The sequence below is a fragment of the Rhipicephalus microplus genome, chromosome 8 (assembly GCF_043290135.1).
Source record: "Rhipicephalus microplus isolate Deutch F79 chromosome 8, USDA_Rmic, whole genome shotgun sequence".
Lineage (NCBI taxonomy): Eukaryota > Metazoa > Arthropoda > Arachnida > Ixodida > Ixodidae > Rhipicephalus > Rhipicephalus microplus.
Genome location: NC_134707.1, coordinates 14,607,782 through 14,719,344, shown reverse-complemented (window position 1 = coordinate 14,719,344; position 111,563 = coordinate 14,607,782). Strand labels below are relative to the sequence as shown.

The following is a 111,563-nucleotide window of genomic DNA, read 5'->3' as shown; positions in this document are numbered from 1 at the left end:
ATGGACGGCTGACGAACAGAACGCGCTCGCGAGCCCTCGTGCGATGATGACAATGATGACAGCATGCCTTCAGAACGTGGTATGTTGGCTGGTTGGTTCCTCCTCGGTAAGCTGGCACAGTTCACCAGGAATGATCGCTCATAAAACGGGTGGCACCTTGTTTTGGAAACTAAACTTTCATAAAATGAGCGAAGCTGTTTCAACTATCTAGTAACTGGTGCAGCGCCTTCCAAATCGGCTCAGGTGAGTATGCGCCGCAGAAACTGAGCGAGCACCGCTACCTAGTAGAGCAGATGCGAGAGTTCAATGGAGACTTTATCTCTCTTCCCTCTCTGCTGTGTATCTTTCATCTCCCCCATCCCCCTCGCAGGGTAGAAAACCAGCTGCCTATAGGCTGGTTAACCTCCCTGCCGTTCTTTTCCTCCTATTTTCCTTCCGTCCTTGCTAAGCGAGGCACAGCCCGCGAAAGAGATAGAGAGAGGGCGAAAAAAGGAAGACAATGAATTAAGAAAAAAAAAGTAGTGAGAGAAAGAAAGCGGTGAAAGGAAATAGAAAAAAAGAATGAAAAGAATGAAAGTATAGGAAGGCAGACAGAGAAATACTTTGAAAGAAAAATAAACAAAGAAGAGATTAAGAAAACGAAGAAGAAGTCTGAAAGAAAAGTATCAGAGTGTGAGACACAGACAGAGGGAGAGATGAAAGCGTGGGGATCGAACTCTAGGTGTAGTTCCGTTTTTGAATCTCCTGAGTGAGCCGGTTAGTCTGTGCCGAACCAGCGTGCTTCGAATAAAAGCTTCCGGGTGTCATACTCTAAAGTCTCCGCAAGCCTGGTTGCTTGGGTGGTCTTCACGCAGAAGGTCTTGTGTTGGGCCGACGCTGCGGGCTTCGAAAGGCCTGTCTTGACGAGGCTGGCTGCATGACGTCAAGCTCCCCCTAACTGGTTTTTTTTCGTCCGTGAGCGAAAGAGGAAGATATAAAGAGTGAGAAAAAAATATATGAAGAAATTAATAAACTAGATGAAAGAAAGATACAGAAAGAAAGATACAAAAAAGGGATAACGAAAACAGAGGGAAGCATAAAGAAAAGAAAAAAAAACGAAGAGAAGCAACGAAGGTCCACCAGCTGCGCTCTTCCTACAAGCTTGGCTCCAATAGTATGAATTGCCATAAATTTTGTAAATATGTTTGCAAATACATTACTGCGAAAATGATGTGTTGTAGAAAGAAGGAAAAATAATAATAACACATTTAATATTACCAATTACCTTTTGCGCGCAGATAGACGACAAAGTGCTTCATTATTCAAGTCATTGCTTCGCATTTAAGAGGCGTGTGTTTAAGCCTACAAAGCATGTGTCCATGGTGCAGTGGATGGCGTGCCCGATATTTGTCACTGACCAATGGGTCATGGGTTCAACTGCCATTAATACAACTTTTTTCTTTACTTTCTGCTCATGTTTTCTTTAGCCGGCATTCCCGTGATGGAAATACTTGACCCAATCTTGCTGGACCCCAGCATAAAACACTGTCTTGTTGAAAGAAAACGAACAGGAGCCAGTAAAAAACAATGAAAGTACTAAAACAGTACTCACTAGAGTGTTTTTGATGAAAAGCAAATCCTTTAACACACTAGAAAATGTATTGGCAAGCGTGAGTCTCTTCTGAAATGGTAAGCACTGTATGCATTCTTAAGATATAGTTTTGGTTTCTACTGTACCTGACATAGGAACATCCTATGCTATGCTCACCACACGCTCGCGCAATATACCGTGACATTTCTTTTGGTGACGCACAAGTGACCATTTTGAACATCTTAGCGACTCACAAGGGGCCGTGTTGGTAGTTTTAGTCCCCGATGTAACCATAACTAGCCAGACAGCTACGTGGAGCAATCAGAATCAGTACTATAGCCTGACTTGAAGCTTGTTCTGATGCCCATAGGTGCGTGATGAGATAAATTACTTTAATATAAAGATAACATATTTTGTCAGCATTTGCCGGCCTTCCCGCTGGCTCAGAGAAGTTTTTTTCTGTATTCAGGAGATTCGTATGACAGAGTAAACTCACCTTCAAAAGCAGGTATCGGTAACCTTCGAAGGGATTGCGTGAGTCAGCTTCATTAATAACTCGATCCGAACAACTCAGAATAATGGTACTACAGTTTAACACAATGTGTTTTCGTTGCGACTTGAAAAAAATAACTACCCAAGCACTCCGTAGAGACGGTTAATCAACAAAACTGAAGCATGCGGCCACAGGTGGTTACAGGTGTTGCTGCCGAACCCAAAGTGCCACTGGAGAACGTCCCGCCGAAAGCGGGCGTCTGCCCCGGCGAGTGAGTTTGCGCCATTGCCACGTGGACGCTGCTCTGCCCGCAACGTCACTTCCTCAGCTCGCCGCTGTCGCTTACATTAAGCTCGGAAGGCTGCCGGATTCCCGCTTTCCAGTTGCTGCTTGCGTTTCGACAGCCGGGTCTGTTTTTGCACGTGGACTGCTGCATCAGCCCGGCGAACACGAATTCTTTCCCGGATCAGTTGTCGGCAATGTTCTTGGAAAATTGTCTGCTCTTCGGGCGTTCGAAAGATCTGTGCCCTTCTCCTTGTGGAAGTTGTAAATTGAAACTGCTGCACGCACGTTAAAGAACGCGAGGTGGTCGAAATTTCCGGAGCCCTTCACTACGGTGTCTCTCATAATCATATGGGACGTTAAACCCCACATATCAATCAAACTGCTGCACGCAGGTTTGGCAGCATGGTTGCGAAAATGTGAACGACGTCACTGATAAGCAGACCCAATCAGCACCACTACCCTCATTCTCTAACACCAATATTCGCAAGGACTGACAGTTTTCGCTACTCCTTTCTCCGACAAACTATAACTGATTGGAATAAACTAAGGAAAGCATTCTCCGAACGCCCGTGAACCATTTGTGCAAATACTGTTGTTCTTTTATTACTTCCTTATCGATTTGTGTGCTTTAACGTCCCAAAACAACCATATGATTATGAGAGACGCCGTAGTGGAGGGTTCCGGAAATTTTGACCACCTGGGGTTCTTTAGCGTGCGCCCAAATCTGAGCACACGGGCCTACAACATTTCCGCCTCCATCGGAAATGCAGCCGCCGCAGCCGGGAATCGAACCCGCGACCTGCGGGTCAGCAGCCGAGTACCTTAGCCACTAGACCACCGCGGCGGGGCTTTTATTACTTCCTTAGAATTGTATCATGACCAGTTTGTTTTTTTCCAACCAAAAACATTTCGTAAAAACAACTTTCAACATTGTTTTCTGTTATTGTTATGTGGTTTGCTCACCCTGCTTGGACTTGTCCGCAGTATTTAAAAAATAAAAATAAATAAAATAAAAATAACGCAGCCAATGACACGCGTGCTTGCATACGATTCTGAGAAGGGTGTCACTATAACGACTCTCATAATAATTCCTGCGCTTGGATACGGCGTAGTTAACGACTTCAAAGACGACACAGACAATTGAGACTGTCAAGTCTCTCGTGGTGAACGGTTTTTATATCGTCTCGCAATATGGAGCTTTCCCTGAAAAGTAGTGTTTGAAAAGCAGTGATTAAAATCACCCATGTTTTGTTGTTTACGTAAGACCGCAAATGAAATCAACGACGTACCGGGGACAGTGTCTCGAAACCAAAGCACCGCTTTTGTAACTACATGCTTACTCGTTATAGTAGTCAAGTGGTTAAGGCGTTGGAATGCTTACCGTAAGGTCACCGGATTGAATACTGGTTTGTCTGAATTACGACGGTGTGGTTGAGGCCTGTTTACCTAAATTTAGGTGCACGTTAAACAACACCGTATAATTGTAATTTCCGGAGCGCGCCTCTATGACGTCCTTCGTAATCAAACTGTGCTTTTAGGTGCGAAGCAGCTTTTGTAAGAGACTGTGTTCATCCTTCCCTCACACGTCCACTGCCCCTCTGCGCATGCGCCAACTCTCCCCTTCTCCTCTTCCCATGAACGTGGCGTGAGAGCTGCCTTCACTTCGTTTCTGTCTCTCCGTCACAATTGTGCGCTCGTATATAATGCGCCGCGCGCTCGCTCCCATTGAGGCCACTTCCTTTTGTTTCTCATACAACATAATAATCACACCATATTCGACTAAAGGAAACTTGTGGGGATGCGAAAGGGCACTGGTTGTTCGGTGTTCACTTTGTAGTGCGATGGATACACACAAGGTAACACACACAAAATTGAGGGGGGGGGGGTAACTTAAGTGGTACACAACGTATACACAACTCCTCACACAAGTGAAACATACATGGAAGCATACAAATGGAACAACAATGGAAACATAAGTGAACACCAAGCCCTGCTTCACATCCTCGCGGTTCTCTATAGTGGGAGATGTAATGTTTTTGGAAGTGAAATACCAACATATACACTGGTACTTATATGTCGCTTTCGGTACCTTTTCTGGGTAGCTGAGTGCTTTCTTATGCAGCTCTGGGCCATGAAGCAAACTGCTATTGACCGTGTGGTAATGTGACGGTATTAAGCAGGCTAGTGTACGGGCGTAACAACATTTTGCGCCTCGCAAATACTTAGATGGTCGTTAACACTTGTCAAACGCATCGTCGACAGGTTATTGCAAGTACTAACATTTTCACGAGATCAGTGGAAGATGATGGTATTTATTTACACAAATCAACGTGACATCGTTTATTAGCTGCTTTCGTAATTACAGAGAAGTTTCTTATGCCTTCGGTAAAGAATCGAATGGTACATGGCATTTAGGTTCTGCTGAACAAACTATTGAGCGATGCCCTGTAGCCGTACCAAATTTACTCTCTCAGCAAACTGAAAGAAGCAGTTCAGAAGAATAGTTACGCTAATTTATTGCGTGCTTTTCTTTATAAAGGAAGCTTGTAAGCAAAATATTTTATGTAGAAGTCTCAAGGCTTACCAAAGTATCAAACCCGTAGTGCACTAGAGAAAATTTGTCCAAATAGAGCTTTCCGTCGTCCGACAAAATGATTGTTTAAATCATCAATTCGTATTTTAAAAATTTTCTGTCCTTATTAGGAACAAGAACTCTACAAGTCGTAGCAGTATAAAGTAGATGTCGAAGGATTACCTCGTCAAACATCACTTCAAAAGAACTTAATGGAATCACAAATGTGTAATTAGCGTGAAATTTATTCAATTGCCAAACACTAATTACTTCATTTAGCATACCAAAAACACTGCGATAGGCTGCATATTCATGTAACCCTGCCTGAATAGAAAATGGTGATGCGTCGCTCTCAGCCTAACACAAAGCGGTACATTGGGAATTACAGTTGAGGCACAGCATCTTGATCAGCCCCGTAAGCCCATGGCCACAGGATCAGAGCATCATGGTTCCAAAATAGCAAAGCTTTTCGGCCGGAAGTTCTTATTGCCAGTTTACCGAAGCTTTCGGTAACGTTGTGTCCGGCGCCCTTAATCGCTTTCCCTCAAAGTGGGATCGCCAACCATACGTGGACATGGGGTGTTATTGTTGACAGCGTCAAATTTTACAGTACTTTCATGGTCACTAATGGTGGCATTCTAAGCAAATCAGAGAGGCACCCCTCTGGATCAGTCAGAGTCGACTAATGGCAGAGTTGGACAATGCCCAGGATCAGACTCCTGGTTGAGCTCCTGCCTTTGCTTCCTTGCCCTAGTCCCCGTCCGATACTATAGGATATACTCAATTATGCTCGTGCGAACTATAGTGACGTAATAGCATCCTGTGATTTAGGACTCCTCTTCTTTTGCGTTTACGCTTGTAAGTTGCAAATTCCCGAGAGGCAGGAGGATTTCTTGCTGCCTGTGCGGGCGTTGAAGAGGTCGACGAGTCGCTTCGACACGGTGTCCACGGCCCTCACTTGGGCCCTAGATATGGGGCGCAACGGGTCACCGGGTGTCAGCCTGGAGACGGCCGACACGGGGCTGATGGGCGACAACGGGTTCAAGGGGTTCCACGGGCTCAGTGGACTCACAGGCGACGGGCTGAAGATGCCCGGGCCGCCGTTCAGTTTGCTGCGCCGGCCGTAGGCACGGAACGTGTCGGGAATGATCGTGAATATGTCCTTGATCTCATCGACGACCCTTGATGATCTCGGTTGTTCTGCGCAGAGATAAAATGACAAGCACGAGGCTCAGCTACGGCAGAGTGGGGGAGGGGTTACTCACTGAAATGACCACGTATCACTAAAGAGCACTAGCACGGCGTTGAGATGTGGCAGAGCTGTAAGTGACCGGTCTGAAAAAATCTATATTTAAAAGGATATTTAAAAGGCTTTTAAAGCATGCATACACCATATATTTCGGACTTCAAGCGCCTCAGTAAGATTTTTTATTGAAATACAAAATAAACGAAGGAGTTGTTGTCGCCGTTACTTGGTGATTCTACCCCTATCCACTTGATTGTTTTAAATAAAGAGTGAAAAATGAAATACATTCCTGCATAGGTGAGTACAAAATTTCTCATAAGGGCAGAACAAACACGTAGCCGCCACGCTCACTTGTAACTATATAGCCCGTTCAGTAGTGGTCACAAATCTTCGTTTCTTCAAAAAAAAAAAAAAAAAAACGTTGAAGCGCCTTCATTGTTTTGCGATTTATTTTAGATAGCCATGAGCCTAGTAGTGTTTTATCGAACGCAAAACGTTCGCTCGGGATCTAGTAAGACGTTTGTAGTTATGCTTGTTCCTGTAACTGTAACTGCTTCTGTGTACTATACTCGAATGCGTTAGCCCGTTTTATCACTGACTATGAAGCTGCCATGTGTGAGAGGTGGCCAGTTTGACCTCAAGCTGCTAATTGCACCTCTATTTCCTGGTAATGCTTGTAATCAAGTTGGAATATAAGTTTAGTAGCATTCAATTTTCGTTTAAAATTTATCTTGGTGCAGAAAAACATGTCATTGAATGTCATAAAGCAAACAAATTTCACATTCTATCTATCTATCTATCTATCTATCTATCTATCTATCTATCTATCTATCTATCTATCTATCTATCTATCTATCTATCTATCTATCTATCTATCTATCTATCTATCTATCTATCTATCTATCTATCTATCTATCTATCTATCTATCTATCTATCTATCTATCTATCTGTCTGTCTGTCTGTCTGTCTGTCTGTCTGTCTGTCTGTCTGTCTGTCTGTCTGTCTGTCTGTCTGTCTGTCTGTCTGTCTGTCTGTCTGTCTGTCTGTCTATCTATCTATCTATCTATCTATCTATCTATCTATCTATCTATCTATCTATCTATCTATCTATCTATCTATCTATCTATCTATCTATCTATCTATCTATCTATCTATCTATCTATCTATCTATCTATCTATCTATCTATCTATCTATCTATCTATCTATCTATCTATCTATCTATCTATCTATCTATCTATCTATCTGTCTGTCTGTCTGTCTGTCTGTCTGTCTGTCTATCTATCTATCTATCTATCTATCTATCTATCTATCTATCTATCTATCTATCTATCTATCTATCTATCTATCTATCTATCTATCTATCTATCTATCTATCTATCTATCTATCTATCTATCTATCTATCTATCTATCTATCTATCTATCTGTCTGTCTGTCTGTCTGTCTGTCTGTCTGTCTGTCTGTCTGTCTGTCTGTCTGTCTGTCTGTCTGTCTGTCTGTCTGTCTGTCTGTCTGTCTGTCTGTCTGTCTGTCTGTCTGTCTGTCTGTCTGTCTGTCTGTCTCTCTGTCTATCTATCTATCTATCTATCTATCTATCTATCTATCTATCTATCTATCTATCTATCTATCTATCTATCTATCTATCTATCTATCTATCTATCTATCTATCTATCTATCTATCTATCTATCTATCTATCTATCTATCTATCTATCTATCTATCTATCTATCTATCTATCTATCTGTCTGTCTGTCTGTCTGTCTGTCTGTCTGTCTGTCTGTCTGTCTGTCTGTCTGTCTGTCTGTCTGTCTGTCTGTCTGTCTGTCTGTCTGTCTGTCTGTCTGTCTGTCTGTCTGTCTGTCTGTCTGTCTGTCTGTCTGTCTGTCTGTCTGTCTGTCTGTCTGTCTGTCTGTCTGTCTGTCTGTCTGTCTGTCTGTCTGTCTGTCTGTCTGTCTGTCTGTCTGTCTGTCTGTCTGTCTGTCTGTCTGTCTGTCTGTCTGTCTGTCTGTCTGTCTGTCTGTCTGTCTGTCTGTCTGTCTGTCTGTCTGTCTGTCTGTCTGTCTGTCTGTCTGTCTGTCTGTCTGTCTGTCTGTCTGTCTGTCTGTCTGTCTGTCTGTCTGTCTGTCTGTCTGTCTGTCTTACCCGAGATAGATTCAGCAGCCCTCTTGCGACCAGTCAGTTTCTCTGTCAGGTGGTTCTGAAGGCGTCCGGCGATACTTCTGAGTGCATCGAGTGTGCTAACGAGGGAAAGTGCGTTGGGCAGTTCTTCCGACGATGCGCCTGCAGATGTCAGGTAGCTGTGCAGCTCGTTGAGTGTCTGCATGTATTCGGGCTCCTGGCTGCGTAGACATAAGAGGCCACGTGACAGTAGCGGTGTGAGTCGCACGAGCTATTACACACAACCATGGCAAGAAGAATCATAGGTGCAAACGTTAAGAAAAAGAAGAGGGTCGTAGGTCACGGCAGAAATGGGTTAAAAACATCTTAGTAGACGTGAAGAAGAAAACTTGCGCATGGTCTGGTCACGTTGCGCTCAGCCATGCCCATGTTTAGCACGTAGGCTATCAAGAGTAACAAAATTAATTCTAAAAAAAAGGCTCGCTTGTTTCAAGGAGACAGAAAATTTGATGGGGGAAGATGATGTTGAGGAAAGGACAAGCCACCATTAAAGCCCTTCGATATCGAAGTCTTAATTATTTCAATACTGAGTCAATCTTAACAGTGATACTGGAACTCGCCGTCACATACAGATTATTCAACTGATGATACTAAGGGGATTGCGAGGATAACGTGGCCTAAGCCAGCACAGGACTGGGTTCACTGACGAAACCTGGGATTGACCTTAGCCCTGCAGTGGATGTAGTGGGACTGACCATGGTGATGATTACACAAAATATAAACTATAAATTTGATTTTTAGAGTATGGAAAGGGCAGATTTGTATTTAATATACGAGGAAAGGGTAGAAGAAAGAAAGGATTGAAACCTGTGAGAAATATCTCTTAGTTTGGCATTCGGCAATGGCTTTCGAATCAAAGGGCAATATTTTTCGAGTAAAGTGTCCTAAGTTGTTCTCTAAGATGCTCAACGCCATTAGCCAATTTATAGGTAATTCACACAATCACACTTCACTGAATATTCAGCAAACTAATTGCAGCACCTGTGGTGCATAAAACGGAAATCAGGTACTCAACAGAAAAGAGGGTACTCAGTATCTGCAGTGCAAAGAAAAGTGATAATTGTAGAAACCCAAACGAATTAGAATGGCGTCTACGTATTCGTTTCTTCGCGCTGAATTTACCTAGTTTATATTCTCACATGTACCGACTAGGCCACGAAAGGACCAATGAACTTCCAAGTTAATACAAGGAAATCTGAGTTAATATTTGCTGCTTCATAGCTCAAGTAAACTGTTCCTGAGCACAATTTTCGGAGAAGTGACTACCTCTCATTACTTTTTACCGGGGTTTGATGCTCCCAATACCAGATATAATTAGTTGGTTGGACTTCACTGCAGGAAAGCTAGAACCACAGTTATAAAAACGAAACAGCTTATGATCCTCCAATTCAAGGACAGTTTGTCTTGAGAATGGCTGGCGGTCCCAAAGAGTTATCGCCGTCGTTAGTCACTACAGCCAAGTGAGCTAATGAAAACGCGAGACTGACAACCGATGTGTGCGGTTGGTTTACACTGACCTCTCCTCCTTGACCTCTTCGACCTTGTCACGTGCGTTGGCGAACCTGCTGGGCAGAGTGCGAACCATATGGAACAGACCTCGGGCTCTTTCCGGGTACTCCCGCAAAACTCCGGCCAGGTCTCCGTGCAGGATTCGTTGCATGTCGCTCATCACGCGCCTAAAGTCGAAGATCACCTGCGAGACATGTAGAACGCATTAGTCGCTAGTCAACATGCTAAGAAAGGTTGCGAACATGGGGTGTCGCTTGATCCAGCGTTTTGGCAAGGCGACTTGGCTTCGCCAGGTCTGCAACTTGGGCTATAGCTACAACAACAGGGTCAACTGCAACAGACCTCCAACAAGGCTGAAACTTGCTGCCTCGAAGAAAACAGGGCCGCTTGCCGAAACGTCGTCTCACTAAACACCCTGTCTTCACGAAAACTTCCATCGTCCTTTGAACTTTTGACTTTTTTTAAAGTAACATGAAATGTGATGGAAAATGAAGACAAGCTGCGAATCTTAGACCCATAAACAGTGGCAATGGTTCTAACCAGTGTTGTGTACTTCTAGTATACCAAGAGAACACAAAATCAAGAATGAATGCTGAATGTATGAACCCCAGTAAGAGCGTCCTTGCATATTTTCAGTTTCGGTGGTGGCCTTTGAGCCAGCTACGGTGCCCCCAAACACTAAAAAACTATCATCACGTCGGTGCGTTTTCTCCCTTGTGAGAAAAGCACACTGCTGTCCCGGCAGCCACGGCCTCCACTGAAGGGTCTGTGCCCCAAAGACATTTCTTGCCATATTGGGTGTGGCCTTGCTCGCAAGCTTCAAAGCGCGAAATACTGCAACTGTGCAGAAACCATTGGTTATCTCTTGTGCAATCGCCCTCAATTTGAATGAGGTCTCTAGATGACTGGACTCCACGGCGTGTCTTGATGAGACCAAATGATCGGCCTTTTACATCTAGAGAGATCTTGGGAGCTTGGTCTCACAGCACCGCAGCTTAAACACTGCCCGAGTCCTTTAGCAGTATTTGAAGACAACAGTATTGAGTCCCCACATGTGCCACGCTGCACTGTTTGTGTGTGCTCCTAATTGGGACTTTACTTGCATCATTGTTTTTGTCATGCTTTTACTCCCTTCTTCGGCTCCCCATGTGTAAGGTAGCAAACTGGACTTATAGTCTAGTTAACCTTCCTACCATCATTAAATTCGATCTCTCTCTCTCTCAAAGCGTTAAATAGGTGATATGAATTCAGCATACTTTCTTGAAACCAAAACGATTGTGGCTCTGTGTTCACAGAAACTCTTCATACAAAAACTTTCCTTAGAGACTGTTTTAGCCAATCACGATGTAGAAATTATAATTTGTGAGGCTGGCTATACATGGGAAAACGCAATCACAAAAGAAAAGGTTAGCGAATTCAGTCCCTTTAGATTTATACGCCTAAGCAACCACGTTATTTCTAGACAAGCTTTTAAGTATTGCCAACTAATTGATTGCCCCCCCCCTTCTTTTTACTTATCATGCGCATAACGATTGCGGTGCATTTAGCTTCCATTAAAGTGGTGACAATGATGAAATGACAATTGTGGTGCATTTACCCTGCAGTAGCTATGGGAATAAATATAACCGTGAAGCTCAGCAACATTGCAAAGAAAGGTACTAGGTGATCAGGACTGGTTCAAAAACAAAAAACCTAGACATAAAGCAATTTTCTTTGCACGAAGACAACGATACTTGTAGCTAGTGTACGTAAATGAGTGCACGTAAATGTTTTCCAGCTTACCTGCAGAATCTTCACGACTTCGACAAGAACGGTTGGGTGCTTGTCAATGGGCCTGACTTTGGTGAAAGCGTCCGTGATGCTGCTGAGATCCGGAATCGTGGGAGCCTCTGGAAAGGGCGGCTTGGATTCTGCTGGAGGAACAAGTGCTTCTTTCTTCGTCTCAGGTTCTACAGGCTTGGCAGCCTCTTTCTTTGGAGGAGGTGGCAGGTCATCTTCGACAGGTTCTTCTTCTTCAGAAGACTCCTCCGGTTCCTGGACACTCGGCTTCAACTCGCTCTGAAGCCTTCCCAGCTCCTGTCTGGCGCACTAGATCGGAAAGCAATGCAGTTGAAACATCAGCAGTTCGTAACCCCCCAAAAAAGGTACTGCAATCAACAAAAAGCTGGTTAGCTAACCAAAAATTGGCTACTCAGCCATTTTTAATACCCATAAAACGAGTTTAAAAATATTGTCGTCTATAACCGAGGTCTCAAAATAACTTCAGCTAGCGATATGCCATAGGGGGGGGGGGGATGAGAGGGGTTAGTTTATGCCAGTTAACGTTACCATTTTAAAAGTGGCCTTTCACATATTGTACATGGGTTCACTTGTGCGGCGAATTTAGCCAGAGAACTCGAACACTTAACCATACCAATTTTTAGAATCACCCATATGTGTGGTTACAATATAAAGGGTGATCATTTCAGGGTCATTTTTCAACACCATGACTCCATGAGATGCTTGACGAAAAGGATGCATCCGATAAGTGATTGATTCGCAGTATCTGAACACGCCAAAAATTCACCAACGATTAAGACACAGCGTAGTGTGGATTATGAGCGCATTTCATTTCGGGTCAACGCCAACTGTGTGTGAAGTTTCGGCTGCTCTCTCTTTGGTAAAAACCTGTTCGTACGGCGTGTTATAAATGAACGGATCTAGCCAATGTAAACAAATTGTGCTTATTCTGAGGTTGTGAGCGCATTGATATGTTCTGGCTGAACGCTTCGGTGATCTCCCATCTCACCTAACTCGCAATAAATTAAATCACCATGAAAACATCGGGGCAACTTCAATGTCCGCACTCTGACTGCTATTGAGTACCACTATGTCACGCGTACGCGTCACTACAGTTCTACACCAGGAGCATGCTTTCGACTGAAATAGCTTTATTTCGAGACAGTGGTGCATTGAGTGCCCTGTTGTGAATGACTTACCAGTGTAAAGGCCTCGGCTGGAGCAACCAAGCCGTCTTCCTGAACATGAGGGAAAAAAAGGTACTTGAGAAATATTGCATATTGAAATAGCATGTCAATTTTTCCCTAGCATAATGATGATCTCATGGGTTGAGACCATTAGCTGCATATGCCTTTGTTTCACACTTTATCTTTTCATTAAATGTTGGTTAGGATACATGTATAGAATATTTATTTCTTACGGTTAACCCTTGCAAACGTTTTACATAACATGAAGCACTTTATGGCTTATGTCATGTCGTAGCAGATTTGAAAGACAATTTAATGTCTCTAGTATATGGAGGCTGAGTTATTTAGGTTGAATAACAAACAGGTTCTCTTTCAAGCTACAGGGTTTTCTCAATAATAGTTGTTATTTTTACTAGTGAAGGAATCACTTGCTTTCTCTATAGTGCGTACACTGTCAAGCTTGATTTTTTTTGTTAGGGTAGTAGTGTAAGCTGTGATCTATCTTTAAGTTGAAAAAAAATCACATCGAAGACGTAAGTGAAGCACGAATGTTTTCTAAAAAAGAGAAAAAAGAATGGAGATGTTTATAGACGTATATTCCAACTTCTGTGTGAGTCTTACAGCGACGATTTAAGCTCACGTCTTTTGTCTACGCTCTTCAAATGCCAATTGGTTTCCTTCAAAGAGCAGATATAAGGGAACGGGTTCTTGTAATGCTCGCTTGGAACTTACAGTTTCTGTCACCCCTTCTTGTGACTTGAGACACTGCGCGAAACAAAAAACAAAAAAAAAAGCTTATACCACATGTTGAACCTTCAAATGAACTCAAGCACCATAAGTGCACATACAAAGACGAATGCAAAGTGCCCACGTGTTCAAGCACATACAAAGCTATGTCGCGGGATGGAATCCCGGCTGCGGCGGCTGCATTTCGGATGAAGGCGAAAATGCTGTATTCTCATGCGCTCAGATTTGGGTACCCGTTAAAGAACCCCAGGTGGTCGAAATTCCCGGAGCATTCTACTTCGGCGTCTTTCGTAATCATATTGTAGTTTTGGGACGTTAAGCCGCACATATCCATCAAGCACAAACAAAGCTGCCGCGAGTTTTTCGAATTAAATGAATGTATCTAGCCAATCCTGATATAATTGGTCCCTGCGGTGTCTGCCGAAAAACAGTGCCATCTGTTATGTTGTTCAGGAGATACTGCTGACCACGCCTGACGCGGAACAAGGTTGGACTAAGAGGAGCTCCGCTTATAAACTTATCTACCATGATCTTCGCGGAGATGATTAACCAGCTAACCTGAAACATGTGGCACCGGTGTTTATCACGAGCTGAAAGTCATGGAAGCGTCTTCTGATGCAGCTTTTGATTTATGACCACATTTATGATATGCGCGCTTCCAACTTAGCGTTTCACGAGTTAATGATGTTAAGAACGCCCCAAGGATTTTACCGTGAACGATGCATGGTGCGGCGAGCATCATCCCTGGCTATGTGTGCTCACAACACCGAAGGCACACTTGTGCGAACATAGGAACCCTTCGAGCTTGTGATAGCTGGCAATCCTTCTTTATTGCGATTTCGGCACACTCAAAGGCCACTCCATTTTCTGACCTCCGAGCAGTAGTATTGTATGTGGAACCTGTGCTATGTAATTCCGGTGAACAAAATGTTCCTTTTTCGAGCGGTATGCAGACACGCTGTGAAAAGGACTCACCTCTGGTATTGCGGATTGACTGGGAACATCCGTCTTTACGAGTTCATTACTGTCTGGAAGCTTGATGCTGATTGGTACGTTGTCAACAAACTTGACGGCAGGGGCGCCTGCAGTAGGCGGCACATGGAAAGTATTTTACCTTTTATTGAAACAAGGCAGAAGTTCAGGGGAAGCTTTGGATGCTTGGATTGATGAAAAATTACTGAACGGGAGATTTTGCTGAAGGCGAAGTTTCGGCAAGTGTTTCTGTCTTTTTCAAGAAAGCAATGTAGTGGTGGCTTAGTAGAAACTTGTGGTCAACGAAACAACAAAAGCTCCTGCCTTTTTCAAGACTCTTCAAGTCATTGCCTTACTTATGGCTGGTGCCTTGATTGCGAAAAGAACCTTGAAGAAGGCAAGGTTTGAAAAAGCATAAAAAAGGACAAAACCACCTAATGCTTTGTTGACCTCTTGTTGACTACTCGTTATTTAAGGCAGAATACACGATTTTTTGAAATGTAGGCTCTGACGACATCCACTGCTCAAGAATTTTAGTCTCTTTTAGCATTACTCGTTCGCAACGCATTTTTTAAAAACCATCTAGAGGTTTTGCATACATTGATAACGCTATAATTTTATCTGTGAAGAACCCATACTGCATTTCTTAACATCTGACAAGTCACTCATTAATTACATAGACAGAAACGGTGTTCATTCAATTAGTAATCAGTATAAGAGAAGGGTGAGGCGTCGGAGCAGCTTTTTCTCTCAAAACATAAAATTGGCCTCAAGTACTGTGCCTCATAACGGTGACACTTTTAACATCATCTTAAGCAGTGTTCATAGTATTATGAAGCTTCAATGCAAGTCATAATTCTGCCAAAATTTTTGCACTACGATCTTCGCAACCCTTGTCCTGGCGACACATACATTGCAACTTATTTGCACAATTTGCAAAAAAAATTACATTGACCAAAAGAGAGAAAAAATTACTCGCGAAACATATTTTTCTGCATGGCATAGGAACAATATTACCTTCTAAAAGAAAATTACATCTATCGTATTATTTCGCCAAAGTCCAACGACAGTCCGCTAACATCTATCCGCCTTACCCTCGGAGTCATATCAAAATATCACGCCTTTAAGTGACAGAATTTGATAAGTTATGCGACTTTATGCTTAAAATGTAATTTGACAACACCCTTTTAACATTTATATAACTTAGTTTTATATGCACGAAATTGATTGAGCTACTAAATGAGAGCTAACGGTCGTTTAATATCCATGTACTCGAATAATAACACCAGGTTTACTTAAGCTACGAGCATTACCGTTGTTTTATCGTGTGTGCTTCAAATATAAAGCAAACCACTTTGCTCACCTTGTGAAAATGGCACCACAATTGCAGCGAGTGCTACGAGCAATAGCATTCTCATTGTTCTGTTTACCATGACTAGCGTCCGTAAATCTGAAAAAAAGACGATTAAAATGAGCTTTTACGGTTTTGAATCACTGCACAAAATGAATGAGCATGACCTCACCGTGAAACTTAAAAGTAAAAATAAATGTTTTATAATCGCTGTTCTCGATTTGTAACAAGATACGTTTTGAGTGCCATTAGCCCTGGTGCTGTCTAGATAATAACAGAACATCTTAAATCACTTCATTTTCAAGTTATGATGTCGGTTGTAAAAGATTCCGAAACGTCCCCTGAGCGAAGGAAAGCTTTCTCAGAAAATGTTCCCTTAAACTATCGAACGTTCTTTTGAAGCGAAGCTTGTATTTACGGACCTGTGGAGTTGGTGTTACAACAGCAACAAAGAAACTTTCTTCTTGACTGACACACTCTAAAGAAAGATTTTAAATATTGTCGACATGAAGATTTCAGCTCACATTTCTTGGGGAGGGGTGGAACATGCAGTACGTGCAAATGTTCGCCATAGCGAATTGTTTATTCTTTACTGCTCCAATCTCTCTATATGCACCATCAGTCAGATATGTTTCAAGAAGCAGTGTTGAAAAAAAAGCCAGTTTCGCCGCAAGGGGGAAGCAATAAATGCGATACGAACAACTTGGAGCGCAACGCTGAGAACGACAAGCAGATCGAAATGGGCAGCACGCTACTCTAGCACAAATGACGCATGAAAACAACACACACACGCCGAGAGCGAACTAACAACGTTGACGGCTTGACACTTTATGTGCTCGTTATAAAAACACGACGCCCGAAACGTAATCAGAGGTACAGACGAGTGCAAACTAACAAGTGTCCCAGTTGTTGCTTTGCTACGTAGAAAAGCATGCTCTTTTCGCAAACAGGAGCGAAGTGAACTTTGTGCGCCCGGCAACCACAACGCAATCGTTCCAGCGAAAGCCGAAGGCGCACGATTCTCCGCCGCCGCAGGATGGGCACGCGCGCACGAGCGTCTACGCACCCACTCCTCCATGGGGCAAAGTACGCGTTGGAGATGAGCGCGCGCCCGCGCATGGCGACGAGCTGGGCGCCGGGTGCACTGATTGCGCCATCTTGCGGGTGATGCTGAAAACACCCTAATTTTTCGGAGATTCTTGCTGTTGGAGCAAGCCCTTCGTGGCTCAGTGGTTAACGCTACGCACTCAGGAGCGAGAGATCGGACGTTCGATTACACGCGCCAGTGTCTCCTTCTTCTAGGTTAATTTTCTCTCTCTCTCTCTACACACACACACACACACACACACACACACACACACACACACACACACACACATATATATATATATATATATATATATATATATATATATATATATATATATATATATATATATATATATATATATATATATATATATATATATATAGTAAGTTTTGTCGGGTGTTTTCACACGGCCGCTAAGCCAAGAGTGATCCTTTAGATAGCAACGAAGGATCTTTACCACATAATATGCGTACTAATGGTATTAACCCAATTTCACGGCTCATGCCCGTCTGTGGCACATACCCAAGCAATTGCCTTGTCGACTAGGTCAAGAGAGCGAGAGAGAATAAACTTTTATTATTAACAAATGCACACTGAGCCTTCCTTGGATGGGGCCCTCAGTCCAGGGCTCCATTGCCTTGCGCGACCCTGCAAGCCCTCTGAACCAGCTGGTGCTTTTCCTGCCGGCGTAAGCGGAGCAGTGCAGACTCCCAAGAGGAAGGGGTGGGGTTGAGAATGGGAGGAACGCCCTGTGGGGCAGAGCGTTCCCACGTGGAGTGGTACACTGTCGGTACGGATACACAGAAGGGGCAGTAGGAGGGGTAGAAAGTCGGATGAAAGCGATTTAGCATATAGAGGCAAGGAAATGAATTGGTATGTAGTTGCCACTAAGAGACTAGGTCAATTGACCATGATTTTCTGTTGTTTATTGTAATAATACTTGTTGGGGGCTCGACGTCCCGGAATCACCATATGAATATGAGAGACGCCATAGTGGAGGGCTCCGGAAATTTCGACCACCCAAAGTTCTTTAACGTGCGCCTAAATCTAGGCACGCGGGTCTTTTTCACCTCCATCGATAGTGCGGCCGCCACGGCCGGTATTTGTTCCCGTGAACTGCGTCACCAGCCGAATGCCTCAGCCTTTGGACCACCGTGGCGGGTTTTCCCAATGTTTATTGAGCAGAAAAATACGGACGCTTTCTATCGACGATGCAAAGACACATAGAGAAACACTACGCTCTATAAACTGCTTTTCATTTGTTGTTCCCGTAGATGCTTTGTGGATGTCGTTACCTGAGCAAATTTCTCTCATATAGTTTGTTTATCCTCGCACAGATGTGATTTGCATGTAGCAACACGTTTATGTTTAATTTTACACTGAGCGTTGTGTTATCTTGGTGGGTTTTGGGTTCACAGGGAGCAGGTGCTTTGTCGAGCTTTTATGCCTTTTCGCCGGTCCCCTAGGCAAAAAGGCAATTTGTACATCCCCTTCTTTTATTGTACCCCCTTTCCTTTTATAAACAAATAAAATTAAAAAAAATAAACTTCAAGTCCAACTTATATAAGAACGCTTCGTTCCAATATTTTGTGTTGGCGGACTGAATGATCATTGCTGGGCAGCGTGTAGTGTTGATATCAGGAATTGTATTTTTTTTTCAGGAGAAGTCTGGCTTCGACATACTCGAATTTTTATGATCGCGTGACTGTCCCTTCGTTGGAAAATGGTAGAGGCCTGTGGTCGTTGTATTGAATACGACGCCATGCGGATTCAGCCCGAAAACAGTGTTTCCGGAAATGGCCACTAATTTTGATAAAATTATGCACTTACATTAGGAGTGTGCCTTGCGTAATTTCAAATATATGAAAGAAATAAAAAGAAATTAAGAAAGAAATGCAGTAGTTCCAACCCGTCAAGCATTGCTTGCTCTTTTGCCGGTAGAGGAAAGGCTCCTAATCCTGTTATTAACGCTCTCATCAATATATTTCCAATAAACTTCTACAACATGTCCACTTCTTAATTTTTAGTTCACACAGAAAGCAATTCATGAGCCGACTTCAACGACCATAATCCTCAATGTAAATTTCGCCAATGATAAATATCGGGCTCGTTCTTTAGAGTTATTTCATTTGGCCAGTGAAGAAGTGTTTTCTTTTTCCCCACGACGCCCAAGTTAACTGCGTTTCAGCGGAAAACGCACCTCTTACCTGGCAAGTGTACAAGTTGCAAGTAGATGTAATCATTCCAGGAAAGTTGAGGCGCAAAAATACACCCCGACAACAAGGGGAGGTAACAGTCTACCTGGAAGTTCCTCGTGTTTTAGCCGCCACAGTCACACTCCCGCACTGCTGCGAATATATTTGTCTAATTGCCCGTTTCTTTGTTACTTTTTAGAAACGCAAAACGTTTACCCGGTTCCTCATATCAGTGTTTACCACTGCGGCAAACATGCTTATAGAAACTAGAATGACTGTGTATATTCGGCTGTACCAAGTAAGCTAAATAGAAGTTATGAATAAATCCAAGGTTTACACCGCAATTAATATAAAAATTGCACCGTATTTTTAAAACCGTTTCTGATGTCAATCACTCGTCAAGCCTTCGCTTCGTACTATCACATTTTATGGTATTTTTCTGAAAACGTCAAAGCTGTAACAGTTAGCTTGCTTAACGTGGAATATTGTGTGGCATTGCACATGTGCAAATACGTGCCACAAAAAGAAGTATGCATGTTCACAAAAGCGTCTTGTGCTTAAAATTTTGCTAATGGAATGTCGCAGCCAATCATGATGGGAGACATGACATTAGCGAAGCCGGTTGACCAATTGGGGAGCGCACTTGCGTAAAGAGATATAATGTGAATTTGGACGGAGATTGTCAAATGGTTCCAGAAAATGGTTGCAGAAAGGGGTGTACTACTCAGTCAGACACATGTGCCTTTTTGTCACCCCTCTTAGACAGGACAAGGGTACACATTATTTGTCTTTGTCTAAATTAAACTTGAAAGTTGAAAGCTGAAAGGGCAAAACACACGATGCATTGGCAACTAAGCTATACTTGCGTACGTGACTGAGCTTATATTTTAACAGAATGACACCTTATAGCTTAACTCGCTGAAACTAATTTCCTGCGCTTACAAATGAATGTCGCAAGCAGAATAAACATCCCATGTTATAAACGGAAAATCCATTGCATCACCACTCAGCGTTCTAGTATAAAGACAGCTGTGTTCGTTAAGGGCGCTTGGTCTCTTGAAACATTCTTGCTTGCTTTGCATGATTCGACTTTAATTAGTCGTAATTGTTTCTCGGGCAAGAGAAACGTGTTGATTAACTTCATTAGCAACTTATATACATTACACAACGTCGCATGGGATGCTAGGCACTTGTATACACTAGACTTGTTTGGCGATGAAACTTGTGTACACTATAAGCAAGTCCACATGTTACACAAGACGTATATATACTGTAGGCCGCTTGTACACTAGGCAAGCCTGCATGTTACTTTAAGCACTCGCATTCACTAGACATGTTTCCTGAGTCAAGTTGCATACACGAAGCGAGTTCGCATGCTACATTAGGCACTTGTGTACACTTCTGGAATGTGGCACGGGGCATTATGTATATATGAGCCAACTTGCGTACAATAGGCAAGTTTCCATGTTACACTAGGCATTTAGATGCATTAGGCATGTTTCACAAGGCAACTAGTATCCTGACGAAGCCACACAGTGTGTAAACATACCTGATGATCCGGTATGATGGGAGTATCCGAGAACTTTGCGAAGACCACCGATGTCGCGAACTGTTTTAACCCTACGAGTGAGTCTGAGACATCCGCACACCGGTGGTTAAGAGACAGAACACACTCAGCCAAGTGTGACGTCAACAACGTCACTCGATGCAGGTGCCGGTAACAGCTCGCCATTCGCTGGCGGTGAGAGGATTAACGCCAAAGAAAGAGAGACACTTTTCCCTCTTTGTCGCCATGCCACTCGGTCCAGTCTTGGCCGCTCAACACACACACAAGCACATACGCTTACGCATCTGAGGAAGGCCCCGAGCCATCAGTCCAGCGAGAAAACAAAAATTTATAAATACACGCGTCATAGGCGTGCGCGTTCTCCCGGCTACCTGTCTCGCTCCTTTCTTCCTCCTCGAGTCATTCGAATAGGCGCCTAGACAACTCGCCAAGGTCACGGACGCGTACCGGATAACGTGCAAGGGTGTCTTCATTACACGGGGCGCGGACGCTGTTTTAACTGCCGCATTTAACAACGGCGTGATGCCTGGTGGTCTCATTAAACGGCGTGACGTACATAGAGGTCGTCTGACTCATAGCGGCGAATTCGTACAGAAAACAACCACTTCTCGGACGTGGTGCTCGGGAGAGTTGATTTCTGACCACTCGGCTTGATGCCGAGACACCTTTGCAATTTTGACGTTGTCTTTTTTTTTTTTACTTAGGTAAGTCCAGCCTACTCGTAATAGCCTTGCAGTCTGTGCCTATGAGGTTTCTAATGGCTTTGGAATGGAAGTGCACGGCTTTGCAGCACTTCTGACCATGTCGTTGAATGACGAGTCGGAGGTTGGGGGAAGGTGGGAAGGCTTGAATATTCCAATGTGGGTTACGGCTGCTTGATGCAATCTTTCTAACGTGGGCGGAGATGATCAATTTTCGTATTTTATTTCTAAGGCAATTTTACCATCAGTCGAACGCCACCGCACTCACGAGACGTTGTACGAAGCATTGCTCAATGTTTTAATTATATGAAGTTAGCCAAGCAGCATCGTGCAAGGAACGGTACGATGTTAACATCACTAGCTAGTCATATAATGCACGTGTATAACAAATCAGCGCTAGTTGAATGCGATGGTTGATAAAGTTAAAAGAGTGCTTTATTTAACAGGACATTGATGAGTTGGTTTGTTGGTGGCTTGTTTCAATGGTTTTCACTTTTTTCATAGAGATATACTCGAAAACTTCAGTACAATAGGCATAGCTTGTTGTGCATGTGGACGATGCGGGTTCACTTTGAAGATGCGGACAGGAAAGACAAGGGACACACAGATTTCGTACAGTAGTCGGCCTTGTGCAGCTAATTTTCTTATTTCCACTCACGCCATAAATTTTGCCTCTTCTTTAATTTCTTCCTTGTGCTGGGTCGAAAGTGCCGTTACACCTTCACTTGAATATGTTTTTCTCGTTTCAGTCATTCTTTCATATGTACCATTAAAAAAGCTGAGCAAATAATTTTTCTCAGCATAGCCTTAGCAGTGGATTCTTGCCAATGGGAACAAAAATTGAGTAAAAATGTATTTCGTGAACCCAGGGCATTATTCCCATCTCACTTTTCCTGCTTCAGTTTCTCGCTTGTTCTATATCTGATCATATGTTCGTTAATGGTTTTGACTGAATCGACAGAACAGTACGGCTGTACGTTATCATTTACAGGATTTTATTGCATAATAAGTTCGATTTTTTTAGTAAAACACTGTTAAAGTGAACTGCACAAGTCTCATCTCCATGATATGCAGTCGAGAGAAGTGGTGGGATGGCTTCAAGCGAATGTTTTTTTTTTTTGTTCGGGCTCAGCAAAGGAGCCCACAACGATGACGGCAGCAGAAGCAACCGAGAATGGCGATTCTCTCCGAGTGATTGAGATACGAAATTAACAAGGCATCTCGTAGCAAACAGATAGATAGATAGATAGATAGATAGATAGATAGATAGATAGATAGATAGATAGATAGATAGATAGATGGATAGATAGTTAGATGGATAGATAGTTAGATGGATAGATAGATAGATATATAGATAGATGGATAGATGGATAGATAGTTAGATGGATAGATGGATAGATAGTTAGATGGATAGATAGATAGATAGATAGATAGTTAGATAGATAGATAGATAGATAGTTAGATAGTTAGATAGATAGATAGATAGATAGATAAATAGATAGATAGATAGATAGATAGATAGATAGATAGATAGATAGATAGATAGATAGATAGATAGATAGATAGATAGATAGATAGATAGATAGATAGATAGATAGATAGATAGATAGATAGATAGAATGGGTTGGATTACATAGCGAAATTTCATTTTTTTTTCGGAGTGTTGGCGATTACGTAGTGCTTCGCGGTCACTCCTTAAGCCCGACAAGATAATTTGAATAAATATTCGAAGAATTTACTTCTTCACAGTTTATTCACGGAATTACAGCTTGGACAGATCAAAGCGATAATCGGCTCTATAGGGAACATATAGTATACTACATAGGATATTGCTGAATAAATACCACACAAAAGCAATTGGGAACCAAGCGAATAATAAACATACAGTGCAAGAGATATGCACTGCACATAAGCGTCACACATATATGACTGTGTGCTAGGACGCGAGAAAATAGACAAAAAAAAGCTCACACAGTCACTCACGCACTCACCCATTATATGACTCGAAATGAAAGCCATCTTTTATTTTTTACTCTCTAGGTATTGATTCGCTCCTGTCACCCATCTGAAAGTTTCTTAATCTATAGCAGTTTTGTCCTGCCTCCAGGAAAGGAGGCATCGGGAAGTTTCCACACGACACCTAGCTTTGCACCGACCCTGTCCTCTCTACAATGTGCAGTGAACATTTCTAGCAGCCGCTCTAGCTTACAAAGATTAGAGACCGATGACGGCAGAAACCATTCTTGAATGCCATCGGAGAAACCATTCAGAGGCCATCGCGGGGGAAGGCGACGAAGGTGGTGCTCAACTTCTTGAAGGCAATAGACTTGCACCGGCGACTACAGACCTAAAGTGTTAGGACGACTGTGGAGTGTGACTGAGTGTGTGTGCTGTTTCCTCTCTTCCTTGCTTCCTTCGTCATTAGATCTCCTCCCTTTCCCTTGTGTAGGGTAGCGTACCTGTCTTTACAGCTCTGGTTAACATCCCTGGATCTTCTTCCCTCCTTTTCCTTCGTTCCCCTTCCTGTGATCGCTCTATTTTTGACCAAGCGAGGTTGCCATGGAATGACATCAGCACGCGACGTCACGTTGTGAGACAGCACAGTGACACAATGATGATGTCATAATGGCGTCTCGAAATTAGTTAATCTGTGACGTCATGAAGATGTCATACGGTGGTGTAACCACGTGCTGAAGATTTCTTGCGCCACTCGTGTCTATGATGCCGACACCGGTCAATTTTTCCGTTCGACGAGGTGTATAAGGTGGTCGCCTTAAAAGAAAGAAAAAAAAGAAAAGAAAAAGGGCCATTCGCCATGACTGAAAGCAAGACAGTGCGAAGCCAAGCCATTGCGAGTGTTGCGGAAATATCGGACTCATCTCATCCTTAGCTGAAAATGACAGGGGTATGCAATTGTAATGTCTCTGGCAGACTGTCGCTTACTCCATTATACACCAACGAGACGACGTCGGGATACAAGCTGTAGGCGTGTCATAACCGAAAGAAGGAGAAGGATACTCGGAAATGTAGGTTCTCGGAGTGTAAGGCGTCGGAAGTCCATGCATGTCTAATGTAAGTGGCTGGGGGCAACTTTGTACTAATGATGTGGGAAAGGCCTATAGTTAGGGTGATGTTTTTTTTGTTCCCATTACAATATAGACAGAGTGACTAAAGAAATTACAAAATAATGTTAGCAGTGAACAAACAGGCGGCAAAGCAAATATTTAATTCGCAAGTGAGAGCATAACTGTATACAATATCATCAGGGAACGTATCGGGACAGCTTCGTGAAAAGACGTAGATGCAATGTGATCCGGAAGACTATTCAAGCTGGTTAGAACACATAAAAAAACGAATTGAAAGTAAACTCAGCCCCTCCCCAAATTTTTTTTTTTCAGTTTTGCATGTGTATACACACATCCAAAAGCACAAAGTGTCATTGAACCCCGCCGGAAAAAAGTTATGGCTGTTAAGGAGTAGTAGTAGTTATGACTGGTAACTGGCTGGTAACACCGTACCACCGTAGTCGAAATGCAGCTTTATTAAAAACTTTTAAACTATACTTCAACTGGGTACCCTCGCATGAAAATATCAAAATAGCTAATAAAATTCTTGCTGTCTATCAAAGCCACATGATGACCACAGGAACACGGTGCGGTTCCTTACTTGCCGTATGGCAAATCGGCTTTAAGCACCATATATTAACATCAAAAGTTTAAAGCCGCAAAAAAAAAAAGTTAGGCTTTAGTGTGAGAGCATATCATGACTTTTTGTTTCCTATAAGAAGGAACGTATTTTTATGTGGGACATCACTCGTCAATGTTTATCGGTGGGTTTGTCCAGCAACAAGCAGGCTGACCCTGACCAGTACAATGCGAAACAATGCCAAGTCAACCAAATTTATTTATTTATTTATTTCGACATACTGCCAATCCCTTCAGGGATTTTAGCAGGAAGGGCGTGAACATAAAAATTCGAATACGTACACAATAAAGACATACATCGCGATAAAGTACAGAATGAAACTAACAGAATCGGATCATTTAACAATTTCAGATCAAAGAAGGCATAAAACATTAGTGTAAAGAAAAGTTGTCAGAAGAAAATAAATGCAGCGACTTGATTGACACATTGGTTGACATATTGGCATATTTATCAAGAAACACAACAAGAAATTACAGCAATAAGAAACTACCCTACAATACGGCGAAGTATTTCAAGGAAGGGCAAATTTATACACACTGAAAAACAGAAATATGTTCAAGAATCAACAGATCGATTTCTCTTCACCTGAATTCAGTATTAAAAATTGCTTAAAGAAAAAATATGATGACATGACACTTCGCTTGTACAATGTTCACACGAACACTCATATTAAAATCAACCAGGTGATTCCGTTTGCATAATACAAAGTTCATTTTCGACAAGGGTTAGAAATTTTGCTAATTCGGTAGTGCTGGAGATACTCGGATCCAGTTTATTCCATTCATTAGTGGCTATCGGAAAGAATGAGTACCTAAAGCAGTTTGTGTTGGAGTATTCGTTAAGTCTCATTGGGTGTTTTTGGCGTGTTGTTCTAGTTTGATCAAACGTAAGATAGGCGGATACATCAATGTTTAAATGACCATGGATTAATTCATGTATGAATTTGGCACGTGCTAACCTTGTTCTATTCATTAGAGTAAGTAATCCAGCTTTTTTAATTAGTTTAGTCGGAGAATCTGTATGTCTGTACTTGTTGTAAATGAACCTCATAGCTTTCCTTTGTATTCCTTCCAGTTTCGTGATTTGCTGTACGCACGCGATCTCAACAAGGACGGCGAAACGGCTGCCACTGACGTCGCGATTTGAATGTTGCCACAAACGAACAAAAGAAAACTTGGCATCATGCTTTAAAAACCGCGGTGCATGCACGAAACTCTCTCGAAGAACTTTCTCGCCGACCTCCAAAGCAATGACGTCACCGCTTCCGGCGCGAGCTGGGCTGCGATAGCCTCGGAAAAGTGTCCGACTTCGTGTGTGCGTGCCTCGAAGCACCGCCTTTTTTTAAGAACGCGGGAAAACGCGAGAACGACACGTGTGCTAGCAACAAAGCCCATTGATTCAGCCTTAAATAGGCACACATGTCACCGCACTCGACGAGTTCTGCATTTGTGCCAGAAACACGCCGAAAGGGATGACGCAAGTCAATGCATGCTTAAGTTTTTTGTTGATAAAATGCAGCCAGTGAAGAAAGGCTTGGGTGGAAGGGGAGTAGAACAGAACTGTGAGCAATGCAAGGACCCTTAAAGGGCCTCTACACGACATCTGAAAACCTGAAGAATGAGCTTGTTATTCTCTCCTGCGGCGTTTTCCCTCTTTTTCTGCAAAATTAGGGACGCCAGCTGTTTGTTCACATAACGTCAGGATAAAATAGCTCTCGACTAGTCAGCACACGAGGGATATCTGTCGGGAATTGTCGCTTACCTCGTTTTGCCACGCAATCGCATGCTCAGTCTGTCTTGTCTCGCCCGGCTTTCCTGCACGGTAGACTAATTTCAGTTCGTTTCATGCGTTTGTGACTGTGCAAGTGAAGAAAGTAGTATTTAGTCATAAAACTGCGAAATTCTGACTGGCTCAACGCATACAGTGCTGACATTCCACGTGTTTGGTCAAAAAGTTATTGGAAAGGAGGATTGATTGATTGATATGTGGGGTTCAACGTCCCAAAACCACCACGTGTTTACGAGAGACGCCGCAGTGGAGAGCTTCGGAAATTTGGACTACCTGGGGTTCTTTAACGTGCACCAAAATCTGAGCACCCGGGCCTACAGCATTTTCGCCCCCATCGAAATTGCAGCCGCCGCAGCCGTGATTCCATCCCGCGACCTGCAGGTCAGCAGCCGAGTACCTTGACCACTATAACACCACGGTAGGGCAAATTGAAAGTAGGAGAAAACACTTATAGAAAGGGCATTGAAGGTGAGCGAGAAACAAATCCTTCAACGTCATGTATATCAGGGGATTAATGTTCCGAAAGCACCATATGGTTTATGAGAGACGCTGTAGTGGTTGTCAAAAAAAAAAACAAAAAAAAACAAAAAAAAACATGGGGCTCAAGTATTTCGCCGAAACGAGGCCGCCGCAACCGGTATACAATCCCACGACCTTCGTTTCAGCGGTGGAGCAGCACTAACCTTTGTAGGCCAAGGCCAAGGACTTTGTAGGCCTTTGTAGCCAAGGACCTTGTACGACTAACCGCTGCGGCGGGAATTAATATGTCATTCTTCCCCAACCAAGTGCTCTTTCAAATCGTGACTAATTCAGTTACGTTTTGCACTCCGTTAATATTGGGTCACAGGGAACACAATAGACTGCAAGTATGGCTACACTCTAAAAAAAGAGCGAGTAAAAAGGGTGTCTTTTTGTCCCACAACAATAATCGTCATCAGGCTTGCGTGCGCTTCCTTTCTTGAAAACTTGGCACTGGTCACTTTCTTATTGAGAACGCAATGTAACCCTGATACTGGGCATGTCGATCGTGACCGGAATGTACCGGGCGCGGGGCGATAGCGCAAGGATGGAACGCAATATAGATGACGATTATTGTTGTGGGACAAAAAGACACCCTTTTACTCGCTCTTTTTTTTAGAGTGTAAACATAAAGGTGGTGAGCGCAGATGACAGTTCCATGTTATGCTTTCCGGTTTTCACGCGTGAGTACTCTATAGCGTGATCGCAAGGCCAATGCTTTCAGTGGGAAGATCGATTTGAGAGGTAGTGCGTAGTTTCGACGAAGAACTGTTTACCGACCACGAGCTATTCCGGCGAGCTACTCCTTCTCCATTGAATGCTTTCCTATTCGATGAGTCAACTTGTGAGCCTGTTTCTCTAACGCGCCCAGGACACGTTCAGTTCAGCGATACGTTGAATTTGTATTCCAAGGGCACACGCATGCGAAGTGCTGCTCTTTGCTGGTGTAGCAGAAACTCAAACTGCTTTTGCCGGGTGTCTCATGCGCAAATATAGCAACAAGGCGTTGAATCTGGTCTAGATGTTTGATTTGCTCACACGTCTTTTTTGTGTTTGGTTTTATTCGCGATGCTACTAACGTCAATGCCTCCAACTTCCTTCGGTGGCCACGATAGCATCGAGCATAATTAAGTCAGAACACGTGCTTCCTTAAGGGCGAGCCTAAGATAGATCCTCGGATAAAATATGCTTTGTTGATTATATGCAACGTTGGTGTGCGGCGGCCGTAGCTTGTGGTTCATCCGTAGGATCCCGCCGAAAATTGTGAGTCAGTTACGAAATCATTGACGCATGTAGATTAGGAACGGTCAAGTGAGGAATCAGACACTACGTCACGTCGCCTTGCCGCGATAAGGTGTTGCTTTTCGTGTACTAACGCTGAAAGCTGGTGCATTTCTGCCACGTTTGAGAGAGAATTGGCACACTCGAATGGACGCAGTAAAAAATAAACACGAACAAACGTAAACTTTCAACAGAATTTATTTCGTGTCGCATATGTGTTTGCATGCAATTAAGTAATTATATGAAAAGAAAAATAGTTACGTCGTCACGATGCACAAATAATTGTAAGCCACACCGGAAATAAAAAGACAACAAAACAAAAAGTCTAACTTTTTTTAAACACGTGTGAAAACCTTTTCTCGTATACCGATATATGAAAGTTTTCATCACGGGCAGTGGTAGTAGGATTTCATTTATCAAAACCTTTAACCCTTTGTATTTTTCATGTACTTGCCGTACATGTCACCTGGATAGATCTCATTTTTCGGTAGGTATAGAACAATGCTTGAAAAAAAGAAGAATAATTTCATTGAGACGAAGCAAGCCTCCAGCTTCTGTGAGGACCAAGTGTGTTCGTTCAGTAAATAATAATGTAGGAATAATTTAGGAGTCATCTTTATTAAAATGTCGCAAAACACTCTTGGACAAAGCTATAGCACATTTGGTGAATGTTCCGCATTTTGCATAAAGGTAAGATTGCATCGTACATAGTCGGCTGTGGCCGTATGTAGGTCGTGACGTGGCCAAGCCGGAATATCTGTTATGCTTTTTTAAAACAATTTGTGAAGAAGCTCGTCCTTTTTCCTAGTTAGAGCGTAAAAAAAAAAAACTCAATCTCTTAGTAAAATATCATTTATTCGGGATTCACGTGGCACAGCAACACGTAAAACGCACAGCAACACGTAAAAGGGACGAAAGCGATGCGTTAGTTTTTCTTTCTACTTTTCTTTTTTTTGCGTCGTTCTGTTTCTTCCTATGTTATTCTTTTATGTATTTTTCTTTTTCTCTGTTTCTTTTTTCCTTCCTTATTTTTCGTTTCTTTTTACGTAGATTTCTCTTTTTTCTTTTCTTTTCTCCTTTTTTCTATTTTCTTCTTTCTTTCTTTTTTCTTTCTTTTTTCTTTCTTTCTTTCTTTCTTTCTTTCTGACGTTTCTTCGTTCGTTATTCCCCTTGACGTCCCCAAGATGAGCAGTGAGTGCTCATGGGCACGTTAGTGAAGTGTTCCTACCAATTCGATCTGAACACATGGGGTTCCTTGAGAGAGCATAGAAAGGAAAATTGGGAGTTCAATTATTAAACTACGCTTCCAATCAACTCTCCCACACACAATCATGAAAAACACGTCTTACTGTTAGAGGGTGCTCGGCAAGCCAGAAAACACGCATAAACGCAAATGGCGTCCCGTCAGTTTGAACGCAAATATGCCTCGACATCACGAATTCTCAGTGCTTGTTTACGGGCCTCTACATCTATGGCCTAGGTGTGTTACGCCGCTCTCTGCAGTAGTCAAACGTTTACGCAACAAACAAACACATGCTCACTGTACAATTAACATGGCAATAACATAAACGGGCTCAGCTTACAGCGTGAACCCCAGTAAATTTATGTTTGACCCGATTTTCACGAGTGTTATGTATCAACCGTAATTTGGCGAAGCAAAAGTTTTCGAAAGGATGCCACACATGTGATGAGTTGGTTGTTAATCATATCAGTTCATATTGCTCGATGCCCAACGTAGACTCATTGGCACATTATGTTTTAGCCTCCTTGTAAAGCGTATCTCGAACGAAGTACAGCAATCCACTTCACTCGCAGCGTGTCTATTACTTAACGTATTCGTACCTCGTACAGCGTGAAATCCTGGGGGCTTAGCTTCCACCTCAGCTAATTATTCTTGCGCAGTAGAGGCGAGACCCTGGTGCGTTTCAAAACTCGTTTTGAAGCGATAAGCCCAGAGAGAGAGAGAGAGAGAGAGAGAGAGAGAGCTTGGAAATGCTAAACGCTTTGCTCGCGCCCGTGAAATGGCCGCATCGTCTTGCCTGACAATCAGGACAGCGACCCCTGTACCTTCCGCCACTTGTCGTTCGCTCAAATTGCCCACTGATTTCGTCACGTGGAAACTCCACGTGACGTCACTAGCGGTGCGCTGCCGGCTCTGACGTAAGCGGTTGTGATACTGACCGGACTGAGAAGAGGCCGGTGTACATCGTTGTCCCCAAGATCACCACGAGAAGACGCTTGGCCAGTCAGATGACGTGGGAAAAAAAAAATCGGGTGGCGACGCCACTTTGAAACCAGTTGACATGACGTAAAAAAGCTTAACAACGTTTACCGTGGTTCACGCGGTTCCTAATCGGTAAAGGTTAAGTGCATTGCACTCTGAGGGGGCCAGAGGCTTTGCGTTTACCAAGTTTCAGGAAATTTCGGTCAGCCGATTTCGCCGAAATATGATATATACACTTTGCCGGGATTTGGATATATACGCTCAACTTTCGGCATGAAATTAATAAAGTGAACCTAACCTTGCTTTTGTCCTCGAATATTGAACCTATGATGACGAAGGTAACACCGCTAGATTAGAGGCGGTTACAACTTAAGAACAATTACGCGCTCCAACCCTAGTACTGCAGCGCGCCTGTCATTCACCTGGGTAACAGAGCAACAACTCACGATTTCCGTTGAAACCATAAGCACATTTTCACAGATGACAGAAACACTACGCATAATATGAACTAAAAGTTTGTCGTTTCTTGTTAAAATATTACGTTTAGCTTAGTGGTTAAGTCGGAATTTATGATGAAATTTACTAACAGGTAAAATATTTCGACTGAAAACTATCGAAATCAACGCGTGCATGTGCGGACAACTCTTATACATTAATTAGGTGGAACATCCTGACGTCACGTAAACAAGTGATCATTACTGGAACATTTAGTAAAATTCTGCCTGGGTGGGACGGTGACCGCTGGGGGTAGAGCTGACATTTACGCTTAGTCTGTAACCGACTATAAAAGTTATGAATTCAAACGTGCTAACTGTTTCATTTTGATGTCCCTTTGAAACACTAGCATTTTTAGTTCAAAGATGAAGAACTATAAGGAAAATGGGTGCATCTTTGGGCGACTGAGTCCGAGAACCAATATTTGTAATCGATTACGATGATGATTAACATGACTTGTGTGCGGTTTAACGAAGTGATCTCCGGTGGTCAATATCTGAAACGCGTCATTGGCGGAGATGTACACTTGGGTGTGATGAACCACCATAGCAAGAACACGGGGAGCGGAAACAGCTCATAGCCGAAAATGCAGCTCTGATTAATAAAATTCTCCAGCGGAACTTAGCGGCTTCTTGCTACTTTACTTTAATATTTGCTTTAATAGAGTGGGAGACAGAATGCAGGAAGTAACATGAAGAAAATGTCTCAGTCGGAAACAAGGGCACAACAGAAAGAGACAAACTTAGTGAAGGGCTAACTCTTAACAACTAAACAATTTCATTTGTGAACCTGCTACACACTTATACAAGCACAAACTAAATGCGCAAGAGCAACAAAGCTTTCTTAAGAAAGATTCAGGTGCAACAATAGCTTGATTTGGGCGAGTTGATCTATCATGGTTGTATTGTGTCATCGCGACAATGGTAGAAAGAAACAAAATGGACAGGAGAGAGCACTGACTGTCAACTGAATTCACTGAAGTTGCTATGACCGCTTAGAGTGCAAGAACGGTGCTCATGCACGACGACTCATGCGACACCATGAAAAATATTTTTCGCTAAGAAAAGAATACTTTCTCCTGGAACAGAGAAGTGATGGTGTACCGATGCGCTAATCCATGGCCTTCCTGATTAAAAAAAAGCTCCTATAATCCCTCTTCAATTTTTTTCTGCTTTAAAAAACAGTTTATTTCATTGATATGTGGGGTTTAATGCCCCAAAACCACCATATGATTATGAGAGACGCCGTAGTAGAGGGCTCCGGAAATTTCGACCACCTGGGGTTCTTTAACGTGCACACAAATCTGAGCACACGGGCCTACAAAATTTCCGCCTACATCGGAAATGCAGCCGCCGCAACCGGGATTTGATCCCGCGACCTGCGGGTCAGCAGCCGAGCACCTTAGATACTAGAACACCACGGCGGGGACTTACCGTGCTTTATGGCACAGAAGACTGCATTTACATTATTTACAATATACAGCCATGTGGATACCATAGCCATTCTTAACATTGTAAGCATGCTGTCTTACTCAGTCATTGAAGCATTACCCAGTTTATCCTATGTATATCTTATTTCGGTTGTCCTTAGCCGTGTGTCTTCTGTGCTACCCTGTGCTCCAGGGTGTCAGGGCTACTCAAGCTGTTGTCACAGCTTTTACCTGCCCTCCTCGTACATGTTTTTGTTGCGGAATAAAATTTCAGTTTCACTCTTTTCCCAGGTCCATGGAACCTCGTACAAAACACGAGATTCACATTCAGTAAACCTCTCCTGGTGAGGTATGATGCATGATTGACTATTCCTGTTGCTGTTTAGCCCACATACTTTGGAAAGTTTGCAAGCCCGTGGTGAAAAACCACCACGGTTTTTCGCCCCTTACAAGCTCATAACCACTTCACCACCGTGATCGTTACGAGCACTTTATGCTCGTAATCACCACCATAGTGAAGTGTTTAGTAGTAGAGCGCTAATCAAAAGGTCACGGTATCAAGTTTTGGCTGCAGCGGCGGATTTTCGATGAAGGTGAAATGATATGGAGTCCCGAAATGATAGAATCGCGGGATAAACGCGTACCAACTTCCGCTGCGAGTTCAGATAACGGCCTCTATCGGTTGTGCCGTCAGTTATGTCGTTCTATACTTTGCACACAAGTGCTCACGTCATCGAAAGCACCGTTAGTGACTTCATTCATCTTGTCGCAGCCGTGCCACCGAGCCTGAGCGAAGCAGTTTAAACATGAAACGTCCACGTGGGGAGGGCACAGATCGTGCGAACGTTCGAAGAGCAGATTTTCCAAGAACAGCGCCGACAGCTGACCCGTGAGAGAATTCGTGTTCACCAGGACGACGCAGCAGGGCGGCAACAAGAACAAGACTGGGTGTTGAAGCATAATCAGCCACTGCACACCGAGGAGCCAGCGGCCTTCCGAGCCCAGTGCAAGCGACAACGGCGGCTTGAGGTAGCGGTGTTGCGGGCAGATCAGCGTCGACGTAGCGATGGCGAGAGTGAGTTCGCCAGGGCCAACGCCCACTTTCGGCGGGAGTTTGACGAGAGGCACTTTGGCTTCAGCTGTAACGTCTGCAACAACCTGTAGCTGAAGGTTTTTTACGCTCGTTAAACATCTGTATGGAAGGCTTGGGCGGTGTTCTTTCCTTCTTTTTCTTAATATTCTTCGTATGTTGCCATTCAATTCTCCTTGTTCTTGCCTGCGCTTTATCCTTGAAGAAAAGTCTCGCGCTCAGATATCGGTTTATTTTGCTTTTTCTTGTTCTGTGACGCTGAAAGTTCTGAATTTAAAACCTTCAGGCCGCGACGGTTTTCCTCGTGAGTATGCCTGAAGGTTACGATGATCCAGGGTCGTGTTCATGACACACATATGTCGGGAACACCCTGATTCTATTGTTGGAAAGCCAAATAAACACGGTGTACAGACCACAGTGAATCACAACATAGCAATATGGGTCGGTGAACGGGAGGAAGTGCGCGCACATGTGGCTTCAACCCCAGGGCAAACAATGCGGCGCAATGCATTCTCTGTGATTTCTTTGTTGTATTTTCGTGCATTCACCGTCTACCTACCGGTGCGTTTCCGGTGGAGATGACTACAGCTGTTTTTTTTTGTTTTCAATCGCGTTATGCACATGGTAATAGTTGTTTATGAGCCTGCCGTGCGGAGCACTGCCATTGTTTTGGAAGGGCAGTTCAGGTTAGCGTACAACCGGCTGATCTTACCAATGTTTCAGCTCTAGCTTTTTGGTAATTGATATCATTAGTTACGTACAAACAAGCATACATATTAGGGTCTCACAGTTGAAGAGATAGAGAGTTTTCCCAGCAAGAGGCAGGTTACCAGGGCCATTGGGTACAGATGCATTGGGAAGAGGCAAAAAGAAACAGGTGAAAAAAAACTAAATTAGAGAAAGATTCTCAACTAACGCGAACATGTTCTGGATATGATAATGCTTAGTAAAATGTAAAAATGCATAATAGACTTGCGTTGAGGTCGCAAATCTGCTTTACAATACACGCCGTGACGTAAGTTTTCAGCGTGTTTTTTTCAGGTGTCGGAGTTGATAAAGTGCTCTTACCGCAATTTAAAAAAAAATACCCGTCGGAAATGTCGCGTCAATGCGTCAAAAAGACAGTTTGCTGACTGTTGATACCATAAGCAACCGGCCAGTAACTACGGACTGCTGGGCCAGTTGCTAACTTATTTTTGCACGTCGGTGTGCGAAGGAACGATAACACGGTAAAAAGAACAAGAAAGATGGCGCAAACTATGCATTGATAATGTATTTAAACAAGAAATGTATATACATTCGTTGAGATAAGCACGCCCTAGGAAACCATGAACAGACAATAAAAGCAAGTGGTGCACGCACACAAGCAGAATTTTATTTATTTTTTTTTCGGATGAGGCGGATGCAACATTTCCGCCTCCATCGGAAATGCAGTCGTCGCCGCCGGGATTTGATACCACGATCTGCGGGTCAGCAGCCGAGTACCTTAGCCACTAGACCACCGCGGCGGGGCGAGAGTTCGAAGCGAGACCAAGCTCAGATGTCCGAGTGTGTCTTGTTTTGTTAGATGTGAAGCAGCTTACGATCTACTCTACTTGCATCCCTAACTTCATCGTTCAGCCGTGCACGCTAGTAGCGCCTCTTTGTGTTGCGTATGCACCTGGCACAGTGCGCTGCGCACGCGCCATAGCTGTGCACGGCTCTGTTCCGGTGCGCATGGTTCTTTCGAGGTGCGTCTGATGCTCCAATATCACGGCTTTAGACGCCACGGTAGCTCAGTGGTATAAACTGGCCTGCGCCCGCTTTACTTCGCTCAAAGTGATCTACGGTGGTGAATGAATAGGAAAGAAAGAGCAGCGTGTCAACCACGCAAACGTCGCTGTCTCCCATTCCTAAATAACAACAACACCACCCACAAACGGCTCTCTAACGCCTCTCACACACCTCTCCAACACGGGATTAGACCAGTGCATACCATGGCGGTGACAGTATGATGGACGATTCGAGTCCGCAAACGAAAACTCCAACGGAAACTCTTACGGAACTCCATGCCACTCTCTCGACTGCTTCGCATGCTACCCCTGATTGCCTCACGGGAAGATGTGCAGAATTTTTTTCTTTTGAAATGACGGATAGGACTACGTGTTGCCTTTATTGAGAAACAGGCTGCTGCTACAGAGGCCATGCCTAAAGCAGTAAGAATTTTGTGGTATTATACCAAGAGATATGTTCATAGTTTTTCTTGTTTTCACTTTTTTGTATGATTTTTTTAACGCTGATGGTAGTATGGACCACCTTTTATACCCAGAAGCTATCGCCTGACAGTGGTATAACTATGATTACACGCACACCGTTTAGTTGGCTCAATTATTGCCTTCTTACTTATTGGAGGAAATTGCGGTGTGGTCCTACTCCTTGGAAGAAATTGCGTGCGAAGGAAATCGCACGCGGCTTAGAGGAAATTTTTGTGGCCCTAACGATTTTATGATGTTTTTTTTTTCTTCTGGGGCAAAACAAGCTTCCATATATGGCACACTTTTGATTGGCCAACTGCTGTCTCTATTTCTGGGGCACCAGTGGCGAGTAGTGGGATTCAAACAACAACAACAACAACAACAACAACAACAACAACAACAACAACAACAACAACAACAACAACAACAACAACAACAACAACAACAACAACAACAACAACAACAACAACAACAACAACAACAACAACAACAACAACAACAACAATGACGACGACGACGACAGAGCACAAAGTGATAAAGGGACGACAACCAACCAGCAGGTTAAAAGGAAATGACGGAGAGTGAATCTTCGCATGATTTCTTCTTAACTTGCAGGTTATTTACATATCAATGAAAGAGACAGTTAGAAGAGCCCCTCTGTAGGTTGGCTCTAAATTTATCCCTTCCGGTGGTGCTTTAATTCGAAGCAACTTAAAAATGATTCAGCTGCTGGAACATTTGCGAGACCGTGTGCAATTTTCTAAATGAACCAAAACGAATAGAAGGTTGAGCCTTGGCATAAATTAACTTAACCATATAAGCTTGTGGGGTTCTCTTTTTTATTTCCTTTATTTATTCTAATTTTGATACAAGTTTTAACAATGTGTGCTTTGTTAGAACATTTATATCTAAACATCTCGCCTGGTAAAAAAATTTTCATTTCATAGATGAGGTGCAGTCTGTTTCATGGCCGATCCCCCGTAGTGGGTTGCGCCAGGGCTCTTGAGGAACAACCAACCACGCTGAATTTTGGCCGATTTTTTTTTCAGCCTGGAGGCATATATATACCGAGACTGCCAGAAAAAGAAATACAGAAAAATGAATGGCCCGACAGAATCGGTGCCCGGGTCTCTTATCTCTGTATATCACCGCCAGGCGTCACAAACAGGTACGGATTACTGAAAATAAAAAAAAAAACATAAAATTTCGGAGCAACGTATGTTTACCGCTGTTTTGATGAACGCTGTGAAAAACGAAGTTGTCGTTGGTAAACTAGCATAGAAGTACGTGCCACGTGGGTAACAAATGATATGCTAAGAAAAGGCAACGCTGAAAAATGACCGGATAGGTAGCAGTATGCCGACACAGCGCAATAAATGAGCAACCGTACGTCAACAGCACAAAACTGCCGTACCATTTAGGGACGGTTTATTAATGTACGTCGTAAACTAAACTTAGATGGTTGTGTAATTGTTGTAATTTAATTGATAGTTAGACAGGGTTTTAGTGGAATGGTTGATATTTCATTTCTGCTAAAAACCGAAATAGTCGGTCAGCGATGGTAACGAACAGGTTAGATGTGTAGCATTATGCCTTGTTTAAGAGGGAATAATATTATGATGCATGTGGGAGCAATCATACTTTCTATTGCCCCTAGCTTTCTCCCGGTCCTAACTTATTGCGGAACGGAAAGGAAACTATTTAAATGTCAGAACAATTACACCTGTTCATCTACACACCTGTGAACATTCTCGCGAACAGCTGTCTAAAAATACGACAAGACCATCAGTTTATACGCTACAGTTCACTGGTTTTGTATATGTAAATTTTTTATATATAGAGAGAGATGTTCCCGTGCCGATGTCTCTCATTTGTTACCATGTACGTGGATGCTATGTGACTTACGAAATTTCTCCGAATATATGACTGGCTCAGCACATTTACGTCACTGCGTGTTGTATGCTTTAGTAAAGGCACAATTTGCACTCGGTGAAGTGCGTTTTCACGCCAGACCTACATTAGGGATTGTTGAAGAACTTCAGACAGCTCGGAAGTGTGCTTTTTGTGGCCGAATGCAGATACCGAACCATTCCGAATCGCACATTTACTTGAAACGCATGACGAAGTAATTGTTAAAGAAGAAAAAAAAATACAAGAGGTCTAGAGTGCGGCCTCACTGGCGAACAGCTGCCGGTAAGGCACTCCCTCACCAGAGCAGGATTGGCCACCCTGGTGTAGTACCTGGCCACAACCTCCAATGAATGTAGCAATTATATTTCGTGAGTGACTACGAATGAGGTTCACTTTTTTTTGCCGACCTATGGTCACGTGATCACATGTATCGGGTCAGGCGCAGACGGGCTGAGTAGCATTGATTGAGCCGGAGCGCTTTCGGAGACACCGTGACCCTCGACTCGCCTTTCTTTATTGTTGTGGTAACCCGTAAAGAGAGACCAGGGACACAGAAACGACGTGCACTTACTGCCAACGGAGCTACGAATACATATGCGAACAAATTAGTTCTAAAGACTTGGAAGGCGACAGACAAGAAAGATCCTTCGTCAGCCACCGCCCGAGATGGCGTTTCCTGGAAAGACCAATTATGGGTGTGGGACCGTACGTGCACCCACAATGACGGGACTGTCATCGTCCACGCGCGAGGCAAACCACTCTGGCTTGGTCAAACGCGGGGACGCATTGTAGCTAGAAATTCCTCCCCAGGCGAAGTAGTGAGTGGTTCTTTATTGGGACAAATATTTACAGATAAAAGGGGGGGGGGTGGAAGGAAAAGAAGAGGGATGTAATAATGGCCGCTGTGACTGCCAAGATCCAATAGATGACAGCTGAACGGCGGACATGAGATAATGAGCAAAAGGTAAAGGTTGGAGGCAGTTGGGTGAAGGGAACTGTTTACATTTTTACATAAGTGAACGTAACGTCTCTACTCACCCGGACGCGTGGAAAGGGCTACGAGAATTTACCGTTCAAGACGCATGACTAAAAAGCCAGACTAAGGGAAGGCGACGCCTTTTTTGAGTGTTTTTCCGCCCAGCAATGCTGTACGTCTAGCTGTGGACTATCCTGAGGAAAAAACCAAATCGGCACCGAAATGTCTGGTTCTATTTTAACTGGCCAAAGCCATTTCAGCCTCGTAAGAAATTGGCCAGTAGACGAAATACAAATGGTTAGAGCAAGCGCAAGTCTGCAGGGCTTCGTCTGTCCACCAGTTTTCTTTTCTTTTTTTTTTACTTTTGCAGCAGGCCAGGGCTGTCGCCGTGGACCTCGGAAGATGTTCCTTGAATAGCAGATCTCTATCAGCTTAGGCCCGGATAAAATCGATAGGCCAATAAAGTTTATTCAACTGAACTGACTCTGTTTCGTGTGCGTAATTATTTACGTCCTGATAAATTACACATAAGCCCAATTCGAAACGCTTCTGCTATATGTGTTTAGAATGTACCGAATTGCCCTAACAAAAACTCTACTCTAACTATCGATTTTGCGAAGACGAAGCCTGGGAGAGGACGTTCCATGGGCCCTCGTTAACGATGAGGACGGTGGATGTCGGATTCGCAGTTCATGCTGCGATCACAGTAACGCATAACTGAAATGGTCTATTAAGTAGTACTTCTTCCAGCGTTGGCACGAATTGCTGGCGTAGCCAAAAGGAAGTGTCCTAGCCTCATCCCATCTTAAGAAAGAAATATTCTAGCTGCACCTCTGAGCGTTATCAGCATTTGTCGAGACATAAAAGAGCATATCAATGCCATACATCGCTGCATAGGTCAAATGCGCACTCATACATTCGTAAAGGATGGGATAACTTGGAAAAGAAATAACACCTAAGATCAACGATCTAAATAAGGTCTTAAAACGTACAGTTCCCAAAATGGAGCGCATATTGATGGTTTCTTTATATAGGTATATTATCAGTTGCTTGACGGATTCCGAAACTATAGTGCTGGTCAAGGCGTATCTTTACTGTGAATGGTATGTTAAGAGCCATTGGCGTGGAGTTGCAAAATGGCGGGGCAGTTGAAATCATACAAATACCAGGCACTTAAAGATTCATTTTGTTCTTCGTCTATTGTTTTGAACCCCAAATCAACCTCCCCAACAACCTTCTGCGCCTAATGTTGAGTAGCACTTGCCACCGTGATCGTATGCGTTACAACTTTTCCAGACCTCACCCAGTTTTGCAGTCCATCCGGAATCAGCCTAGTTTTGAACAAGCGACAGTGTCACTTGTGCTAATGCATGTCACCATGTGAAGTCACGTTACGCAGCATCCCAACGAAATCGCGAACATCGGTGATTCGTGACGTCGAAACGTTGCGATAATATGTTGGCTATTCTACTACTGCCACTTTACGTTTTTTCGAAGTACCTAAAGGTTTTCACCTTAAAGAAGACATTTATTATATTCACATTTTCTCGGAAAGCTTTGTCTAGGTAAGTTATTATGCGCAGGTCCGTAAGTGACACGGTGAATCATTCATGACCACAAATTGATCAGTTACCTAGGGCAAAGGTCATAAGCATCGTTGGGGTTGAACGTCCCGAAACCGCCGTGTGATTACGCAGCACGCCGTAGAGGAAGGCTCCGGAAATTGGGACCACCTGGCATCGGTAGGGGGGTGCGAAAGGGGCATTTGTCCCCCTAAAGGCTCGACAGCACTTGCAGTCACCCAATGGACAGCTGTGATTTCCCTTTACCCTAGCCGCGATGTAACACTGGCTTCCATGCCCCAAGAGAAAATCTCGCCTACGAACATGCCTCCTGGGCATCATTAACGTGCACTTGAACCAAGACACATGGACGTCATGCAATTCGCCACCTTCGGGCCCTCACTCGAGCGCCATAAGCACTAAACCATCGTGGTAGGTACAATAAGACAAAATACTGCTGCGGGCGGAGAATGAGCACGTGCGCTCTATTTGCTGCGCACTTTGCTGACCAAGTGAACTCGTTGTTGTTTGCCGGAATAAGGCAATGACAACGCGCAGCACTAAAAAAAAAACAGAGGAGAAAGGAAGGCAAAGGAAAGAGACAGAGAGAGTGGGATACTGCATCGATAAGCGCGCATGCTCGTTGCTTTGAGTAGGAATGCACGTGCTGCGGATAGCGCAACGCCAGCTGTCCCAATCTGGGTATTCGTCGCGGATGAAGCCGCACTGCACGCTCTGTCACAGAAAGGAACGCTCTTTCGCTGCCCACACGTGCACTCGTCGGCAGCTCGCTTTGACGAGCTTCGACGACAGACAGTGGCTTCACGGTCGCCGCTCCCCCGACCCGATGCGATTACACCGACCCTGGTGCGTGTGGTAGACACGCCCTGGTGAAGCCACCCCGCGAGGTACCGTCGGAAGCTCGGAGCCCATCTTCGCGGATACCTTACCCGTGGCTTTCTTAGCGGACGCGCCCTCACTCTTGGACCCGGAGTGTTTGCGGAATTGGACGACCGCGATGAAGCCCGTGGACGACGGCCAGTCCGAACGTGAGTGCTTGCGTTTGATTTCAGGAGTGTCGTCTAGACAACCCGATAGCCTGGAGTGGTTTGAACATGGGCATTTTTTTCCAGATTCTAGTAATGTCTGATTAGAGGCCAGTGTACTTATAGTTTTGGGTGCACTTCATTCGCGTGGAAAGGGGCTTGTTATAATGAGACCACTAAGTGCCAGAGCATTTATGCTACACTCGACCATGGACGAAACTACTTTAGGGGGCTCTCAAAACACCGAGTTGAAACACTAGAGTGGTTTCTTTCTCGCCTTCACAATCCTTCTAACCATGCTACCACATTGTCGCGACTTCTTCAAAAAGGGTTAAAAATCAATGATGCTATAGCGAAGGACTTTGAATTATTTTTGAGCACCCGAAGTGCTTCAGCTCTTCATTAAATTTAAGCGCATGGTATTTATAGCACGAGTTGCCATTCGTATGTCGTTCCGCGGATATCCGGCCACCTTGCCGTTTTCCGCCGCTAATACTGCATGGAAAACAGCCTCCAATGTTGGCCGTCCTCGGGAGTGTGGCAGCTTGGGCTAGTTGATATGGCATGACGATAGTTATAGCGCGTGAACAGAACGACGACACAGAGACAATTCTTTCGTGTCCTTCTTGTCTCTGTGTCGTCGTCCTGTTCTCGTGCTATAACTACCGTCCTCGGCGCTAGGGGATACTGCACTTGCCGAGATGAGACCGCCAAGTGACACTCCAGCGTCGCACACTTCACAGGCTTCTAAAGGTTCCAAGTTCAATAACGTACAAGCACTTTCGTTTACGCACTTCACTACCGTTTCTACCAATGCTCTCTTTTTTGCGAATTATTTAATAATAAATCAGGTAGCCAACGTATTACCGCATGGCTTGCAGCTTGTAAAAAATACGTGCTTTGCAATTGCACGCTGTTATCTGCACTTATGCTTTCAAAAGCGCACGAAAGAAGTCAGGTTATCGGACGCGATAATAATGCGAGACAGGGCAGAAAAGGCGTGGGAATGCGTGGTAAAGCAAAGCGGGAGACGACAGATATCGTTTACGAATGTGATGAGAGCTCATTTTCTCATGACGTCACGCAAACAAAGCGCTCGCATGACGACTTGTGTTGGAATGGCGGGAAAGGCAAATGGCGAACAAAACGCTCGTTCCTTGTTTTTACAGGGGTTGTTCAGGGCGTCTTTGAAGGAAACATAGGCCATTTACCATTTCGAATACCACAGTTTGTGCCCTGCTCGTAATCAGTTTTAAACACTTTAGTTAGAGCAGCACTACCCATTGGCTAGAGGGTAGTTACCATTCTCAGTAGCCAATATTTTTGAAAGTTCGCATTACGCCGTGCCGTGTAGAGTCGACCCACCTTTCTGTAGTTTGCGTTATTATTTCTGTCACTTCTGTTGGGACTCGAACACACGACATTTTGTCCATCGGCAAAATGTCGTGGGCTCCCGAGCCACCAGGACGGTAACCCAAGTACACTTATTTCGTACTGAAAGCGTTGAAATGCAGAATATCAAAGCTGGTATGCGCGTGTACGACTTCGATGGTAGGCACATTATCCGAATATTATCGAGACGCAAGGTTAAAAAATATGCGCTAAGATCACCTTGGTATGCACTAAGCAGCCACAAATTTGTAGTTTCGTCTCAAACTACTTTTACTCACTCAAGGGCACGCGTGTCGAAAAAGCATATAGTTAGAAGGCAGGAGCGTTAAAAAAAAAATGAAGGTAGACCGTAATCTTCAAATGCTCTTAGGACGTCAACTAAGTGTAAAAACAAACCCTTGACGTTCATCTGATTGGCAAGTATATGACAAAATAAAAATGATTCCGAAATATACACACCAAAAATAAAAAAAGATAAGCCAGCCCTTCTAACAGAAACTTAGGCAACGTTTTTTTTTTTTTTTTGCGTGTGACATACAGCGTTAGTCTTGAGGCATAATACTTTGTCACTATGTACGTGTTAGATGTGGGCCGGCGTATCTTGTGCAGTCTGCTGTTATGTATCCAGTGGTTGTAACCCGTCACGCTGCTGTCGTCATAGCCTGCTTTTTTTAATATCTGAAATTTCTTGTCCTTTCGTTAGTGCGTCACAAGGTGTCCACATAAGGAAACTATGTAGTTTATTCGTGGCGAATCGGCACATAAGATCCCTCGTTAATGGACAGCCACATACAACAGATATTATCCTTTGTGCTAACAGGAGCCCGCATCTAATGTCACCTCTGCAGTGTTTATTTATTTATTTATTAGAATACCCTCAGGGCCCGTAGGGCACTACAGAGGGGGTGGGTACAACATATATAACACACAAGAAAAAAAGACGAAATAAAGAAACAAGTATCAGATGCGCAAATCAGGAAGGCAACAGAAGTCAACTAAAAATGTAAAGAATTCAAGCACATACAAGACAAGGATAGATAATGGAAACTGCGTATAGTTACAAGCATTGCTGAGAAATTGCAGTCTTGAATAACAAAGGGTCTGTTATTGATACAACGGAAGAGGGAAGGTGGTTCCAATCGGCGGCTGTTTTCGGTAAGAAGGCTGCTGAAAAGAATTTGGTGCGGCAAAACGGAATGGCAACCTTATGCGGATGGTCAATGCGCGATGAGTGGTATGACGGTTGTGAAATGAGGTCTCGCTTCATTGATGGATTGTGAAAAAATATCTTATGAAAAAAATGCAGTCGCGCCAGTTTCCTCCGGACAGTTAAATTGGGTAGGTCAAGGTTAGATTTCATTTCTGATATGCTAGCAGTACGGGAATAATTAGAACAAATGAACCGAACTGAGCGGTTCTGAACAGATTCTAACGCGTTAATTAAATTTTGCTGCACGGGATCCCATATAGCGGACCCGTACTCAAGCTTTGGGCGAATTAGTGATCGGTATAATAGAATTTTGAGGGACAGCGGAGCGCGAGAAAAGTTGCGGCGTAAGTATCCTAGCGTTCGGTTAGCGTTATTACAGATGTAGGTAACATGCGTGTGCCAAGATAGATTGTTGGTAATGTAAACGCCGAGGTACTTATATGAAGAGACATGCTGGAGGGGAACGGCGTTAATTCTGTAGGTACAGGGGGGAGAAATAGATCGCCGGGTTATTGACATGCATTTAGATTTGTTAGAGTTGAGAGTCATAAGCCATTTATTGCACCAGGTTGAGACAGTGTCAAGGTCTGACTGTAGAAATTGGTTATCATATTCATTGTTTATTTCGCGGTAAATTACACAATCATCTGCAAATAACCTTATAGCGGAGTTAATGCTGTCTGGGAGATCATTAATATATATAAGAAAGAGTAAAGGGCCTAATACGGAACCTTGGGGTACACCGGATGTTACTTTAGAAAGAGGTGAGTTATAACCATTAGTTGTTACAAACTGAGTGCGATTAGTCAGAAAGCATTCAATCCATTTAAGAATGTTCGGGTCAATGTTTAAGGCACTAGTTTTCAGGAGGAGTAATTGGTGAAACTCCTGCTCAAAATCTCGAAAGTTTGTTCTTTTTGGCAATGAATACATTTCACGTCAAGAAAGCAGTGAGATCACTTTCTTTTCATACGTACCATGTGCCCGTTTTCTTCCCTGCTTTAAAAGCTGCAAAATTTAATGCGTAGTTATCTGCGGCGCGCATTGCTCTTATTGAAGATTGACTTGTAACTCCAGGTATAACCAGGAAAGTATACATTTTTTACTACTTAGCTTCCTGGTTATATCCAGGAAATTGAATTTAGGCTCAATTATTACGATGATATGGCGTTCACAATAACATCCTCTCGAGGGGAACGAGAATATTCACTTTCTATCAAGTCTATACGTGAAGTCATATAGATATAGTCAGGAAACAGAATTTTTCGTCCGATTTCCTGCCTATGTGTAGGATTTTACGTGGGGCTTGATCAAGTGCAGAAATGCTCTCTGCTAAATTAGATGTGGGCTTATTTTCAATGCCGTGTTATCGTATTCCTTACGTTAATCCAAGGTTTTTACTTTACGAGCATTGTTCTGCACGCTGCAAAAACTAGCAGCATTCTCACATTCTACAATGTTGGCGTTTTTGCACGATCACGCGCACGCAGTGGCACTTTTGTTATCTGACAAAAATTACACAATGCAAGAGTTGGAATAGTATATAAAACAGCTAACAAAATAAATGGGAATGTTGGGACGGCACGCATGAAATAACCTGCTTATTCCCAGCACTGCCGGTAACTGTGTAGTTTTACGGGCACTCAACCCTTTCTGCCGCGACCAACGGTGAACTGTCGGTAAATGCGTCAATATTACACAGATTTATTTCAGAGTACTCAATATTTTCTATTGCAACAGAAATATTGTCGTGGCACATCTATTTGCTATGAAATAATTATCCTTAATTAAACGGGGATGTGACGGCTATCTTTTGAAGCCAATCGGATTTTCTTTTTGTATGGAGACAAATGAAAGGCTAGAAGTAGAGTGTAATTTCGCTTTGGAGTATGCATTGCGGACAAAGAAAAATTGTACTTTTGACACGGCTCGCGGAAAGCAGCGTGTCGAAAGAGGTGGTGTCATCAACGATGTTTTAATATCGGAATTTATCTCATAAAACGACGTTAAATGAGGACGTGGCTAACACACTAGAGGTTCAATCAATGCGACTGGCTTTTCTTTGCCAACACGGAGAGCCAAAAAGAAGTGACCCGCAGAACTGGTCACATTGCGTCTTAATGAAATCCGCCGTTCGGACTCCCACTGCGAAAGTAAAGCGATAGGAGTGCATGCTTGGCGAGTTTCGCTTGCACTGGAAACTTCCAGCAAACATCAATCTAATGCTGAAGTCTGTGAAACGCGCGGCCTTGATAAGACCGTTCTCACGCCTCCTCGCGTTTTCCAAGATTATTGAACGCGATGACTCGGGCTGTGTGTCTGGTTACACACCGGCAAGCCAGCCACCACGAGAACTAAGTATCGCGATGGTGGTTCCCAGGAAAGCGTCCGTGTGTCTATAGTTACACATCGGGAAGATGGGTACTGTGAGAACTAAGTATTGGGACTGTGGTTCCCAGGAACAGTTCTGTGTGTATAGTTAGAGACATTGGAAAGCCGACTATGCTGATAAGAAAGTATTGAGACTGTGGTTCTCAGGAACACGTCTCCGTGCCTAGTTAAACATTGGGAAGATGGGTACTGTGAGAACTAAGTATTGAGACTGTGGTTCCCAGGAACAGTTCTGTGTGTATAGTTAGAGGCATTGGAAAGCCGGCTATGCTGATCAGAAAGTATTGAAACTGTGGTTCTCAGGAACACGTCTCCGTGCCTAGTTAAACATTGGGAAGATGGGCACTGTGAGAACTAAGTATTGGGACTGTGGTTCCCAGGAACAGTTCTGTGTGTCTAGTTAGACACCTAAAAGCCGGCTATGCTGATAACAAAGTATTGAGACTGTGGTTCTCAGGAACACGTCTCCGTGCCTAGTTAAACATTGGAAAGATGGGCACTGTGAGAACTAAGTATTGGGACTGTGGTTCCCAGGAACACTTCCATTCAAGGTAGATGATCACGCTGTCTGTGTTGGTATCCCCATCAACCAAAGGCTTTATAGCGAATATATCTTGTTTTAGAAAAAAGTAAACTTAACCTGAATGGCCATGCATGTCGTATGTTCAGTCGTTCGATGGTGAAATCAGTTATGATTAACGTACGGTATTGAGCAAAAAAGATGACTCCTGGGTCGTGGCAGCTGCGTCTTCGATAGAGGCAAAAATACTTGACGCCCATCCCGTGTACTTAGGTTTAGGGGCACGTTAGAGAACTCCAGGTGGTCGATATTTCTGGAGTCCTCCACTATGCCGTTTATCATGATCATATATCGATTTTTGGGACGTTAAATGCCGTCAGTTATTATTACCCGCCGCAGTAAATTGGCGTGTAATGTGTCACGTTCCTAAGTTTCAGGGTATGCATGGGTACGACTACCGAGCCATGGCGGCTACCATTCGATAGGGCTGAAACGTAACAAAACCGATATTAGAAACGTGAATGGTTGGGCTGCTTGGGAAGGTATGTTTTGTTTGTTTTGTAGAGAGGACACTCAGTTGCAAGTTGACCGTCCTTCCAGTGTGACCAATGTTTTCGTCGATGTGTTACATCAAGTTTCCGCTCCTAAAAGCCAAAGCCGCGTACTTCAAATATATTTGGGCGTTAAAAAGCCCCAGAAAAAGTTGGAGGAAAGTCCTTCACTTTTGCATGCCTCAGAATCGTGGCTTTCGCATGTATGAGCCGGGTGATTAATATAAAGTATATGGACAAATCGCCACCGGGAAAAAAAAATTGTCTACAGAAACTTGTATACACCGGTTGGTTGAAATCTATTAGCCCCGCATACGTGCACGATTTTTACCAATGCTACGCAGTTGTCAGCCCGATTTGTTCCCATTTACTTCCTCAGTGTCATGTTTTTTTTTTCATGTATTCAAACCAAATAAATGGAAATGAGCTGCACAAATCTCCGCTGTAGTCCTGTGATTGAACAAAAAAAAAAAAACCTGGTTGTTGTAATGGTCCGAAACATTCTGCCCGCGACAGTGGGCGGGCATGCTGTTGAAGAAAGAAGGCCCTCCCCCCCCCCCCCCCCCTAACTATTGTGTCTGTGAGGAGCCGTAAGACCACAAGGAGGCTTACCAAAGCGTCGTCGCCCGCGAGTACGTAAGCCATGAAAGCAAGGAGTGAATGCTGGCCTCATACCATCCTGTTCATGTCCGCGGATCCTTTCGTCATCCTTCGAATATTTAGTCATATACGCCGGGTATTCGATGTATGGTTCGAGAAAGATAGCGATGCCGAACTGCAGTACGACAAATGCTGACAAACGTTTTGTTTGATGGCGATGTTTCAACTCAGTGACAGCATCGGGAGGCTCAGAGGAAAGAAGAAAACGTTGAGACTAATCACATCTCTGCATCACTTTCGAATGAAACGTTATTATTCAGAATAGGTGAAAAAATAACGCAAATATAAGGCTGAAGTGACAAGATTTTGTTCAATCGGAAACCAGAGGCCGTAACCAAAATGTTCGCGGAAGCGTGCGGACCTTGGGCCTCATGTTGGGAACCTCTTCTCGCCCCTTCCCCCTTCCATTGTACTCAGTCAAACCAAACCCGTCATGAATTACAATGCACCATTAGGCCGAATGCCAGTGCTTTGGGGGAACGGCAAGAGAGACCCCCCCCCCCCTCTGTTTCATTCAAAAACTGCCTAGCACACATGTTTACCGTGCAATATACAGTGCATGGCACGTTGGAACACAGACCATAGAAACACGCACCCACCTACGCGTGTGTCTACGTTTGTGTGTACTATGTGTATTGTGGTTCTACGTGCTATCTTTGAAGCACTGTTTCAAACTGACCTTTCAACTTTTTCGGGCCCCAATGAGTACGGCGATTCAAGGCCATCTGTAGTCAAAACCACGTGTTCGTTTTTGTGACCGTTGCAAATATTTTCATTTGGACTGGACCTGTAGGGAGTCGTAAAAGTCCTCAGCGAACCCTCCCCCCCCCCCTTCCCCCAAGAGATAGAAGCTGGAGGATGCCAATGTTTTTGACAAATATGGTTACACCTGTATAGTTTAGAAAGTACCCCATTTTTAAGGGCAAACTACGAAACGCACAGGTGCATAAACTGCGAGCTGTAAAATGAATGTGAAAACACGCAGGAGGTGATCGACTACCCCGAGTGTAGAACAGCTCCCAGAGCACGGTTGAGATCGTGTAATGCATGAGGCACATCGCAAAACAGCAAACGTTGTACCTCTGAAAGAATCTCATTTCGGATTTCCGGCCGGTGCAAAATAACATCCTCACTCGTAAATTCTGTGGGCCCAACGTTTTTGGTCGGCATTTCTCGACGACACAATCAGAATCTACTTCATTTACAACAGCACACTTACTAGGGGGTCACCCAGGCTAAATTCTCAGATTGTCGGGACCTTGAGGTCTGCATAGGGCAGCACACACAGCGAAATTCAGAGCTGTAAAAGTTGCAAACAACGGCGAATACCAGAATTACAGTATTCTATAGTTTTTGCTATTCGTAGTACAGCACAGCAGGTACTGCGTGTATTGAAAATGTATTATTTCTTGGTCCGTATTTATCTTCTGATAATGCTACGGAGGGTTTTCGCATGTGTTTATATACCTTTGTTGCGTGCTCATTAGGACTGGTTATGTGTTTGTTCTCACCGCCCCCTAACTAGTGCAATGATTTTAATGTAGGTGATCGGTAAATCAATAAAGCATACAACGAAAACATAACTTGCTTTATATACAAGGCACAACAGAACAATTCAGCTTGATGCGGGCAACGTCAAATAATGGTTATGAGTAAAGAAAAAAATTGGAGCAAAATCATGAGGTGAACGATGACGAATGGGCGAAGCTCGGCGGGATTAAAAACCCCCGTTCATTGCTTACACGATGATGCAAAAACGTAACAAATCACGTGTGCAGCATATACGAGGTTGTTTATTATTCACATTGCGGATTTGGTGTGTAGATGTGTATATGAATATTCATATGAATATTTATATAGATATGAATATCGGTACGGCTATTCATATGGATATGCATGGCGTGGCACCCCGACATGTAGGGGACATGGCTCGACCCTAACGCCCTTCACCCCCTAAAATTGTGTTCAAGTTATCAAGCGAATCAGATTAGAATTCACTGAATGGGTCACTGATAATAACGACCTTTTTAGGGGTTCAGTGTAGCCCTACAGTTTGTGTGAGTATGTGGTACTGTTATTCGCCAAATACATATGGTGTAGTTGTGACGGGTGAGTTCGTCTTTGGAAGCTAGTCTTGTAGGAATGGCTCAGCCTAGTTTGTTTATTTTTTGAACAGAGGAGCAGTGGGTAGTAAGCGCTTGGGTTAACTGAAGTTTTGTTTGACTCTTGACACAACTTCAAGGTGCATTAAATTATTATAGTTTGTTTACGCTCTTGCGTTGAATCGATGATTGCGGTAATTAGTGCTGTGTGCATCATTGCGTGAATAGTCCCCATCGCCCGATCAGAAATCTACAGAAAGCCCGAATAGCAGCCTGCAAAAAGAAGTTAAAATATCCTGTTTTTAATTTGAGGCTGTATCAATTAACTAAATTTGATTCAAGCATGAAGGAGAAAAAAATAGGAATGAGCGCGGCCAGGGTCCACAAGCCAACCCAAGCGGGTCACAAACATTAAGGGCATTTTTTGCCCCCCGATGAAAACGCACGCCGAGACGAGTATTCGTGACTTAATCTGCAATAAAATTCGCCAAGAATTCAAGGCTTACTGAAAAAAAACTAGTAACACAAGGACACAATTCGAGCAGCTTCTGACCCGACGAAGGAGCCACATTAATCTTGTCGGGCGTGCGAGTATGACAGTCGTAGCTGCCATCTTTGGCTTGGCACGGCCTCGCTCCTGGCCAATACTTTTTATATTTAGTTTGTTGTCAAATACTGCCAATACCTAAGAGGAATTATTACAGGGGTGGCAGGAAATTCATACATGAATGTGCAGAAGCAATGCGAACAAGAAATATGTGCTCTATAAGAAATAACCTTTTAAACACGTAAACACAATCACCAAATTTACACAGTAAATTCATCAAGCGGGCCACAGCAACAGCAAATAATTTTCACTCCAGCAATTTTTTACAATGAAAGCTCTTATCAGATCAGCAGGACAATGGTAGTGGGGTAGTTCGCCGCCACCGTCACCAGTGTGTGCAAACTTTATAGCGCGAAATAGGGAAAAGAAACTTAAACAAGAAAATATTCAGTAGCATGCAACGTATAGTTGCACTGTGCCAGCGCTGCTGTCATGGGTGTCCGTAACTGATCCCACGCGAAAAAAAAAAAGGGGGGGGGGCGCAAGAATCCCGAAAACGGAAGGGATTTGAACTTAGGACCTCTTCGTGGCAGTCGAGTATTCAACTACAGAACAACGCTGGCGTTTGAAACTCCTTCGCAGTGACTGTAATGAGGAAAGGCGAGGCGCGTCCAGAACGTTGAAGCACAGCAACGGTGCACAAAAAAAATTGCCCGCAGCTTCCCTCGGGGGAACACTGAGGAGGATGCGGAGCATCCTCCTCAGTGTTCCCCCGAGGGAATTGTTTACCGACAATTGGTTAACGGGGTGTTAAAGTGCGACTTACTTGGGTCGATGGCTAAATTGGTTAACGTGGTTGTGAAATGGGGTGTTAAATTGCGACTTACTTGGGTCGCTGGCTAAATTGGTTAACGTGGTTGTAGGAGGGGTGTTAAATGAGTGAACACGTACGACACGTATGCGAAAGGGCGGTGTTTATTTATTGCGACGAACTTTGAGCACGATGGCTTTTAGATGCCACTTTGGCCGGCGCTGGTCGAAGGGACGTCGATCATTGCGACCTCGGACGTCGACGCGCCGTACAAACCAACCGACCAGCGGCAACTGAGCGAGCGAGCACCGACCTTGAGTATATATACAGCGCGACGGCGCATGCACTGTGAGCTGTCGAATGTTCGAGAAGGGGGAGAAGCGCAACGGCGCATGCGCGCGCGTCAGCTGCCGATGTTCTCGAAGCGCGACGGCGCATGCGCGCGCGTCAGCTGCCGATGTTCTCGAAGCGTGACGGCGCATGCGCGCTACATTATACAGCTAGCGAATGTTCGTGAAGAGGAGAAGCGCACGCGGTGTGTAGAGGAGGAAGGGTGCACAGATGGTGGAGGAGTGAAGCGCGCGCGGTGTGTAGAGGAGGAAGGGATGCACAGATGGTGGAAGGAGGAGGAAGCTTGCAGACGGCGCCACACTACAAGCCTCGAGTATTAGATGCTCCGCATCTAAAAGAAGTCATCCGAGGGCCCGCGCACCAGCCATGTAGACGCAAGGAATTGGTCCGAGAAAGACTCGTAGCACGCGACGCAAGCCGAGAAGAAACATCCTAGTGGATGAGTTGGAACTGCTACGTGTGCGTTGGGGCTAGTAGAGCCACCCGGTTCTGAGGCTGTCGGCGAATAGGCTCGGGGAGCGTCGTCAATCTCGGAAGACTCAAATGAGGCAACCCGGACTGGCCGCAACCTGTGAGAGCAGCTTCTGGATGGACTCCTCTGCTTCAAGACAGAATGTGGGCGTGGCGCGCCCGAATTAAGACGCCGTTGACGAGTTCGGCGTAGCCCGATTGAGTCGGAGAATATGATCAAGACCGGAACCAACCAGGCATTGAAGTCGAGCGGCTCGTTCGACGAAAACGGACGATGACGGTAGGAACTTGCGCAAGACGTCGACGACAGAAGCGATGATCTGTCGACGCAGCAAGGGAACCGAGTCGGCGTAGTAACGCGACGAACTTGAAGAACGTTTTGGTACTGAAGCGCCATCTTGTACAGCTACCGGCTAGCCCACGTTGCTTATTGGGTTAGTTGGAACAAGTCAATCATGATGTAGTGCAGCGCAAAAAAGACAACAAACAAGCCAGTCCTCGTTTAGTCGCTCGTCGGTTGTCTGTTTTTTGCGCTGTACTACATTATGATTAACCGGCTAGGGCTAGAGCTGGCTCTAACGTCGAGTGTCGTTAGTTATGTTTTCAATTCGTTGTAGACTGGTGTGTTCATAGAGTATTAGTTCAATGCTTGAGTGCTTTAACGCGAGTTTTGTGTATTTGTTTTGTCTGTGCTTTGTATGAAGTGTATTGTTTCGTCACACCCATCTCACTCTGTCTCAAATTTATCCTTCACAAGGGCTCCCGAGATAAATTCCTGGAATAAATATGTCCTGGCAGGTTCACCAATTAATGTCACGAATTTATCTCGGGAATGTGTCGATTCACCACTCGTCTGCATGATCTCGTTCCCCGACGCCATCACTTGATTGCTCACACTGTATAGAGTTAGCTCTAACGCAGAGTGTCGTTAGTTCTCTTTTCAGTTCGTTGTAGACAGGCGGGTTAAGAGATCATTAGTCAGTGCTTGAGTGCTTCACCACGAGCTTTATGTATTTGGTTCATCCGTTCTTTGTATAACGATTTTTTGTTTGGTCATTCTCGCCTCCCGTCAGTCTCAAATCTATCCTTCGCAAGTGCTGCTGAGATAAATCCGTGACATTAATTGTATCCTGGCAGGCTCGCCAATTGATGTCATGAATTTTTCTCCGGAACGCGTTGGTTTATCGCGCGTCTGCAGAATCTCGTTCCTCGACGCCATCACATAATCGCTGAGAGAGTGTATAGAGTTTGCTCTAACGCAGAGTATCGTAATTCTCTTTTGAGTTTGTTGTAGACTTGCGTGTTCATAGAGTATTAGTTTATTGCTTGAGTGCTTCACCGCGAGTTTTGTGTATTTGGTTCATCCGTCCTTTGTATGAAGTGCGTTTGTTTTGTCACGTTTGTCTCCCGTCAGTCTCTAATCCATCCTTCGCAAGTGCTCCTAAGATAAATCCGTGACATTAATTGTATCCTGGCAGGCTGGCCAATTAATGTCAGGAATTTTTCTCGGGAACGCGTTGGTTTATCGCGCGTCCGCAGAATATCATTCTCCCACGCCATCATATGATTGCTGAGAGTGTATAGAGTTAGCTCTAACGCAGAGTATCGTAATTCTCTTCTGAGTTTGTTGTAGACTTGTGTGTTCATAGAGTATTAGTTTAATGCTTGAGTGCTTCCCCGCGAGTTTTGTGTATTTGGTTCATCCGTCCTTTGTATAAAGTGCGTTTGTTCTGTCACGTTTGTCTCCCGTCAGTCTCAAATCCATCCTTCGCAAGTTCTCCTAAGATAAATCCGTGACATTAATTGTATCCTGGCAGGCTCGCCAATTAATGTCACAAATTTTTCTCGGGAACGCGTTGGTTTATCGCGCGTCTGCAGAATCTCGTTCCTCGGCGCCATCACATGTTTGATGAGAGAGTGTATAGAGTTAGCTCTAACGTAGAGTGTTGTTAGTTCTCTTTTCAGTTCGTTGTAGACTTGCGTGTTCTCAGAGTATTAGTTTAATGCTTGAGTGCTTCACCGCGAGTTTGGTGTATTTGGTTCACACGTCCTTTGTACAAAGTGTGTTTGTTTTGTCATGCCCATGTCCCGTCAGTCTCAGATCCATCCTTCGCAAGCACTACCGAGATAAATTCGTGACATTAATTGTATTCTGGCAGGCTCGCTGAATAATGTCACGAATTTTTCTCGGGAACGCGTTGGTTTATCGCGCGTCGGCAGAATATCATTCCTCGACGCCATCACATGTTTGCTGAGAGAGTGCATAGAGTTAGCTCTAACGCAGAGTGTCCTTAGTTCTCTTTTCAGTTAGTTGTAGACTGGCGGGTTTTTAGAGTATTAGTTTAATGCTTGAGTGCTTCATCACGAGTTTTGTGTATTCGCTTCACACGACCTTCGTATAAAGTGTGTTTGTTTTGTCACACACGTCTCCCGTCAGTCTCAGATCCATCCTTCGCAAGCACTACCGAGATAAATTCGTGACATTAATTGTATCCTGGCAGGCTCGCTGAATGTCACGAATTTTTCTCGGGAACGCGTTGGTTTATCGCGCGTCAGCAGAATATCATTCCTCGACGCCATCACATGTTTGCTGAGAGAGTGCATAGAGTTAGCTCTAACGCAGAGTGTCCTTAGTTCTCTTTTCAGTTAGTTGTAGACTGGCGGGTTTTTAGAGTATTAGTTTAATGCTTGAGTGCTTCATCACGAGTTTTGTGTATTCGCTTCACACGACCTTCGTATAAAGTGTGTTTGTTTTGTCACACACGTCTCCCGTCAGTCTCAGATCCATCCTTCGCAAGCACTACCGAGATAAATTCGTGACATTAATTGTATTCTGGCAGGCTCGCTGAATAATGTCACGAATTTTTCTCGGGAACGCGTTGGTTTATCGCGCGTCGGCAGAATATCATTCCTCGACGCCATCACATGTTTGCTGAGAGAGTGCATAGAGTTAGCTCTAATGCAGAGTGTCGTTAGTTCTCTTTTCAGTTAGTTGTAGACTGGCGGGTTTTTAGAGTATTAGTTTAATGCTTGAGTGCTTCATCACGAGTTTTGTGTATTCGCTTCACACGACCTTCGTATAAAGTGTGTTTGTTTTGTCACACACGTCTCCCGTCAGTCTCAGATCCATCCTTCGCAAGCACTACCGAGATAAATTCGTGACATTAATTGTATTCTGGCAGGCTCGCTGAATAATGTCACGAATTTTTCTCGGGAACGCGTTGGTTTATCGCGCGTCGGCAGAATATCATTCCTCGACGCCATCACATGTTTGCTGAGAGAGTGCATAGAGGTAGCTCTAACGCAGAGTGTCCTTAGTTCTCTTTTCAGTTAGTTGTAGACTGGCGGGTTTTTAGAGTATTAGTTTAATGCTTGAGTGCTTCATCACGAGTTTTGTGTATTCTCTTCACACGACCTTCGTATAAAGTGTGTTTGTTTTGTCACACACGTCTCCCGTCAGTCTCAGATCCATCCTTCGCAAGCACTACCGAGATAAATTCGTGACATTAATTGTATTCTGGCAGGCTCGCTGAATAATGTCACGAATTTTTCTCGGGAACGCGTTGGTTTATCGCGCGTCGGCAGAATATCATTCCTCGACGCCATCACATGTTTGCTGAGAGAGTGCATAGAGTTAGCTCTAACGCAGAGTGTCCTTAGTTCTCTTTTCAGTTAGTTGTAGACTGGCGGGTTTTTAGGGTATTAGTTTAATGCTTGAGTGCTTCATCACGAGTTTTGTGTATTCGCTTCACACGACCTTCGTATAAAGTGTGTTTGTTTTGTCACACACGTCTCCCGTCAGTCTCAAATCCATCCTTCGCAAGCGCTCCCGAGTTAAATTCGTGATAATAATTGTATCCTGGCAGGCTCGCCAATTAATGTCACGAATTTTTCTCAGGAACGCGTTGGTTCATAGCGCGTCGGCGGAATCTCGTTCCCCGACGCCGTAACATGATTGCTGAGAGAGTGTAAGTGGGGAAGCAACAGTACCGAATTGTTCTTACAACTTTGTCGCGTTGCCACGTCGACTTGGTGCCCTTGCTGTGTGGACGGTTTGTCGCTTCTGTTGTTGACGCCTTCCCCAAGTTCTATCATCATCGTCGTCATTCGCCGAACGAGCCGCTCGACCTCATTGCTGTTTGGTTCTGGACTTCCTCGTATTCTCCGGCTAAGTTCTCCGGCGTTTTGACTGTGGTGCGGGACGCATATGTTCTGGCTCGAGGCGGAGGAGCTGTAGTCAACCCAGGAACTGCTTTGACAGGTTGTGGCAAGTCCGGACAGCCTCGCTCGAGTTTTTCAAGATCACCGGCCATTCTCCGAACCTCTTTGCCGACAGCCTCAGAACCGGGTGGTTCTGCTGCTTCCGTCGTGGTAGCGACGCTCGTTTCCCACGCCTTCGCATTTGGAAGCACCAACGCACAGTGCGAGCTTGTCCTCTGGGATTTCGATTCTCGGCTCGGGTCGCGTGGACGAGCACGTGCTCTCGGGTCTTTTCTCCTCGTGACCCTTCACTGCGCTTATGGCCTTTACATGCGCTTCCCGCACAGCCGCAACGCACGTGCCGGGACGCCTACCGCACGCAAGCAGAGGACAAAGCCAATTGGTGACGCTGCGGAGGGTGAAAGAGCGTCGCCAATTTTCTTATTTGTCCCCCGCTTGCTTGCGGTAGGGGTCCCGGCACGTGCGTTGCGGCTGTGCGGGAAGCGCGTGGGACGGCCCTTTCACGTTCAGCGCGCGCCTAGTGCCTCTCCTTTACTCATCCCAATGGCAGGCTTTAAAAGTGCCATGTCAGTCAGTAAATCGTGTTGACCTGTGTAAGTTGCGTCATAATTGACTTAGAGGACAAGCAAGCTTCACACAAAGCGAATTGCGCAACGAGTAGGACGTTGATTGCTTTCAACGCATTACGGAAGGCGCACCATATTTATTAATCAGCCAACGCACGAACACAGTGCAAGTAGTGGTACCCGCTACACACCGGGATATGCGTAGGTGCGTAGCGGGTGCCACGCCTTTCCTTCGAATGACGAATAATGGCATTGTACGTGCTTCCCATCCTAATGAAAGTTGTGCGGTGGAGCTAGACTAGAATACTGCATACCAACACTTTCAGATTTCCTAGAAACACATTAATTTCAGTGGCCCAATCAGTGTGTTCTAATGAGATGTGGGTGCTTACTTTATGAAGAAACATTTTTTTTACTCGAAATCAACATTTCACGTTGAGTGCATCATGCTGATTCATATTTCTCGCGTTTATTGTATATATATAGCGACTTTATATTTTCTTTGTAATATTTATTTATGAAACAACTACATCGCCATATAGGCATTACCTAGGAAGGGAGACAAAAAAATAACGAGAACAAAGGAATGCGTAGCGACGATGTGTAAACACATACATAAAAATCCCCGTAAAGTGATCAGAACGTAAGGATGAATCACGAAATACATTTTAAATAGACGTAGTTCTACGCCATGTATGACACATACGTTACTATACTATATTTATGCTACTCATTTTTGTATATGCCCCGCCGTAGTGATCTAGTGGCTAAGATAATCGGCTGCTGACTCGCAGGTCACGGGATTGAACCCCGGCTGCGGCAGCTGCATTTTTCGTGGAGGTGGAAATGCTGTAGGCCCGCGTGCTAAGATTTGGGTGCACGTTAAAGAACCCCAGGTGGTCGAAATTTTTGGAGGTCTCCACTACGGCGTCTCTAATAATCATATAGTGGTTTTGGGAAGTTAAACCACACATATTTAAATCAATCAATCATTTTCGTTTATAACGTTCGCAACTGTGAAGTCCGCTGTATGTGCTGCCTTCTGCAGGCCTTCAAGTCCCGTCGACCCGTTTTCGCAGCATTTTGCATGGGGGAACCGCAACGAGTGTACTGCGACTAAATTGATTCTGATCCTGAATCGTCGAAAAATAGCGAACAAGTGCTCGGGTCCCGAAAATTAATGACTGTGGGTGATATTTTGCGCTGGCAGGAGATGAATAAAATTCTTCCAGAGGTGCAATGTGTGCTGTTATCCTAAGTGCCTCATTCATTACACGATTCAAACCGTGCTCTTGGAGCTGCTGTACACTCGTAGTAAATCACATCCTATGTGTTTTAACATTCCTTTGACAGCGCGCCGTTTATGCAGCTGTACATTTGTATGTTTCCTATAAAATTTGGGTACTTTCCGAGCGGTACAGGTGGAGCTGTAGTCGTAAGAACCATTGGCAGCTTCTCTCTCAGAGGAGAAGAGAAATGGTCCCTGATGGTCTTTTCCCCTCTCTTACTACTCGTGTCAATAATTAAATCAGATGTACTCAATGGTCGCAAGAAGCAACACGTGATTCTAACTACGAACAGCCTTCCATCACTGGTGGCTTGTTCGAAGCTCAGGAGTTATTAACAATAACTGTTGGGGTCTAACATTCTAAGACAACCATACGATTGAGAGACGCTGTAGTGGAGGGCTACGGGAATTTCGACCAGCTGAATTCTGTAGCATGCACCTGAATGAAAGCACATGGGTCTCAAGTATTTTCGTCTCCATCTAAGATGCGGCCGCCGTGCCCAGGATTTGATCTCGCAGAATTTGTCTAGCAGCCGAGTGCCTCAGCCAGTAGACCGCCATAGTTGGTGGCTCAGCACAAGGTCAACGTTCTACTTGAAGCAGTACAAGAAAGACTACAAGTAGGAACACAAACGCTTACGTAAATGTATGTGACCACGAGTTATGGTTTGTGTTCAGACGTGTTGTCGTCTTCGCGCAATTTAAACTTGGCTGAGGAACCTATAGCATACTAGCCCCGAAAGATACCAGGCTCTGTATATTCCAGGGTAAACATTGGAAGGAGACCCGTTTTTTTTAATGAAACATCGGGGGTTTCTCAGTCATTGTTACCGTCAAGAACCTGCAATTGGCCTAGTCATGCATTGTACACGATGGCGGGATTGAACCGACTGAGTACAGGGGAGGGGGGAGTGCAGGCATCACACATTCTTTAGAATAGGGGTCTCAAACACGTGGCCCACGGGCTGCAATCAGTTCCGAACGTTCCGGTTGGAGTCCATAGTTTCAGACGGAATAAAATTCAATGTGAGGTGTCATCCTGTTCAAAAATTTCCCCCTACCCTCCCGCATCTTCTATTTACTGTAGTGGCCCTTGAAACAAGAAAAGGGACTGCGGCCCGATAGCTGTCATGCGTTTCACACTCTTACCTGGAAGCATTAGAAAGCGACCATCGCCTCCCCCCTTCCATACGTTATCCTTGTGTACACAACTGCTGAAAAACCTCGAGATAGGGGGCGAGTGCAAAATCTTGCAGCTCCTGGTCCCAACAGAGTTCCTTTCTTTGGCTTTCAGTTCGCATTGATTTCTGCACGCACTCTTCAGATCTAGCGATACATGAAAACTTGTACAACATGGTGACGTGTCATTGGTTGCCCATAGTCTATTCAGCGGAAGTGTTGTTCCAAATGGGCTAGCAGCACATTCTCTAAAAATCAACAAATGAGGTATCGAAGTTCATATCTCCAAAGTGTTCACGTGAAATTTGTTTATTAGTACCTCAAGTGTCCCAAGGGACATTATATGAGTGGTTTCGAATACGGAATTTGCCCGATTTCACTCCATTACTATTCAGGACTTGTAGTAGCTGTGGTACGCTACATGATTGAGAAATTATTATTTTTTGTCGTCATCATGATTATCCTGTAGGACCAAAGTCAGTGAGTTATTGTTTTGCCGATTTCAATAATGATGAGGGGGTCAGCCTACGTGAGGTCGACCATGTACATTAGCGCAGCTGTGGCGAAAGGCGTCCAATTCTTCACCCCTGCCATTCCTTTCTTCCCCAAAGTTTTTAAAACTTTGCATCGTCAATCATTAATTTTTATTTCCTTAAAACATTTGAGAGGCCATGAAAAAACAGGTGGGAAAATATACAATTGATGCCACAATAGTCCATATGAAGGTCAATTTGCAATTCTATTCGTGAAGCTTGATATGTGGGTGATTGTGTCCACATCGCGGGGAAGGCTGTTGTGGGTAGTAAGTAGCACGTGTGTGTGTGTGTGTGTGTGTGTGTGTGTGTGTGTGTGTGTGTGTGTGTGTGTGTGTGTGTGTGTGTGTGTGTGTGTGTGTGTGTGTGTGTGTGTGTGTCCGCGCACACAAAGATCCGTGCGAATATTCAAAGGTTAGATTCTTTAAAACATCGAGATTGCAAACGTCTTCATTCCAATGTTACCAGCACTATACACAGACGTAAGGTGATACGTCCAAACATCCTTGTACTAGTTTTTTATGTCATGATGTTTTTTAGGACCAAAGCTTTTTAGGCTGTGGTCCTTGCCTCTTCCGTATCTAGTGTGTAGCCACCTCTAGATTATGACTTGTTTCATAGGTGGCGTTGTGTGTACATGTCCTTGGAAATATTATAACAAAATGGCGCTAGTGGTTTTCACAGCGTATTCACGGAGGGAGTGATAATGGGTGGGGCGAAGCGTCCGTGTGTCCTATCCTCCATTCGCCCATCTGTGTGCCTGTTTGTTCACCTGTCCCTTCGCGCTTTCGTTCGTCCCTTCGTGCTACCGTCCATCTGTCGCTCCGCGCTACCATCCCTCCGCGCTGTCGTCCGTACATTCGTCCGACCATCCGCACACATGGACGGATGGACACGCGGACGGGCGGATGGACGCTTCGCCCCACTCATTATCTATCACACCGTGGACATGCCGCAATTTTTCCCCGCTGCCATGCCTCATCTGTTAAGTGGAGGAGCTATTCAATTTTTGCTATTGTGGTTGGCTTCTGTTATTAGGGCGGAATATATGCGCTTATTAAGGGTAACAATCGATGTCAACACGAGTGTTTAATAAATAATCACAATATAACGAGGACAGCTTGTGAGGTCATTTTGGCCTAATTCCAGAATTTTTATTGTCATTTTTAAGTTGTGATGTCACTGCACAATATTACGTCAAGTTATGGCGTCATCAGATCTCATCGTCACACGGTCATATGGTTGCTGATTCCGGAGGCACCCTACATGTCCAAACGTCGTAAAGTACGTTGTCTGTACGCTATCGTTGTTAGACGGCACCATTTCTAAGTTCAGAGTAAAGGTACGGCAATGAAAAAGGTTGTGTAGGGTAAAACAGGACACTGGCACTCTAGGAGCGACTGCATGTTTTTTAATCACGAGGTCGAAGCGAAGAAAGTGGGCCTTGTCCTGTGATTTTTGTGTTAATGTATGTCACTGCCAGCGTGCGTTAGCGTCCCCGGAAACACAGATGTGGTGTTCGAGAGAAAAAAAAAGTTTAGGAAGCATCTGTTTTTGGAAATCCGCGGGTGCGTTATGCTCTTGACATCGTCGCCACTTGCTGGCTGTGCGTGCGTTCTGACAGATGTACGGAGAGTGGTGCACATGAACTGATGCTGCTCGTGGCTAAAAGGTAACTTTGTGTTGCGCTGCTTGTGAACAAGGAACTGTGTCAACGCCGGAGTGATTGTTCAACTCCTTATTCGCCGTCGGGTGCACTCACGTGTCAGAGGTTCGTTGTGTGGCTGCCCTCGTATATCTATATCAGCCACTGTATAGATTAGCCCTCGAGGGGCCCCTTTGCTAAATCCTAGAACGTGGGCTCGCTTCCTGGCCCGAGGGTATCATTTCGTTAGTGTTTGAAATGCAAGAAAACCAGCGTTCCGATCATTGCTAAAGCATTCATTCGGCTCTGCTAAAATGCCGTACGAACTGCGGCGGACGCTGCACAGGCGAATACCGCCTGGCCACGGGGGTCTAGGGAATATTGAGTTGAACTGCATGACCGAAAGGTCGGGGGATCAAACGTCAATCTACCTAGATTTAGGTGCACTTCAGAGAGACCTATAGGTGGTCGAATATGCCACAGCCCTCTATTACGATGTCTGTCATAAACAAAACCTGGTTCTTGTATGCAGATCGTGACAGTCGTTATTGTTATTATTATTTGTTGCATTACAACTAGAAGCTGGTCAATGTTTCAGATGAAACCTAATTGAAAAGCCTAAAGGCTTCAACTTAAAAATGTTTCCAGTATGATCACAACTTATACTACTGAATATTATGCTTTAGTATCTTGAAAAGTAGTGAATGAAGGAAAAAATCATTCTATTTTCTCCTGTACTTTCTCCTGTACCTGTCAGTGTTTACCTAACATTTTTAGATCTATTAGGAAAGAAACAACTGGGGGATTTCGCTTCTCGAAATCCCGACGTGAATACAAGGTGCGCCGTAGTAGAGGGCTCCGGAAGTTATGAACAAAATGGGGTTCTTTAACGAGCACTTCAATCTTGGTAGACTGACTTTAAGCAATATGTCTTCTTCGTAATGCGGCAAACGTGGCCGAGATTTGATTCCGCGACTTTCACGTGAACAGTCGAGCCACTCGACCACTAGACAAAGGGCACAACCAGGAAAAAAGGCTTAGCATTTACAGCAGTAAGCTTCGTACTATCAACCACCGTCTTTAATTTTATATAACCTTCATATGCGTCCAAAACGCAATAAGGTTGCTCGGTCGTCTGTAACATGTCTGCTGCCGGCATAAATCAGAACCCTCCAACCCAAGTTGACTAAAACAAATTTTTTTTTGGACTAAAAAAATTCAGTGACTGGAAAAGCCTGCGAGTGGATCTTGTCAGAACGAAAACTCGACACATGCCTTGTATATTATTTTGTGTTAAGCTGACGGTATAGTGGGCCACGCTCCAATTTTATAGTCAGTATGCTGCGAGGAGGCTTGCAGCTGGAATTAATCATGTTACCTAGTTTTGTCGTTAGTTACCGAGGTAACGATTTCTTTACGAAAAAAAAAACCAGCAGGAAAAGACTTGATAAATTGTAAACGCGTCCATTTTATCCCCTTCAACTCGAAAAATAAAACAAAAATGCAAGCAGGAAAAAGAGGTACTTTGCATAATCGTATTTCAAATGCTTGCTTTAAAAATTGCTAAACATTTCTTTTCGAATATCAAAAAAATAGGTGGCCACAAAAGCGGGATTTAGTTAAGAACACGCCCAAAACGCGCCAGACGAAAGGTATTCTGACCGTAGGAGCGGAACATTTCTTTTTAAATTATACCCAAAGACCCAAAGAACTGTTGTTTACAGTGTATGCATTATAGGACAATAGTGTGGCTTGGGTGGCCGTCTGCTGCTCGACACCATTTTCGTTTGCTCGCACACAAGCCGCTGAAGTTCACTTCTGCGGCCCGCCGCGGTGGTTTATTGGTTGTGGCACTTGACCTCTAATTCAAAGGTCGTGGGATCGAACCCGAGCTGCGGCGTCTGCAGTTTCCATGGAGGCGAAAATGTTTGCAGCTCGCGTATTTAGATTTAGATGCAGATTAATGAACCCGCCGGTCAGCGATGAAGGTTCCACTACAAAGCACTGTCAGCGTTTCACTAACTGAGCGAGCGGAGTGGTGCACTCGCCCCATCTGTCATGGGGGTATATGTACCGTGGGGAGACGGGACGTTGCCTCAACGTCCGTTAAAGGGAACACGCTAGCTCTCTGAAAGGTGCACCATTCACGCATCTTGCCCGCCATGGCCGGCAGCGCTGATATGCGACTGATTTTAATGAAATCGCTGCTTTGAGGCATAATGACCAGCGCACATGTGAAATCGCTGAAGTTTATGAACCCATAAAAGCAGGAGACAGGTGCGCGTGAGCCAACCTTCAGTCGCTCTCACAGCTGCCGAAATTTCGTATCTACAGCATACTTGATCACGTGCTTGGTGCGGGTGTCAAGGTTTCTTTATGCCTTCATGTTTAAATATATGCGACACCTTCCTTCCGTCACTCTTTCAGTTGTTAGACAGCGCTTGCGTCGTGCACTCTCTTGCATTTTTCGTCCGTTTCGCGCACTGATCGTAATGAGTAAAAAACCCCAGGTGGTCGGAATTTCCCGAGCCCTCCACTAGGGGTCTCGCTTAATCGTATCGTGGTTTTGGGACGGTAAACCCCAGATAATATTATAAAGCTTACTTGGGCTGCTACTTTTTGGAATATGTGTGAAGAACACTCTGAGTGACGAATGCCCTAGATTTCTTTAGATATTGAGTGATTGCTCTGTTGAGTAATTTGCTTATGAAAATGAGCCCTGCAACGTTTTTCCGTCTGCCTTCAGCTGCAGTATAGTGCGTGTAAAGTTGCAAACCCGGAGAATTAAATATACTAGTCGTCGAAATTCAAATCTCCACGGATGACGAGAAAAAAAAAACATTTTCGGATTTCACTTGGTACAGCATCGTCAATGGTAGGCTCCAATCATCACGCGCCTCTTGTAGAGACATATTGGAAGTCTTGCCTCATGGTAGCCGTGCGCAGAGTATCCAGCGGCGTCTTAATATTGCTTTGAAAGTTTGCGATACTTAAAATCAACTTATTTTCAACGTGTGTAAGTATAAAAAGTGCCTGTATAACTTTTAGCGCGCAGTGATGTGATCTAGCAAGGGCACTATGAATATTACAGGCGACTTGTGTCGACCTAAACAAAACGCCCAGCTTACACTACCATTACCACATGATAAAGCACCACTTTGAATCATAAATATAGCCCTTTTGTGTCACTATAATCAGATTGGAAAGTGTTTGAAGAAAAACTATAACATCTTTGTTTTTAGCATTGCCACTTGAGCAAGGATATCGGTGTAATCGACGAATCCAGAATTATTGAAGATATTGGCACGTTTCATTTTTGTCACCGGGCCTCTTTAAAAGGCGCCATGACACGGTCACCCAAAATTTGTCGTTTTGAGCGGAAGCTAGGAGAGTGGCTCTTACGACTATTCTGTTATGGAAAGTGGGTAGTAAAAGAATATTTCAGTGCGAAACAAGCCTTAGGTGTTGCCATCCTAAACCCCGCCTACAGCCGTCGAACACTATTTTGTCGTAACGCCTGTGACGCCATTTGCAGCAAAAAGCGGAGCAGTCGTCTTTACCGAAGTTTCAGCCACCACAAATTGTTCAATTTCAGTGCCAAGCTGAAGAAAGGTGAAAAAATCTTGATCTCACGCACAGCCGACCATGGGAAAAAATCGTTCGCCGGAATTCAGACGTTGTGAAGCGCCATTGTAACCCTAATGCGCCATTGTAACACGACTCTTTCGGTCACTCGCGTGTTTATTATTAGGTATTAATTAGGTGCTTCACCAAATGCGTTAAAATGCTGCCAGCACGTTCACGAATGCTTTAGGATTAACCCACATGAATGTCCATGGTCGGAAATTTGGTGTCATGGCCACTGTAATAAGGGACCAGGGGTAGAGCTAGCTAGGTCAGTTCGTATGGTGCCATAGTAAAGATGGTCTGAAAAAGGCTCTGAAGTTTCCCTTGACGCATGCACTGTATAGACGGGTACTGTATGTGTATTTTTCCTTCTGTTTAAGACATTTAGTTCAGTCAGCGCTTCTTGTTGTATTCCTTGCGGTGGGCGTCATCTCGTTTTTCGCGATGCACACTGCGAAGGACGCAGGGAACGAAGAGGTTACACCAAACAAAGCGCTCTATGAAGATAAAAAAACCGACGTAAGCGGGAAGAGTAGATAGGTGCGACGAAAGCGTATCCGGAGAAGCACCTTGAATGCAGAACAGACCCCGTAGTAACACGCAGGTGTCGACATCGCCTTGAAGCGAAGCCGGCTTCGTTTACTTTCTCACTTGGCCTTTCAATCACTACATGGTTCACGGCAAGTTGCAATCGGTGTTTCACGCTACTTCCAGGCATGAATGAATGGAGCCAGTTGGGCCCAGCTTGCCTTTAGGCAGAGTGGCCTCTACAAGGCATGTCAGGAGCTTTGGGCACCAATTAGGAAGGGTTCTGCGGCCTAAGTGTATGCTCTCCGCATATAGCATCAGAGTTCCGCCTAAGGCGTCACGGGGCCTTTGGTAATGGCAACTTCTGTAAAATGCATCCCTAGTTGATGGACAGTTTTTGCGATTTAAATGAAGTTATAATAGACCATTGCCAAGGAAGGCGTGGTTAGTTCTTATAGTGAACGTTCAGTTGTGTTGCATGACTTGATTCATTTGTTTCATTGTTTTTCGGTTGGTTAAAAAATATAACTGGAAGCCTGGTAGTTTCTTGGAACGACAAGGCGGAATGTTACGAAATGGTGGAAGAAAAGAAAATTGCTAATTTGTGAACATTTTCTGGCTAGCTTACCGTCCCCCCCCTTTTTTTTTCTCTTTCGTAGCCTCACACCTTCTCGTTTCCCGAAGCTGTGCCTCACCAAGGCCAACATTTGGCTAGCTTGTCCACATCATTTAGATTGTCTACACAGCTATTCACAGCGGTCCCTGAACATGAGTGACAAATTTCAAAGAAGACTAGCGAAAAGTCATAAGTTGGGCTAGTTGGTATTGTAGCATGTTTAGTACAGTGCAAAATAGAATACAGAAACAGTCAAGAAAAACACAAGTTGCCGCACCCACTTCGTGTCTCTGCTGTCTATCTCGTTTTCCTGATTCTTCGCAGCACTAAGCATGGGACGTCTCAAAACTCGTCGCGACAAGGCGTTAGTAGTTTGTTACCTGAAAGGCGCAAGGTCAAACATAGCACTCCGTATCTGAAGCATAAATTTTTAACGGGCGTCTTGGATCCTTGTATTCGGGTGTACGTATTCTAATGTCATCGCTTCTTAGAGCAGCAAGGTACGTGGAACGCAGGAACGTCTTCGAACACATGTGTGCGTGCTACGCCATTATGCTTGTTCACTTGTTCCACTCAGGAGGACCTCAAGCGGATGCTACAAAGCATGCAAGGTCTCGCTTGTTCGAAGCATTTTAGGTAACTGTAACATAACAGTTACTTGCATATTCTTGTGCAAGAATTTAAAAGTTTACTACGGTGCCCCTCTCTTTTTGGTGCCACGAATTCAACGACTTCTGCTAAACTATTTTACATTAGTCCTTCGATGACGTATTTGGGGACCTATATGCATATTGGATGAGCTGGGTCTAAACCACGTTTTTCTCAAGTTAATGTAGTGATCTGTAAAAGTGACAGCATTATCTAACATTCTAGAGTGTGTGTGTGTGTGTGTGTGTGTGTGTGTGTGTGTGTGTGTGTGTGTGTGTGTGTGTGTGTGTGTGTGTGTGTGTGTGTGTGTGTGTGTGTGTGTGTGTGTGTGTGTGTGTGTGTGTGTGTGTGTGTGTGTGTCAGGACTGTTTCGTTCACGACACCTAATTTTTTTTATTGCAGGAAAAGAGTCGGCGCAATGTACATAACACACGTGTGGCCAAACAACATTATACAGTGAATTGATTCCCTTTCATGTTTTTTTAGAAAAAAAAAGCAACATCGTGTTCGAAAGGATACTTGAATAAATTTTACTAGGGAGCAGCAGGAAAGCGGTGAGCAGTTGAAAATGTTTTCATCACGACCTTCCCCTTTCTTTCAGGGTACGACAGCGTGGCATGTGTGCACGGCTGTATTATCTGTACACAAGGAAGCTTCGACTTGTTTTAATCACATCGTAATGTTGTGATAAACAGGTGGGATGAAAAATAACTCTTTCTGGTTTCATTGCAGATGCCAGAGAGGAAATGTTAACTCTCTGCTTCCACCGTGCACCATATTTTCTTTCTTTTCATTTTATGTGAATATACGTATGTATATTATATTATGAATATAATATACATATGCATATACATATGCATATACATATGCATATACGGAAATGTTGTAGGCCCGTGTGCTCAGATTTGGGTGCACGTTAAAGAACCCCAGGTGGTCTAAATTTCCGGAGCCCTCCACTACGGCGTCTCTCATAATCATATAGTGGTTTTGGGACGTTAAACCCCACATATCAATCAACATATGCATATATATATGCATATACATATGCATATACACATGCATATGCATATGCCAATATACAGTGCAACAGACTGCACATATACAATGGTGCAGTCTGCGGCTATGGTATAGAGTTGGCTATGGTGGAGAGTTTCATTTGTGGCCACATCAGTTGCATTTACATGGATGTAATATGAGGGACACGCATACGGTGCGATGTCTGCGTACGTTAAAGAACAAGGGATGGTCTCTTTCTATTGAGAAACACCCAGATTTTGCTAAACGCATGTAAGCATTTTTGAAAAAAAAAGGTCCTCGTTAGTAGAGCTCACTTGGTCGTATGCAAGAGAATCAATTCCGCATCACTACATTAAGAAAAAAAAATCGGCAGATCCCACGTACCTGGGAATCCGTGTTATGCGAAGCATACGCAAGAAAGGTGACCGTGTGGCCAATTTTTTCTTGGACTGACACGTCATGAATTGACACGCTGAAGTAATGTACAAATGTCGCAAACACAGATACATGCTGAAGAGTTGCAGATATTTATAAAACCAGTTGTTTGCACTTGCGAAACGATGTCAACTGGAACTGATATGCCAACTGGAACGATGCCAACTGGAACTGGAGAAGCTGATATGAAGCGCTGATGCTCGCGAAGATGCTTGCCCTGGACACTCTTTCATAAATCAACTTCAGCGCATGGCAACTCACCACATCTGACGTTAACCCGACGTGACGGCTGTATCAAAAAAGTACATATGTAATGTTTATCAAATTGGGTATGCAGCACTTAAACCATTATTAACGTTTTACGAAGATCAGCGTCTATTTCAAAAGTAGTTCCGAGACCTGGCGTAGCTCTGTGATAAAGTGCTTCATTGGCACCCAGAATACTTGGGTTCGATTCCAGCTGGAACTCGTCGAGTCGACGCTACCAACGTCCGGTATTTCTTGACACTTGCGCGTTAAAATTGCCCATGTGTGTTCTCGTCTTTCCTGCGCAGATACCAGGTGTCAATCACCTGTGTCACATACCCGCATACCAGTGGCACATACCCGACCATGGGTATGTGCCACTGTCTGGCAGGATGTGTTTGACGATGTACGCGACGGGAGTGTGACATTATTCATGTCTTCACAAGCGCGTCGTATTCGTCAAATCATCTTCCTTCCTCAAGCTAATTTGGTTCACGCCAAGTAAATGGCGTGACCACGAGACCACCCAAACGTAAGCGGCTAGATAAATAGATATAGATAGATAGACAGATATAGATTGATAGATAGATTGATAGATAGATTGATAGATAGATTGATAGATAGATTGATAGATAGATTGATAGATAGATAGATAGATAGATAGATAGATTGATTGATTGATTGATTGATTGATAGATTAATAGATAGATTGATTGATAGATTAATAGATAGATTGATAGATGGATAGATAGATAGATACGCTCGAAGTCGCCGAAGTTCGCTGAGCAATGCTTCGCATTTAAAAATCACGGCACATCTACAGAGTGAATGATGATGAGTGTGGCAACGTGCTCGTCAGTCCGTGTTCGCTGTCCTCAGTCCGTGTTCGCTGTCCTCAGTCCGTGTTCGCTGTCGTCAGTCCGTGTTCGCTGTCGTCAGTCCATGTGCGCTGTCGTCAGTCCGTGTTCGCTGTCGTCAGTCCGTGTTCGCTGTCGTCAGTCCGTGTTCGCTGTCTTCAATCTGCGTGCGCTTCCATCACTCCATCTGCCCATCACTCAGTCCGTGCGCCCGCCACACCGTCTGTGAGCCCGCCACTCCGTCCGTCCGCCCGCCACTTCATCCGTCCGCCCATCAATCACTCCTTCTGTGCGCCCGTACGGCCATCACTCCTTCTGTGCCCGTCCGTCACTCGGTCTGTGCGCCCGTCTGTCCGTCACTCCGTCTGTGCGCCCGTCTGTCCGTCACTCCGTCTGTGCGCCCGTCTGTCCGCCACTCCGTCTGTGCGCCCGTCTGTCCGTCACTCCGTCTGTGCGCCCGTCTGTTCACCACACCGTCTGTGCGCTCGTCTGTCCACCACACCGTCTGTGCGCTCGTCTGTCCACCACACCGTCTGTGCGCCCGTCTGTCCACCACACCGTCTGTGCGCCCGTCTGTCCACCACACCGTCTGTGCGCCCGTCTGTCCACCACTCCGTCTGTGCGCCCATCCGTGCGTCAAGAACAGACACACAGACAATGGACGGACGCATCCAGCAGACGATTCTCGGATTGCCGCTAAAATCCTCGTAAGCTTCACTCTATTCATCATCATTTACTCCGTGGATATGCTGTGAGGTGGTTACTACATACATGCATACATACAGGTGATGACCAACCCCCACCTTAAGGAGCTTCGACCTTCAAATGAATTACCCCAAAGGTCCTTCTAGTCCGGTATTTTTGAATTTCAAGATGATGAGGAATCTTTAACACAGATATTGCGACCTTTAACATAGATATTTTGATGACCTTAGGTAACGTGGTCGAAAATTTCCGTAACCCTGCAATGTGACATTCCATGTAATCATATCATAGATTTGGCACGTCAACCCAAGTTAATCTTACGCAATACATAGAAAAACACATGCGCGAACAAAATTGTAGGGTGGACACATTCCTGTGGTCTGCCCCCGAAATGAATTTATTGCCACGCTCCCAGTGGCGCCTGTTTTGATATGCACTCGCAAGGCGGAAACAGATGGTTTGTTTGCTATAATCAGACGTTATATTCAGCGCAGTGAAGCACCCTGGTGATGTTTCCAGTTTTTTTGTAAGCTTACAATTATACAGTGTGCTTTCCTACTATTCCGGTTGTATAAGTATCGTTCCCACTTTTCTTGCAACAAATTCTTCGTCTCGTAGCCGCTGGAAAGTGAATGTTTTTAACCTTAGTCGGTGGCAGAACTTTCACCAACGACAAAAAAAGAGGTCATAGAATGAACGAAAGGCAGGCAGGCTAACCAGGACTAACCTGGGTTATTCAGTAGTAGGTTGTGGCCACGAATGAAGATCGCAGGCACAGACATAAGCAAACTAGTGATTATATTGTAGTGTGAAAAGGCAATACGCACACAGAAGCACACACCATAAGCGCTTGTGTAGTGTGGTTCAGTGTGGTGTGTGATTCTGTGTTTCCGTTCTCTTTTCGCGCGACATTATGATCTTCAGCATGTGCGAACTAGTCCAAGCACAAGCGTTTCTGAAAGCTAACTAAGCAGCTGCCTCTAAGCAAGACGGACTTAGTGTGATATGCAAGTTACAGATGATTATTGTTGTTGAACAAAGAGACACACGCAGAAACAACCACACAGAGAAAGAGATAGTGATCTCACACGAAAGAGAAATAGAAGAAAATATCAGAGCGAAACAAGGATGGAGAATCGAAGTGAGAAAGAGAGTATGGAAGATTGATAGATTGATATATGGCTTTTAGCGTCCATAAATTACCATATGATTGAGAGACGCCATAGTAGAGGACTCCAAAAATTTTGACCACCTGGGGTCCTCTAACGTGCACCGAAATCTGAGCACACGGGCCTACAGCATTTTCACCTCCACCGAAAATTTGGCTGCCGCAGCCGGGATTCGATCCCGCAACCTGCGGGTCACCTTAGCCACTAGGCCACCACGGCGGGGCCGAGTAAGGAAGAGAAATATATACAAGGAAGCCCGCCCACATCGCGATTCCTCCAGGCTTCGTACACCTAGTGCAAAGCTGCTTCGAGTTTTTTTGGCATAGTGTATGCAACTGAGGTGAAATTTTACGCCTAAAGAGTCGCACGTGGCTTTACAGTAGGCCCGTAGCCAAGAGCTATGCCCTTGCCCCCCACCTCCCATTCGGAAATTAGGTTGAAGGAAGGTGTTTTCAATTCAATTCAATTTCATTTACCAGAAAACAATCTGGCGAAACAACTAGACAACAAGCTGTCGCAGCAGCTTGACGAAGGCCCTGGGTCCCTTACGAAAGCGAATATCAAAATAGGTGCTTTTCAAGGACTTCAGCAAAAGGGCACAGCCGAAAAAAATTTATGGCTATGGGCCTGAATTGCAGCGATTTCTTTTATTTTATGCAGCGCCTCCTGGCGCAGTGCCCAACATGATCCGACGCCTGAGCAAGACCGACCGGTACGACCTGAAACACGAGACGCCGACTTCGCATCAGAGGCCCGTGTTTACCCAGCCACATTTTGACAGCGAGTTTGCGGGAATCCCAAAGGATAAGGTAACCCAGCAGAATGCTTTGCTTCACGAATTGGTTTGTTGTCTTGAAACAACAGCAAAGCGAAAAAAAAACATAGGGTAGCATCACACTGGTGACGTCAAGCGTGAAGGAACAACAAAGCTGGGAGAAAGTGCATACTACACAAGTCAAGCGAAGCCTAGATAGAGCCATAGAATGTGAGACAGGGGCAGTTAAGACTGGGAGAGCCAAGTTTTGTCTTGCAAACCAGAGTTGATGCTCTCTATAACTTTCTCTTCTTCTTTCTTTCTTTCTTTTCTTCCTTCTTTCCTTCCTTTTTTCTTTCTTTCTTTCTTTGCTTTCTTTCGTTGCTTTCTTTCTTTCCTTTTTTCTTTGCTTTCTTTCGTTGCTTTCTTTCTTTCCTTCTTTCTTTTCTTGCTTCTTTCTTTGCTTTCTTTCTTTCCTTGCTTTCTTTCTTTATTTTCTTTCTTTCTTTCTTTCCTTCTTTTTCTCTTTGCTTCTTTCTTTCTCTTTCTTTCCCAGAACTGCCTTTCCCGCAATATGGCCACAATCACCCGCATATCAAGTTTCACAAATAGGTTTTCAAATGGACCTTCGCATTGATCATTGTGGGAACGCTATCAAATATACATTATCCCACATATTTTGTCATACCCTCTCGAATGTTTTTAAGACAATAAAAAAACACAAGACAGGTAGTAACCGACCATGACAGTGAAACAAGCAGAAGGATAAGGATGGAGTGTATCATATTCGGCAAGCTGTCTGAAATCACGAATAGTATTCTACCACTAACCCCCAAGAGGAACGTGTATGAGAGTCGCCACGTTCTGGTAGTTAACTACGAGCAGAAACCTTGAGGCTTACAAAGACCACTCAGCTCAAATGGAGGACAACGCAGTGAGTGATGGAATGTAAAAGGAAAATGATAGGTGTAACTTTAAGAGACAAGAAAAGAGCAGAGTGGGTCAGGGAACAAACTGGCGTATGGATATCATAGTTGAAATCAAGAAGAAAAAATGGACATAGGCTGGGAACGTAGTAAGAAGGCAAGATAACCGCTGGTCATTAAGGGTAGCTGACTGGATCCCCAGAGAAAGCAAATGCACGAAGGGGAGAAGGAAAGTTAGGTGGGCCGGTGTGATTAAGAAGTTCGCAAGTATAACGTGGCAACAGAAAGCACATGACAGGGTCGATTGGTGGATCATGGAAGGGGCCTTTGCCTTGCAGGGGGCGTATAGTCAGGCTGCTGCTTCACATGATAATGATGATGGATTACTTGAAAGTGAGAATATACACTATAATGAAAGAAATGGTACAGACAGGCAACATTTTCAATCGAAGATAAACTCAGAAGATAAAACATGACAGGTTACTATTCGAGGACCACTTGTGAGAAATGTAGTCGATCATGTTGTATAAAGTAACGGCTTCAGGAGAGACCGCGGTATTTTACAATTTAGCCGGCCAAACAGCGGGTCTGCAGATGCAAAACAGGGCAGAAAACCATTGTGTTGAATATTTATTGCATAACGAGAGCGCTTTGCAGGAGTTAGGCATCAAATGTACCTGACAAGCTCGAAAACCTCCTACCGAATGTGAAAAGTTGTTGATATCTTCTGTCCGTAGTGCGGGAATCAATATGTTTCGTATGCATTGGTGGATGTTTAAACTTTTAATGGTCTGCAAGAATTCGATGCTTCATTAGGCAAGTCGAAGTCAAAGTGTACTCAGAAATGTGTGACAAGATACGTTGCATGAATACATGGCATACTTGATAGTTAGTCCATATGACGCCTGTCCATATTTTACGGCTCAAACTTTCCAGGGACTTTTACAAAAGCGGAGCAATTAAATGAAAGCTTAAAAAATAAAAATACGTGCTTGTTTTTCTTGACAGGTACCAATATCCGACCGCATCGTCAGCTCACTGCGGAAACGATGGCACGTCAAGCACATCCCAAAGAAGTTGCTTGGCCTCTTTCCTATCATCAGCTGGGTTCGTGCATATAACATCAAGCAATGGATCATCTCGGACATCATAGCAGGAATATCAGTTGCTATATTTCACGTTCCCCAGAGTAAGTGTCCGTCATTGAACTCCTGCAGAATTGGAAACACAATGACATGAGCTTGGCAATGGTGTGATACTTTATACATGGATGGATATCAAATTTTGGGGCTGTCTACTGACGCAGCGGGAATATTCAACATTCTTTATTGAACTGATAACAAAGGTTGGCTATTTATTGGCATGGGCTACGCCTTCTCGCTTAGCAGAAAACTTTGTAGTGAAAAATAATAGAGCACAAAATCGTACACAACCACACTAAGTAAGTGCTAAAGCAGTAGAACCCAACACCACATTGAAGTGCATATAGGTAAAATACGCAAGTAGCGTGGGTCTAGGGGCTCATATATTTTGGCCTGATATTTGTCGACGTGCTGCATCAGAGAAAACGTTGAAGAATGTATTTCAAAACTGTCACTACAGACCTTATAAATTAACGTTTGCAGCGTAGAATAACATAATTTGCAACAAACAAGGACGTCAGTGTCTGTAGTTTGGAGTTCAAATCAAGCCCACTTAGCCACATGGTATTGTATTGTAAACATGCACCATAACCTAATTGTTTTTGTACTTTTTAATTTGTTTTATACTGGTATGCAAAGAAGTACACACAATCTGAATGTAGCTGGCCATGGCAGTGCCAGTGCGATAAAAACAGCTACTTGACGTACCATTTGATGGCTATAGCCTTGTATTCTTAAACTCATTTGTGACAGTGATCGACAGTACTAAGCATTGTACGTCACAGAACTGACATTAATGATTTATTTTGTGCTTGTAAAGGTTTCGGTTACTCCCTCCTCGCCAGTGTACCTGCGGTCAACGCCCTCTACACTGCCATGTTTCCCATGCTGATGTACACAATCTTCGGAACTTCCAGGCATCTCTCGATTGGTAATTATGAAACTCGAATCGTTTTATAGAGTAATCAAGAGATCTTTGGTTACATGGTGCAAAAAGCGATACATAAATTATATATTCATTATAATCATTATATATTCATTATATATTAATTATAATTTTATATTCATAAGATTGGGAAAAATCTGAATCATTAAAAAGAATAGGTGACAGTTTTCTCTTTGAAACGCACGTAGGGGAAGAGAGAAGTTCGCGATCTAAAATTGAAAACAGGGAGTAAGTACATGGCTCCAGCCGACACCCCGTTTAACAATTTATTATCCCGCTTATAGCATACAGCCCCCAGAAAGTGCATGCGGAGCCGCATTCTCTTGTGTCTTTGCGCAGTGTATGGATCTGTAAGTTTCATATATGGCTCGAGGAAGTTGGGTGAATTTGCGCACGTTCATCATTGATTTTATGGCTCCGACAAAATACAATCATCCAATCTAATCAGAGGTCACGAATTGTCATTTATAAATGCTGTGTTACAACTGTTTTGCTGTGCAGAGGTTGAGTTCTATATTACCTCGGCTACTTCAAATCGTTAATTTCTGCAGCAAAGAAGAAAGAGTAACGAAGGCTTACCAAAATGAACAATCGCCAAAACGAAAATAGGAAAAAAGCATAATAGCGATCTGAAACAACTTGAATTAACATGGCTATATACTGTTTGTCTGCTGCATTTCACACTGCAATAAAACATGCGCTCGTGCACTTTTCCATGTATACTCGCAGTATATGTTCACTGTCGTCTTTTATGAAAGGGAACACGCGAGCGCATTGCCTGCGCTCTGCGGCGGCTGCCTACAGCACCATCAACCGACAAGCGAAGAAAGCGCGTTCTTTCGGCACCATCTATAGCCAAGCGAGATGACGAGTCATGGCCGGTAGGCAAGCGCTGCTAGAATACGTTCCTTCAGTGCTCGTGTGCGATATCGGCTGATTACTGCAGCTTGTGCCGTGGTCGCGCAGAACGTTTGATATGTTGGCAATGGACAGTGCACTGCAGGCGTGAGCAGAGAGGTAGTTCAATCTAGCAGTGCTTGCCTACCAGCCATGACACGTTATTTTGTTTTTCGGCAACATACGACCCTCAAAGCGAACGTGTTTTGATTTGCTGTCGGTTGATGGTGCCGTAGGCAGCCACCGCACAGCACAGACCATGCGTTTGCGAGTTCCCTGTCATGATGGACGACAGTGTACTAACACGTCATTCTATGTAACACACCTAAATGTATATCACAAATAACTCTTATTAGTGGCACGTTCTCTTGAGTCCTCTCAGGTGATTGTTCTTCTCACTTTGACATCGATTATGAATCGGTTTCCTAGCACTTCCGCCCCATGCCGGTATTCCGCAACACTCCGTTGCAATATGATGAGTCACTCACTTTGAAGCCCGCCTTGTTTTGCGGGAATCAGTTTACATTAAGGAACTTGTGTTAAAGTGACTCGGGCTGCTTTTAACAGATATTCGTTAATATAACCTCTGTTAGATAAGCGTAGGCCTAATTTGGATACACTGATGAGAAAATAAAAGCACTGCTTATTAGACATAGCCGAATAAAAAGCAGGAAGCTTCAGTCATATATGCTGCTTTGATCATATTCCCAAATTTTCGGGAAATTAGGGCTGTGTGTCGGGCTAGCTGGTTGTGATGTGTGGTGCGCGTTCAAAGTGCGCGCCTTCGAAAAGTGCGCGTCACGGAAAAAAAAAAACAAAAGGAGAAATACCAGAGTGCACGTGCGGTGCTGCTTAAACAAGAATGACGACGTTAAAGAGCGCCGAGCACGAGGATGCGTGGCAGGACGTGAAGTAAACAAAAGGTAAAACATCCAATGGGCAGCGAACACGGAGATTTCAAGGCCCAATGGCTTGACACCACGAGACAGCAGTATCTCCAATGAGAACGAGACAAGTGGGCCAGAGCTGAAGCAGGAGCCTGAGCAGACCAGAGCAAGGGGAATTCGAAGAAGACGGGGCAAGCGGAAGGTCGTCACCAGACCGGGCGCTGAAGATGGGCCGTCGGGCGTAGGACCCGAGCCTGCAGGTCTTCAACCGGCCGGGGCCTCCTGCCGTCGTGTTCCCGCTCCAAAGGACCGTGGCCATCCGGTCCTGAACTCCTTTCCAGGGCCTGCGGACTTTGGTTCCGGCAGGCGAGCTACAGCCGTTGGGTTCCGGGCCCGAGCTGTGCGCCCAGCTGCTTGACTAGGTCGACCCTGGTTCTCTGACGCGTCACCACCAGCCTGCGTTCTCTCGTCACAGACGGGTCCACACTCCTAAAGCCAGAGCCACCACGTTCCGGCCTGGTTTCTCGACGTGTCGTCAGCAGCCAGCGTTCCTTCATCCCCGTCCTGCCCGCGTCCTGAAGCCGGAATCACCGCGTTCCGGTTTGCTCATCGTCGGCGGAATTCAGCGTGTGGGTGAGACCGAACAGATATCTTGCGCTACTCCCATCACTCAGCCCCTTTCGAACGTTAGGTTTAGTTACTGACTTTGAACGTTCTTGTTGGGTGTTTACAGATGTGTTTCGTCATGTCCAGTCAACTGTTTATTAAGTGTTTTGTTTTGTGAGGAATCTTTGTCTTTTTACTTTTCAATTAAACTTTTTGTGTGTTTCTTGGAAACCGAACGGCTTTGTCCTTATTAGGAAAACTCTCCGAGGCCCAGCCCGGGAGAAAAACAAATCAGCAACAAAGAACCCGCATCACAAATTGGCGTCCGCGACAGGACAAAGTCGTTTGTTTTTCATGTAGATTTTTCGACGCGATGAAAGCCATGAAAAGCACTTCGGAATTATTAGATCTGGCGGAGAGTATAAGTCTCAAGGGAGCGGAGTTCAAGGAGTGGTACGACAAGCAAATGGCGCAAGCGCAAGAGGAACGGGCTGCGATATGTGACGCTAAAAAGCAGCAGATTGCATTGCAAACACACGCTAAGAGAGAGGAGTTCGAGCGAGAAACACGGGCTAGGAGAGAGAAGCTCGAGCGAGAGACACGCGCTAAGAAGGAGCAGCTTGAGCTAGAAATGCGTGAAAAGAAAAGGCTGCTCGAGATAGAGATGCGCGAAAAGAAGAGACTGTTGGAACTAGAATATGAGGATTTGCAGCAGTGGCTTGAGAGGGAAAACGCTGAATATACGTGGTCTGAGAGCCAGAGTAGTCAACCAGTGGATGAGGTGTGCTCTGAAAGCAGTTACATCGGGAGCGATTTGAATTTACGTGAGACTGACCCTGTACCTCGTCATGACCTTTCGCTAGAGAAAGAAACTCTGAAAGAGTACGACAGGGAGGTAAACAGTCAAAAGACTAGGAGACTCGATAAGCTTATTGAAGCGCAGGAATGCTTCGTGAGCATGGAAGAACGTTCCATTCAGAGTAAAGGGTATTTTGAAACCTGTGAGAGGTCAAGCGCACTTTATTCAGAGGTAGGATTGCCTCTGAATAGCTCCGCTGAAGGAGCAATAAAAGGTCTCCTAGGTAATGCCGGCGAATGCCATAATGAAAGCTCTGATGTAGCAGCTACCTATTGTTTTGGGCCACTGGAGATAGCAACAGACGCTACGGACATGGTTTTTCACCATGATTATAACTTGCCCATACAGAGAGATGGCTTGTGTTCTCGGGAAATTGTAGATGATGCTTTTAGAAGAATATTGGAGCAAAATGCAAAAGCACTTGTTGAAGAACAGAGAGTAGAGTTGCGATGTAGGTCAGCTATATGTGACAATGAGGGTAATCACGATGACCCAGGCAGAAGGGTTGAAAGTATTGATGAACAAGCAATACAGAAAGCTGAAGGGATGGAAAGTGAACCAGAAGGCAGTAATGGTCCAGCAGGTTATTGTACGAGGAAGGACGCCGACTGGTGCTCTTTGGCATCTTCGGTTGAAGAGGTCGCTTCTGTTAAGATGTCTCAACGATTAGCGGCTTACGAGCTCAAGCAAGGCGTTCGTGGGAAGGATGAAATGATTCAGGCGTGGTTGTACTGGTGCGCCTGGAGGCAACGCCTCCGACTGGCATACAGACATTCCAGCGTGTATGCTTGTGATTTCGAGGTTGGGAACCTGGTGATACACAGCTTTAGGTTCATACGAGCTTACGGTCGAGAATTCTTCCACTGGCTTCCGATTCCTTACTCTTGTCAAATGGTTAGAGCAGTTAAACGTCTTGTACGGGACGCTATAACTTAAGCGTCAAATTCGATTTCCCGCTGGTTTTTTTTTGGATCTTGCTTGCGGACCATGGAAGGGTGTTGCTTGTAAATATTTGAAGAAGTTACATGCAATGTAACATTAACATGATGTATAGTTTTTGAGATGATAGGGTATATATGATAAAAAAAAAAGGGGTGGTGTACTACTAATTTGGGGATTTTCACAATCCGCTAGATGTGTCCATACTTTTTCTCACTTCTTGCGTATTTTGAGGTTAGTGAATGTGGACCTTTGGGCAATGCAGTGAACTGTGTGGCGGACATATGTGGGTAAATTGTGGTGCAGTGCGAAACGTGCACTCAACGGCAGTTTTTTTTTCTTCTCGAAAAAAAAAAAAACTTTTCTTATTGTTGTTGGTTGAATGTTACGTTCTGTGGACTCGGTGTTTCGACGTGAGACATGTCAACGAAGAAGCAGTGTGGTGCCATCGGTGTGATGTGTTGAACTGCGTGGTGCAAATATGTGGTGTAATTGTGACGTAGTGCAGAACGCGCACTCATCGGCAGTTTTTTTTTTCTAAAAAAAAAAACTTGAATGAAAGGGGGGCGTATGTGATGTGTGGTGCGCGTTCAAAGTGCGCGCCTTCGAAAAGTGCGCGTCACGGAAAAAAAAAAACAAAAGGAGAAATACCAGAGTGCACGTGCGGTGCTGCTTAAACAAGAATGACGACGTTAAAGAGCGCCGAGCACGAGGATGCGTGGCAGGACGTGAAGTAAACAAAAGGTAAAACATCCAATGGGCAGCGAACACGGAGATTTCAAGGCCCAATGGCTTGACACCACGAGACAGCAGTATCTCCAATGAGAACGAGACAAGTGGGCCAGAGCTGAAGCAGGAGCCTGAGCAGACCAGAGCAAGGGGAATTCGAAGAAGACGGGGCAAGCGGAAGGTCGTCACCAGACCGGGCGCTGAAGATGGGCCGTCGGGCGTAGGACCCGAGCCTGCAGGTCTTCAACCGGCCGGGGCCTCCTGCCGTCGTGTTCCCGCTCCAAAGGACCGTGGCCATCCGGTCCTGAACTCCTTTCCAGGGCCTGCGGACTTTGGTTCCGGCAGGCGAGCTACAGCCGTTGGGTTCCGGGCCCGAGCTGTGCGCCCAGCTGCTTGACTAGGTCGACCCTGGTTCTCTGACGCGTCACCACCAGCCTGCGTTCTCTCGTCACAGACGGGTCCACACTCCTAAAGCCAGAGCCACCACGTTCCGGCCTGGTTTCTCGACGTGTCGTCAGCAGCCAGCGTTCCTTCATCCCCGTCCTGCCCGCGTCCTGAAGCCGGAATCACCGCGTTCCGGTTTGCTCATCGTCGGCGGAATTCAGCGTGTGGGTGAGACCGAACAGATATCTTGCGCTACTCCCATCACTCAGCCCCTTTCGAACGTTAGGTTTAGTTACTGACTTTGAACGTTCTTGTTGGGTGTTTACAGATGTGTTTCGTCATGTCCAGTCAACTGTTTATTAAGTGTTTTGTTTTGTGAGGAATCTTTGTCTTTTTACTTTTCAATTAAACTTTTTGTGTGTTTCTTGGAAACCGAACGGCTTTGTCCTTATTAGGAAAACTCTCCGAGGCCCAGCCCGGGAGAAAAACAAATCAGCAACAAAGAACCCGCATCACACTGGTGCAGCATATCTCAGTGTTTAACGGCGCATAGAACGAGGATAACCTGGGCGTCTCTTCTTTGTTTCGTGTACATTCCTTGCGCTGTGAAAATTATTAGAAAATGAGCCGTTAATGTTATTTGCATGTCACGTATCCACCTTCAGGTGCGCATGTAATTAGGTTTGGTTACTCAAGAGCATTCTCGTATCTTTTTTGATCGAGGTAACGCATTATACATGAGAGCATGTACGCATGTGGTAATTAAGATCATATGTGAGATTATCAAAAAAGCATCAATGCATGAAGTACTGAGAAGTTGAGGCAACAGAACCTTACAGGCGAAGCTATGCAAAACACAGTCTATCGCAGAACATAAGAGGACATCCCCAGAGGAGAACTGCATGAGCATCATTTTAATTATGGATCACATTGGATAAACATTCAGTTGAATGTCATGAGACAAAGTGCTCTTTTGTCACAGTGAAAAGGACATTGAGCTCTCCTAAATCATTCGTAGCTTTCAAAAGCTTGTTTTACCTGCGGTCGGTTATCATACTGCCTTTTTTTTTGATGCTCTGCTACAGGCGCTTTCGCTGTAGTCTGCATGATGACAGGAGCCGTCGTGGAGCAGTACAAGGAAGAGTTCGGTGCAGCTGAGGTTGCTTCAACGCTGATGTTTTTCGTTGGATTGTACCAGGTGAGTGAGCATTGGGAGGCCATTACAGAAAGATTTCTTTTTCAAGCGTTGCCTTTGCACTGCATTATAAAATAAAACAAAACAGTAAGAAAAGTTCTAGTAAAACCAGTGCATTATAAACATGGACGAGCGAGAACGCATAGAAATAGGGCCTACTGCAAAATGTTTTCGTTTATTGTCAGAAAATGCACGCGTATACATTGCAGTTGAATTCGCAGATGAGGAGGGTTATTACGAAATTAGCAAAATCAATTCAGGGTCGTTATTACAGTGTCTTTTGTAGCTCTGTAGTGTGTTCGGTAAGTCAACCCATGAAATTCCCAAGCATTTGTATGATGCACTGTCTGCTGGTTTAAAAATATGAGCTCGGTGAACAGAACTCAAAGCACTGCATACATGAGCACTTCAGATAGTTCAGCCAACAAGTTAGTTTTTTTGTTAATAATGAGATCGTTGAAGTGCTTTATCGCTTTCTATTGCAATAACGTACTTTCTGATATATTATAGAAGCGTGAATCAGCCTTTTTCATTTTTCTTGGCAAGAACTGTAACTGTACATGACAGGGTGACATCGTGGGAATCTAACCACTGTGACGCGGTGGGCTTTCATCCCAACGCAGCTTGCCCTCGCTTTCTTGAACCTCGGAGGCCTCAGCGTGTTCCTATCCGAGCAGTTCGTCAGTGGCTTCACCGCTGGCGTGTCTGTCCACATAGGCTCGAGCCAACTGGGCAGCCTGTTCGGCATTCCCGTCGGCCACTTCTCTGGACCGTTTCTGCTTATTAGGGTAAGAAGCTGCAATATTTGTCGAAGTCGGAGTTATCTTGCTGAGACAGTCTTTTTATGTGACTTAAAAGATAATTACTGTCTACTTAAAATTACTGTCTACTTAAAGGTAATTGCACACAACATTGTAAACCCACTGAAAAACTGAGGCAGCATTGGGAACGAAGAACTATGAACTTTTGGATGGACTTTAAATCGCCCGCAATATGTTCATGAGTTCGCAGCAGCCCTGCACGTGAAATCGAAGAAAGCCACTAAAACGTCGAAAAATAAAAGCTAGCTGAGAGGCAGAAGCAGAGATAGTAAAAACACAGAGCCATCTCTGGGTTCACTGCTTGCAGTTCTGCGCCTTAGTTGCCCAACAAGCAACACTTCTGGCTGCATGTGAATTGGACTTCAAAGTTTTAAGGCTTTTATCAAGCTCCAAAACTCACGTTTGGTGTCGACAATTGCTTGAATAAATCGTCAGGCGAAAGTAGTGTCTGTCACTGAATATTAGCACTGCATATATATTTTTATAAACTTTCGTCGTTATTGCTCATGATGTTGCGTTTGGCCGCGAGTGATGTCACAGTACCCAATGAAAACAACAGTTGTAGTTCGGTATATCATCCCTAGGCATCGACAAAGGGCCTAGGTTGAATTTTTCGTTGCCGCACTTGTTTATTTCGGTATTCATTCTAAACATCTTTTGACCTCGAGACCACTTTCTCCTGTCCTATAGTAGAGTACCTGGTACTCTGAATCGTCACACTTTTAACACATGCGCTTCTGCATTCATCGTAGCCCTTCTACTTCGCCGTGTAACAGGACGTCTTGCCTCAATTTTGGGAACCTTCCTCTGGGGAAGAAAAGTAGCAAAAATTTAAAAGAAATTTTTACAGCTTCCCACAAGTCGTGGAGACTTGGGTCTCCCAGACATACCAATGTTCACGAGTGCACTGGCTGCAAGAACGGCACAGAAGCTCTTGATGACGGAAGTTACCCCGGTAACAGTTCCCTAATGTACTGAAGCAGTACACTAAAAGGAACTTTCATGACAACTCAGTACAACAGATCACAAGCAGAAATTCCGCTCGAGTTTCACAGAGCTGCTGGTGGCTTGAAAATGAACAGTTAAAAAATTGGTTCGCGCTGCCTGGACGACCTTTAATTAAAGTAATAAAGTGAAATGTTGACAAATAGCACATTGAGCGAAGAGGAAGAAAAATTATCCTGGGCGAAAAAAAATAGGAAACGATGACGTTGCGATCGCGTACCTAACGAGGTCTGCGAGTTTCGCTGGTTGAGAAGTTGGAGGGCATTGCCTACCCGTGACCGGTTAGCCCATTTCACAGTCATTCCAAATGATCTCTGTCCAAAGAGCGCAAAAAAGGGGCGTTTCAATACTCGGTGGCGAAAGGCGTCTGGCACGTGGTACAACGCCTCTTTGGCTCTGCCACAACCCGCATAGAAACAAAACATGGGCTGCTCGCAAGACTGGTTTTTACAATCACCTTGAACGTACTGTGGCGGCGACACTGTTCAGCGAAAGTACGGCTCAAGCCTCAGACGGGCCTATCTCGCACTCCAGAAAATACGGCTTGTGGTGTCGAATTACTTCGATGAGCAGCTAGAAACACGTGGCAAAGATGCTTTCCTTCGACTAACCTTTTTTCAGATTAAGGGGCAGTTGGAGTTTCCAGTTGTTCCGTAGTAGCCATGCTCCCACTTCGGTACGCATGCATGCTTCACATGCTCTGAAATATGAATAGCACCATCCTTTTAGTGGTGAAGCTGCTAGGGGGGGGGGGTATTTTTTTCAGTTGTACTAGTAGTATGAGTAGTTGTACCAGTATGTGGCCACGTCTACTTTGTGAATTGCTCAATAGATGGCGTTGTGTGTATATGTCCTTGGAAACAATGGTACTAAGTGGCGTTACTGATTTTTATATAGTCGTTTATTTCATATAGTTAGACGGATACACACATAAACACAGAAAGACGAACACAGAAAGACGGATGGATGAATAGAGAGACGCTTCGCCCCTCTCATCATTGTTCGCTCCGTGGATATGGGGCGATTTCTTAGTTTCCTTCATTCTGTAACGTTCTGATACACCGAGGTGAATTTGATTTCAGTGCTCATTTGTAAAATTTATACTGTGTTTAATTGTTTTTCATGTTCCGTGTGCGTGTGCAAGAGTTGCGTGTATAATACAAATGATCTTTTTGAACTGTTTTTACAAACCTTGTTGTCTTTCAAATGTAGTGTTGTTTATGTCTACAAAGGCGCTGACAAACTCGCTTTCATAACGACGAAAAATTGATGTTTCTGGTACCACCATACTGAGTTAAAAAATTGCCAGATATCTATGGTGGAATAATGACGAGCGGGGCGAAGCTTCACGGGCTCTCAGCTTAGCTGTCTGTATGTGTGTTTGTCTGTTCGTCTGTCATTCTGTCAAATTCCTATCAAACTAAACCACACGGAACGCGTGCCTCCGCAGCAACTAATGATCCCTTCATTTGCTACAAAAGTGCAGCGCCATCTAGTGAACATTGTGAGAAATAAGGGGTGGCTACTACAACGGAGCATGGAGGATAGAAGGACCCACAGCGTAATGAGCTACGTATCTAAAAGTTACACCATGTCCCAATAAAAGCAGCCATGTGTGCACGCGAAGCAGCGGGGAGATGGTGACCGAAACCAACAGATAAGTCAAGTAGGTGCACAAACATCGAGAACCTCTAGGCGACTAACGCTGCTGGTGACCATCGCTTGATGCCACTGATCGCTACCATGAACACTGCCGGCAATCATGCTAAACAGACGGTTACTCAACCCACAAGCCAGACGTCGAACGCGATACCGTGCTAAACAAAGCAGACACGCTTTGTCATTTGGAAACATGGAACGCCGAAAGACTGACGATCAACGGGTAGGAACAAAGGAGACGCACTCTGTTTTGCGGATTCGTTGCCTTCGCCACCCGTTCGGGAGATATAGAGGAGGAGCGCGTGAGAGAAGGGAGAGGGGGAGAGCACGCGCATGCGAGGAGAGAGGGTGGTGTATGCCGCGGGAGGGAGAAATGGACCCAGTTCCCACCATCAGCTGCATCACATTTCAAAACAAGTAATCGGACTCAATATGCTGCTCCACTCTCCCCTGCTTCCGTTTTCTTTTTTTTCTCGGTTCATTGAAAGATATTACGTATACTGTTTAATTGTTTCGCAGTAGTGCACAGTATATTATTGGAGTCTGTGTAAAATTGAGTCTAGCGTTTTTATAAGATAAACACGTGTATTTCAAGTCTTTAGTGTATAAGTGTGTCTAGTGTTTTGCGTAAAGTGGTTGAATAAAGGTCCTTTTACACAACGACCTGCATACCTAGGGGTAGAGAATACTATAATGATCCTGGCTTGGTACATCGACGAAAGGACAGAAACGCAAGGTGAAGAAGCCTTCATCACAATGTGGCATGCACAATTCTGGGGGTGTGAGGAATGGGCATATTAAGTTTCCTATACTGCCTTTATAAGGAGCTGGCAGGTTAAGAAAAGTAACTTTCTCTTCACAAATGCCTGATGATTTTTTGTGTTGCCTTTTCGTGTTGTTTTTCACTAATCGGTGACCTGTCACAGTATCGCAGTGCTGTAAGTTACATCGTGCCTATGATCTCTTGTTTGTAAGTGCCACTAAAGTCATTTTGTTTCCCGTTGCAGTTATACTCCCCTGATCTGCAGTTACTAGTACGCAAATACATTTCCCTGCTTCAATCGACTTTCAGCTCTACGATGCCTTCATCAGGCTCCTCCCGGACACGCATTTGCCCACACTGGGAATGTCGGCGTGCTGCATTTTCCTCTTGCTCTTCGTTAAGCTGGCCATCGACCCCTTCGTGGAGCGAATGATAAAGATACCCGTGCCCATCGAGATGATACTGGTGAGATGGCAGTGATTCTGCGATTACTCCACGTCTTTAGACATGTATATTATCCACGAATCTCCCGGTCGAAGTTAATCGCTTGTAGCCCAGAGCCACTACATATATCTTACCATGAAGTGCATATGATTACCCGAATTCCCTACGAGTACAAGTGTTTGAATCGTTCTTTAATTACTCCTGCCTCAGCGTTTAGGAACAGTTCTGCCGCAAACTAGTTTTGGATTCCCTTCTATATTACTTATCACTGCTTGCACAAATATCAGCCCTTAGTGACAATAGGGAGTATTTTTATGTAAATGTTTTATACCTGCATTTTATTGCGCGCAATCGCATGAACATTCTCTTCTGCGGATTCGTGCGTAATGCCCCGTATATATATATATATATATATATATATATATATATATATATATATATATATATATATATATATATATATATATATATCGGCACACATGGTCGTGCAAGTGGCCGTAGCGTTGCAAATAGTGCAGTAGATCCTCCGTGAGAACTGTAACAATGAAAACGTTTACCTGGCTCTCAGAAAATATTTCAGGATATTTTCTGACATGCAGAGTCGAACAGGGGGGCCTTTTGCTCTGCAGGGCACGACGTTAGCCGCAAGCCCACGTTCTCTGCCGTAGTAACCGCGAGCCACCTATATAAAGCAGTTGCTCCAATCTCTGGTGGAATATCAGCGCGTTCTGAGCCTAAAAGCGAGCCTGGAGGCACTCTAGCTCGGCTGCTCGCTCGCGTAGTTTGCCCTATGGTGCATGGTCGCCCCGCGCATCGCGCGCATGCTTACCTTGCTGTGGCGGAGTATTGTACGTCTTGGGCTTTCACCGGAATAATTATGTTCTGGTTATAGGAGGCTCGAAGGTCACTTCACTCGCTTCAGTTTCTCCGTTTGCGAAATGAGTGCACTTTTCAAAGGCTGCGAAGTAACAACTGTGACTCTAGTTAGCTCGCGTTCATGCTGTGTATACCTCTGAGTATTTCGTGCGTCCTTTGAGTTTGAGCAGCGCGTTGACTGTTGAGCTATGAGAGTTGCTAGCTCGCACTCCTATTATGTATGTTCTTTTTGTGCGTTCTTTTTAGGGGCGAAGATTATTACGCCGTGGGTCATATGTCCCGTGTCGTCGTCGTAGTGGTAGCCACCTCTTGTTTATTCTGTATGTCCGCTGAATGGCGGTACTTGCATATGATGAAAATATGTTGAAAAGATACGGTACTTGGAGTGTTCACTAAATAAACGGACGGATGGATGGATGAACGCTTCGCCCAAGTCATCATTCGCTCTGTGGATATGCTGCGTTTTTTTTTCTTGAGCCTCGCACTGCGCGTTTCGATGTGGTTGGCGCTCTTTGCATGGCACTCCAATTTGTTGCCATAGCATTTATTTGTTTGCCTTTGAGGCGATACTATAGCCTTAACTTTATCTGTTTACATTTGAAATGAAAATGCACCAACATCGCAATCGTTACCATAGTCAGGCACAACCAAATGAAAGCATGGAATGCCGGGGCGACACTATTTGTAGTCATTTAACTACTGTGTGGGAACTGTAGTAATCGTCATAACAAAAGAAAGGTATTCGAGGGGCCCGTATGTATAAGAAAAATACCTTCGGACCTTATGGACGGTTCACACCCCACCATCAGCAAAGGTGTATCCTAATGCCCTATATATTTACATTGCCTTTGTCGCAAGTACTATATATATAATGGTTAAAGTCTGCAAAGAATATTAGTTGTGCTTTTCGCGGCTTAAGTGCACGTTAAAGTAATTTATAATAATTTAGTTTATATCGACTGTGTGCAGTAGTTTTTTTCCATTCTTTTGAACGCACCAAATATGAGAAAACATGGGTCGACAAAGATTACGGTCCGAAGAAGTGCCTTACCATGGCCGCTAAAAGCTGGTTTCTGAGTGTTGCATATGAAACGGTTCAGTTACTGCTTACAAAAGATTAACATAAAACAATTTTATCTCTAGTGGCTTGACTACTTGTTGATGCGTTCTTTCTGCTAACTCTTAAATCAAATTCATATGCTTCAACATTGCCATAGGGCTACAGTATATCTGAAGCTGCAGAATAAGTGCAGATAATTGTGAAAATTAACACTGTGCTGCGCTTGCAGTATGTACTTATCGTAGTTCGTAAGTCTGCACGTGCTCAAAACGGTAACAGAATTGTGTATTGTTACATAAGCACTACCGTGAAGCTGTTTCAGTAGCTTTATGATGCTTACGTAAAATTGAATTCTGCCTCTTCAGGTCATAGTAGCCACTGTGGTCTCCAGTTATCTCGACCTTGAGAACAAAGGTTTTGAAATCATCGGTCCCATCCCCAACACGTAAGTTTTGAATCATTGTGTGCAATACAGGCAGCATTGACCTTCATGGTGAATCGATGATGCTAATACCTAGGTGCACTTCAGATTGTAATGTTGAGTTTAAAGCGGCTGGTGATAGTTTTCATGTGTGCGCATGCATTCAGTTGTGTCGAAAGAAACAAAGAAGGATTGGTATGCCTTTTTTAGGTGTACCTTGTTTTAATTGCCATTATCGCAGTAACTATCAATGTTGCCAAAAACGTGCCCTCAAGGGCCCCGTATGGTTTATTAAGTAAAAAGAGGTTGAGTAATTGGTAATCCGCAGTGATTGTTCACACAAATGTATACCCTCAAAACAAAACAAAATCATGTGCAAACTTATCTATTTGAAGCAATGTGACTAGGATAATTGTCCTACAAATCTGCGTAAGAAAATATTCAGCGGCTTAACATCGATTATGCGTGTTATGTGCTACACTAATCGGTGCGTATTAGTCTAACAATGGCGCTGTCTAGCCTATGGTTCCCTGTATATCGTATCACGAAAATATCGTCATAAACTTATTTGTACTTCACAATCTGGGTTCTATTACAGTAAAATCTAGGTTCTTTCCGTTGTTGAAGAAAGTTACCCTCACCACTCGGTGCCCGAGACACACCACCAGATATAGCAAAGTGGGAGACGAAACGTGCTGCCGCTATTTCAATAGCGGTGATTAATTTGCTGGTCGCTTGAAGATGAAGCAGAAACGCTGGAGAAGTTCTATAGGCTGAGAAAAACTGGTATTTACAGACTGTACAAAAGTTACACAAGTATGGACATCAACGTTACACACAAAAAAAAGAAAAGAAAAACACTTTGCAAATGAGCCGTCTTCTCTAGGGTGACCCTACGGAATTCAGCGGAGCCGATGGTGCCTAACACCTCAAGCCTGGTTCAGAACACTTGGCGGAACCTCGGGGCCTTTTCTTATTTGTTCGGTGCTCCACCCTTACACAACTCTCGGTGAATCGTTGCCTGCTTGTTGACTGATAGGACAGCGCACTTGGTCGATGAAAAACCCGCCACGAGGATGTCGCCTTTGTGCACGTGAAGGACTCATGCTCCTCGCCCCCAATAACATAACCAAAATGTAAGTAAGACAAAACTATAAGAAATCGTAGAAGCATGGGCGAACTCCGCGGCGCACAATTAGACAGTTATAGTATACCGGGCGTGCCGTGATACCGAAATCGAAGTGCGCATGTGCAGGTACGTACGTTACCCGTACCACTTATCGTGCGCGTGGTACCGCTTACCGTACCGTGGTAGCGTGAGCGTACGTAGTGTACGTAAACACGGCGGCGCTCTCGAATGCTCGTTTCGTAGTGATTTTGGCGTAGTTATTGAAAGATTCACCTTGTTTGCAGCAAACAACTGTTTAAACTGACTTCGCTTGCCTTCAGTTAGCTTCGATGACCGAGTATTACAGATAAGTTGGCGTAATTTTTGAGATAGCTTCTCATTTCGAAAGCGTCTAGGCCTAACTACAATATGGATGTAAACAAATCGGCAACATAATTTTTTCACGTTTGATGGGTGGTTCATATTTATTTGCTTTTATTATCAGTAAAATAAACTTGTAGCAATGCTTCGCGTGGTGGCATAGGCAGTCATTCTCGTTTTCTTTTCCTTTTTACTGCCTAACTTGTTAAAGATCTGGTAGGTGGCACCACCATACCAGCTGTGGCACGTAAACCACGTAAACGCTATCCCGTTAAACTATAGGACGCTGTCCGCAACGAACGTTTGCTGCACGGTAACGCCATTTCCTTTACCTCAGCTATCACGCTAACCGTGAACTATAACTGTCTATTATCTCGACTTAGAGCAACCCGTACTGCGCTGTGGCGGCCACAGGACGGCTTCCCTGTAACACGTTACCTTCTTGACGACGGGGCAATAATCCGCCTGTCCCCTGTGCGCTGTGAGAGGAACCGCTAGCCGACCGCACCTTGTTCTATTTATGAACTCATTTGTCCGCATAAACGTGGCAGCCGTCGAAGACATGTCAATTCAACAATAGGCACCCCAGGCGGCGACCTGTTCCGAGCTTGCCCGCTTCCGAGAACTATGTAACCGGACCATAACGAAAGGGGCAATCACTGCAGTTTCGCAATGCGCACCACTAAATTTGCAGGTGCGCAAACAGTGCACGGCCATGCCATAAGCCGAACCGATGTGAGGAGTCGCCGTGGTGTGCTGGCTCTCGGAAAAGGCCCATTGATGCGTCGTCTGCCCGTGCCGTGGGGCGATTAGGGGGGCCATCGCAATGACGTTATTATCCCAACTCTTCTGTTGCCCACGTGGTGGTTGCTTTCCTTTTCCTGAGTTAACAGGAACTCGAAATGCTCGGCCGTCTCTGGCGTTGCAGAACTACGCGGAATACCAAGCTGACGCCACACTGTCTGCGTTCGCGACAAATCCGGTTGGACACTTTTCTACCGAGTGCAACTAGAGCAATGCTGTCTGCCTACGGCTGACATGTCTGCCCTAGCTTACGGCGCAAAGTAAATGAAAGTAAACTAACTGCCGCTCAACCAATTTTAAGCACGGTCATACAATTACCATTAGCGATTTCATTACCCACCGCTGGCCTACTAAAACGAAGAAAACATTTAAAAGCACTAATGATCCATTGCAACAAAAGCGAATATCTGCATCATTTATTTCGAACATGCAGAATATTTACCAATCAAAGAAAGAGGCTTCTAGAAGAACCGCTCAAATAGATGGATCAAATTTAAACCTATCTGAATGGTTCTTTATTGTGGAGTTACCACGCACATTAGAGAACCCCAGGCGATAGAAATTTCCAAAGCCCTCCACTATGGTGTCTCGCATAATGATACGGTGGTAGTGGGGTCGTTAAACTTCGCATGTCAATCAATCGATCGATCAATCAATCGATCAATCAATCAATCAATTACTTCTCGAGGCAAAACGAAATTCTGATATATTTTAACAATAATAGTTTGCTGCTTTTTATTGCCCACTTAAGCTAGTATGTTTCCTTAAAGAACTATGAATTCCAAAGAAAATAAGAATACGTTTACATACAAATATTCTTACGAGCTTATGGCGCCAAAAAAAAAAAAACACGAAAGAACGCTTGTCTTTCTTTCGTGTTTTTTTCGCGCCCTAAGCTCGTTAAGAAGAAACCAACTCGCCCAACAAGTCACTATACAAATATTAACAGGGTAACACATGTTTCTAGTGAACTCCCCGAGGTAGGTTGCGCCTGTTTAATAAGACTTGACCAACCATCCTGTCAAATACCCTTGAACCGTTGAACCGTTTCAAGTCTTCAGGGCACCACAATCTTTGTCAAAGACGAGTACTGTGGGTGGAAAACCGAGAACTAGCGAAGTTGTAAGAAATTTTTCCAGCGAAGTTGTAGTAACCTAATGAATCAATTCGAAATTTCAGCGTTCACTCTAATGCGTCGACCTAATTGTCAACGTGACCGCGAATGCTTGGTGGTTTAAATGAATGATAGTTAGAAGCAAGCATATCAGGGATAGAAGTGTTGTCTGCATGCACGAAGTGAGAAAAATTCTCAGCTGCAGTTCGTTTGGATGAGCTGGAAGCAATATGTACAGTTTTATGCTCAGAAACGTCATCAATGACGTCGCATTCGAATGCACTTTTAACTAAAAGAGAACTGAGAAAACAAGGTCTATGAGGGCGTTTTGGCGAGTTGGAGATTTTACTGTTTGAGTAAGAAGCTGGGTTAGTGAAAAGTATGAGTTCTCGACAAATAGAAATTTCTTGCCCTGTGCAACGTTTTGCATGCCAATCCATGCCCTGTGTATTGAAGTCCACCATGAAAATGAATTCTGAGGTACCGAAGTCATTTATCCAAAGAGGAACTTGGCGCTCAGTAGAATGCCCTAACATCTAAATACCATTTATTTAAACAGTTTGCACCAAGCAAGTTCGACGTCATGTGTGTCGGGGAGCACAACTTTGTCAGAGCGAATAAGCAGCGCTGCACCACCACCTTTCATATGTGATCAGTCATTGCGCACTGCTACGTAACCGGGTGGGGTAAATTCACAATCAAACACTCCATTATGTAGCCAGGTCCTCGTTATGGCCACTATATGGGGAGAGTACGACGTAACAATGGCAAGTAAATAAACGAGTTTGTTAACAATACTTACGGCATTTATATAGAAAATACTCAACCTTTCGAAATTCCTGGCAGTGTAAGAGAAGTTGCTTTAGTTCAAGAAAACAATTTTTTAGCGGAACCAGCGAAATCTCGTTTTAAGGAATCAGTACTATTGTCACAGATGTAGCGCACGTCATCAATATAGCCATGATCATAACTCAGCTGTACTCTGGATCTTTTATCTCGATAACTGACAGTTGCGTCCCACGGTTGCTCTAAGGTCCGCACGCTCGGGGACATGTCCTCAGTTACGTACAGACCCGACCCTTTCAGTTTCGAAACATTTTTCATGAGGTGATTTTTTTCCCTGCAATTAGATTTTCATTATCAGTGCTCGTGTTGTCTCTTCACGACATCGGCCTATGCAATGATATCGCTCAATATCTGGGTGTACATCCATTGACGTTTCGCTTCTAGGTTTCCGACGATGGGTCTGCCCAACCTGAACCTTTCTCTTGTGACGAAAGTTGTCGTGCCGGCCCTCACCATTGCGATCGTGTCGTTTGCTGTCACGGTGTCCTTGGGTCGCATATTCGCCAGAAACCACGGATACGAGGTTGTGCCAAACCAGGTGAGAACGCCAGAGTTAGACAAAGCAACAGAACGAATTCCCAGCATATCCGCGGAGTGAATAATGATGAGTGAATCTAACCATCCATCCATCCGTCTACCTGTCTGTCAGTTCACTCTTGTCACACTAGAGCACGCATCGGACAGACGGACGGACACTTCACGCCACTCATCATCATTTCACTCCATGGTTATGCTATGAATTGATTTTAATAACAGTGCCATCTATATTCTCAATACGTCAACCATATAAAAACCACAAACGCCATAGAGTGATACTATTTCTAAGTACTTTACACACAATGCCATGTAGTGAGCGATTTTCAAAATTAACTAAAAGTGGCTACCACAACACACTACGAGGGAGCGGCTCACAGCCTAAGGAGCCTCGCCCCTGAAACTAAAATTAACCATGAAAGTACCTTCACACAAAAATTCGCACTGAAAATCCGTATAAATTCGCAAAGCGGTTTCTTCAGAAAACGCGCTTTTTCTACACAGCTACATGCAGCGAATAGGGTAAAATCCACTTTTTACAAAAGTTGCGCCCTGCACGCTGCGCAGGCCATTGAATGCAATGCTTGGCAGAACATTCTTGATGGCCGTAAGTGGAAGGCTGCGATGCGAAAGCACTAAGACTCCTTCGACTGATTTCGGATAGTTTCAGAGCAGAGTCATATACAGCACGACTCGTTGCACCAGTCTTGGAGAGATATAACCATGTGTATATCTTTATCGCTCGTTGTCTTATTTGCAGCTTTCCGGTTCTTGCAGAAGTCTTTCAAACATGTTTATATGTATATAGGACATGCTGACTGACTCGGTATACCTATGCCATTAGGGCCTGCAATGCTCAAGAAAGCGATCTAGCATTAGTTGCCAACGATGAAAAAAACTTGTAAATGTTCACTTAGCGGAAAGTTTGCGTGGTCAACTGATTGATTGAGTGATTGATTGATATGTGGGGTTTAACGTCTCAAAACCACCATATAAAGCGTGGTCAACTGCGACGAAATAAATTGCAGAAACCTTTTCTGGCTCTGCTTTTTTTATCAGGAACTGCTGGCGCTTGGTATGTCGAACTTTTTCGGAAGTTTCCTCGACTGCGTTCCGAGTGGCGCTTCTGTACCACGAAGTTCCATTCAAGATAACAGTGGCGGAAAGTCGCAGGTAATGTGCACTTTGCTTGTCAATAGATTTTTCTCGCTTTGATTGCCCCCTTTTTTTGGTCTGATGTGTAGGTGTGATCGAACCGATGCAGAGCTTTACGGCTACGGTTCACCTGTTTTACCACAGTTCTTGAAGGGATTAGTCCATTGGATTCGTGTCGTCCTTCCTTCATAAGGAAACTTACACGCTGCCTTGGTGGAGATTTCAAGTGTGTGAGCTAGACAAAATGGAAGTTCACCAAAAAAGAAAATCTAATAATGATTGGCGATTGAACAAGAAATATTTCGATCACTGCCAGTCATAGATACAAGCTATTATGGTCCCAGGTGAAAGCTACTATGGTCCCTGATACAACCTATTGTAGTCTTAGAAAACTACTTCACCTCAAAAATATTTGAGAATGAGACTCCTGTTATCTTAGTCTCAAATAAAAAAAATGTTTTACTCCAGATACAAACTATCATAATGGTGATCCTAGGTAAGTATCAATATGATCACTGATGCACACGAGCGTGATATGTCAAATGTGCAATAATGCCGTCACAATTTTAAAGTACTGCAATCATTAGTGAAAACTAGTTTCAGTCCTGGTGCAAAGCAACAGTCCTTAGTGCATAAGAGTATCTTAGAACAATCGAGCACTGAGTGAGTTGGTATGCCTTTGTGGATGGCATTTTGCGCAAATAAAAAAAAAAACGGATACGAAGCAAAAGAGAACACACAGGCGCAGACTAACACGAAACATATTTGAAAAGCCTAGCTTTAGGACATAAGTTTTGCTTCGAGCCAACTCTCCATCCTTCGAATATCTTGGCCTTGGCGTGCTCTGTGTAAGACAGAGTCCCTAAATGTGAAATGTCAAGATGTGTTGCCGAAGTAGCAGAGGTCACCACCCCGTTGAAGGGGAATCCCGGCATGAAATGTAAGCTGAAGCGTTTGGTTGATTTAATGGCCACTAATGGAATCAGGCCTTTGATCTCGAATAAGGAAGGGTATTTTGTTTTGACGCAAGACGGCCCCTGTTCGGAAAAGGGGATGCGAGCGATTAACATGAGCCTAAATCAAGTCATAGACAAGCCTAGACAAGATTTAAAATCAAGTCATAGACTTGAAGAAAAGGGCTGTTAATTCGTTGCTTGAGTAGAAGCTTGCCGGGTTATTCGCTGATGACAAGAGTGAGAAATGGGATGCTTTAAAACTGGTATTCAGTTAAAGCACACAAAGAAAATGACCCCTGTCGGGGGATTGTTTCGAACCGCAGCACTTGGCAGTATTTAGTGTCCAGTTACTTGCAGATGCATCTGTCGTCTCTAAACATCAAGATCCTTTGCGTTTGAAGAACTGATGAGGTCCTCCAGCTCCTGATGGCCGTAAGTTCGTCTAGCTTGTCTGTATTTAGTTGCGATCAGGAGGACATATTTCATTCTCTGGTACATGTTAGTCTTGTGAAGTTTGTGCGTGAACGTATGGAAAATGATCACAGTGAAGAATTGCAAAATGAGCGTGGTATATTTGTGGGGGTGTTTCTAGAAATATTAACCATGTATTGCAACTTGATTGTGGTTGCTTGGAAGGGTGATGTTTACAGGCAGAGATCGGCCGTATTCATAGCTCCTCGTGTTGCGCTCATATTTGGCGAAATTTTGGTGAGCAAGATAGACCGTGACCTTGCAGTGGCTGTGGATGGACTTGAGTTCAAGGTAATGCCGTATGTGGATGATTATCTTGTTTTCGCTGAGTAAAGTGCTAGTAGCAGTACTAGTTACAAGGTGCTCAATGTCTTCAAGGAGAAATGTCGTGGTTTGAACTTAACTGCCGAAGTTCCTAGGAAGAGATTCATTCAATTCCTCAACTTGAAGACCACGAATTAGCGTGAACATACCTGCTGGATGTACTTTTCGAGGTCAGTTAAGCCAATTCTGAACTGCGAGTCTCACAACTCTAAACTGGGTAAAGTGTGGATTACCATGTCTTGTCGAGTGTCCACCTTGGGTAAGTCTGGCCCACATCGAATGAAGGATGCTTTTTCCAAGCAATTCAATCGACTAGAACAGTCCATATATCCTTCCAAAACATTGGCCATTCTCAGTGAACGAGTATTCAGGAAGTTAAAAAGTGAAAGAAGGGGAGACGTTACCAGGCAAGCTCATGGTAAGGATAGGCCATTCAGTATTCCATATGTGTATGCTTTTTCTCATCGCATGCAAAAAGTGGGGAGTCAATTTGGAATTGACGCAGTATTTTGCGCCAAGAACAAGCTAGGTTGTATGTGCGCCGTGGTTAAGAGGAAAGTTGAAGGTGGCAAGACGAAAAAACGGAATGAGTGTGATGTCAAACACCGGGACAAATTGGTTCAGTCTATCATATTACACTGGCATGTGGTAAGTGCTATTTCGGCCAAACCAGACACTGTTTAAGTACCTGATAGATTACGCAAGAGATGGTTGTTGAAATTTAGGGGCGAAGCCCCTTACGCCGTGGGTCGCATGTTCCGTGTCGTCGTAGTCATTGCAGTAACCAGTTGCATGCACTGCATGTCAATAAAAATAGTGTCACCACAACATATGCAAAATGTGAATGATGATCAGTGGGGCGAAGCATTCGTCCATGCGTCCGTCTGTGCTTCCATGCGTCCGTCTGTGCTTCCATGCGTCCGTCTGTGCTTCCATGCGTCCGTCTGTGCTTCCATGCGTCCGTCTGTGCTTCCATGCGTCCGTCTGTGCTTCCATGCGTCCGTCTGTGCTTCCATGCGTCCGTCTGTGCTTCGATGCGTCCGTCTGTGCTTCCATGCGTCCGTCTGTGCTTCCATGCGTCCGTCTGTGCTTCGATGCGTCCGTCTGTGCTTCCATGCGTCCGTCTGTGCTTCCATGCGTCCGTCTGTGCTTCGATGCGTCCGTCTGTGCTTCGATGCGTCCGTCTGTGCTTCGATGCGTCCGTCTGTGCTTCGATGCGTCCGTCTGTGCTTCGATGCGTCCGTCTGTGCTTCGATGCGTCCGTCTGTGCTTCGATGCGTCCGTCTGTGCTTCGATGCGTCCGTCTGTGCTTCGATGCGTCCGTCTGTGCTTCGATGCGTCCGTCTGTGCTTCCATGCGTGTGTCCATTCATGAGTCCATCCGTCCATCCATGCGTTCGTTAATGCGCTCGTGCGTCTGTCCGTGCGTCCGTCAGTTCGTTCGCTCTGCATCCATCCATCCATCTGTCTGTTCGTCCGCTTCGCCCCACTCATCATAATTCACCTCGTATTTATGCTGCGATTTTTTTTCATACATAGGTATAGTGATGATGCCATCAGTGAACCTTCATAAACTCGAGATAGATTATCTAACCACCAAACCGGAATCGTAACCATGTGCCTTGCCTGTCCTTTGAATGTTTTTGTGAAAATAAACTTCAGTTGTTATTCCTTCTTGCCCGTATTTTTTTCGCGCGAGATGTCATTCACAATGCATAAGAGTGTTAAGTGAGAATTGAACAGACGTTTGCAGGGACATGAATGCTAATAAACAAAGAAATGCAACGAACCTAAATGGGCGAAGTTTATTAAGCGACAAGGCGGGTTCATCAACAGTTGCAGCCGCAATGTGTACCTGCTCTTCCTAAACATCAAATTTTATCCTTCCCTCTTCCCCTTCTTCGGATCAGGGTAGCACACCTGGCACAGCCCTTCTATTTTCATTCCCCCATCTCTCTCTCTTTGTGTTTCAGCTCGTTAGTATCATCAACACTGTGCTGATTGCCGTGACACTCCTGTACCTCGGAAGCTACCTTGGAAAGCTGCCTGTGGTAAGTACTGAAATCAGGCCCCCTGAACAATTACACGTGACGTTTGTATTGAACCTTAAGTGTGCTTTATAATTTGGGGGCGAAAAATGACTGGTTTGTTCCTGTGTGACTTACGCACTCACTGTTTTGTAGGCGGTGCTCGCATCGATCATCTTTGTATCGTTGAAGAAGGTCTTCATGCAAGTCAGAGATTTCTACAACTACTGGAAGATCTCCAAGATTGACGGAGTAAGGATAAGTACACATATAGGCTGCACTGTTATGTGCTACATAGAAAGCTGTACAGCCATAATTTTTTTACTCTACACCTTCTTTTCTTGACCTTTAAAAACTTTATTTTTGGCTGGCCTGTAGCCTGTAACCTTTCAGAAGGAGGGTGGGGGGGCATTTTTTGAAGGGCTTGACTGTTTTAGGAAATCATTCATTTTGCAGTAATTCCCCCTGTCAAATCAAGATTTTTGGGTCGAGCTAGGTCCTGTACTGTTCTGTTTTAACTGTTTTGCTGTGGAGAGGTTGAGGTGCCTACTGCCTCGGCTACTCCATATCACAAAGTTCTGCAGCGAAAAATAAAATAATAATACAGAACGGTACCCAAAAATTAACAATACGGAAAAGAAAAAAAACATATTAGCACACTGAAACTAGATCAAATATCATGCCAATACAGTTTTCTTCACGCAGTTCCTGGTTATGAGACTTTGTTTTGTGCACATTAAGGTAAAACTGCACATTTTGCGTTTTGTATCTGATCCTGAAACTATATTTTGCTCTTTGCAGCAAGTTTGGCTCGTGACTTTCTTCTCGACAGTATTCGTGGAGGTGCAACTCGGTTTGGTCATCGGAGTAGTCTACTCACTGTTGACTCTGGTCTACAAGATTCAGAGGTATATTGTCCCTCGAATTGTCAGACAACGTTAAGCGCTCCAACAGAGCCAGACCACTGAAGGCAGTTGTAAATGCATGGAAATCGCGCCACGTTTAGGATTTAGTTAAACCAGTATCACAGCTTGAATCTAGGCATGTGGCGTTGTTGAACTTTCTTTGCAGCGCATTAGACTACAAGACCTGATTGAAGATTTTTGTCTTTTGTATTCCAGGCCAAGTACATGCATACTCGGACAAATTCCCAACACTGACTACTTCGTCCCGTTAAAGAAATATGGAATGGTAAGTCGCGAACGAGGGGCTCGTCAATCAACACAGGTTTACCTAAAAACGTCGAGAAGTCATTTCATTATTAATGCGGCTAGTTGCTGCCTTGGCGAAGGTAAGATGCTTTGTCCAACCGTATGCTTCGGCGACACTCAGTCTTGAATGATGTGCCTCTGTTCACATCTAAGCTCAATAATTCTCGTATATATAGAGCCTTGAAACTAGCATAGGTAATTCATTTTGAGCTGTTAAGTAGCGCAAGCTTCAGGGACAAGAAACAAGAGAAAGCACACAGAAGCATTAAACTTAACACTAAAATTTCTTGAACACACGCATGAAATACCGCACACCTGGGCAGTTTTACAACCGCAAGGTAACAACACTTCCATGTGATAAGCTTCACCTCATGAACAGTTACAAAAAAAAAGTGAAAAAGAGTTACGAAATCGTAACACACCTAAAAATCACGATACACCTAAAAACACACTTCTTTTTTTACATTGCGATAGAAGGCACGATGATATACTGGCCATCATCCTTGGTCATCTTTGCTGCTTCTATTTCTCACATTTTTTGGTCGGCATAAGTGAAAAGTACCGTACATTTGTAAAACTCTAGTGTACAACCACATCTTCAGCAGTGCTTCGCCACGTGACCCTGCGTACTCACCCAACCCGCCCATATATATTTCACGTGCTTCTTCAACGAAATTTAGTGCGAAGTTTAGCGCTTGTGTTTCGCTTTCTCTTGTCTCTTGTCCCTGAAACTCGCGGTACTCTACAGTTCAATAGAGAACGAAGAAGGTCGAACAACTACCTTGATAAGTTGTATGTTGTTAATTTCGGTATGATGAATTCGCTGAGGCATTGTTATCGTTTGCATTCGCCAGGCCCAAGAAGTTCCCGGTGTAAAGGTGTTCCATTTCGGTGGGCCCATACACTTCGCCAACGCGGAATTCTTCAGAGCAGAACTTTCCCGGAGAACGCTCATCCAAGTGCGGTAAGCGTAAAAGCTTTCCGGTAATACAAAAAATTGTAAAAAATGTAATCGCAAATTGTCAGACGTTAAGGCCTAAACAATAAGGCCTGTACCTTTCCGCCTGCCCTAGCATATGAGTGGATTCTTTAAATAATTTGACTTGAATATACAGACACACATGAACACGGAGAAAACAGGAAGAGGCAAACTGACAAGCGCCACTACCTTCACGCCTGCCTTAGCATATAGGTTTTTTCTTTAAGTAATTTGACTAGTTTGACTAATTTGACTAGCATACGAGTTTTTTCCATAAATAAGTTGACTTGAATATACAGACACACATGAACACAGAGAAAATAGGAAGAGCCAAACTGACAAGCGCCACTACCTTCACGCTTGCCTTAGCATACAAGTTTTTCTTAATTAATTTGACTAGTTTGACTAATTTTACTAGCATACGAGTTTTTTTTCTTGAATAATTTAACTTGGATATACATACACACATAAACACAGAGAAAATAGGAAGAGGCATTCTGACAAGCGCCACTACCTTCACGCCTGCCTTGGCATGTAAGTTTGTTCATTAAATAATTTGACTATAATATGCGGACACACAAGAATAGAGAGGAAATAGGAAGGGGCAGACTGACAAGTGCCACCTAGGGGGGCAGAGCGTCTTCATAATTCATTGAAGAAGGTAAAATTGAGAAAAGACCGACACAAAAGTAAAAAAAAAATTGAGACAAGAGGACACTGAACTTATAAGACAGAAACAAGTTTAGATGCCATTTAACTTGTTGAAACAATACCTTAGTTAGAGCTATCATAATGCTGGCACGGCTTTGATTGAACATGCAAATGGTGATATTTTGAGTAATATTAATGGGTACCCGCCTATTTCCAGTAGCACCGCACTGCTTAGAGCACATATCCTAATTCTATAGGCGAACGCGACACTTCGTGTTGTGACAGAAATGTAAGGCCGTGGCGTAAGCTTGCCGTAGAACGAGGATAAAGGTCATGACCGTATCTTACTTATTCGGAAATATGCGGTGAGAAATGATATTGAGGGCATTGGAATTTCCTCATTGTAAATAATCGTATTTTGTGGTAATATTGCAGCAAAGTGCTTGCAGCACGGAAAAATGGTACCGCCACGACCGGTCAACCACTGTGCTGGGTGAGTGAATGTTCTTGCCCATTCAAGAAAGTTTAAAAAAAAGTACAGTGTTAGTGAATGCTAATTGTACCGCGTTTTTGCGTAATCAAATAATTAAGAAATCAATCAATGAATCATTTATTTACCATGCCCTGCTAGAACAACCATTAGAATTAAGTGCACGCTAACGTTAACTATTAATAATAGTAGTAATAAGTAGGGGTAAATATGTTAGCATTTAATATTAATAAAAATACAATAAATGTTGACACCGTAATGAAGAGCTCCGAGAATTTGGACAACCTGGGGTTCTTTGACGTGCACATAAAGCTGACCACACAAGCCTTGAGAATTTTCGCCGTCATCAAAAAGGCAGCTGTGGCGGTCGGGATTCGATCCCGCGACCTGCGGATAAGCAGTTGAGCACCTGAACCACTAGACCACCGTGGTGGATATCACCATGCCTGTAAGGCTTGCGCCCTAATCTGTGGCTCTTTGTTTGTGCAATTAGAAGAGTACACGCTTTAATTTCTTTTGATCAGTCCGTTTGGATCCGTTAGCTTAGCTTTTTCATAGTTTGTGATAAGTACACCTCATGTGACCCTGAAAAAAAATGATCTACATGGAAACACACAAGTCCAGAGCCCTTCTCTTTGGAAGCAAGTTTAGTGTTGTGTTATTTCATTGGGCTAGCTTTTCTCGATGGATCTTTTCCACATAGTTGCTCAAACTTCGGAGAGCTGGTAAAAGCTTGGTAGTTGAAAGGTCGAGAATGGCAATAAAATACAGAGCGCAGCCTTTCTTGTAAATGATTCGTCCACCTTGTGCACACCTTTCCTGTCTCGTCCAGCCATGGTGGTCAAGGCGTTACGATGCTCGATTGTCGTGGGATCACATACCACCCGCGGTGGGTGCATTTAGATGAAAGTGAAACGATAGTGCTCAGTGTACCGAAATATTAATGTGCGCGAAAAGCTCCGGACAGTCAAAATTTCCGGAGACTTCCACTAGCGCTTCCGTCGTGGTCATAAATTAATGTTGGTTTCGGATGCAAAACCCCTGCAATTATGTTATATTACCTCCTGGCTTGATTTGTCCTTTTGTGATGTGCGCGTGTACAGAAAGATATTCGTATTTGAAGTCTGGAGTTTGTCAATGCATGCCTAAATTTCATAATTTTGTGGGCCTTTTTGAAATTCCTTATGGAATAGATCTTCACCCACACGCCCTATTGTATACCTTGAAGAGCTGTTGCAAAAAAAAAACGGTCTGGTTTTCTCCCCAGATAAACGCCGTGGATCCAAGCCCACCAATGTACGACGAGCTGAGAAATTCTATTGCCAGCTTGCCATCAATGAACTTGCAGACTAAAGTACGCGTCGACGGCGATTCTTCTTCGGCTTCGTCGCTGTCCGGCCCGCCGACACCTGCGAACACTCAACTTCCCAGCCACATCGTGCTGGACTTCTCTCGGGTCACTTTCGTGGATGGCTCCAGTTCAGTTGTCCTGAAGCAGGCAAGTTCATCACGCATCTTTTCTCTCTCTCTCTCTTTCTCTCTCTTGTACCATTTATTCTTTCCCCCAATGCGAGCTAGGAAATCGTACATAAGTCTGGTTAATCGTATTTACTTGTTTCGCCCTCTATCTTGTACGCCTCGGTAGATCAGTGGCTAGGATGCTTGGCTGCTGATTCGAAGGTAGTGGGTTTGATCCCCGCCACGGCAGTGATATTTCAATGGAAGGAAAATGATTAAGGCATGTATACTGTGCGATGTAAGTGCATGTTTCTGGATTCCCTCACTACAACGCGTCCCATAATATTATGATGGTTTGGGCACATAAGCTTTCAGTCTTATGCGGTTACATTACCAATAAATAATGTAGCCTGTGCGAAACTGTAGTGCTTAGAACTTTAGCAATAGCCTAGTCTTTTGCATCCACGATGACTTTTCAGGATGACTTTCTAGAATAGATGGACTGACTTCGTCTTGCGGTCAATGCGAGCAGGTGTGATTTGGAGTTAGGTCGGCATATAGCTTTGTGATTGTACAATGTGGCTAAGTAAACTCTCGGTCTTCTCAGCATGTCAGTTTCAAACTTTTGACGTCACATTCATGCAAGGCTTCGAATTCCGAACCTTTGAAGCTTGTTGCATATAACAGTTTGTCAGTAAGATAATAACAGCGCTTTAAACGAGTATATCTTGTCGCTTATTTTAGTAATACGGCTGTATATAAAGTATAAATTGGGCAGTAGTGCTCTCTTTACAGAACAATATTTTACTTCTTGGGTCATCAAAAAGCAGGAAATCTTGCACCACTCCTATTACTAAAGGGTAGAATTATAATGCAGTACAGGGGCTGCAATACAGTATTGAGGCATCGTGTTTCACTACTTGTAATTATTGCGCATGGTCTTAACAATGATCAACGACAACATTAAATTATTTCATCTAGGCTGTTTTATGGCCGAAGCTTCTTATAATTGCCATTGGTCATACGTCCCGTGTCGTCGTTGTCTTCGTAGTAGTAGTAGTAGTAGTAGTAGTAGTAGTAGTAGTAGTAGCCAGATACATTGCATTGCTTGTCAATAAAAATGGTGTCACAGCATATCCACGGAGTGAATGATGATGGGTAAGGCGAAGCGTTTGTCAGTCCGTCCATGCTCCCGTCAATCTGTCCATCCATGCTTCCATACGTTCGTGCGTCCGTTCATGCGTCAATTCGTTTCACCCAACTCATCATCATTCACCTCGTGGATATGCTGTGATTTTTCGTTTTTGGTTTAGGCCAATGCGATCACTTAGCACTGGTGTGCACGACAAAATTATGTATTTTAGGTGTACACGTTGGAGATAATTCGATATCATGCCCGTAAATCACACTTAATTCGACACTTCCGGTTCTCAAATAAACTTTTTTTTCTGGGTTTTTTAAGATCATAGGGCGTCGAAAACTTTGAAAGCATGTCACTTTTACCGGATAGGCATTTAGGTAAAAGATTTTTCAACCCCCTCGGACCATAAAGAAAAACACTTGTGAAAAATATGAAGTCCCTCCAGAAATGCTGCCTGATGTACCATTTCTGGGCACCATAAGGAGGGGGGTGGGGGAAGGATGAAAAAATAAAATTTCTCCGGAAATGGTGCCAAAAGTACCATTTCGGAAAAAACAAAATCTCTCCAGAAATGGTGCCCAAAGTATCATTTCTGGAAAAATAAAATCTCTCCAGAAATGGTGCCCGAAGTACCATTTCTGAGCACGATATGAAATCGTCTCGAACGTGTCTGGGACACATAATTTCATCATATACACCATGCCGTTGTCAGTGATAACGGATCGCGCTATAACCTCAGAGAAAAGAAAAGGTAAGAGAGGACATTCCATGAAATCTGGCCACAGGAAGTACGGCCAAAGTGCTCTCACCAAACACCAGGGAACGCAAGTATGAAAAAAAATATAATGAATCCAACGGAATGTTATTTACAAAGTAATAACTATACACCCATATTTGGCATGTTCTTCATGCATAAAATAAATTCCTTCAATTCATTAATAAATCCCTACGTGGTTATTTTCGGTAAGCCGCACTGCCATAAACAGCATCTACGATTCGTGCCTATTCGAGTACCAGCCATATACCACCAAGCCTAGGCATGACAGCGGGAAGGTTTCATCAACGTCGGCTGCTTAGGTGTTTTCGTGTGAGGCTGCAGATGAGGCACGTTTTCACATCAAGCTTTTTGAATGACATGTTGGGCTAGTTGAGTTGTTGATTCGGAAAAAAAAGTTACAACTGCGCGAAGAAGACACCATGTAAGAAACATAACATGCCCACAAACATTGCACTTCCTGTGAGTCTTGTATGTTTTATTGCGTGGTGTCTTATTGATTGATTTATATGTGGGGTTAAACATCCCAAAACCACCATATGATTACATGCGACGCCGTAGTGGAGGGCTCCGGAAATTTCAACCACCTGGGGCTCTTTAACGTGCACCCAAATCTGAGCACACGGGCCTACAGCGTTTCCGCCTCCATCGGAAATGCAGCAACCGCAGCTGGGATTTGAACCCGCGACCTGCGGGTCAGTAGCCGAGTACCTTAGAAACTAGACCACTGCGGCGCGGCCGTGGTGCCTTATTTGCACAGATGTAACCCTTTCCCGAAGATTGTGGTGACGGAGAGGTTCTCAAAAACAGAATAAAAAACATTTTGCGGCTTTGTGCGCTGGCAAGACGTGAGCATTGTTCAACGTATGCAGCATAGCAAATCACTCCTGTGCGATGCTCTTCTCATTTGGGCTTTTTTATTCTCAGCCACTACCTTGTCGTGGAATAATAACATTGCGGATACTTTGTATCCTGTTTATTTGATATATAGCCCGCTTGTTCCAAAATAACAAGCGCGATGAATAAAGCCGCAGTGAATTATTACCTGCATCTATTTTTATAATAACTTAGTTGGAATGAAAATTATGCCATGACCTGAATTCGCCCGAACAGTTTTGAAATGGACAAAGTAGGACATCGCTGAACGAAAACGATAAACCACAGCTTGCCATTTGGCCGGATAAAAGTGGTCTGAAGTCATTCACTTTAGTCATATCCAAACGTCTGTTGCGCATGGTAATGCGAAATTCGCGCTAGTGAAACCCAAACAGGAGCGTAGGTCAGTTGCTCTCACGAACAACTAGGTGCGCCAGGGTTGATTGGGCAGCCGGTATCTAAGTGAGCTGTGCAACATAGAAATTGAAATATATTCTTCAATCCTAATAGTTCCGGGTGGTGGTCCAGCATTCCGATAGGTAGAAGCAGCTCTGCATATATACACCATGGAAACATAGTAAGGGGCAGTTTTTCTGTCTGCGTCATTGGAAACCCACGTAGGTACTGGTATAATTTTTTTCTGTTCAGCTGTTCTCTTTTGATGCTAGAACAGAATTCATTTGATATTTAATTTGGCACGTGTTTCACAATTGCACTTACTCTGGCAGAACAATTTCGCTTGCACTTGGTAACATCGTCCAAATGTTCAGTCATTCAACAGTTGCTCAGACAACACTTTGCTGTCGTTGCAGGTTCTGAAGGAGTATAGGAGCATCAATATTGTCATATACATTGCGTGCTGTTCTGGTAAGCTGCGATTCTTTCGAACCTCGTTTTACTTGAAGTGCGTGATGTATAAGGCTTTCGTTTTTCTTTCTTTGTCTTCGTAGCCCCCGTGTATTCGATGCTCAAAAAGGGTAAAGTTCTGGAAGAAATTGCAGCTTCCAACTTCTACCCTTCCGTGCATGACGCTGTTATGCACGTAGGAAAACGAGAAAACGTAGGTATCTTGCAAAAAGCGTTCCCACCTATCGGCTTTCAAGAAAGTTCAAACGCATTCCGATTTACCGCCATTGTTGTTATAATAGTGTGCAGATCAGTTTTCTTTTTGTATTGCTGCATGCGCACTGCTGACTGCGGTCGGATGCTCCGGAGAAACCACAGGCCTTTTGGTGTGGGTTAATGATTAGCAGCAAGAATAAGAATCCGAGCTGAGACAAGACAAGACGCATGCATGCAACAGTATACGCATCTGTATCCTCTTCGTATGGACGTATTTGCATGTCCGTATTTATTCCTGTGAATAGATGTATGAATTCATCCTTAGTAACAGACAACGTGTTCAGTTATTTTGTCGCTTCAGTAAGGTTAACTTCAAGCTTGATCGCACGCCTTGTTTTTTTTTTTTTTTTTTTTGCAATATTGCAGTGCAGACCACACTTTTTGAACATACAATGGGCGACATATTTGAAATGAGCTGGTATACTTGGCAATCCGCTGCCGGTGTTAGTTCTACATGTAAAATGCAATTGCTATAAGGAAAATATTGGAAGTTGTTCATGACTTGGCCTTATAAACTGCGTGAAAGTGAATGTTAAATCTCTTGTTTTTGATATTAGGAGCCACCATATGCCTTCGCAACTATATGAAGGTGAACGGATGGACACGAACTAAGATTCCCTGCGTCTACCTCGCAAGCGGAGGAGTTGTACATACAGCACTGAAACCAAAGACGCTATTGACTTGTCTTTTGACAGAAAAAAAGACATACTCCAGCGACTTTCGTAGTCATTCATGACAAACCACACTTGGCGAACATGATTCCTGCACGTCTTCAGTACTTTTAATTGCATTAGGTATATCATCAACTAATTTTAACATCCGCATGTTTTTACGCAATACGTGGCCTTGTAGCCCTCCTAATGTGTAGAGGGAAACTTGGATTATCTGCGCAATAAAAAGACGGGGTGACAATAAACTGTCTCTCACGACTATCGGCATTGTTTTTCTCTCTACTAGGTGTAGATGCCTTAGCCGTTGTCCTGGTTAAGCTGGCCGACTTGGCCGGTATTTTATGAATCCTGGTGACACTTTTCATTCAGCATCTCTACCAACTTTTTGTGTCCATGCCTCGAGCCAGACAATGTTTTCTGGCGTCCGTAAACACAGATGCAAGTTTTCCGGAACTTCTATAGTGGCCATTTTCTCTCAAAATAGCCCTAAAGATTAGTTATAAGCATCCGACGCAACCTCAAAAATTTTAAATTTCTAAAGACTATAGCCTTGCCATTTTCTCTCAAAATCATGCCGAATACAACATTTTTAAAACGCGTCAAAACGTCAAAAAACCGAAATATAGCGGCTCTCCGAAGGCTATAAATTCGTGATTTTGTTTCAAAAGTACCCTAAAAATGAAGTATAAGCATTTGAGGCAACCTTGAAAAATCGAACATTTCCAAAGGCTATAGTCTTGCCATTTCTTCTCGAAATTATGGCTGATATAATTTATTTAAAACGCGTCAAAAGGTCAAAAAATGGGAATATAGAAGTTCTCCGAAGGCTATAAAGTCGTCATTTTGTCTCAAAAGGGCCCTAAAAATCATTTATTAGCATTCGACGCAACCTTGAAAAATCGAAAATTTCCAAAGGCTACAGTCTTGCCATAGTTTCTCAATATCGTTAAAAAATGAACTGAAACGCTACATAACGTCGAAAAACAAAAAAAATGTTGCTCTCTGAGGCTATAAAGTCGTCATTTTGTCTCAAAAGGACCCTAAAAATGATTTATCAGCATCACACCCAACCTAGAAATTTTGAAAATGTCCAATGGCTATAGTCTTCCCGTTTTCTCTGAAAATAACGCCTCAAAACGTCAATAAATCGAACATACACATCCCTTGAGCCTTTCTTTTCAAAAACACGTAAAAATTTATCCAAATCATCCGCCAACCTAGCGGAAAAGACAAAGCGTTCGCGGCATCAGTGTGGGAAACCTGTTTCTTTCACATTGTACGTTATCGTCTCGAAGCAAGAACGCTTGCACATCAAGATGTAGTGGCTGACATCTGCAGCTTCATTGCATTCAGTGTACACCTTGGAAGTAGCACCACGTACGGTAAGTACGCATCACTGCAGAGGAGCGCGTTTTTATTCCGTTAGGAATGACTCTTGTTAACAAGGCTGAGAGACTGCAAGGTGGACACTATGGTGACTTGGCCTTTGAGGAATTAAGTGTTTAAGCACTAGGGTCCGGGAACTAACCATCCTGAAAGGGCACCACCGTTTACTTCCGGGGTGTTTCACAATTTTTTCATTGGCAGTCGTGCCCTAACTACGAAGTGTGAAAGGCTGTTTAGCTAAGCAACCAACTGTATGAAGAACGAAAATATCTGCTCTAAGCGACGACAATCCACTATTAGCATGATTCGTGGCATCAAGCATCGAATAAGCGATGCAGATACAATACCGTGGCAATCTTCAGCAAGCCAGAAAGTCTCTACAAAATTTATTGGGCAGAGTGTCTACGTAGAGCCATTATTTAGAGAAGAAAACTTTTTTCCTGAAGGTGAGAAAACGGCGAGTAGCCTATCACCTACGCTAGCTCTAGCCAAACACTTCGTTAAACCTTCTGTTCAGAAGCTGATATGCGGTGAGGGTGGCGATCAATGGCACGAGATCCGCCTGGGTTGATGCGGTGAGCGGCCACCGTTTTCATCATCGGCTCGAATTCATCATCGACTCGAATTTCATCATCGGCTCGAAAAAAGTGAGTCGATGGTTCGAATCCTGCCGGCACTTGCCTGGGAAAAATGATATGGCGGATTCTATGGCCGAGACCAGCTATCAGAGAAGGTGAAGGCTGAGCCCAGTCTCGAGGCATGCAATGGCAGGGCCATCCAAGCACTTCTAACCGTAGAGACCAGCCGTCAATCGTACTAGAGAACTCCGTCCGGAGTTCAAAAGCGCTATCATGGCTTTTATATTTTTATTGAATTTTCGAATAAATTATCAAAATACCCCTGGTTCCCTGCGCGGGACATGGTACCGGGTCCCCACGCAGCATGTTGGGACACTGGGGCGACGCGTCGCAGCCCCTTAAAGCCCGCCTTTACCCTGTTTAGCTACCGGTGGGTGGCCGGCTGGCACTTGGGATCGAACCCCGCACCTCCCGTAGCTGAAGCGGACGCGTACGTGCAATGCCACAGCTACGGTGAAGGCTGTAGACGGCTACATATCCGTCTCAAGAAATCTTGAAACAGTTAAAAAGAAATCTGAATAACTGACGGCCTCATTCTAGGTAGGAGGGCCCCCTCAACAGTGTCCACAAACACATAGTTCGGAAAGGCATATATTGAAACTTCCCGTTTCTGATTGATTTTTATTGCTATTCCCAGAGCGGGATTCGAACCATCATTCGCTCGGTTACAAGCTCAACATTTTAGCCCCTTGACCACTGGAATGGCACAACAATCGCTGCTTATAAGCTGTAGTCTGTGCATTATTGCAGAGCTTGTTCATTAATATGTAACAATAGTGTTGTCTGGATTATTTTTATTATATACGAGCGAAGTACTAAAATTGCTGGCCCAAATCGTAATGAAGGTTATATGCATTTTCTCATGAAATTTGGTGCAATATTCAAATATTCAAAATACCAAGCATCAAAGAATAGGCCATTCTCAACCTCGCAAAGTCGATAAATATGCAACTTTTCAAAGGATTTACGCTTACCATTTTATCAAAAATGGTCTTAAAATTGAATTACGCAATATGCTTCTCAACCTCGACAAATCGACTAATTGGCAAGTTTCCAAAGGCAATAGGCTTGACATTTTATCAAAACTGGTCTTAAAATTGAATTACTCCATGTGCCACGAAAACTCGAAAAATCCATAAATGTGAA

At 44.1% G+C, this 111,563-nt stretch overlaps 2 protein-coding genes across 2 annotated transcripts; one reads left to right on the top strand and one right to left on the bottom strand.

The window, feature by feature from the left end:
• Positions 1-5,145: 5,145 nt before the first annotated feature.
• On the bottom strand, positions 5,146-21,009 carry LOC119164162 (uncharacterized). Its single transcript, XM_037416281.2, has 9 exons — positions 20,723-21,009; positions 15,901-15,987; positions 14,541-14,647; positions 13,551-13,583; positions 12,831-12,869; positions 11,635-11,940; positions 9,861-10,036; positions 8,308-8,504; positions 5,146-6,120 (listed from the first exon to the last, which is right to left on the bottom strand). Exons 2-9 carry the CDS (start codon positions 15,968-15,970, stop codon positions 5,771-5,773), a joined length of 1,278 nt encoding a protein of 425 aa, XP_037272178.2. The 5' UTR covers positions 15,971-15,987; positions 20,723-21,009; the 3' UTR covers positions 5,146-5,770.
• A 20,515-nt stretch (positions 21,010-41,524) lies between these two features.
• On the top strand, positions 41,525-108,654 carry LOC119165209 (prestin). The gene is made up of 20 exons (XM_075871120.1): positions 41,525-41,704; positions 72,648-72,796; positions 74,676-74,856; positions 75,630-75,740; positions 82,142-82,254; positions 82,875-83,039; positions 86,809-86,964; positions 89,245-89,324; positions 93,938-94,091; positions 95,147-95,260; positions 98,966-99,043; positions 99,176-99,271; positions 99,821-99,927; positions 100,141-100,210; positions 101,085-101,194; positions 102,296-102,353; positions 103,618-103,848; positions 107,413-107,467; positions 107,551-107,660; positions 108,280-108,654. Exons 1-20 carry the CDS (start codon positions 41,674-41,676, stop codon positions 108,307-108,309), a joined length of 2,199 nt encoding a protein of 732 aa, XP_075727235.1. The 5' UTR covers positions 41,525-41,673; the 3' UTR covers positions 108,310-108,654.
• The last annotated feature ends 2,909 nt before the right edge of the window (positions 108,655-111,563 follow it).

Excerpts from the sequence above, each read along its gene's own strand:
- LOC119164162 (XM_037416281.2), bottom strand. The coding sequence starts at position 15,970 with ATGGTAAACAGAACAATGAGAATGCTATTGCTCGTAGCACTCGCTGCA. Across the intron at positions 14,648-15,900 it reads TGTGGTGCCATTTTCACAAG|GCGCCCCTGCCGTCAAGTTT; the intron begins GTGAGCAAAGTG and ends CGCCTACTGCAG. Across the intron at positions 11,941-12,830 it reads CAGCCGAGGCCTTTACACTG|TGCGCCAGACAGGAGCTGGG; the intron begins GTAAGTCATTCA and ends TTTCCGATCTAG.
- LOC119165209 (XM_075871120.1), top strand. The coding sequence starts at position 41,674 with ATGAAGCCCGTGGACGACGGCCAGTCCGAAC. Across the intron at positions 82,255-82,874 it reads TTTTCGTTGGATTGTACCAG|CTTGCCCTCGCTTTCTTGAA; the intron begins GTGAGTGAGCAT and ends ATCCCAACGCAG. Across the intron at positions 102,354-103,617 it reads CCGGTCAACCACTGTGCTGG|ATAAACGCCGTGGATCCAAG; the intron begins GTGAGTGAATGT and ends TTTTCTCCCCAG.